Source organism: Pimephales promelas, chromosome 19 (genome assembly GCF_988280905.1).
Source record: "Pimephales promelas chromosome 19, fPimPro1.hap1.1, whole genome shotgun sequence".
NCBI classification, from domain to species: domain Eukaryota; kingdom Metazoa; phylum Chordata; class Actinopteri; order Cypriniformes; family Leuciscidae; genus Pimephales; species Pimephales promelas.
In genome coordinates this window covers 12,463,154-12,607,332 of record NC_142787.1, presented here as the reverse complement: position 1 = coordinate 12,607,332, position 144,179 = coordinate 12,463,154, and the positions used below count along the sequence as shown (strand labels likewise).

The 144,179-nt window shown below is 38.2% G+C and overlaps 1 protein-coding gene across 2 annotated transcripts; it reads right to left on the bottom strand.

The window, feature by feature from the left end:
- Positions 1-29,088: 29,088 nt before the first annotated feature.
- ctif (cap binding complex dependent translation initiation factor) lies at positions 29,089-105,978 on the bottom strand. 2 transcript variants are annotated; one of them, XM_039661042.2, is made up of 14 exons: positions 105,813-105,978; positions 89,519-89,729; positions 88,344-88,415; positions 84,280-84,402; positions 84,114-84,184; positions 77,941-78,045; positions 75,253-75,346; positions 63,430-63,506; positions 59,132-59,200; positions 51,610-52,084; positions 50,198-50,497; positions 47,365-47,520; positions 35,049-35,102; positions 29,089-32,362 (listed from the first exon to the last, which is right to left on the bottom strand). In XM_039661042.2, exons 2-14 carry the CDS (start codon positions 89,696-89,698, stop codon positions 32,147-32,149), a joined length of 1,992 nt encoding a protein of 663 aa, XP_039516976.2. In that variant the 5' UTR covers positions 89,699-89,729; positions 105,813-105,978; the 3' UTR covers positions 29,089-32,146. The 2 variants fall into 2 exon arrangements, with proteins under 2 accessions (XP_039516976.2, XP_039516977.2); XM_039661043.2 differs by lacking the exon at positions 59,132-59,200.
- Positions 105,979-144,179: the final 38,201 nt, after the last annotated feature.

Sequence of the window (144,179 nt, the reverse complement as noted above, 5' to 3'; positions counted from 1 at the left end):
CTGAGATATTGAAAGTCAAAATTTCGACACGAAAAAAAAAACAAAAGGGGTACCACTGTCGTTTTTTTTTCGGGTCGAAATTTTGAGTTTCTCTGATCCTCTTGAAACTCTGGATTCAGATAGAGGGCCATGAGACTTAGACCTGAGTGCAAAAATGGAGGCTATAGACCCTTCCAGAGCTGAGATATCGAAAGTCAAAATTTCGACCTGAAAAAAAACAAAAGGGGTACCACTGTCGTTTTTTTTTTCGGGTCAAAATTTTGAGTTTCTCTGATCATCCTGAAACTCTGGATTCAGATAGAGGGCCATGAGACTTAGACCTGAGAGCAAAAATGGAGGCTCTAGACCCTTCCAGAGCTGAGATATCGAAAGTCAAAATTTCGACCCGAAAAAACAAAACAAAAGGGGTACCACTGTCGTTTTTTTTTTTTGGTTGAAATTTTGAGTTTCTCTGATCTTCTTGAAACTCTGGATTCAGATAGAGGGCCATGAGACTTAGACCTGAGTGCAAAAATGGAGGCTCTAGACCCTTCCAGAGCTGAGATATCGAAAGTCAAAATTTCGACCCGAAAAAAAAACAAAAGGGGTACCACTGTCGTTTTTTTTTTCGGGTCGAAATTTTGAGTTTCTCTGATCCTCTTGAAACTCTGGATTCAGATAGAGGGCCATGAGACTTAGACCTGAGTGCAAAAATGGAGGCTCTAGACCCTTCCAGAGCTGAGATATCGAAAGTCAAAATTTCGACCCGAAAAAAAAACAAAAGGGGTACCACTGTCGGTTTTTTTTTGGGTCGAAATTTTGAGTTTCTCTGATCTTCTTGAAACTCTGGATTCAGATAGAGGGCCATGAGACTTAGACCTGAGTGCAAAAATGGAGGCTCTAGACCCTTCCAGAGCTGAGATATCGAAAGCCAAAATTTCGACCCGAAAAAAAAACAAAAGGGGTACCACTGTCATTTTTTTTTGGGTCGAAATTTTGAGTTTCTCTGATCTTCCTGAAACTCTGGATTCTGATAGAGGGCGATGAGACTTAGACCTGAGTGCAAAAATTGAGGCTCTAGACCCTTCCAGAGCTGAGATATCGAAACTCAAAATTTCGATCCGAAAAAAAAACGAAAGGGGTACCACTGTCGTTTTTTTTTTTTTGTGCGAAAAAATAAGTTTCTCCAATCTTCTTGAAACTCTGGATTCTGATAGAGGGCCATGGGACTTAGACCTGAGTGCAAAAATGGAGGCTCTAGACCCTTCCAGAGCTGAGATATCGAAAGTCAAAATTTCGACCCGAAAAAAAAACCAAAAGGGGTACCACTGTCGGTTTTTTTTGGGTCGAAATGTTGAGTTTCTCTGATCTTCTTGAAACTCTGGATTCTGATAGAGGGCCATGAGACTTAGACCTGAGTGCAAAATGGAGGCTCTAGACCCTTCCAGAGCTGAGATATCGAAAGTCAAAATTTCGACACGAAAAAAAAAACTAAAGGGGTACCACTGTCGTTTTTTTTTTCGGGTCAAAATTTTGAATTTCTCTGATCCTCTTGAAACTCTGGATTCAGATAGAGGGCCATGAGACTTAGACCTGAGTGCAAAAATGGAGGCTCTAGACCCTTCCAGAGCTGAGATATCGAAAGTCAAAATTTCGACCCGAAAAAAAAACAAAAGGGGTACCACTGTCGTTTTTTTTTCGGGTCGAAATTTTGAGTTTCTCTGATCCTCTTGAAACTCTGGATTCAGATAGAGGACCATGAGACTTAGACCTGAGTGCAAAAATGGAGGCTCTAGACCCTTCCAGAGCTGAGATATCAAAAGTCAAAATTTCGACCCGAAAAAAAAACAAAAGGGGTACCACTGTCGTTTTTTTTTTGGGTCGAAATTTTGAGTTTCTCTGATCCTCTTGAAACTCTGGATTCAGATAGAGGGCCATGAGACTTAGACCTGAGTGCAAAAATGGAGGCTCTAGACCCTTCCAGAGCTGAGATATCAAAAGTCAAAATTTCGACCCGAAAAAAAAACAAAAGGGGTACCACTGTCGTTTTTTTTTTGGGTCGAAATTTTGAGTTCCTCTGATCTTCTTGAAACTCTGGATTCTGATAGAGTGTCATGGGACTTAGACCTGAGTGCAAAAATGGAGGCTCTAGACCCTTCCAGAGCTGAGATATCGAAAGTCAAAATTTCGACCCGAAAAAAAAACAAAAGGGGTACCACTGTCGTTTTTTTTTCGGGTCGAAATTTTGAATTTCTCTGATCCTCTTGAAACTCTGGATTCAGATAGAGGGCCATGAGACTTAGACCTGAGTGCAAAAATGGAGGCTCTAGACCCTTCCAGAGCTGAGATATCAAAAGTCAAAATTTCGACCCGAAAAAAAAAACAAAAGGGGTACCACTGTCGTTTTTTTTTTGGGTCGAAATTTTGAGTTTCTCTGATCCTCTTGAAACTCTGGATTCAGATAGAGGGCCATGAGACTTAGACCTGAGTGCAAAAATGGAGGCTCTAGACCCTTCCAGAGCTGAGATATCAAAAGTCAAAATTTCGACCCGAAAAAAAAACAAAAGGGGTACCACTGTCGTTTTTTTTTTGGGTCGAAATTTTGAGTTCCTCTGATCTTCTTGAAACTCTGGATTCTGATAGAGTGTCATGGGACTTAGACCTGAGTGCAAAAATGGAGGCTCTAGACCCTTCCAGAGCTGAGATATCGAAAGTTAAAATTTCGACCCGAAAAAAAAACAAAAGGGGTACCACTGTCGTTTTTTTTTTGGGTCGAAATTTTGAGTTTCTCTGATCCTCTTGAAACTCTGGATTCAGATAGAGGGCCATGAGACTTAGACCTGAGTGCAAAAATGGAGGCTCTAGACCCTTCCAGAGCTGAGATATCGAAAGTCAAAATTTCGACCCGAAAAAAAAACAAAAGGGGTACAACTGTCGTTTTTTTTTCGGGTCAAAATTTTGAGTTTCTCTGATCCTCTTGAAACTCTGTATTCAGATAGAGGGCCATGAGACTTAGACCTGACTGCAACAATGGAGGCTCTAGACCCTTCCAGAGCTGAGATATCGAAAGTCAAAATTTCGACCCAAAAAACAAAACAAAAGGGGTACCACTGTCGTTTTTTTTTTTGGGTCGAAATTTTGAGTTTCTCTGATCCTCTTGAAACTCTGGATTCAGATAGAGGGCAATGAGACTTAGACCTGAGTGCAAAAACGGAGGCTCTAGACCCTTCCAGAGCTGAGATATCGAAAGTCAAAATTTCGACCCGAAAAAAAAACAAAAGGGGTACCACTGTCATTTTTTTTTTGGGTCGAAATTTTGAGTTTCTCTGATCTTCCTGAAACTCTGGATTCTGATAGAGGGCGATGAGACTTAGACATGAGTGCAAAAATGGAGGCTCTAGACCCTTCCAGAGCTGAGATATCGAAACTCAAAATTTCGATCCGAAAAAAAAAACGAAAGGGGTACCACTGTCGGTTTTTTTTTTTGTGCGAAAAAATACGTTTCTCCAATCTTCTTGAAACTCTGGATTCTGATAGAGGGCCATGGGACTTAGACCTGAGTGCAAAAATGGAGGCTCTAGACCCTTCCAGAGCTGAGATATCGAAAGTCAAAATTTCGACCCGAAAAAAAAACCAAAAGGGGTACCACTGTCGTTTTTTTTTTTTGGGTCGAAATGTGGAGTTTCTCTGATCTTCTTGAAACTCTGGATTCTGATAGAGGGCCATGAGACTTAGACCTGAGTGCAAAATGGAGGCTCTAGACCCTTCCAGAGCTGAGATATCGAAAGTCAAAATTTCGACCCGAAAAAAAAACAAAAGGGGTACCACTATCGTTTTTTTTTTCGGGTCAAAATTTTGAATTTCTCTGATCCTCTTGAAACTCTGGATTCAGATAGAGGGCCATGAGACTTAGACCTGAGTGCAAAAATGGAGGCTCTAGACCCTTCCAGCGCTGAGATATCGAAAGTCAAAATTTCGACCCGAAAAAACAAAACAAAAGGGGTACCACTGTCGTTTTTTTTTTCGGGTCAAAATTTTGAGTTTCTCTGATCATCCTGAAACTCTGGATTCAGATAGAGGGCCATGAGACTTAGACCTGAGAGCAAAAATGGAGGCTCTAGACCCTTCCAGAGCTGAGATATCGAAAGTCAAAATTTCGACCCGAAAAAAAAAACAAAAGGGGTACCACTGTCGTTTTTTTTTTTGGTCGAAATTTTGAGTTTCTCTGATCTTCTTGAAACTCTGGATTCTGATAGAAGGCCATGAGACTTAGACCTGAGTGCAAAAATGGAGGCTTTAGACCCTTCCAGAGCTGAGATATCGAAACTCAAAACTTCGACACGAAAAAAAACGAAAGGGGTACCACTGTCGTTTTTTTTTTTCGGGTCAAAATTTTGAGTTTCTCTGATCCTCTTGAAACTCTGGATTCAGATAGAGGGCCATGAGACTTAGACCTGAGTGCAAAAATGGAGGCTCTAGACCCTTCCAGAGCTGAGATATCGAAAGTCAAAATTTCGACCCGAAAAAAAAACAAAAGGGGTACCACTGTCGTTTTTTTTTCGGGTCGAAATTTTGAGTTTCTCTGATCCTCTTGAAACTCTGGATTCAGAAAGAGGGCCATGAGACTTAGACCTGAGTGCAAAAATGGAGGCTCTAGACCCTTCCAGAGCTGAGATATCAAAAGTCAAATTTCGACCCGAAAAAAAAACAAAAGGGGTACCACTGTCGTTTTTTTTTTGGGTCGAAATTTTGAGTTTCTCTGATCTTCCTGAAACTCTGGATTCTGATAGAGGGCGATGAGACTTAGACCTGAGTGCAAAAATGGAGGCTCTAGACCCTTCCAGAGCTGAGATATCGAAACTCAAAATTTCGATCCGAAAAAAAAACGAAAGGGGTACCACTGTCGTTTTTTTTTTTTTTTTGTGCGAAAAAATAAGTTTCTCCAATCTTCTTGAAACTCTGGATTCTGATAGAGGGCCATGGGACTTAGACCTGAGTGCAAAAATGGAGGCTCTAGACCCTTCCAGAGCTGAGATATCGAAAGTCAAAATTTCGACCCGAAAAAAAAACCAAAAGGGGTACCACTGTCGTTTTTTTTTTTGGGTCGAAATGTTGAGTTTCTCTGATCTTCTTGAAACTCTGGATTCTGATAGAGGGCCATGAGACTTAGACCTGAGTGCAAAATGGAGGCTCTAGACCCTTCCAGAGCTGAGATATCGAAACTCAAAATTTCGACACGAAAAAAAAAAACGAAAGGGGTACCACTGTCGTTTTTTTTTTCGGGTCAAAATTTTGAGTTTCTCTGATCCTCTTGAAACTCTGGATTCAGATAGAGGGCCATGAGACTTAGACCTGAGTGCAAAAATGGAGGCTTCAGACCCTTCCAGAGCTGAGATATCGAAAGTCAAAATTTCGACCCGAAAAAAAAACAAAAGGGGTACCACTGTCGTTTTTTTTTCGGGTCGAAATTTTGAGTTTCTCTGATCCTCTTGAAACTCTGGATTCAGATAGAGGGCCATGAGACTTAGACCTGAGTGCAAAAATGGAGGCTCTAGACCCTTCCAGAGCTGAGATATCGAAAGTCAAAATTTCGACCCGAAAAAAAAACAAAAGGGGTACCACTGTGGTTTTTTTTTTTCGGGTCAAAATTTTGAATTTCTCTGATCCTCTTGAAACTCTGGATTCAGATAGAGGGCCATGAGACTTATACCTGAGTGCAAAAATGGAGGCTCTAGACCCTTCCAGAGCTGAGATATCGAAAGTCAAAATTTCGACCCGAAAAAAAAACAAAAGGGGTACCACTGTCGTTTTTTTTTTCGGGTCAAAATTTTGAGTTTCTCTGATCATCCTGAAACTCTGAATTCAGATAGAGGGCCATGAGACTTTAGACCTGAGAGCAAAAATGGAGGCTCTAGACCCTTCCAGAGCTGAGATATCGAAAGTCAAAATTTCGACCCGAAAAAAAAACAAAAGGGGTACCACTGTCGTTTTTTTTTTCGGGTCAAAATTTTGAGTTTCTCTGATCCTCTTGAAACTCTGGATTCAGATAGAGGGCCACGAGACTTAGACCTGAGTGCAAAAATGGAGGCTCTAGACCCTTCCAGAGCTGAGATATCGAAACTCAAAATTTCGACACGAAAAAAAACGAAAGGGGTACCACTGTCGTTTTTTTTTTGGGTCAAAATTTTGAGTTTCTCTGATCCTCTTGAAACTCTGGATTCAGATAGAGGGCCATGAGACTTAGACCTGATTGCAAAAATGGAGGCTCTAGACCCTTCCAGAGCTGAGATATCGAAAGTCAAAATTTCGACCCGAAAAAAAAACAAAAGGGGTACCACTGTCGTTTTTTTTTCGGGTCGAAATTTTGAGTTTCTCTGATCCTCTTGAAACTCTGGATTCAGATAGAGGGCCATGAGACTTAGACCTGAGTGCAACAATGGAGGCACTAGACCCTTCCAGAGCTGAGATATCGAAAGTCAAAATTTCGACCCGAAAAAAACAAACAAAAGGGGTACCACTGTAGTTTTTTTTTTTGGGTCGAAATTTTCAGTTTCTCTGATCCTCTTGAAACTCTGGATTCAGATAGAGGGCAATGAGACTTAGACCTGAGTGCAAAAACGGAGGCTCTAGACCCTTCCAGAGCTGAGATATCGAAAGTCAAAATTTCGACCCGAAAAAAAAACAAAAGGGGTACCACTGTCATTTTTTTTTTTGGGTCGAAATTTTGAGTTTCTCTGATCTTCCTGAAACTCTGGATTCTGATAGAGGGCGATGAGACTTAGACCTGAGTGCAAAAATGGAGGCTCTAGACCCTTCCAGAGCTGAGATATCGAAACTCAAAATTTCGATCCGAAAAAAAAACGAAAGGGGTACCACTGTCGTTTTTTTTTTGGGTCGAAATTTTGACTTTCTCTGATCTTCTTGAAACTCTGGATTCTGATAGAGGGCCATGAGACTTAGACCTGAGTGCAAAAATGGAGGCTCTAGACCCTTCCAGAGCTGAGATATGGACATCCCAAGTAGCATTTATCCCATTATAAAAATAGTTGTTTATAATGGGATAAATGCTACGTGGGATCGCAATATCTCAGCTCAGGAAGGGTCTAGAGCCTTCATTTTTGCACTCAGGTCTAAGTGTCATGGCCTCCATGGCGGGGGTTTTCAAATGTGAGTAAACACAGTTCCTTGTGTTTAAATCGTATGTGTTAAACTACTATAGAGTAAACGTTTTAACTGTTGGAGGTGTAAAGGACTTAGACAGTACAGTTGTGATTTTGCTTTAAACACGTTTTATTATGTATAGACCATTTCACAAGATATAAACAACACTGGTCCAGAAGCACTTCCTGTTTCAGTTTTTTTAACACTACTTAAAAGCTGGGATAAAATACAACCAACAGAACATTTAAAACTGAATCAAAAAGTTAAACAAACATCTTTAAGATGTTTTCTTTACACGTGAAATAAAGAAAACAGTTACAAACTGAAACAGGAAGTGCTTCTGGACCAGTGTTGTTTACATCTTGTGAAATGGTCTATAGCTAACAGAGGAGTTCCAGTAACATGTAACGTTACGTTACGTTTCTAAAGTGGATTTACATAACCATACATCTTATACAATATTTTCCTGCATGATGAAAATAGACATTTTAAATAAGCATGTGTAAGTATTGCAGATGAGCACATCCCAACATGAAAAATACATCTGAGTGTAACATTATGTGTGCTATTATGTAGGACAATTCACTGTTGTCAACACAGCTTACATTAGACAAATAAACAAATCTATAAAGTAACTAAACATGATATATATGTAATTTGTCCCTTATTAGTGTTGATATATTGAGGAACATTTAAGTTGGATAAAAAGTGAGTTAACACATCAACCTCAGCATGTAAATGCCGTGTTGAGCTCAAAAATAACAGAAGTAATGTGAATCTGTCTGTCTTTTACAGGGACAGAAGAACATGCCTGTGTTTATCCAGTGAAGAGAGGCTCATGATGCTGAATGCTGTCATCAAAGGCTTTGAGTGAGTATACTACAGAAATGGATAACAAAATCTATTAAATCTTAAGTTGTATTTTATTTGAATTATTGTAATTTCAAACAGAGAAATTACACACTTTTCTGAGTCTCGATTTCTGTGCATTTGCTGCAGAGCTTTTGTGGTGGAGCAGGACCTGCAATGAAAGATGATGCAGCATTTGTGGGGGAAAAAAGGTTTTAGGGATTTTACTCAAAAATAAAGTAAGGTTATTTTTAATCCATAAATCAAATGACATTGTGCTGTTAAAATGACTGTGTTTGTGCATTTTTGTAGGATCTGAAATGTCTGCAGACTGGTGTGAGCGCTGAGGATGAGGAGCCCAGAGCTGAATCCTTGAAGTGGTGCCATGGATGAGTCCTTCCATCTGCCCTTACGAGACCCTCCATCTCTCCACCTGCCCTTACGAGACCCTCTATCGCTCCACCTGCCGTTATTGCCTCAGATTGTGAAGCGCAGCGCAGCAATAAGCTCTGGCACAAAGGCACAGTCACCTCTGGTGAATTCAGCAGAATAAAGCTGCAGAATGGGAACCGCTGAGTTGAGATTGGAAGTAAGGTTTGGGGTTCAGTGCCTGTAAATACATGCTTGCAGTTTGAATAAAACTTTGTTTCGTGTGTTGTTGACTTGTATATGCATTTGTTTATTGTGCTGGTTACTTTTATTTGTTCTTTTACTCATTTATTCATGTTTCTTATTGTTGTCTGTATATAAAATAAACTGTAATTATTTAATTAATGTATGCATTAATTCATTGATTGATTGACAATTGAGATGTTTCACTGCATTTAGCAATATAAATGTATTCTTGCATAACATGTCATATGACAAAACAAATTTCAATTTTAGTATATAAAAAAGTTATATAATTAAGTATTGGTCAGTATTTAACATTATTGTTGTGTTTAAATTTTGGGGTGGGCAAATAAGAAGATCAGAGAAACTCAAAATTTCGACCCCCCCAAAAAACAACAGTGTTACCCCTTTCGTTTTTTTGGGTCAAAATTTTGAGTTTCTCTGATCTTCTTGAAACTCTGGATTCTGATAGAGGGCGATGAGACTTAGACCTGAGTGCAAAAATGGAGGCTCTAGACCCTTCCAGAGCTGAGATATCAAAACTAAAAATTTCGACCCGAAAAAAAAAAACGAAAGGGGTACCACTGTCGTTTTTTTTTTTTCGGGTCAAAATTTTGAGTTTCTCTGATCCTCTTGAAACTCTGGATTCAGATAGAGGGCCATGAGACTTAGACCTGAGTGCAAAAATGGAGGCTCTAGACCCTTCCAGAGCTGAAATATCGAAAGTCAAAATTTCAACCCGAAAAACAAAAACAAAAGGGGTACGTACCACTGTCGTTTTTTTTTTGTGTCGAAATTTTGAGTTTCTCTGATCTTCTTGAAACTCTTGATTCTGATAGAGGGCCATGAGACTTAGACCTGAGTGCAAAAATGGAGGCTCTAGACACTTCCAGAGCTGAGATATCGAAACTCAAAATTTCGACCCGAAAAAACCCAAAAGGGGTACCACTGTCGTTTTTTTGGGGTCGAAATTTTGAGTTTCTCTGATCTTCTTGAAACTCTTGATTCTGATAGAGGGCCATGAGACTTAGACCTGAGTGCAAAAATGGAGTCTCTAGACCCTTCCAGAGCTGAGATATTGAGATATTTATAAATGCTACGTGGTATCTCAATATCTCAGCTCTGGAAGGGTCTAGAGCCTCCATTTTTGCACTCAGGTCTAAGGCCCATGCCCCTCTATCAGAATCCAGAGTTTCAAGAAGATTGGAGAAACTAAAAATTTCGACCCAAAAAAAAAAAAAACGACAGTGTTACTCCTGTCCGGGGCTATAAAAAAAACATCCGGGGCTGAAGCTGTCATGTCTAACGACGACGCGCCTGCTGTTGGTTATTGCTGCTGCTGCTGTTGTTATTGCTGCTGCATTTTGTTCGCCGTGCATGTTAATCAATGAGTGCGTTCACACCGCGAGCAGCAGCAGTAGCGCGTGTCGTGAGCAGCACTGAAGAGGGGGTTTCGGCGGAGAGTCTATTTTTGCTGCGCTGGCAGCTGCTGACACTCAATTAAAGTGAAAGCACACTTTTGATAAAAAAAAAAGATTTCACACAAAAAGTGTGCATAAGCATTTGTGGTGTGTTTTAAGAACTGGACTATGTCAAAAAAGATATTGAAGATTAAAAAAAATATTTGTAGAAGAGTTACCCATTTAAACTTGTTTTAATCATTCCGTTTGGGTGAAAGTATGGTTATGATTATAAAAAATAGTGCACGCGGGCAGACGATAATGTACACCTGTACAGCAATAGATGATGTGAGGCTGATTGTGGAGGCCAAGAAGTACAAAGTGCTTTATAAGTCAAAAAATAGGTACTACATGGACATATCTTCTAAGGAAAAAGCGTGGGATGAAATTGCTTTTGCTATTTCTGCAGATGGTAAGTCAAAAATTTTATTACAAATATTCTGCAAGTTAAATACAGTCATATAAAGAATAAAAAATGAAAAAAAAACTGCTGCTGCTGGTTATTGCTGTTGAACAGCGCGACAGCGCAACTACATCGACACTGCAGCTGCAGACGCGCAAGACAGAGTATTCACACTGGAAATGTTTGTGCAGCGTCACAGCAGCAGCTCCATACCAGCAGAAGAATAATTTAAACAATGTTCTTTAAACATTGGGTTCTCAGAAAACTTTTCGGTTTTTATTCAGTATGTGCCTGTATTTAACTTGCAGAATATTTGTAATAACATTTTTGACTTACCATCTGCAGAAATAGCAAAAGCAATTTCATCCCACGCTTTTTCCTTAGAAGATATGTCCATGTAGTACCTATTTTTTTGACTCATAAAGCATTTTGTGCTTCTCGGCCTCCACGATCAGCCTCGCAGCATCTATTGCTGCACAGGTGTACATCATCGTCTTCCCGCGTGCACTATTTTTTATAATCATAACCATACTTTCATAAAAACACTCCACAAATGCTTATTCTGTGCATTTTGAGCATTTTTTGTGTGAAATCTTATTTATTTTGTTCATCAAAGTGTGCTTTCACTTTAATTGAGCGTCAGTTGCGCAGCAAAAATAGACTCTCCGCCGGAACCCCGGCTTCAGTGCTGCTGGCTTGACGCTCACGTGCTGCTGCTGCTGCTCGCGGTGTGAACGCACTCATTGATTAACATACACACCGAAAAACATGCGCCGCTGCCGCTCGGAGCTACTGCTGCTGTTATTGCTGCTGTTGTTATTGCTACTAATGCTGTTGGTTATTGGAGCTGCTGCTGCTGCTGGTTATTGTTGCTGCTGTTATTGCTGCTGCTGCTGCTGGTGGTTTCTGAAAGCGCACTGCAACTGCTATTGCAAATGCTGACCAAGTATTTGAAGGTTGAGCAGTGAGCTCATTGGTTGCTGACACAGCAAGAATCAATCAGCTGTGCCCTATAGAGAATGATGAGAAATAATAATTATTATTTTTGACCAAAGAATGTTATGATTAAACTAATAACAATTAAGTATTTCAGACAGGCGAATAATACAATAATTCAGAGGATTATTTCTGTCTGTCAGAGGAATGACAATTTACACATTAGACAAAAAAGCACAGAAAAAAACCAGGTTCATTTGACCTGAACTGATACTGAAGAAATACAACAATGTCTGGCAGCTGAAGAGAGAGAGAGAGAGAGAGAAAGAGAGAGAGAGAGAGAGAGAGAGAGAGAGAGAGAGAGAGAGAGAGAGAGAGAGAGAGAGAGAGAGAGACGCTCGTCCCGGGCTCCAGGGTTGGTGGGTGGGAGAGACAGAGAGGAGGTTCTGGCTCCAGTCAACCTTCATTCACAATTAAACACACACGTACACACACAATCTCACAATCTGCCTTGGCCCAGAAACATACTCCACAAAATATCCAGACAGATCCAAATGCGTTTATCCAATCACATTTCAGAGCAGGAAATGTTTGTTTTATGAAGTTTTGGAACACAGACTGTATCACACAATGCAATGCAATCAATTCAGCCTCTATTTCCATTTCCTTGTGATGCAAGAGATAAAAGAATTTCTGATTGAAGTTAAGACATTTTACACAAAATTGTATTAAAAAGTATGCAAAAATGTTTTAATCATGTAATAATGAACATTTCATAGAGATTTAATTCAGCAAATGGCTTACATTTTTTTATCTCAGATTTAAATAAAGCATATTGTAATTATTAAATAAAGATAAATACAATAATAAAATAAAAATATGAATTAAGTATTTTTTAATCTAAATAATAATTGATTAATATAACCAAAAAATATAATATATAATTCTTTTTATTCAATTTATAATATCAAATTTAAATACTAAAATTATAAACGCATATAATAATAGGATAATAGGATAATTTATTTTAATATGAAATAAAATAACAATAAAATAACAATACTTATATATTAAAACACTTTTTTACCAAATGAATAATAATGTAAATAATTTATTTTAATATAAAACAAACAACAAAAAAAATAATAATTGAATATTTAAATCTGAGAAAATAACATCGTCATACTATTTGAAATTTTTTCATGCATTTTTTCATGCTGACATCTTTTCACCGTCTTAGTAAAATGTGTAAGAAAAACAAAGTAGTTGTATACAGTATGTATTGTTAAGTGCACTATTCCACACACTATAGCTGTAAATAGGTGATGAGCAGCATTTTGAAAGGATTGAGAAAAAAAAAAACTTTAAGACAGTTTAAGTTAAAGTGATGTTGAAGGCTGATGCTGTTTCCTCATATCAGTCTGTCAGACAGAACACACACACACACACACACACACTTAGTGGGAAATGTGAACAGCGGTATGCTGACAGCGCTCACCGCCACGCTGTTTCTAGGAGACAGGAAGCTGTTATTCACAGCATGTCAATTCATGCGGTCACACTCCTGCCTGCATCACATTCACACGGCATGACATGAATGCGTGTGTGTGTGTGTGTGTGTGTGTGTGTGAACTGTGAAGAAGCCAGACAGAAATGATTAATGATTAAATTATTATTCTGGATTTTTTCCACCCATTATCATATCATATATAATTGAGAGTTGAGTTTAATTAAAAAAAAGTTAAAGGGTTAGTTCACGCACAAATGAAAATGCTGTCAGTAATGACTCTCCCTCATGTTGTTCCAACCCCGTAAGACGTTCGTTCATCTTCAGAACAGACATGAAGATATTTTTGATTAAATCTGAGAGCTGGATCACTCCTCCATAGGCTTCTATTGTAATTGAAACTTGCCGGCCCAGAAAGTTATTAAAGCGCTTTTCCACTGCATAGTACGGTACGGTTCGGTTCGGTACGGTTCACTTGTGGTGCTTTTCCACTGCATGGTACGGTATAACACAGTCTCATCCCAAAAAGTCATATAACTGACGTCTTGGGACGTCTTTTGACCATACGTCAATATCCGCCTTTTTAGGGCCCCCTTAAACGTCGGTAGATGACGATCCCGGGCCGTCATACAACTCACGCTTTACCTTTAACGTCAGTTAGGTGACGGGTTAAGCCTAGTTCACACTACGTGATTTTAAGCCCGATTTAAGCCCGATTTGCAAATCGTTGAGTCGCCGACAAGTCAGGGTGTTATCGCATGCAAATCGCGGGCGATTAGCGGACGATTAACGCTCGCCAATCCGATAGTGTGAAAGAGCCAACAACGCATCAAAGACAGCTCGCAGACAGCTCGCAGACAGGTCACCGAGCTCAGAAAAATATCTAGCATGCTAGATATCTCGAGCAGTCGCGCGACTCAATCTCAGTGATGTCATGAGTACCGCCAATCATAGCAACGCATGGGTTGAGGACACCAGGTAAATCTTACTTTTTCTTTTTTGCATTTTTTTTTTCTCAGAGCAGATCGTCGAGCAAACAGTGTGCAGCACTAGTTTCTGTCTGACGTCCATATTCGCGTGTTGTGTTCTTCTCTGCAGTTTCGCGTCATTTCTGGTTCGTTTTATTGCGTGGTTTTTCGTGACAAAACATGGTTTCTAGACCAGATAGAATCGTGTTGTTGTTGTCAACTCGTTATTTGTTTGATTATTTTCAGGATTTAGACCGTACTATAGTACTGAAACAGCTCTCATTGAGTCACAAATGATATGCTCTTATCATCCGATCGTGGTTGTATCTCTGTGTAGTGCGTTGTTAACTCGTGTAGTGAGTTACGTCCTGTTGTGGATCAATCACGTTGTGTTGAGTGGTGTGAACAGCTAAACAACTTGAACACTCATGATTTCACTGAGAGCAAGTCATGTAATGTGAACTGCACAGTTCAGCCCGACATTTTAAAAGCATGTAGTGTGAACTAGGCATTAGGTTTAGGGTTAGGTTTAGGTCTGGGGTAGAGTTAGGATCCCATAACCTCATCTACCGACGTTTAAGGGGGCCCTAAAAAGGCGAATATTGACGTATGGTCAAAAGACGTCCCAAAACGTCAGTTATATGACGTCTTGGGATGAGACCGGGTTGTACGGTACAGTACGGTTCGCTTCAGGTCGCTTTAAATGGTACGTGGTCTGTTGAGGTTCCAAGCGTACACCGGTACTAAAATGTGACGTGAAACACTGCAGATCACTGATTGGTCAGACAGAATCGTCACTACCAGCGTCACTAGTAGCGTCATTGGATTTGCGACATGAGACACGAGACACTTTTTTAGCAGTATTTTTGTTTTGCTGCCATCAGCCTCATTTTAAACACATTTTTCCGTCTAGCAGTTAAAAACAACCACATACCGAGAATCAGGAACACCATCCCCTCGATAGTCTCCATTGTTCCTGTGTTGTGGGTTTGAAAATGTGGCGCTTAAGATGATGTCATGGCAGTAGAGGCGCGCGCAAATAACGATCAGTCCCACACACTTTGAAGGGGTACTACTGCAGTGGAAACGCAAAGCGAACCGAACTGTTCCGCGCCGAGTCGAAGCGTACTGAGCCAAACCGTACCGTGCTATGCAGTGGAAAAGCGCCAAAAGATAGGCTGTACCGAGTCTTTTCGGAAAAAAAAAAACGAGCGGGTGGAAGCGTGCCGTGTGGCCGGAGCTAAATAATCACGAGTGCACAAAGCTTTTACGTTGAGAGCGTCTGGAAGCTGTGACATCCCAAAACAAACCATGGCTAACAATCAAATTCAGCAATACATTTTTGATCCCGAATCATATCCCGGGGCTGAAACTGAAGCAACAACGACTACAGCAAGACGTCTCTATGTGGTGTGTACTAGCTGGAACTGTACAACTTATATTTGCTTAGCGCTTTTTGACACAAATGACTCTATGTCGTCGTATTTTTATTTTCTTTAAAGGTGTACATGTGGGAAGTGTAGTTTGATGCGACTGAGGCGGGAGTTTTTTAAAAGTAGAAATGATTTGAATTTGAGCGTCATGCATGAGTTTTTAACTTACAAGATTTGTGTGTGTTTACTCATGAGGACATGATTTGGTTTTACAATAAACAAAAAGACACCTACATTGGCCAGCTAAACAAATGCATTTGAAGACATTCTTGAACAAATCCTATGTAGCGCTGCTGATAATTGTTGAATCTGTTGAAGCGCGTTGATGTGCGTGGTCTCTTTCTCTTTTGGTTGACGTGTGCTTGCTTTTCCGAGAGAAATGCTTAGTTCCACTCTTGTCTACGTCATTAGATCCACGATCAAAAAAAAAAAAAACAGCCGAAACTTGTACCAACCCGGAAGTAAGATTTTCGGCATAGAAATTGCCCGTTATTTTTTCAACTTTGGCCATGTTTAGCATGAGAATCCATCTCTTTAACACTGTAAACAATTCTGAATACATGAAACACCATTCTACCCCCCTTTAAAGGAGCATTTTTTTTGTACATGTGGAGTGCTGTCAGTACAGACAAAAACAACAAAAATCGGTGTTGCCTATACCATGTTATTGTATTTTTAAAATTCATTAGATATTCACTAATAATCGCGCACGTGAGATCAACAGTTGACTACTCTGGACTTCGACCGAAAACAGGAAGCAAATAGAGGTATGTGAGCTGGCTGAATTAACATCATTTTTATTCATATCTTTCACATCTACTGTAGTCAGATTGACCGTGGTCACTCTGAATAACACCACTCACATGGCTGTGCTCTCGCAATGACAAATCAAGGATGTTAAGAGGCTAAAAGCAGGTTTAGAACATGCCCCATTGAAGTCAACAGGGTGCGAATTTTAAAAAGATGATAACACAGAGTAGGCAACACCGATTTTTGTCGTTTTTGTCTTTACTGACAGCACTCCACATGTACAAAAAAATGAGCTCAATGTTAAAATTGACTGGAGTTCTCTTTTAAAGGAGCTGAATGTAAGATTGTACTGCAATCAGTTTCAAATTACTGTAGAGCGGTGCGTCCCCTCCCTCCTGTGAGGTATTACTGGTGTGTTTTATATCGTAGAATAAAAAGGGAAAATATATTGAGCTTGGCCTTATTTCAGGCGTTTAACCAAAATCATAAAAAAAAAAAAAAAAAAAAAAAATCCCACTGACTTTGGGATGAGGGTACCGGAAGTGCCCAAATGCAAACTTGTTTCCGTGTTTTGGCCTACAAAACTATGGCATCGCTACAGTTCTCTATATACTAGACAAGATCAATTAAGAGTATGGTATGGGAATCTTCACAGTCTCTCACTCCTGGTGTCTGTCTGAAGAATGTGTGAGACAGAATTTTTTTTTTTAACAAGTCTGTTTTAACAAGAAACCCCAGAGGTGTGAAAACCTCTGATGAAGCCGTGTCTGAAACTGCAGTAAAAACAGAGAGGAATTATTTTCAGCAGCACTGAGTCTGATTTAGATGTGTCCTGATTGTCATCGCTGCATCCACAATTAAACACTTCCCTACTATATAGTATGTGTTGCTTTTCTGTGCGTCTGTTAGGTGTTTCCTTAAAGTTTGGCCTCAGATCTCTGTGATTATTTTTAGTAACTATTATTTAGTTGATTTGTCTTGTTTTCCAGTACAAAGATCTAAACATTCTTAAATCAAGACGCATTTACTTGAGACACAAAACGACTTAAAAATAATAAGTCGTATTTTTACCCTAATTTTTTTTTTTAATTAAAAGGGAATTATTATGCCTGTTTTTACAATGTAATATAAGTCTCAGGTGTCCCCAGAATGTGTCTGTGAAGTTTCAGCTTAAAATACCACAGATCATTTATTATACCATGTTGTAAATGTCCATTTTTGAGTGGAATGAAAAACATGCTGTTTTCATGCATGTATCTTTAAATGCAAATGAGCTACTGTGACCCTGCCCCACTTTCCAGAAGAGGGCGGAGCCTTTACAGCTTGTGCCTCAGATACTCTTCCAATTGAGTGCCGAAGTTACGACGTCACTCTGTAGGCTAAAACGCGGAAGTGAGTTAGCATTTTAGCACTGCGGTTCCCTCGCTCTAAAGCCTATGGGATTTTTGAATGGGTTTTTGCTAAATCGCTTGAAATATGGTCTGTGGTGAACAAAGCCTCTAAATATTTTCACGTTTTGATCTATGACATAGAACACACATTTATAACCTGCTTGTGGTTTTTTAAACTTTATTGTGTCTGATTGTGTTTTTTTTTAAATCTTTATATAGGCTTCAAAATGTATAAATTTTGGATTACCTTGTAAAGATTATCTTGCTAGACAAAACGTGTAAGGGTCACAACCCTTTGTTAAACACAGATCTTATTTTTTGCGATTTTCCAAAAGTCTATGGGGAAAATGCATTGCTTTTCGACCGAGGGAACCCATGCGCCGCTAGCTTCCGGGTTGTCCTACAAAGTGACGTCATCACTCCGGCACTCTATAACTAAAACATCTGTTATTATCATCTCCATCACGATCACGCTCACGTGACATTGCAGTTCATCGTTATCATGAAAGTTTATTATCTGAATGCTTTTTAAAGCCATATCAGTCTAAACTTCTGATATATGGTTTTCTCAGCGCACTCATCTGAAGCACAAGATCAGAAAGCATGTCCCGTGAGTGTTAAACTAAAATCGCTTTCTCGTCTTATTGCACTTTAACTGTCAAACACACATAAGGTTATGTCATAAACACACAAAGTTCACATAAACACAGTCAGTTTTGTCTGTGAACGTAAACAACAGGGAAAGAAACCGCATGTGTATATTAGATCTGTGTGTTAAAGGTGCAATACCTAAGATTTAGATGCCGCTAGAGGGCGCTACATTCAAAACAACAACAACGGCTTTGCTTGATGACGCCGTGGAGGAACGCGGAATGATGGGAACTGTTGTTTTCAACTCCACCGTGGATAAATCAGTCAGACGGGAATCGAAAATTAGTTGTCATGGATGAGGTAAAGTTCGATTTCTATAAAAGTTGCGTTTAATGACATGCTTGTTTTTCATTAAACTGAAATAACCGTGCAAGAAAAGTCAGGTTTAAAAGTAAATTAGTTATCACAGATGTTACTGTACGAGTCACTGGACGAAGCTATGGTGGAGAGGGTTTGAAGGGGCAGGTCTCTTGCAAGGAGTTGACGTGGTTGGCCCTCCTTGGTAACTTTATAAAAATAAAAAATCAATTTAATGTCAGTTATCCCAACCTGCAAGAATTCATTTCCGGGAGGTATATTTCGATAACAAGATTGTGGGGGTGGGAGGGAAGGCTAACTTTCGCGTTCGCGAGGCACAAACGCAAAGTCTCTCCCTCTGTACAGTGCACGCGCAGCGCGCTGTATGTTATGCGCGCAGTATGTCTCGCTCTAACATTATATCCCGGGAGATTTGAACTAATTTGCGGGCATCAGGGAAACGCTATCAATATGCGGGAGATCCGGGAGACTTGGGATGTCTGCAATGTACATTTGACATGTCGTGTAAGTATTCAACCACAGCTACAGTTTCACAAAATTAACGTTAAGGGGGTCGCACACCGGACGAGAAGCTGCAGCGCCGCGTTGCACCACATAATTATTCGAACACATTATTATCTATAAGTGTACACATACCGGCGGCGCCATTCGGCGTCTGTCCGCGGCGCCCAGCAACGTTTCAGGACCGTGTTCAAAACCCTGCTGCGCCACAGAGCGCCATTTACATAGTTTTATATAAAATTGTAATTATTTTTGCCTCAAACCGTTGCTAATGGATCCTGACTTTGCCCTATGCTGCAATATCTATGCATTTAGTTTTGCAGTCATTTACAGAAATCAGCTGCTTGAATGACAATTACTGATTATTATTAGATTTTTCACGTGAGATTCTCAATTCATTCTGTGAACGGATGATCTGAGGTAAAGTTTTCAGAATGCAGACTCAGCAACGATTGTATTTAATTGTACAGTACAATAACATAGAACAGACATTATCTTCATTTTCTGTCATTAAACATAACAATATTGCTGGCCATACACTGATGAGAAAGTGCGCGTCCGGTGTTCGATAACGTTACTGGAGTTGTCCTAAACGTGACGCGGCGCTTCTCGTCCGGTGTGCGACCCCCTTTACAGCCAACAGTTCACATTCCGAGAATAAATGAAAAGAATATATACTCCATTCCATAACAAATGCGCGAAACAAGCTGTCGTTTGATAGACGCTAACGCACAACTACAACTACCGCATTTGTCCAGGACTACACGTAGTAAGAGCGGAAACCGAGGTAAGCGGATATGACGCGATTGACTCGCGACTCCCAGCTCACCCCTGCTGACACGTGCCGTTTCCTTGGTTAAAATCTCAATTTTCTCGCGATTTAAACATTGTTTGAAACATTTGGAATATTGTGAGTTATCATCTTTACTAAATATATAACACTGGCCTTGTGATTTTGGGATATTTTAATGCAAAAATCTTAGGTATTGCACCTTTAAAGTGACAGCAGAGTAATATACATACAGTACCTACTGCTATATGCTGTAATATGAATCAAACAACAAAAGAAAAACAGAAAATCACTCACTGCTCTTGACTGAATAACTTCAGTAGCTTTAATAAGAATATATTTCTTGCTCTGTGAGGAGATAAACATGGAGGACTGTGTTCAGATCACACAGCTGCTCAAACTTTGCAGGACAACACACACACTGAACGTTAGAGATTAATCGCATCAATAACATGAGAAATAGTAATAGTGGTTCTACACTTAGCAAACATCTCTAATCTGTCATGGTAGCAGCTCTCAGCGTATGATTTGTAAGCTAATAATGTCACTTGTGTTGCACAAAATCCTGATAAAATCCACCATCAAAGATTCAAAACTCGGACAGAAACCACAGTGACGGCGGAGGCAAATAACCCTGCCGTTCACACAAACACACACCTGTGTGTGTAATAACTGACAGCCGGCCAAATTAAACCTGCTCTGGAACAAGGGGGTTCGTTGTAGAACTGGTCATGTGACTGCGGTGTTGGGTTCAAACTTTCATGTGGAGCAGCTTTAAACATGCACACACACACATGCAAACACACACGTTCACTCATCGAGACATACGCCACCTTGCAAATCAATGACCTGTGTGTATGTGTGTGTAGCTGCCGATGTTTTGAGAACCTCCTGACCGGCAGGAGAGCTGGCTGAAGCGACGCGGCTGCCGTTTCATCAGAGAGCCGACAGAGAACGTGAAGAAATCTCTGGGTTACTTTCAACTTCATTTCTGTGCATTTATGGCATTCTGTCAATTAGCAAAAATCATATTTTACATACATCATTACAGTTATGTAGTGTATGTAGCAGAAGCGACTTCAGTTACAAATCATGCATTCCCTGAGAATTTAACCCAAAACCTTTTTGGAAGGATGGATATATATACACAGACATATAGATAGATAAATCAAACGAAAGATAGATAGATACAGTGGGGCCAAAAAGTATTGTATTACAGCCACTGATTGTACAAGTTCTCCTACTTAGAATGATGAGAGAGGTCTGTAATTTTCATCATAGGTACACTTCAACTATGAGAGACAAAATTAGAAGAAAAAAATCCATCTGTATAAAAGACGCCTGTCCAGAGCCTGTTACACTCCAGTTACACTCCAAACTCAACCATGGCCAAAACCAAAGAGCTGTCGAAGGACACCAGGAAGAAAACTGTAGACCTGCACCAGGCTGGGAAGAGTGAATCTACAATAGGCAAGCAGCTTGCTGTGAACAAATCAACTGTAGGAGCAATTGTAAGAAAATGGAAGACATACAAGACCACTGATAATCTCCCTCGATCTGGGGCTCCACGCAAGATCTCATCCCATGGGGTCAAAATGATCATGAGAACGGTGAGCAAAAATCCCAGAACTACACGGAGGGACCTGATGAATGACCTGCAGAGAGCTGGGACCAAAGTAACAAAGGCTATCATAAGTAACACACTACGCCGAGAGGGACTCTAATCCTGCAGTGCCAGGCGTGTCCCCCTGCTTAAGACAGTACATGTCCAGGCCCATCTGAAGTTTGCCAGAGAGCATATGGATGATCCAGAAGAGGATTGGGAGAATATCATGTAGTCAGATGAAACCAAAATAGAACTGTTTCATAAAAACTCAACTCGTCGTGTTTGGAGGAGGAAGAATGCAGAGTTGTATCCCAAGAACACCATTCCTACTGTGAAGCATGGGGGAGGAAACATCATGCTTTGGGGCTGTTTTTCTGCAAAGGGACAGGAAAACTGATCCGTGTTGAGGGAAGAATGAACGGGGCCATGTAGCGTGAGATTTTAAGCCCAAACATCCTTCCATCAGTGAGAGCCTTGAAGATGAAACATGGCTGGATCTTCCAGTATGACAATGATCCCAAACACACCGCCCGGGCAATGAAAGAGTAGCTCCGTAAAAAGCATTTCAATGTCCTGGAGTGGCCTAGCCAGTATCCAGACCTCAACCCCATAGACAATTTGTGGAGGGAGTTGAAAGTCTGTGTTGCCCAGCATCACTGCTGTAGACGAGATCTGCATGGAGGAATGGGCCAAAATACCAGCTACAGTGTGTGCAAACCTGGTGAAGACTTGCATGAAACGTTTGACCTCTATCATTGCCAACAAGTATTGAGTTGAACTTTTGTTATTGACCAAATACTTATTTTCCACCCTAATTTACAAATAAATTCTTTAAAAATCCTACAATGTGATTTGCTGGATTTTTTTCTCATTTTGTCTCTCATAGTTGAAGTGTACGTGATGAAAATTACAGACCTCAGTCTCTCATCATTCTAAGTAGGAGAACTTGCACAATCAGTGGCTGACTAAAGACTTTTTGGCCCCACTGTAGATAGATAGATAGATAGATAGATAGATAGATAGATAGATAGATAGATAGATAGATAGATAGATAGATAGATAGATAGATAGATAGATAGATAGATAGATAGATAGATAGATAGATAGATAGATAGATAGATAGATAGATAGATAGATAGATAGATAGATGATAGACAGAACGATAGAACGATAAATAGATAAAGATAACTTTGGCATTTCTAGTGCTTGCTTTTAACTGTTTGAAATGCACGAATTTAAAAATGCATCTACTTTGTATTTAAAAAAACAAACAAACAAAAACAAACAAAAACCACACACCTCAAGTCAAGACGGCGACGTGTTTCCAGAGGAAAACGACATGCTTCTGTTACTGTCTAGCGAAGCAGGGGTCAAACTCTCAGCCTGTCACAAGAGTTCATGTTGCCTAGCAACAGGGGCACACTCCCAGGATAGTTTCCGCGGTGACAGTTGCTAGACAGGAGCAGGAGCTTAGCAACAAAGACATTAGGTGATGCTGCCTGCTGCTCATGAGCTGACACCTAAACCACATGCCGACACACACTGTGGAGTGGGAGTGTGTGTAACCAACACAACACTGAAGAGACAAACACATTCTATCTATCTATCTATCTATCTATCTATCTATCTATCTATCTATCTATCTATCTATCTATCTATCTATCTATCTATCTATCTATCTATCTATCTATCTATCTATCCATCCATCCATCCATCCATCCATCCATCCATCCATCCATCCATCTATCTATCTATCTCTATATGTCTGTCTATCTATCTGTCCATCCATCTCTCTGTCTGTCTATCTATCTAACTGTCCGTCTATCTTTCCGTCTATCTTTCTGTCTATCTATCTATCTATCTATCTATCTATCTATCTATCTATCTATCTATCTATCTATCTATCTATCTATCTATCTATCTATCTATCTGTCTGTCTATCTATCTATATGTCTGTCTATCTATCTGTCCATCCATCCATCCATCCATCCATCCATCCATCTATCTATCTATCTATCTATCTATCTATCTATCTATCTATCTATCTATCTATCTATCTATCTATCTATCTATCTATCTATCTATCTATCTATCTATCTATCTATCTATCTATCTATCTATCTATCTATCTATCTATCTATCTATCTATCTATCTGGTCTTTCAATCACACTACACATGACTTCAGAAGACTTACAGTAGTACACAAAGACTTTTTTGGGTGTTTTAGTTCTTTTTAAAGCTTTACAGATCACTACATGTTTTCACTTTATAAAAAAGAGCAGTGTGAAAATCTTTTGTATTGTAAAAAAAAAAAAGTCAAATTTGGAACATCATGAGCGACTAAACGATTTTTTGGGTGAACTACACACATTTTTCTCACTCTCTATCCTCTATCCAGATTTGTGAGTGCTCAGATTAACCCATAGAGCAAACGCTCTTATACGCGAGTCTTCCCTCTGCAGGCGAAAGAAAAGCTCCTGGTGAAAGGCTCTCTGACGAACGGGCTGTTGCTGTTGGCGGGACAGGGAGGATTTGGAAACGGATCAGGCTTGGCTGAAAATGAAGAGAGGTTTGGGTTTTCAACAAGAAGCCGTAGCGGAGATGAGGGGCGGGGGGCTCAAAAGACAAGATGAAAGCAGGAAAACAGAGAGAGAGAAAGAAAGAGAGAGAGAGAGAGAGAGAGAGAGAGAGAGAGAGAGAGAGAGAGAGAGAGAGAGAGAGAGAGAGAGAGGAGGATTGAACAAGAAAGAGAATTCCAGGCTCCAACAGCAATACGTTATGTGGCAGAAAAACAGAGCCATTAAAGAGTTCATTCAGGAAGTGAACAGGTCATGACATCATTTCCTCGCTGGCAGGGGCATGATGTGGGCCGATGGTTGTACAGTTCCTCCGGAGAGAGAGAAGGAAAGAAATATAATCAACAAACAGAACATATTTGAGCTGCATATTTGAACACTAAAGCGGAGTTAGTGCTCCAGTTTGCTGATGTAAAGTAAATGGACTGCATTTATATAGCACTTTTAACAGACCCGATGGCCACCAAAGCTTTACATTTTTGCCTCACATTCACCCATTCATACACTCATTCACCATACAAGGCGCCATCCAGCTCGTCGGGAGCAGCTGGGGTTATGTGTCTTGCTCATGGGCACCTCGACACTTAGGTGGAACAGGGGATTGAACCGCCAACCATCCAGTTTGTAGACAACCTACATGAACCACTGAGCCACTGCCGCCCCAAAGTGATCGGATACATGGCTTTAAACGGCATGAGAAGGTGAAAAACAGCGGGAAGAAATCCCACAGATGCATATCTACAGTTATGAGATGCTTTTCACACCAGACAGGAGGAAAACACCGATAGAAACCACACAGCAATGCATTCAAAACATTCTAGCAATTGCAACACAATAAAAAACACCTTTGCAACTGCAATGCAACACCTTAGATAGCATCGCACAAAAAGCATGAGATTAAATATGACACTCAAGAAAAATCAAGGTAAATATGACATGAAATATGTAAACTTCACACTCACAAATAAAGGCTCCTTTTTTGGAACTGATATGAAGTGCCATGAAGAGCCTTGAAATGGTTAGTTCACCCAAAAATGAAAAATAAGTCATTAATTACTCACCCCCATGCTGTACCAACCCCGTAAGACCTTCGTTCGCCTTCGGAACACAAATGAAGATATTTTTGATTAAATTTGAGAGGTGGATCACTGCTACATAGGCTCCCAAAGGGATCGAAACTTGACGGCGCAGAAAGTCATTGAAGAAAATGTTTAAATATTCCATGTGCCTACAGATCTAACTCCACTCCTTCTTGTTCAGTTCTCGCGCATGCGTCGTGGAAATCTCTTGAACTCTCGTCTCAGGCCTACAAGGAAGAAAAGGAATAGTCGAATAAAGTCGTTATTTTTGTCGTTCTTTTTTTCCACACAAAAAGTATTCTCGTCGCTTGATAAACTTATAGTTGAGCCACTGTAGTCACATGGAGTATTTAAACATTTTCTTCATTGACTTTCTGGGCCATCAAGTTTCAATCCCTTAGGAGGTGAGTAATTAATGACTTAATTTTCATTTTCGGGTGAACTATCCCTTTAACAGCCATAACAAGTTCCCATTGCACATTAAGAAAAGTTAACTGAAAGAAATTGCAATGCTTTTGGAACTTTTATTTTTAAGAGTGCATTTCGAAAAACTTGCAATCATAAGATAATTTCATGCTAAGTTTTATTTAGGTTTAATTCATTCATTTTGGTTTAGATCATTTTTTATTTCAATCACATTTTATGAATTAAACAGCTAGGGAACATTTAATATCACTAGACAAAAACTGAAATTAAATCGAATTATTATGCAGTCACAGATGGACATTTCTTCTTATACCTTTTTGGCATAAAGTCATGGGGTTCAATCAAGAACCCAATTGAACCTTTTATTCGAGTGTAAAGAAAGGCCCGTTCACACCAAGAATGATAACTATTACGATAAAGAATTCTAAAAATCGTTCACACCACCACAACTATGACCATAACGGCACAGAGAAATGAAAGCTGTTTCCATCCAACAATTTTTATGCGCATTTTGGAATATCGGAATATCAGCTCTTTTTTTTCCCCAGCTGATGTACAATTAAATCGTTGAGCTCGAGCATTTAAAGCGACAGACAAAATTATCATTATAGTATATTTACAGTTATCGTTCTTGGTGTGAGCAGGCTTTGCAAAAGCAAAAACATGCAAAAGTGTGAACATTGGACTAGCTGTGAAACTATCATCAAGAGATGTGATGGAAATGATGACACCTGTTGCTGTTTGAAGAGAGTCTAGATGGGTTTTCCGAATTGGAGTTGAACTGTCCCTTTAAGAACCTGAAGTCTACATGCAACTGATGGAGTTTGACTGTCACGCACACACACACACACACTCTCTCTGCAGGTAGCTGATGTGTGTCGTTCTGCACAGCTGTCAAGTTTGCTGTGCTTGAATCCATGTGGCAGCTGCAGCAAGCATCCAGCTGTGTGTGTGTGTGTGTGTGTGGAGCCAAATGCTCCTTTGTCATCTCCAAACAATAGAGACAATCGGGCAACACACTCACCCCGGACATGGCAATTAAATCACACAAACAGAGGAGGGGGTGTTATGGAGATGATGATGAGGAAGGGGGTGTAATAGCAAACAAAAAGGCCGCTGGACGTTAATAAAGACAGTTACAGTCAGGATCTGCTTCTGATTGTGTTAATTAATAATTTGAATAAGCTTTTATTTGTTTAAATTCATGATGTTGACACATACTAAATGTTGTGCAATGCAAATATTGAGGAGTCTGGATGGCGTACCATTTCTAGCTTCATTTCAAAGTGTGCATTCATGCTTTTTGATGTTATATTACCCAAAATCCTCGGCACAAACTTGAAGTTGTGTCCTAAATGACTCACTATGCACTATCTACTGTGTACTGAACTGTGTAGTGTTTGACTAAAAAGCTGCGACAGTTGTTACACACATCCGACATCGCATACTCTCTTGAGAAGGTCATTCACGACAGTTAAATAAGTATGTCCGACCTACATGAATGCGTGTGAATGTAATCCGGACGCACTACATTCGCCATGTTGTCATTATCATGAGATTCATTACCATTCATAAATCCTCTCCCGTGGCCTCAAGTGTCTATCGTACTGTATGAACACTTCAGAATCTCGCCGGAAGTAGATTATCTGAGAATTCAGACATACTTCTTTTGTTTACGCCTTTTGTTTCGCCTACAGTAGGGAAGTATGCGACTTCGGATGCAGCCCTTGTTTTTTTTCAGTTAATTAAGAGCATCATCCGGTTTTGTAACGTGCACTTATTCTTTTTGGAATTTTCAGCGTAAACACTACATACTAATCATACTACAAAACAGCATAGAGTAGTGCACGAGTATGCAAACTTGGTATCTTAGATGACAATTTTCAACAACATTCTTAAAATGCTACGTGTGCTACGTTAAAAGAACAATCTTGTAAACATGTATTCTTTTAACTCCACTGTTATATGGTAGATGACACATCTTCTGAATAGATTACAGAGTCTCCTGATCAAAACACATGCGAAGGAGACAGAAACAAGTGATGGTATATAATCATATGCACATGTAAATATGAATTATTTACAACAGCATTTACAGGTGAAAAACAAAAAATTTGAATATCGTGCAAAAGTTCATTTATTTCAGAAATTCAACTTAAAAGGTGAAACTAAGATATTATATAGACTCATTGCATGCAAAGTGAGATATTTCAAGCCTTTATTTGTTATAATTTTGATGATTATGGCATGCAGCTTTTGAAACCCCAAATTCAATAGAATATTGTGAAAAGGTTTTCATAGATGCAAGTCATAATCATCAAAATTCTATAAAAAAAGGCTTGACATATCTCACTTTGCATGCAATGACTATATAATATATTAGTTTCACCTTTTAAGTTGAATTATCTTTGCACAAGATTCAAATTTTTCGAGTTTCACCTGTAAATCCAAACCGCCTCATGTTACTGAATGAAATGCCGATCCAGGATGAGTTACAGGACTGTTCAAGCATTAGCGGTTTTGATGGACTCGATTCTCCAATTTTTATCATCTTTCTGAATCCTATCCTGACGTAGTTTTGACAAAAAAAGTGTGGAAGTAGTGTGTTCATAAATGGATAGTTACGGTCCTTGATTCTGATTGGTTGAGGCGCGTTCGAAAGCGTTACTGCGCAACCGCCGTTTGTGATGCTTTGTTGCTGCATGCGTTGCTTGGCAACCTCTGGAACTACATTGCTTGGCGGAGGAATAAATGTGTTGTAACGTTATATTTTTTTGTTGCTGGTGTTTATTTTATGAATAAAATAAATATTAAAATTAATATTTTTATGTAGTAACCATTTTATAAAAGCAATAAGCCGCATCGTACGTAGCAACGCCCCTTAGCGGTCCTAAATTCACTGTAAAACACGGCTTTGCGGTGCTTATTGCTTTATTAAAGGGATAGTTTACTTTGAAATTAATTTTTGATATGTTTTAGCTTACCTCAAGGGCATCCAAGATGTAGGTGTCTTTGTTTCCACAGTATTTTCAATTTTGATATTTTTCGGTCAAACCGTTCTCGTCTGTCAGTCATATAATGTTTAATTTGGTCTTCTCTGTGCATGCTCTTTGAGGTGGTGACCATAGACCTGCATTATATGACTGACAGACAAGAACGGTTTGACCAAAAAATGTCAAAATTGAAAATACTGTGGAAACAAAGACACCTATATCTTGGATGCCCTTGAGGTAAGCTAAAACATATCAAAAATTAATTTCAAAGTGAACTTTCCCTTTAAATACCCAGTGTGTGATGTTGGACATTTCATCCACTCATCTTTCACAGCTTTAATTATACAACAGAGGGGGAGGGGCATCAGACTCTGATGTTTAATGACAAAATAACCTTATAAAGTTCAAACTCAACACTGTTGAGTGTAGTGTACAGTCATTTGCAAGCAGTGTCATTATTGTAAACTAAAACCAACACTCACAAACACGGTGCATTCATGTTACGAATGAGAAAGTGAAATGCGCAATATGGCCAAATAAGTCCTGCCTTCTAAATAAATAAAATAGCCAGTCACCAATGCAACTGCCGTCAGAAGCACTGGTTGCAATAGAAACTCAAAATATGAGTTTATGTGTCAAAATATGAATAAATGCAATTTTTATCTCATAATGACCACTGACAAAAAAAGGACAAACACTCCATTTTACACCCCATCTCAGTTTATTTTCAGTTGCATAAAAAAACAAAACAATCGATGACATCTTTGAGTGAGCCCAGATCTACAGTTCGGCCAGCTGACAAGGTTGCCACATCTGCTTTGCATGTCAATAAAATGCAAATGAAGATGATCTGCATTCAATAGTCTGGTGGGTTGCAACACTGAAGAAGTCAAAGGTCAGATGTTGCCTGTTGCTTGAATGGGGCGGAGCCTAATGCAAAACCCTGACAACGCGCGACTGCTGACAGGTGCAACTAGGAGCAAATCAAATGAAACTCTAAATACAAAAACAACAACTGAAATCATGTTTGAAAGACAAACACACACTTACACAGAGATGGTTTCATGAGCACTACATGCATGTGTGTGCAGAAATCACTCTATGAGGGGGAATCTCACCAAATCTGACAAAAACAAAACAATGAGAAAATCATATTTTGCTTGAAGAAAACCTGCAAAATATTACGATCCATTTTTCCGTTAAAATCTATAAATTGAAATATGAGCCATCCGTGTGTCCATGAGATTCACCCCTCGCGCGTGTTTGTTTGTCTTTTCATTTGGATTCTTGATGCAAGACAGAAAATACACAAACCCCAAACCTGCCGGCAAACCATGAGGTTCTGCGTGCGCTTCCTCCCCTAAATGAAGCGGGAGGCCACCAACTATTCATGGAAAATAGTTCAAAAACACTTCCTATGCTCCCCGTCTAAAATTCATATGCCGTTTACAAGATTACATGTAGCTTGTTCATAACTAGATGACTGGCTTGTGTTAAATCAATATCAATGCACAAAGTCGTCAAAAGCCAGAGAAATTGACACGTAATAGCTAGATATACCGTTCAATTATTTGACCACCGTCCTCGGCAAACAAATTTGTTAAAAGTTAATAGATTTAAATAGAACGACTTGCAAAAAACGACCACGGCAAAACGGCCTATATATCGACAGCCATTGTTGCTTAATTTTATTTCGACTCATGCTCGATTTTTTTTTTTTTTTTTTTTTACGTTTTTAACATCTCACGTTGTCTATTTAGGAAGCTGAACATTGCAGGGCAGTAATAAAAGTCCTCTTCGCTGCACGGGCCTGTCTATCAGGAGCTCAGCAACTAAAGAGCAGTCGTCAAACTCGCAGGGGTTTCCAAGGCCACTATTTTCTCCCAAAATCTGACTCTACCGTTCATTCTAGCAAAAAGTGTTCCACTAACATTCGAAATCCTCCACAACCCGCGACACTTTTCACATACACGTTTATCTTCTTAGTTTTTAAAGCGATCGCCTTAAAACAGTGCAAAACCAAAGTAATCCTGTGCAACAGATCTACTTCTAAAAACACAAATCGCATTCATGAAAAACGAGTAGATGAATCATTCAGAAAACATCCCAACGCTCATACAAAATCGAACGCGACGTAAGATTTGTTGGGCAACCCTTTTTACTTAAAACCTTTATATATAATTCATTATAAATGTGTTTTTATTGTATGATATCATGGATCATTGTAACTACAATTATAATACAAATCTATACCTTTAGAAAGTATAATGCATTAAAACATAACCAACATCTGCAAATATAATGCATTTTACTTCGGTTACAATTATTTATGAAAAGATACAATGCATTATGACATATTTTCACATTGTAAATATCTTTATAATGCATTATAGATAAAGGCTTTGAGTAAAGTGTCACCATTTCATTTTTTTTCCGGAATAATTTGCGTTCTGCTTGCATTTCACAAACGAAGCCTATTACATGTACATTTATACGTTTTTTTTTTGTAAAAAAAAAATGTGACTTCAAGAGTAAAATAAAGTAATAATAATAACAACAATAATGCATAATATTAAGGACACTATAACACATTATAAACAGGGACGCGGCCCGAGACGGAACAGGAAACTCAAGAGATCCGATTTATGTTCGTGAAGAACCTGACCACTTCATGTTCAATTGTGTCCTCACACACACACACACACACACACCTCCCGCAGCCATCTGCTGTGTGTGCTGTGTGTGTTTCTGACAAAAGAAAGCCAGCGTGACCCCAGCTGGACGCCCCTGTGGGTCGACGGCGTGCTCCTGACGCCTGGGGCCCGGAGCGGGACGGATGGATGAAGCACAGCCTCCAGGACACAGAAAACTCCAGGGAATATTTGACAACAAAATCAAAAGAAAGAAATTAAGATTTTGCTGAAAGAAAATGAAGCCTATTTTTAGGACCATTAAGACTTTTTGAGCATTATTTTCGTGAATATTAAGCATATTTGTAGCTAAAATAACCTCACACCACACCCAATAAAAACTTTAACCAACCGAATAATCAAATTTTTGAAAAGAATTTCAAATTTTCCTTAAATTGAAGCCTATTACTGGGAACAATTCGATTTTGCAGCACTGTGACATAACTATCATGAATATTTGGTGCATTTGTAATGCAATTCTTAAAAAAAAAAAATGTAACAAACAATCTCAAAATTATTATCACTCAAATGCAAAAACAATAACGATGCATTAATTAAATTTTAAAGTATTTATACATCATGATGATATATTTTTTGGGGGGAAATGTGCTTAATTGATGAAAATAATGGTAATGCAATAAAAAGATCATGATGAATTAAATAAATGATAAAATATTGATGAGAAGGTTAAAAATAGGCTTCATTTTTTGTGCAAACATTTTTTTCTCTTTAAATACTTTTTGTTTTACATTTTTCTTTAGATTTCTCTTTCTGACATTTTGTCTAGAAAGAACGCCAGACAGTCTGCGTGCGCGTCTAATGACTGTCTGGTTTTGCGTCTGTGTGTCTGGGTCAGCTCATGAATATGCAGATGTGAAGTGTGAACATATACATATTCATTTCAATCTGCATATATTTTAGCCTCTGACCTCTGACCCTCATCCCACAACGCCCTGTCTCATCCATCCTATTGCAGAATGCTTGTGTGTGTGTGTTGTAGCGTGTCCGTGGCCTGTAGTGGTTAGTTAGACGAGTCTCTGGACGTGTGTGTTGTGTTGTGCAGTGGTCAGGCCGTGAGCTTCTGGATGGTTCTGTTGTAGTATGCAGTGGTCAGCGCCTCCAGAGGGCTCCAGTGGTGAGCGTGAAGCTCGATGACCTCCATCAGGAGCGAGCGCGTCAGCTGGGACTCAGCCGGACACAACATCTTATCCCGCACCGCGGCCAGCAGCTCCGTCATCATCTCGGGAAGCTGCTCCTCCAACAGTCGGCCGGTGCTCTGGAGCTGCAAGAACATCCAGGCGAGAATCAGCAAGGACACAAACAGAGGCAGACATCTTCCTTGCCCTGTTCTCCTAGGAAATGATTATCTCAGGAAAAAGTCTGAGACTGTGACTCTGTGCCAACAAACACCAACATTTATTTGAAAATATCCTGTAATATTCCTTTAAAGATGAATGGAGAAAGAGAGACAAAGAGGGGGCAGGAATCACTGAGTGTTTTTAAGAGGAAATAAGATGTTCAAAGGGAGACGGACACACTCAGGCTCAAGGAAGGGTCAGAGGGCAACTCCACAGGGGGTACCGAGAAGCAGATGCTAGTCTGAGTGAGAGAGACAGACATAGACAAAGAGAGAGAGAGAGAGAGAGAGAGACACTGGACGGAAGCAGTCGGATGTCCAGACAAACTGTCTCCTGATGATCCGGTTTGCGGGCAGATGGGACATCATCCACACTGAACATTATATTGGTTTGTTTTCGATATATATATGTGTGTGTGTGCGTGTGTGTTTTGGATATGCGCACACACACAGACACACACATTATATATAATAATACTATTAGTATTATTTGAAGTTAACATTATACAATTTGTAGACCTACACCCCAAAACTAGTTGAGGATAAATGAATCAAAATTGGGCAATTTCAGCATTATGGACATGTAGTCAAAAATTCCAGGATAATTAAATCTTTTAATAAATAGGTCTATGTGAATTACACTGCACAAACCAAAAGTATTCCTACCCACCGGATGACGAAGGGTCGACTCTCCCCAGAACATAAAATCTTCATTTTATTTTATTTTCCGTGTTCGTATTTATGAGGAAAAAACAATGTTATAGGGCCACTATGTATAAGCGACACTAAAACTTTGTCAGAGCCTCAAACAGGAAGCACAAAGCCTGTCTTTAAAGTGAATTTCGTTTTCTATTACTTGTATCTTAATTTTAGAAAATATTTCAACCATTTACCAGGATTTAATAAATAAGAACTAAATATTGCAGACAATGGATAGGCTAATCACAAAACCTGAACTGAAGCTTGTCTCATAAATGAACCGAAACTCAGCGTATAAAGTATCCTTCTTGCTTCACAGACCTGAGGAATATATATATATTGAAATGTCTACTTTTAAACAGAACCATTCAAAACGAAAGAAAACAGACTGCTCTCTGCTTATGTAGGCTAACCCAAAAGTGAATTTCTCTCTGGCACCTCTGTTCAATCTTTCTGATCTTAGTAAATTTTGTAAAAGTGCCTTTTCAACTATTTATTAAAAAACTAAATTTGAGCCTCATCCTGGTTAAATAAATAGTTTATCCATGCAATGGATTTTGAAATATATATAAAAATAAAACGATCAAAAAAACTTTAAAAGCGATTTTCTCGGGTTTTCAATTTGAAAAAAAAAAAAAAAAAGGGCAGATGAACATAATTTAAATGTGTATATCTTTAAAACCATTCAAGGTATGACTTTGACTAGGATATCATTTGAAAGCTTATGGTGTCGTCTTTCCGTTAATACCAAAATATCAATTTTTTAATTCGGGTCACTGTGACTCATTTTGCTGTATCAGGTCACAATTACCATTTTGAATATCAATCACGCTGATCAATTTCTTCATTCCAGTCAGCTCAAATTATAACGACGCTCTGTCTGTACCGTCTTGATTTTTTTTGCTCTCTTTCATCCCTTTTGCTTTGATTCTCGGGCACCGACTCGTTCGCAAAGCTGAACAGCCAATCAGAACTCTCTCCCCCTTACACCAATCCAACAAACTTAGGCTACGTCCACATTAATCCGGATACATTTGAAAAACGGGGTTTTCGTTTAAATACGCTCTCCGTCCACACTAGCGTTTTCAGCCGTTTTCCGACGTTTCAGTGTGGATGAGAAACTTCTAAATTCACTTTACTGCGCATGCGTGAAACTTCACAAAAGCTCACTGAGATAATAATGTTATCGCACAATAACAGGATAATTTTATTTAGCAAACTATCTCACCATCACTGATGCGTCCAGGTCGCATTCAGTTTGGTCTAAAAATGCAAATGCTCTCCTGTTTTGCCGCAGGACAGCAAATGTAAGTACATTATTATCTGTCATCTATGTAGTGCTATGAAGAACAGCACATATTAAGTAACATAGAAAGTAACATGTTTTAGCAATAGTGTAAAAATGAATAACACATAACAGGCACAATACTGATAAACATGAATATCTATTGGTACTACATGGATCACATGACTAAACTTACGTCATCGTTTTGAAATACCTCCGGTTTCACTGTCCACACTACAACGTGAAAACGGCGTTTTCAAATTTATCCTCTTTCGAGAGCGTTTTCCAAACGATACGTTTTTGGTGCCTTAAAACGGCGTCTCAGTGTGGATGGAAGGCCAAAACGGAGAGAAAAATATACGTTTTCAAGCGAAAACGTATTAGTGTGGACATGGCCTGAATCGACTAAAAAAAAAAAACAAATTAAAAAAAAAAACAACAAAAAAAACAATGGCGTCCGACTAGAGCCAGCGGTGCGCAGTCACTCATAAATGGCTGACCGTCGGCTTGTTGTGTCCTGGGCTTTATCCATCCGTCAGTCTCATCCTCTCTCTCCCTGATCTTGATCATTATGAATGAGTTACAGCAGTTTTCACGACCTCTGAGATGCTGTTAAACTCAACTCACCTCCATAGAACAGCAGAGAACAGCGTCTTCCTTCACCTCAGGAGACTCCAGAAGCTGAAACACAGAACACACTCCTTACGTCAGTCCATGCAGCGATTGACCAATCACAGTCAAGTACAAGTCAAGTCAGCTTTATTTATATAGCGCTTTATACAATAATACAGATGCTTTCGGTGATAAACAAGAATTAATTATAGGTCAATTCAGCTCTACAGAAGTCATCTGTGTTGTTATTCCCTTTGAGTCAGTTCAATGTTGATTCCATAAAAAGTTTTTCATAAAACAAAACATTTTTAGTACATTTATGCATTTGGGAGATGTTGTAATCCATTGCATCAAAGGTATAATTTAAGGCAAGACAGGCAAATAGGGTACAAATATTAACAAATTAATATAACCATACTTACCCCAGTAGATTAATCACAGTAGACATTAGTGCTGTATAGCAAATTTTCTGAAATGTTAAGTTTAAATACATCTAATAATATATGCACTAATTTGCATACATTTCCAGAAAGGATAAAATTTTTGTTGACATATTAAAGGGGTCTTTTGATGCTTTTTAATGTTTTCCTTTTGCAAAAAGAGAAGACGAGGCTTCAGTTAATTGTAGAGTCGTCACGGCGTGGAGACACGGTTTGTTTGGATGTGAAAGTAAAACTGTTTTATTTGTTTTATTTTAAGTTATCCTTTAAAAGTTGGTTCTGATTGGTTGGCTGAGGTTCACCCACATTTTCAGAACAGACTCAAACTTTTGCTTAATGCCTTGGAAGCTTGTGATTATGGTAAGGGGCGTTACATTTCCGCACGCTTGAGGTGTTTGGCCAATCACAATTCACTGGGTCAAGCTGGCCAATCAGAGCACTCGGAGCTTTTCGGAAGGAGGGGCTTTGCAGAAATCAGTGTGTTTCAGGTCAACAGGGAATAGATGAGATGCAATAATGCACAGTGTCTTTCAGCATGTTAACCTGTTCTTATTACACAAACCAATGAACAAAGTAGAGCCAGACCGATATATCGGCAGACCGATATTATCGGCCGATATTAGGCATTTATCAAACTATCGGTATCGGCAGTTATAATGGCCGATAAATGAATATTTCAAAAATAAAATAAAAAAAGGAGGAAACACGCTTCAACCATGTCATGAGTGTTGGAGTTGTATAGTTTGTCCACCAGAGGGCACTCTACACAGTCACTGTTGGTAAAACTCGTTGAGTTGGTCACGTCACGAGACATACATTGCTTGAAAAATAATTAAAAGAACATCCCCATCAGTTCTCTTAACTCAAATAAGCATGACACAATTTGTGGCTATCATGTCCAGTTTTGCTGTTGTTAAATAAGCCGAGAGTGAAGCGGAATTAGCTAGTAATAGTTACGTTATGTTGTTACAGTGTAGTCCTTTTAACTTTTGACAATGTGACGGAAGTATTTCTTTAATAGCGCGTGACAGTTATAGCAATGAGACGCATCATCTCTCCTTGGCCTGTTATATTGAAAATGTATGTTTTACAATTTGTTGCGCGTTTTTGAAATAATAATTTTAAAAAAATATCGGAATATCGGATTTTAAAACCAATAAATATTTGTATCGGTATCGGACTTCAAAATCCTTTATCGGTCGGGCTCTAGAACAAAGTAATGAACTTTGTCTCTTTTTATCAGTCCATAACTCTATAAATGTTATATGACCAACGTTTGTAAAGTTTGTGTATTTTGGATGTTTTCTTTTCACTAGTCTGAGAGAAGACAAGTTATGGAAGCAAAATAACCCAAACGTGTCTTGCCTTCATGAAGTTCATGCTTTCCCTGGGAAATGAACGCTGCTAGTGTTTGAGCTATGGATATATGGATCTTTAATTTGCACCGTTGAACAGACTTCAGCTTTCAGGAGGACACTGCCGGTAATCCAGATGTATATATAGGCCACACATCAACACACGAATCATCTTTCAATTCCTCTTTCACTGTTCCTCATAAACCACCAGCCGACAGACGCCAGCGAGACCAATATCACCCGAGTCCGAGTCTCAACCCCAGACAACTGTTGTGACAGACAGAAATGTGCTCAGTCTGACCACAAACACAGAAGTGAAACTCACTAAACAGGACAAATACACACTATTATTCAGCAACTGAGTCTGATGCAACATGCATTTCTCCGTTTCAAAGGGAATTTTAAATCGCAAAACAGAACCGTAAAAAAAAAGAGCCCCAAAGATGACCACCGCAATGAGAACGAACGAAAAAGAAATCCCGAAAAGAAAACAAATGTAAGCATTTTAGCATTTAGTAATGTTCTCAGCGTTATGCTTTTCACTCTATTCTAATCCTGTGGTCTGGTTTCCCATATGTCTTTTCCCGTAACAGACACGATGATGTCATTGGACATTATGTAAGAATGTTCTTCTCGTCTTGGCCAACATGTTTGTGTAATGCAAAATTGCTGATTTGCCCCAGGGCACAAATCAGACAGCTCATTAATGATAATGATTCATTCATAAACTGTGCTGAAAGTTCTTCTTTTTGCAATCATATTGCTATAGCGTTCTCATTTGAATGACAAAGTGACCAAACAGAACTAAACATAGACACTGAACACAAATTAAAACTAAACATTGATTCAATCAGACTGGATCCACATAGTCTAGAGCTGGGGTTAAACAGTGTTTGGGGAAGTCTAAAGAGAGACTATTATTCATACTTGAAATTAAAAGTGTGGTTTAACTTGACAAATATATGACACACATATATTATGATTGTATATTAAATAGTGCTTCTCAAAGCAATGCTACTACTAGGGCAACATCCAAAATAAAAGTTTGTGTTTACAATATATGTGTATGTAGTGTGTATAATTATTTTGCATATATAAATACACACACGTGCATGTATATATTTAAGAAAAATGTGTTATTAACATATAAAATATTAATATTTACATTTAATATAAATGATGTATAAATATACATACAGTATTTTCATGCAAATATTTCTTAAATATATACATGCATGTGTGTGTATTTATATATGCAAAATAATTATACACACATATTATGTAAACACAAACTTTTATTTTGGGTGCGATTAATCGTTGCCCAGCCCTAACTACTACCATTACTACTACTACTAATAAAATCTATTAAAATATGAATTATTATTAAGAAAAATATTGGTTTTATGATATTTCGTAATAATAAATATAATAATAATAATAAAACTCAATAAATATTCATTATTATTAAAAAAAACACTGGTTGTATGATATTGCTCAATAATATTCATAAAGTATTATTATTATTATTATTAAAATGATCGTGGTTGTGTGATATTCCTTGCTTCTGTTAAAGAATTAGAATAAGAAACGCTGCTGCTGCTACTACTAGAACTACAAATAAATATTTTAACATATTTAATTATTATTTGAGATGTGAATAATAATATGTATTAAAATATGTATTACTATTATAATAAAAATTACTATTATTTTGAGGAATATCATACAACTAACATAATTTCATGTTTTAATTTACCGTAATAGTATACTATATTTTATAAAATAAAGTAAAATTAATTAAAAAAGATAAAATTAATTATTATACTGCATTGCATTAGAGACCATATTTGATCACAGAAAATAAAGAAAATAAAAAGATTTATGGACCTAAATTAAAAGGTAGCTTATTCTGCGAAGTTACGTTTACATTAATTGTTTAGCTCTGACAAATATGTGGAATGCATTTCCCCATTACTGATAATAAATATTGATATAGAATGATATGGAAAACATTTTTTTGTGATAGTATTTTGGCCATATTGACCAGCCCAGCTATGACTGGTGGTAAAATCAAGCATCACTATTGCTATACCTGATATACCAAACTTAATGAGACTTAAACACCTAACGCTAAGAGTTAAAGTTGTATTTTAAAACTTGTACAGCTTTCACAAGACTTCAGAATATTTCTGGACTACTATAATGATGTTTTTGAGCCTTTCAGACCATTCGGATATGATTACTCTTGCTACTAAAATGTGTGTGTGTGTGTGTGAGTCTGAAGAGATCTACTGAGACGACTAGCAGAACGCTGGGCGGGAAAAGCACTCAGGCAGTGACACAGGCAGCCCTTTGTGAGGCAGGGGGCCTGCAGGGGCCGGTGGACTACGCTGATCAAAGCTGACGCGAGCGGGTCTGGATACCGTCTCACAAAACAGCTGACAACCTCCCGCACAATCCCACAAAAAACAGGAATTTCATTCAAGCACACTCGCTCTCAAAATATACTTTACTTCACGGGTTACCACAACAACAGTCTCCAAAACATTACAGCAGACACTTATACAGATCATCTACTTTACAGGACTTTTTCTCCTAAAGTACACTTACAGGTATAATGTTACTGTTTATGTTGTGAATATAACAGTATTTCTACATACTACATCACTCTTTGTTTGCAAAAGACTATATAACCTCTTTATTTTTGGTCCTGACTCTTAATATAATTAAAGAGAAAAATGACCAAACCAAAAAAGAAGGGGCTTTGCTAACATGAGCAAACGTCAATTTGCTGGATGTTAACCAGACAGCAGCGTCTGTGCTCTTTAAAACGTCTGATCTAGTCTAATGAAAATACAAATGCACATATATATATATATATATATATATATATATATTGAGAAAATCAGTGTCAAAATGATAGTACAGCCTGCGGTTAAGGTTAAAGAGTCTTAATGGGTTCGTCATTTCTGATTACTGAACATTTAAAAAGAAATGTATAGATATTTTTGGAACAGATTTCTATTTGTATCTCAGGAGTCAAAAACTTGGATATCAAAGAATTATAAAATTACACTCATTTAAAATAAACAAAAAAGCTATACCTACCAGATTAAAACTAAAATAAAAAATGAATAGTTAAAAAAAAACAACAGATTTTTTGGTAACACTTTACTTAAAGCCTTTATGTATAATGCATTATTAAGGTATTAATAATGTACATTATATATTTTAATATTTAATGGTAAACAAAGTTAAAATGCATTTTAATATTCAGATTCCTTGTTGCATCTGAAATTTGTTATTTAGGTTTTAATGCATTATACTTTCTAAAGGGGAGTAATTAATAGATAAGTATTATAATTATTCACGAGACCATAAAATGCATTATAAGGTGCATTACAATGTATGAATTACACATTTTTTAACTATATTAATACTTTTATACAGCAAGGATGCATTAAATTGATCAAAAGTGACAGTAAAGTAAATGCTGAACTTTTATCATGTTTTAACAAATATTCCACGGCACAACCGTTTTCAACATTGATAATAATAATAAATGTTTCTTAATCAAATTATCATATTAGAATGATTTCTGAAGGATCATGTGACACTGAAGACTGGAGTAATGATGCTGAAAATACAGATTTGATCACAGGAATAAATTAAATTTTAAAATATATTCACATAAAAAACAGCTATTTAAAATAGTAATAATATTTCACAATTTTACTGTTTTTCCTGTATTTTTCATAAAATAAATGCAACCGTGGTGAGCAGAACATCTTACCGACCCCGACCTTTGAGCGGTATGTATTTTTTTTTATCTCACTATCGACATTCGACACTGCCATGACTTTTCCAAGGACTGTAGATTTCATTCAATCCATGACATTTACAGCCATCAAATATATTCCCTAATACCTCCAGATTTTCAACAACCGTCTTCTCAATCTTTAATGAGATTTTACCAGAACAATAATTGCAAAACCAAGTCAGAAATGACCCAAAAGTCTCTGAATCATTGATAAGATTTACCAGACCTGAATCCATAGCCCGCGGCGTTTGAAGGAGTGAACATGTATATTGGTGTCTAGAGGTTTCTAGTCCTGGTGGTCTCGGGTAATTACTGATGGGGTCTCCTTATGCTGGTCTCCAGGGTAACCGCTGCTTTAGGTCTAGAGTTATATAGTCCATAATGACGTCCCCAGAGAGCAGGAGCAGAGCTCGTGTTACAGAAACCACCTCAGACTAACCTCAAACGCGAATACAACTCCACATCAGAATCAATATAATGAAGAACATAAAGACAAGGCTGTAATTATCTCCCTAAAGACTTCAAAAATTAACATGATCCTACATGGTCAAACTCTCTACTAGCACAGAGACATATTATAAAGGAGAACTATTATGCCCTTTTAGAAAGCCTAAATTTTGTTTTTGGGCTCTATTAGAACAGGTTTACATGCTTAAATGTATATTATTCACTATGTCTCAAATGTTCAAAGTCTCTATGAAGCCCCTCCTTCTGAAAAGCACACTGAGATCTGATTGGTCAGCTGGATCAGTGTGTTGTGATTTGTCAACACATCGAGTGTGTTTGGGAAATGTCCCGCCCCTTACCATAACCGCCAGTTTCATGCATTCGAACAATGTCTACTTTGCCCTGCCATCAAACACTGCAGTTGTAAGTGAGACTAGAAGAGTTTGATGACGAGAAGATGCTGTTTTCTGCTACCAAAGCACTTAAAGCATTTAAAGATTGAGTCTTGAGCTGGAATTGATAAGGTAAAACAGACGGCATCATTACTGTACGCATCACTGTCTATCAAGTGCTGAGGAACATCTGGAGTCCAATCACAACAGACTGGACCATCTGACCAATCAGAGCAGAGTAGACCAATCACAACAGACTGGGCCATCTGACCAATCAGAGCAGAGTAGACCAATCACAACAGACTGAGCCATCTGACCAATCAGAGCAGAGTAGACCAATCACAACAGACTGGGCCATCTGACCAATCAGAGCAGAGTAGACCAATCATTCACAACAGACTGGGCCATCTGACCAATCAGAGCAGAGTAGACCAATCACAACAGACTGGGTCATCTGACCAATCAGAGCAGAGTAGACCAATCACAACAGACTGGGCCATCTGACCAATCAGAGCAGAGTAAACCAATCACAACAGACTGAGCCATCTGACCAATCACAACAGACTGAGCCATCTGACCAATCAGAGCAGAGTAGACCAATCACAACAGACTGGGCCATCTGACCAATCAGAGCAGAGTAGACCAATCACAACAGACTGGACCATCTGACCAATCAGAGCAGAGTAGACCAATCACAACAGACTGGGCCATCTGACCAATCAGAGCAGAGTAGACCAATCACAACAGACTGGGTCATCTGACCAATCAGAGCAGAGTAGACCAATCACAACAGACTGGGCCATCTGACCAATCAGAGCAGAGTAAACCAATCACAACAGACTGAGCCATCTGACCAATCAGAGCAGAGTAGACCAATCACAACAGACTGGACCATCTGACCAATCAGAGCAGAGTAGACCAATCACAACAGACTGGGCCATCTGACCAATCAGAGCAGAGTAGACCAATCACAACAGACGGGACCATCTGACTAATCAGAGCAGAGTAGACCAATCACAACAGACTGGGCCATCTGACCAATCAGAGCAGAGTAGACCAATCACAACAGACTGGGTCATCTGACCAATCAGAGCAGAGTAGACCAATCACAACAGACTGGGCCATCTGACCAATCAGAGCAGAGTAAACCAATCACAACAGACTGAGCCATCTGACCAATCAGAGCAGAGAAGACCAATCACAACAGACTGGGCCATCTGACCAATCAGAGCAGAGTAGACCAATCACAACAGACTGGGCCATCTGACCAATCAGAGCAGAGTAAACCAATCACAACAGACTGGGCCATCTGACCAATCAGAGCAGAGTAAACCAATCACAACAGACTGAGCCATCTGACCAATCAGAGTAGAGTAGACTAATCACAACAGACTGGGTCATCTGACCAATCAGAGCAGAGTAGACCAATCACAACAGACTGGGCCATCTGACCAATCAGAGCAGAGTAGACCAATCACAACAGACTGGGCCATCTGACCAATCAGAGCAGAGTAGACCAATCACAACAGACTGGGCCATCTGACCAATCAGAGAAGAGTAGAGCAATCACAACAGACCCAAATCACAAAAACAAACTTCAGATATACTGCATTTACATCATCTTGAGTTTTCTCTCTTACAACAAGAGCCTTGCAAATCTAATGATAAATTGTGTAGAACTTGTATATTTGAGTTCTAGCTGTATGCAACCAGGTAAAAGTGATGAAAATGCACAAAAGAATCCAACAAAAGGGTTTGAGAAGATCAGAGAAGCGTCCAACCCTTCAGCTCAAGCAGCTTTCAAGTGAACAACAGACGCTCTCTTCTCTCCCTCCCTCCATTCATCCTGTCTTTTATTTTCTCCCACACCCTCAGCGCTCCAAATACACCTGTCAGCTCCACACTACAGCTGGATCACCTGTAATTACCCAACCTGCTCTGCCGGTCCACAAAACACACATACACACACACCTGGCTGAGACGTAATCGCTGTCACACACTGACACTAAGTGCCTGGTCTGACTCCCAGACCCTCGTGTCGGGACGTGCCGATACGAGAGCCGAAAGGGATGTTAATCCGGCTGCGATCCTGAATAGCGGCATTCATACGGCACAAACACACACTGAACTCTCACCCAGATCACGTCTCTTTCATGTGGAGCTGCTGAAGAATCAAACTTTGGCTTTTGATGGATCACGTCTGTCATCAGCTGAACAACTGACAGGATTCAGCCCAGACAGGGAAGCCCCATTCACCAGCGATCGGGGCATTTCACGAGACAAAGATCGTCTTTAAGTCTTAAAAGGGTTTTTTTCTTGATGTTTTGAAACGAGTTTGATGTATTGTGGAACAAAATACAGTAACTTTCACACAGCAAAACTACCTTGCAAGCAGAGCTGCATGATTAATCGAAATAAAACCGAAAATAAAAATGAAGTGTGCCACTTCCCAAACTTGTAAAAAACACCCAAGTAAAAGCTTGATGGTTTAAAGTTTGAAAATGAAGAAATTAAGATGTAATTTTACAGATGTACCATAAAATTATTTATCTAAAATATATATTTTTTATTTTAGAGTGAAATATTACAATAGGAATGTCTTGCTTTAATATTTTTATTTTGTAATAATAATAACAACAATATTATTATTGTTAACATTTTTTGGCCAAATTGTGTGCAGCCCTACAAATTTAAAGAAACACTATGCAAGATTTGTACCTTAATATAACAGCTTCAAAGTCATTTCAGTGGTAAACAAACTCATAGTTGGCTGAATCATCCTTTTATTTTGTGAGTTCACCAGAATAAATAGAAAGAGTCCGCAACGGCGATAGACACTGTGCGTGCGCCACCACATAGGGTGACCAGACGTCCCTAAAAATTCGGGACAGCCCAAAAATCTAAGCTGTTGTCCCGAATCCGGCCCTAATTGTCCCGAAAATTATACTAAAGCAAAACCTTGTGGTTATTGTCTAATAAAATATTAAAAACGTGGAGATTGAGTAGGCCCCCGGCGGTGGCTCATTGGCTGCAACATCTTTTCAGTTTCTTATTTTGTAAGTTCTACAAAGATGTAGGTGCGAATTTAGATATACATTGATAAGTAAATTTTCATTAGTTTGTTTCGTTGACATGGCTGGTGTACCAGAACCACAACACGCCAGTTTTTAGTGGCAGATTAAAGACTAATGACAGTCCTCAATGGTTTGGTCCAGGTTTGAAATTCATTATCTTTTATTATAGGCTATGTAGTCTAATATAATAGCAGGCCTACTCATAAACACCCCCTAGATCTCTTATTTAAAGGCACACTATGCAAGATTTGTACCTTATTATAACAGCTTCAAAGGGGTACCAGGCCATGGGTGCAGAGACGCTCTGCGTGAGTGGTATTTACGACAGTAACGCCGCCTTCACACTGGCAGTTTAAATCAGCTCCGTAATACGCAATACGTTCCCAACGGACGTCGTACTACACAGTGAAAAGCGTCGGACGCGGGTAGAACAAAAATGGCGGAGAGCTTAAAAGTTGATTCTGTCTGTTCTGAATGATCTCTCTGATGAGGGTTATGCTGCGTGAGGAAAGTTGCTGAGGACGTTGACATGTCAGGTCGGCTAAAAAATGTGATATAGTGGTCAATAGTTTAATGTCTACCTTCAGTTTAATTGTATTAACTGCCCTTATAAACGTTAGAAAGTCATGAAAATAAAAAATGACATGACAACTTATCGTTATAAAATCATTATTTATTTTATTAAAAGTTAATAATTCTGGTTTGTTTATCAGTACCATAGCAACGGTCAACTTCCGCTGGAATTGTCGGATAGGAACCGTCCGTAGCTTTTCGCACGAGTTTAAATTTTTTAACGCATCCGGATGACCAACGGACACGATTTTCTTCGCACCGCACTCGGTCGGACCCGTTTCGGACCCATTCGCATGCGGTCTGCGAATCTCCATAGTAAATGAATAACTTCCGGTCGTTTCGCAGCCGCATCGGAGCTGATTTCAACTGCCAGTGTGAAGGTGGCGTAACGTTACATACAAGTACTCCACAGCGACTCTAGGGATCGCTGTTTGACAAAAACGGAATTCCTGCATAGTGTGCCTTTTTTTCATTTTTAAAATCGCATTTTAAAATGAAAATTTCTTAAATCGTGCAGCCCTACTTCCAACTCCGAGTTACTGAAATTCAGCTGAAAAAATATAAAAAATGATTTACGGTCATCAGATAAATACAATTGAATACAAAACCATTCACATTTGCATGTCAAAAACACCTATTCAGTGTTCTGCAACAAGTTCGGGTAGGGTGCGTTGATACGTAGCAAACTCAATATTTTCAAAGTTCTTTAACTCTTTCCCCGCCAAACACGGAATTTTCCGTGTTTAATTAAAAAACGCATCTGCGCCAAACACGGAATTTTCCGGGTATCCGTGTTTTAGGTGGTATACGGTAAGGAAGACCCGCGCGCATGTCCTGAATGATTGCGCAACTCTTTGATCAGAGAAATAGATTGCAATCGTCTCAAACAGTGGAGTAGTGAGAATGTATCAGACAGACAATGCAGAGGTATATGGCTGAAGTACTGGAGGTTAATGGACTCGGAGTCCGATCACTCTTTATTTGATAATTCTGAATCTGATCGGGACGAAGTAGTCAGTGAGAGAGATGCACATGTTCATGCTAGCCATGGACGTGCCGCAGATAGATCGTATAATATTATGACACTATAATATGTATGTGTGTGTGCAGGCATTTATGTGTGGCTGTCTAAATATGAAGGTGTAATTGTCAAATTATTTCTCTCTTTGTGCACATTTACCACATTGTAATATGTATTTGTGTGTGTGTGTGTGTGTGTGTGTGTGTGTGTGTGTGTGTGTGTGTGTGTGTGTCTAGGCCTGTTTATTGTAATTCCAATTATTCATTATTCACAGGTAGAACACAGAGAGGCAGAGGCAGAAGTTTTATTGCAAAAGTTACATTTCCCTTACATCCTGGGAAATTTGATATATTTTACATTTATTTTATGTTTTTAATTTATTTTGGAAAGTTTTATATATGAAGGAAACAACATCTGAATGTATTCTGCTTTTAAATGCACTTGTTTGATAAAAACACCTTTTTCTCAGTTTTTTGTCCAAAATGTTGTGTTTTTGACAAAACCTACCTCTGTTCAAGAGGCAATAAAAAAAGAACAGATGAAGATAAAATAAAAACGTTTTTTTTGCCTAAAAGCAGAGGCTCAGATCTTTATTTTTATATATATCATCTTCATATATTCATGGAAGAAAATATTCAGCGGGGGCATTCAAATTTAGCGAAAATCGTCAAAAACCCTGGCGGTGGCTGGCAACTTTTTTTAAAAACGCTGGCGGGGAAAGAGTTAAGGAGTTATTCTCTAGATGAGTGTCAGACACAATCGACTGATCACAAAAGCAAAATCCAGTCGACCAATTAGAGCACAGTGTGCTTTTCAGAAGGAGGGGCTTCATAGAGACAGGAACTAAACAGAGCGTTACCGACTGACTGGGGAGAGACGAGCTGCAACAATCGACAATATGAGAAAAATAATGTGTTTTGAGCATTCAAGCATTAAAACCTGTTTTTGTAGAACCCAAAAACAAATCAAAACTTAAAACTTTTAAACTATAAAAGGGCATAATAGGTCTCCTTTAAAAATACGAAAAAAAAAGTGTAGGAATTTATATTTTGATCTCTTTCTGACTGTCGTTTCATGAGTTAATGTGAAATTTGAATCTCGCATCTATCAGAGCGAGAGAGAGAGAGAGAGACGACTGAAGTCAGCGCAACAGTATGTTATCCGACATACAGCGTTTGGCCAGTAGTTGATGAGGTGTGTGTTGTGTACCTCTCGTAAGCAGGAGTAGATGGGACACACCAGCACTCTGAACGGCTCTCCCGCGCTGCTCCTCATGGTGCCGAACACTTCACACAGAAACGTGATGAAGCCCAGCCAGCACTCCACATCAGTCTGCTGGAGCTCCTCACGACGCTTGAAGTCCCTCTGGAGAGAAAAACACAGCCGTCAGCATATGCACCGCAACACACAAAACACTCATTTTTAAAAGAAGTCTCTTCTGCTCTACAGTAAAAATAAGTAACATTTTATCATTACAAACATTAAGAGAAACATTGATAATAATCAGAAATGTTTCTTGAGCAGCAAATCATCATATTAGAGTGAATTCTGAAGGATCATGTGACACTGAAGACGCTGAAAATACAGCTTTGATCACAGGAATAAATTACATTTTATTATATATTCACATAGAAAATGGTTATTTTAAATTGTAATAATATTTCACAATATTAAAGCTTCTTTAAAAAAGTTATTTGACCGTTAGTGTATTCAGAGAACACCAATACACAGAGACTCCAACATACTGATGTTTTTACATCCTTTAAATTTCCCAGCATGTCTGACTCATCTCTCTCTCACACACACACACACGCGCGCATGCAGCTCGTCTCTGTTCTGCGATAAGCCGCCTGTGTGTTTGTGGCAGATTGCTAAATGAGTCGGAGCAGACATGTCCTTTCACTAGGGTCAGAGACGCTTGCATCCGTGTGTATCTGTTACATAATCCCGTCAGAACGAAAGCGTCTGCTCCAGCGTCATACGAGTGAAAAGAACCGGTTTACGTGAGGACGAACCGGATGATTCATCCAGCTCAACACACATTCAAACTCCAGACTGATGCCTGAGACACAGTTAAAGGGGCTACTACATGTTAAAAGGCTAAAAAGAGACGTGTGTGTATCATGACTTTATACATTTAAACAATTACACTACTGTTCAAAAGTTTGGGATCAGAAAGATGTACTTTTATTCAGCAGGAATGCATTCAAAAGTAACAGTAAAGACATTTATGTTACAAAAGATTTCTATTTCAATTTTTTTTTTAAAATCTGAAAAATGCATCACCTTTTCATATATTACTAAATGAGTATGTCACTTTAGAAAGTTTGCCTTTTTTAGATACTAAGTAATGCTACTGTAATACATTATAAATTATTATTTTGTATATATTTTTGTTAATAATTAAGTTTTATTGTAATAAAGGTACTTTTCTTTCATAACCCTGTTATGCATTTGCAGCATGGGGTTTGTTTGCGACGGAGCGTTTGTTGGTCTGTGTGTGTGTGTATAGAGCAGGATGTGTGTTTTGGCCGCACCAGCACCAGGTCAAAGTTCTGGTATCACATCACTGTGAGTCTAACAGTCAGTTCCCAAAAACAATGACAAAATACTTAGAGCTTTACCACTAAAACCAGCGTACAGACAGGCTGACCCAAAACAACAGAGACAGAGACACGGCATAAAAACACTTCTGCAGTCCAGCGCTTCTGCAGTCTCCCTGCAGCGGTAATAATAGACTAACAGATTAAAAGGGCCGTATATTAAAAGCATTGCGTGTTTTATCACCCAGGACTAACTGAAATAAGTTACTAAACAATAAATTACTGATACTGAAATAAAAAATAAATAAATAAAAGATATATATGTATTTCATATATCTAAAACACATATATAAAATGCATATGTATACACACACATACATTTATATATACTCGCCCCTGCACACACACACACGCATACAAACATACATTTAAATGACAGAAGCACAAAATGACTAATACTTACATTAAAATGTAAACTGAACATAAAAAAATAAACTTAAGCTATATATCAAGAATTGATATATATATATATAATAAGTTATATAATATAATATAATAAGTATATATATATATATATATATATATATATGAAGAGTTCAGATGCAAAAGCCTCTAAATGCCATTTGAAATTTTCTTCTTTAATGATGATTTTTATCAAGCTTGTATATTTAAGTTCAGTTATTTCACTTAAATGGCAATGATAATTACCTATTAATTGTTATTTAAGTGAAATTACTGAACTTAAATATACAAGTTTGACAAAAATCATCATTAAAGAAGAAAATTTCAAATGGCATTTAGAGGCTTTTGCATCTGAACTCTTCATATATATATATATATATATATATATATATATATATAATACTGAAAATATATATAAATAAAAAAGCTAATTCAAAAGATTATAATTGAAAATTGTACTAAAATAACGTTGGTCCACACTTAACCTGTAAAGTTAGTTGTAATTTAGTTTTTCAAAATCAGGCTTTTATTTGTTACTAAAAAATTGTAAAATGTATGCACCAATTTGATGGTGTCATTTTGAAATTGAGCAGCCAGGGTTTCCATTTTACAGAAATGAGAGTAAGTAAACGATGAAGTTTTCATTTTGAACTATTTCTTCAAGTATATAAATATTCATCATCTTTCAGAAAGATTTGGGAAACTCCTAACTTTTAAAATGAGGTGAAAGTGTTTGGGGCCTAAAATGTCCCTTTTGTCCAATGAGGAAATTGTACAGGGTCATTCAGCTGAATTGCACAGATGAATCACATCCTGAAGCCCTCGAGAAAAAGAGGAAGAGAAGAAACAGAGAGAACGCAGACACAAAAGAGTTGAGATGGATGTAGTCGAGCAGCAGGTGAGATGACATTTGCACAATATCCTTCTGAGTGACACCTCGCCACTGTAAAGCGTGCGATCTGATTGGTCCTCAGAGACAGCACCGAACCTGCAGAACATGAACGTGATGAAATAAGCAAAGGACATTGAGTTCTCACCTGCAACATGTTGAGTAACAGAGAGCGGAACTTGGTGCCCTCCACCATGAATAGAGCCATCTTGTCACAGAGTTTGGCGGCAGTGGCAGCGAAGCTTCGGTCGCTGACGGCCTTGCTGTAAATGGTGAGCACGATCTGGTTCAGCGTCTCCTCAGAGTCGGCTGAGCTCTGCGCCTCCTCCATGAACGAGGTGAGCTGAACCTCCACACCACTGCTGTTGTTTTTCATGCTGTTTAGAATCTCTAGTAATCTGTCCATTCGGTTACGCTGAGGTCCGGCCGTCGCCACGGGAACGTCCTCCTGCCAATCAGAGTACAACGAGAGTGGTCATGTGACTTGGAACATTGAGGAATGGTGTGGTTCAAAAGGTTAGGGTCACTAATACTTTTATTCACCAAGCTTGCATTAACTCAAAAGTGACAAACAACATTTATAATATTCATTCTATCTATCTATCTATCTATCTATCTATCTATCTATCTATCTATCTATCTATCTATCTATCTATCTATCTATCTATCCATCCATCCATCCATCCATCCATCCATCCATCCATCCATCCATCCATCCATCCATCCATCCATCCATCCATCCATCCATCTATCTATCTATCTATCTATCTATCTATCTATCTATCTATCTATCTATCTATCTATCTATCTATCCATCCATCCATCCATCCATTTATCCATTCATCCATCCATCTATCTATCCATCCATCCATCCATCCATCCATCCATCCATATATCCATCTATCTATCTATCTATCTATCTATCTATCTATCTATCTATCTATCTATCTATCTATCTATCTATCTATCTATCTATCTATCTATCTATCTATCTATCCATCCATATATCCATCTATCTATCTATCTATCTATCTATCTATCTATCTATCTATCTATCTATCTATCTATCTATCTATCTATCTATCTATCTATCTATCTATCTATCCATCCATCCATCCATTTATCCATTCATCCATCCATCTATCTATCCATCCATCCATCCATCCATATATCCATCTATCTTTCTATCTATCTATCTATCTATCCATCCATCCATCCATCCAGCCATCCATCCATCCATTTATCCATTCATCCATCCATCTATCCATCCATCCATCCATCCGTCCATCCATCCATCCATCCATCCATCCATCCATCCACTTATCCATCCAGCCATCCATCCATCTATCTATCTATCCATCCATCCATCAATCCATCCATCCATCCATCCATCCATCCATCCATCCATCCATCCATCCATCAACAGTATATACATACAGTCATATGGATTTCATTCCATTTTACTTCTACTTCCTAGCCCTAAACTTCAAATGGCACTTCTGCATTTAACTGTATCAATTCAAACTCAGTTTCAGGAACTAAACTGGGATTTTAAAGCACCTTTGCTTTCAATCTCCTCCTCAGTCTCTCTTTTGACGACTGTAGTAAGCAGATCTTCCCACTCTCCGTCTTCTCCTCCTTGTCTTCTTTCTTCCTCTCATCTTTCGCAGGTTCGTCCTTCGCTCCTCTCTCTGTGTGGGGCTCTGGCTCCTCATGTTTTACATTCTCTGTCTCTTTGGTATTGCGTGTGAGGCCCCTGTCGACCCCCGAGGGCCCTTGACTGAAACTGTTCGTCTGGTGTTTGGGATGCTGATGCCAGCGACGGTTCTGGCTGTAGCCATGATGTGGCCCGCCCTGCCGCCCTCCCTGGTTCTGCTGGCCCTGGTAACCCCGCCCTCCGTGCTTCATGCCGGCTCCTGATTGGTGCTCAGTGTTGGGCTGTTGCATCTGATTGGGCTGTTGCTGCTGCTGCTGAAGAGGAGGATTCTGGGATTTCCCACCAGTCCCTCCTCCCCCAGGCAGGCGCTGCGGTCTCCTAGAACAACAACAAAAAAAGCCTGTTATTGACAATGTCACTGAGTGCTCCTTGCCCATGCAAACAGTGTGTCGTGTGTGGATTCCAGGGTGTTGCTAGGCAGTTGCTAAGGATTTTTTTGTAGTTTCGAGTGATTTGGGTAGTTGCTAGGGCATTGTTAGGGTTGTTGCCAGTGTGTATATGCTAAATAACTGGTAAGGTGTTCAAAGCAGTAGTCATACATTGTTATGCAGTTGCTAAGGTGATCTGAGTAGTTGCCAAGATGTTGCCAAGCAGTAGCTAGGATGCTCTGTGTGGTTAAATAAGTAAATACACATAACAAAGAAATAAATAGATACAGAAAAACAAACAAAAATACAAATAAAACAAATATAAAATACACATTTTGAACACATTACACAAAAATATACACAACTTCTGTTTGACATTCTGGACAACAAACACAGAATTTAAAGAGCATTCTGGGTGTTTAAGTCAAAATAAATAAGCAAAGGAATAACCGCAAAAGATATATATAAAAGTACACAAATAATTAAATAAGTGTATAAGTGTAACCCTGACAGTCAACAAAATGTCATCATGTGTTGGTATAGACATAGTGTTTCTTCACAGTTATCAGTCTTAGTGTGAACAGGCCTTAACCCCAAATATGAGCATTAGCAATAGTGGTGATTGACTTAAATACCACTACTAATAACTGCAGCCACACAGAGTGTGTGTTTGTGAATGTGCGTAATGATTTACGGCAGATGCGAGTCAGTATGTAATCACCCAGATCTCCATGTTTGCACCAGTCTGACGGGATGATCTATCTTCACCAGCAGAACTCCAGTCATCCAGACCAACACTGGATTACGGCTTTACATTCACACACGCCTGTGTGTACATACACACATATAGACACGCTGACATGTGCTGTCTGCATACGTACGCATGCATTAAGAGCACTGAATGTGTTACTGCACGTTATGTGCGTGTCATTAATCATTACGTCTGTGTGAACAAATGTTAGTATCACTGACTGCAGTAATCAGACTTTTTAAGAAAAGACAATTTGGATTCAAGCCATTTAAACTAGATACAAATTGCACAAACAAAATGTAATGAACTCCATCCAAGTTAAGTGCAAATTGAGTTTCAATCGCATTTTTTCAGGCATCACTGAAAGCAGAAAGCTGCATAAAGCAACAACAAATCCAAGACAATCTAAATATATTCAGGATTTCTGGACCAATGAGATTTCACTATGACTAAACAAAAAACAACTTGTACAGCAACATATGTCAATATAGAAATCAATACAGTATATGTATCTAAAGACCTAAGTCTAAGATTATAAAACAGATAGTTCTCGTCCTTGATTCTGATTGGTTGAGCCTGTGGCCTTATTACATCAGTATTATTGCACCACTGCAACAATATATATATATATATATATATATATATATATATATATATATTGCCGTTGTTAGGCAATTTATGCTTTATGTATTTGAATTGCACATCAAATTTCCATACATTTGGATTATACAGTTTTAACTAACAAAACTTAATGTGATGCATATTTTTCATATGCATATAAATAAAATAGGAAACAGGTGATTCTCATATTTCTGCACTAAAAAAAATCATGGCATAAATTCTTAACTATTAGTTGATTTTATTTAAATAATACGTATATTTTAAAAATGTAATCATTTATGCTTAGAATCAGCATAGACCTGTTAATTGTGAAAACCATTAAATGTATTTAATTAATAAAATAAAGCATGATCATGGTTAAAATACTGTATCTGTGGAACAATACCGGTATTCAATTAGTTAAAAAGATGGAAAGAATTTTGTTTTAATGACGAAAAAATAAATCACATTTTTTAATTTCGCATTTAAAACGCATTCAGTTTTTTAGGACTATTAGAGAAATCTTACCGACGTGCATCACTGATAAATACGCATCAGATTAAGTTTTTTATGTTATGTTAAAACTGTAATCCAAATGGATGGACATTTTCTATGCAATTTAAGCACAAAGTTATGCTTAAATGTCTAGATTTCTAGCAATAAAGAAATTTGAGGTTTTTTTGGCAGGCTATTTGTACCATTCCAACACTGTTGTGCACAATCAACTTCACTGCTTCTATGAGGAGTAAACAAGCGTACAGAGGCCTGGAGCGAACACACAATGTTCAAAACCACTGGACACTTCAAAGACTAACGTCTTCACTAGTGACCGACTGCACGCCTGAGAAACACACACACACACACACACACACGGGAATCTCCTCACAGCGAGGACAGGCTTTACGTTTGATTGACAGCTTTAGAGTGAGACGTCCAGGTTAAGGTCATGTTTGACCATGGTGTTTTGCTTTTACGAGGGGTTAATTTTAGGGGAAATGCACACTGAGTGTGTTGAGTGACAGGTTGAAAATAAGACGTGGAGGAGCTGACCGTGACATTCTTTAGGCTTTACGTGGGTTAGGACCCTGGATGTCGCTCCACAAGAACATTATTTGTAATGATGATTTTGAAAGTAGTCTCTTTTGCTCACCAAGACTGCATTTGAGAAAAAATACAGTAAAACAGTAATATTGTATATTATTAAAATTTGAAATAGCTGTTTTCTATGTGAATATATTCCTGTGATCAAAGCTGTATTTTCAGCATCATTACTCCAGTCGTCAGTGTCACAACAATCCTTCAGAAATCACTCCTATGTGATGATTTGCTGCTCAAGAAACATTTCTGATTATTAGCAATGTTGAAAACAGCTGCTTAATATATTTGTGAAAACCATTAGTTTTTTCTGGAATTGAATTGACTTGAATGATCAAAAGGACAGCAATTATTTAAAATAGAAAGCTTCTGTAACATTGTCTTACTGTCACTTTTGATTGATTTTAACACTTTCTTGATTAATTAAATGTTAATTTCTTTAAACAGATGTATATATTAACATTTTAAAAACAATAATTGTATACATAGTGCTTATATATATATATATAAACAATAATTGTATACATAGTGTTTTATATATATATATATACATACACACACACGGTTTATATATAAACAGTTTGTGTGTATATACTGTATATAATGTAAATATCTATATATATATATATAAACACACACATACTCACATGGTATAGTGTATATACTGGAAATCCTAAAACTTGTTTTTTTCTGGATTCTTTGATGAAATTTAAAAGAGCATAATTTATTTCAAACAGAATCTTTTTACTGTCTTTACGGACACCTTTGATCATATAATGCAAACAGTAAACTATTCTGCAATTAAAAGACAAGAGTTCAAGGCAAACAGTACTTTAGCTCCTTTAAAGCAGCACTATGTCGTTTTTTTTCAACCTTTTCAACCAATATTTTTACAAAACTTGAGATGGTTTATCGACTTACAATAGGTTGAATGACAGGTCTGCCATAGCCTGACAATGTCTGTATCGCTTTTACTGGCACTTTGTAACTTCGGGGAGCGGGTAGGAACCCAAGAACAAAAAGAACGACAAAATTCGACTGTTTTACAGCATACGTCACTTCTTTAAATTCCGACGCGAGAGCCCGATGAGCATTTTTTTTTATCTCTGTATGTTGCCTCAGGCTATAATGCAAATTGATTTTTCAAATTTGCAGGTTCATCTATGGTAGCTCAGCTTGATATTATAATATTGACGACATGGCTATTATCTACTGTACCAACCAGTGTTGTGCCTGAACGCGTTCATATTTTGGGTGAACGTGAACTGAACGTACTGTATTACTGCCTGATGAACGTTACTGTGAACGCGTTCATTCTGGTCTGTGAGCGCACGCTCTCAGTTTCACTTCGTACAATAGGGTGCCAGATTTCTATAGAGCCTTCCAGGCGAAAACCCAGCTAAAATACACGTAAACAGGCCTTAATATGTAGAGAAAAAACACCCAATCTGGCAACACAAGACACCGGTGTCAAACCGTGGCCGATGTCGACAAAGGTGTCGATGTGTCGGATGATCATTTAAACGGATTTTATGAGGAGGTCGGTGAGGATGGGAAAAATCTTACATTCTGAGCAAACTGCCCGTCGATAAAATAATTGTTGTCTGTGGTTGTTTATGGGCTGTGGGTGGCAATAATAAACATAAAAGAAAAGCTTGCAACGCATGGAAAAAAAAGAATGAACTAGTTCATTTTAAAATGTGTGAACTGAACTTTGAATTAATTTAATTAACATATCCATTATGTAAAACAGTAGCCAATAGGCTAACGTTACTATAAAGATGTTGGCATGTAAACGTGAGCAACACGATCTTTTGACGTTTGAAAAAAATAAATAAAAATAAAGCCCATGACACTAAATTCATAAGACTGAATATAAGCCAATGTACCTGGGATGAACACTAGAGTCTGCCCAAGATGTGAGAACTCCTTCCTTCTGCAGAGTTCGGGGGATCGCTTGTCAACAAATGCACACGTGTATTCCCTAGTAGTGTAACCATGACAGATTTTACGACAGTAGTAGAAGACAATACTGTTTCCCAACTGTAGGGGGCAAAATTTCAAAAATAACAGAATGCTGCTTTAAAAACCTTACAAATGTAAAAAAATTAACCTTTGACTTTAGGCCAACCCAATGTTAGTTGTTAACCTAAAAAAACCAACAGAACATCTTGACCAGGCATGACACGAAAAAAATAACACATCATTTCTTCGATACTATTGTTTGTTTTAACCTGCAATTACAAGAACAGCCTGATAATGCAGAGTAGCTCCACCCACAATGAAATCTCATTGGTCCAAAACCTTGCTCTATTTTGCTGTATATTTGAAATATTGCCATTCATGGCAAGTTAGCAGTGTGTTGAAACTTGTGCTTATGGTAAGGGTTGGGACATTTCCCAAACACACTGCTTCAGTCGACCAATCAGAGCACAGTGTGCTTTTCAGAAGGAGGGGCTTCATAGATACAGGAACTAAACAGAGCGTTACTGAGACTGAGTAGAGACGAGCTGCAACAGTGACAAATAATAGATAATAATAATAATAATAAAGCATGAAAACCTTTTCTAGTAGAGCGCAAAAACAAAATCAATACTTTGTGAAGGGCATAATAGGTCTATAATAGTGATTCTGATCATTTAAAAACATTTTTTTTAACCAAGACAGATTTCAATTGTGTGTGTGTGTGTGTGTGTGTGAGAGAGAGAGACAGAAAGACACTTAAGTTTTTCTAAGCAGAGCAAGAGCCAGATTCAATGATGTCCACACCCAACCTACTCTCATTCTCACAGACACACACATTCACACACAAAACCAATACAACAAAAAGTTATATGAAAAGCTGTTACATAACAGAAGCATAATGTGTCTGCTTTGCACAAGATAAACCCTGACTGACAGGTCCGTCACTGATGGGAATCGCCACACTTCACACCATTTTTAATCTGAGAAACAAAAATAAGACCTAAAGCCGCTGATCAAAAATCACAAAAACAAATCCTTTCAAAATGTTCAAGAGGACTAACAAAAAATAAAAGATAGGCTGTGATAATTAAAGTTTCTCTGCATTTTGTCAAATGAGACAAAATAAAACAAATGATCTCTAGAAGATCCCAGAAGCATCAGCCTCCATTTCTGTGTTTTCATGTAACATCTAGCAGGGGTTGGCTGATATACCGGCCAGTATTTGGCTTTTTTAATTATTGCCATTTGACAATACATTTTTGTTTTTTGCAAGAAGCAGGACTTTTATTTTGACAGCGCTAAGAACGGTCAAAATAAAATAACTATTATAATATGACTTTATAATAGAATTAAACATTATTAATAGAAAGGCAAACACTATACTTTCTCATGTTTATTTTGTCATCAGGATTTTTCACGATTCATTTATTTTAGTAAACATGTAAATTCAAATTAAAGAGTAACTAAACCCTAAACCAACCTTTTTTAGTTAATGATCTGTAAGAATCTTTACCATGGTGTTTAGATCTTTATTACACTGGTATGGATCTTTATTAATACCAGTCATTGATTCGAGTAACTTTTTTCACATTTGTGTATAAAGTGTTTTATTTCTACAATATATGGTGTAAAAACGCTTAGTGTTGCCCTCTTCAGGTTGAACGGTGGCTACTGCAGTTGAATTTTCCTATTGGATGTTCCGCATTTCGTGGCATGTTTCAGCTCATCACGGTCTTGGTACAAGCGGCAGTATAAAAACCAGCTTGTTTCGTCAAAACCACTGTAGGGAGTCAGGAGTTGGAATTGCGAGTATGGAAAACGATCAGGATAGTGTTTTAGCATCTATTTCGTCCCCTATATCTCTGCTGGGGTCTGCCCAATTTTTCAGCATTTTTCAAATATTGCCAGTGGGTGGAGTCAGGCTCTGACCAGGGGTTTAGTTACCCTTTAATATAAATGTGTATGTGTGTTTATTTATATATATATATATATATATATATATATATATATAAATATAAATATATATGTATTGTATATATATATATATATATATATATATATATATATATATATATAGAGAGAGAGAGAGAGAGAGAGAGAGAGAGAGAGTTAGCTAAATGGCTAATTTTCATCCGTAGTCCCTGAGCAAATGATACTAACTGATAATACTAATAATCAGTCGACCATTAATGTCTAGCACTCCTGTCACTCAGATCTTCTCAAACCATCCCATAATAATCTCCATTACGATTCCCGCATACACGCCACCTTAATGATGCCACCCTGCCTCTGATCAGGATTTCTGTTCCGTCCTACAGAGATACTTTGTAGATTAATGATGACTCAACCGAAGCGAGAGGAAGAGAACATACTGTACAGTGATCAGGATTTGTTGTGCAAGCAGAATAAAAGCAAACAGGTTCACAAGGACACAATTCCAGGCCAGAAGAAGATGGTTAGTTTGAATCCCATGAGCGAGTTGATCCCACAAGCAGTTCAGAAGTCTGGTTTGTAAGTGGAAGGACAAGAGTGAGCGGACAGGATTCAGGAGAGCTGCTCGGAGCTGGACCCGTTTGAGACACTGACCTGGACACTTGCCGTCTCCCCTCGGCTGGCAACAGCACCGTCAGATCATCCTGGGGCGGATTGCATCGGCTACGGGTACGACCGGGAGATGATGCGTGAACAAGTGGATGAGATGGAACAGTAAAATCTCAGACAAAAATGCAAGAATAAATGATTGGGAAAGTTATGAAACACTAAAATAAAATAAAATAAAATATATAAAAAAATACAATAAAATATGAAATCTACTTGGGATAAATAAAATAAAAATATTAAAAAAATTAAAAATAATAAAAAAACTAAATAAATAAAATGACTAAAATGTTATGAGAGCTACAGGGTTTAAAGGGAAGCAACTGAATGACATGGCATCTATAATGCTATAAAAGCCAAAGAAATGTTGCAGTGAATATGAAAAGACAGGACGGTTTCCACAATGGAAGTTTCTTTAAAATAGATGCAATGGAGCACTTTGACCGCGAGTAGTGTGTGCAATTCCTAAGACAGGAATCCTCAAAGAAACCCTCCCCCCATGTGTTTTGATGGGTTTTGTGACCATGAGGTCTCGGTCTTTTCCAGTGTGAAGGTCCAGCATCACTCCTCCTCCAGATTATCTTTCTGCTGAGCTTCTTTATCAGATCTAAACTACTGAAACGCACAACATAACCCAAACAGACCTGAAAAAAAGGTGCAGTTTGACCTGCGTCAAACTATATTAAAATATTTTATGTGAAAATAAAAAAAAATAAAAAAATATCTATATATATTTATTTGATGAAAAATACAGTAAAACCTGTAAAATTGTGAAATATTATTACAATTTTAAATAGCTGTTTTTTATTTAAATGTAATTTATTCCTGTGATCAAAGCTGTATTTTCAGCATCATTACTCCAGTCTTCAGTGTCACATGATCCTTCAGAAATCACACTAATATGATGATATTCTGCTCAATAACATTTATTTTTATTTTTATGCTTCAGATTTTTGTAGAAACCCTTATACTCGTTTTTTCTGGATTCTTTGACGAAAGAGCAGATTTATTTAAAAAAAAATTTTACTGTCACTTTTGATCATATCATGCAAATTAATTATTCAAATAATGCTGAATAAAAGTATTCATTTCTTTCTTTCACAGGAAAAAACAAACAAACTGGTACATGCATATATTCATACATAAATGACACAAAATGACACATGGTGGCTGTATATTTTGGAACCAACACCAGATGAATCTGCCGATCTCAAACTGTCCTTTATCCTAAAAGACCCGAGTCCTATGAGCATATGTGAGTTTAACACATGCAAACACACACACACACACAGCCTCTGATGAACCTTTCTTTAGTTGACTGGCTCTTCATAAATCTAAACTGCTTTCCTGCGAGATTCCGTCATCAAAATAGGCTGCATTTCATAAATGCGACTGCAAAGATATTTCGATTCAGCGAACTAATCTCGAGAGCGAGAGAGAAAGAAAAGGCAAGAACTGATGCCAACAAACAACATGACCGCAGGGTCCTCTCTGGCAGAAGCAAAGCATTGTGGGTGGCCAACACCAGCAATAACAGGCTGAAAAGCCTTCTATTAGAGGAGTGGAAGAGAGAGAGAGAGAGAGAGATGTGGGAAGAGAATCGTCTTGTGTAGTGAGGTGAACAGTGACTCGCACACACTCTCTAAATTTGAACCCAGAAAAGATGTATTCTCTAGATTGCCTTTACTCCTACTTCTAACTTTTGTAGTCAAAGTCCAAGTAAAAAATGCATAAAATTTGCCTGCGCAAAGCTTGCAAACACAATGCAAAGGTGCTGTGGGTGGTTAGAGCTGCAGGGATGAGGCTTTCATGTAGCCTTTTTTTTTTAATGTAGCCGGTTCCATCGCCCCGGCCCGAAGTTAATGGGTTTTTGGTTAAATGTCTAAAATAATGTCTGTGGTGGATGCTTACTTTTCGCCATAATGGTTTTGAATTGCTTAAAATATGATTGGAATCACCTTGAAGAGGAAGATAGTTATACATGTCTCTCATATAGGAGACATATAATTATAATGAGAGCATTATAATTGTTTCTTGGGACATGGCTTTTACTGGCGAGACTTCGATTTCGATTTATCAGGCAATATATCGGTTATCAGCTTTCAAATATAAAGAGTTATCGGTTATCGGCCAGAAATATCATATCGATGCATCCCTAGTGGTGGACACAAGCTCAAAATATTGTCACGTTTTATTCTCAAACATAAAATACATCAGTAATACCCCCTTGTTTTTATTTTTTCATTCTACTTGCTAACAAGTGTCTAAATAGATTATCGATTCCTAATTTAAATCAGGCAATAATAATAACAATCAATAAATTATTGAAATAAACTGCTATATTTTATGACCAGTATATTTACTTATTGAAATAACTGGTATATTTGAGGTATTCCAGTACAGAAACTGAAATCAAAAGTAAAACAACAATGCTCTTCGAAAAAAAAATATACATTACATATAGTTACAAAATTTAAGAACAGCGAGTGAATTTTCTCTTTGCATTTTGTTGTCTGATTTACGTTATTATAGAGACGTAGAGCTGCACGGATCCAATATACTGTCACCAAGCGTGCCGCACAAGCCCTGAAAAGTGAAGCCAGTGTTGATCGCCCCCTGGTGGCCGGTCCTAGTATAGGTCATAAACCCCGCCTCCACATGTTATTCAACGGCACCAACTAAACAATTACAATTCAAATATTGTTTTTCCAAAGATGATTTCTGTCATTTACTGTAGCTTATATCATGCTGACGTAATTTCAAGTGTTTGGTTTTAGTTAGTTATTTAATGACGTCAAGATTGACTCTGAGCGAAGTACTCACTGAAGCACCAACAGACTTTTTTTCCGTGATCTTCGGAGGACTAAGCAGATTGGAGCTTTAAATTTATAATATATATTTCTATAATTAATTCAACAATTGCAGGAGCGTGTGCTTCCGATTGATTCTGCGAGAGTGAGGGCGGGGCCTTGATTTCGCAGCTTTACTTCCTGCTCACGACTGCGCACGTCTGGTCCCGAGATCGCTTCTGCGCAGACTCAAATTCCAAGATGTCAGAACCATATTGGGATACTGGTGGCTTCACTATTGACCAATGGAAAAGAGCGAAGGGACGTTGTCCATCTTTTTTACAGTCTGTGACTGTTACACATGCATTTTCTTTGCGTTTACGTTCATTTAAAACATAACCCACTGTATTTACGAGGATATTTTGAAATTTTTTTGTGTGTTCAAGAGCAAAAAGAAGTAGTAGAGAACTTTAATATCAGGCACTGTTCTGTATGTCATTTTGTGCAGCACAGAAAAGGTCTTCACATGCTTGAATGGTTTAAAATGACATTAAAATCACTTTTTCTGTGCCCATGTTTTGGATGTGTGTGTAGCACAGAAAACGGCGTGCAGGTAAAGTCATATTAAAATGCACACAAAGGAATCAACATCAGCCTTGCTGTGTCTATAATCACACTCTAGCAAACTATTCTAACTCAAACTTTCAGGGAAAATGTTTTTTTTTAATTATAAACTGCTGAAAGAGCTGTCACATGAAGTCATGTGACCGCGGTGTAGTTCGTTTATAGCCTACGCTTAGCTTTATACTTCTGCCGATTGTATTTAGGCTTCAAAACCTCCAGTAAAGGCAACAGTGCATTCTGGGCCGCAGGGTTGTTTCACAAATAAACCATCTATTCTGTTCCACACGCCCTGTCACAGCAAAAACCTCAGTACTGTATAAACGTCCTTGAGTGCGGCGGCACCACAAAGCACACATGAGAAACGTCCACTGAAGAAATCCAGTCGGACTGGGTTCCACACACAAGGACATCAGACCGATGACAACGAGAGCTTTTCTTTGCATTAACAAAGCCATGAATAATAGAAGGGTTTTGCTTGCTTTCACCCTCTGCTTTCGCACAAGTTTAGACCAAAATATTTTCTTTTTTGCAGTTTCTTAGCAACTGCAAATTACAACAGAGAACTGTTCCGATGAGGTCAAAGTCAGAACGTAAAAGCAGAAAGGTGGAAGTGGTTTTATGGATTAACCGTGAATATTTTGAGTACAGAACATGCAGATACAGAGCATCACGTTTTACTCCAAACACAACACTACTAACACACTGGTTGATGCTCTCATTACATTCGACTCTGACACGTGTGGAAAGTGTGAGCTGGTGTGTTTTCTGCTTTACAAGTCTAACATCAGTGCGCAACGTTTTCGCTAAACAACTGGAAGAGAGTCGACGGTAACGTAAGAAGTTCATGTCGTGTTTTGAGACTGAGTGACTCACCGGCGGTCATTTCTGCGGCGGCGAAACAGTTTTTTAGTGTGTGCGATCTCAGCTTCATTAGGCAGAGGAGGAAAAACCTGCAGACAGAGAGAAAACAAACCAGAACAGACATGAGAAATGCAACAAAATACATCTTTACAGTTTATATGAGTGAATCACACAAAAATTAAATGAATTAAAAAGTGAGAGTTTTCTTTTAAAAGTTTTTATTTGTTGGTTAATTTAAAAAGAATTCATATTTTTATAATTGCAAAATTATTTTCATGATAATTATGCACATTTTCACAAACTCAGACATTTAATTAAACTTTTTTTTAAATTGTGTACAATAAATACAGCCAGGAAGGAACATTTTTTGCATTTCCTATTATTTTTATTTAAATAATATTTATATGTGCACATGTATGTATGTATATATATATATATATATATATATAAATAATATAATGCATATTATATATATATATATATATATATATATATATACACACACACACACACACATTTAAAAAAAAAAAAAATATATATATATATATATAAATAATATAATGCATATTATATAATATATATATATATATATATATATATATATATATATATATATATATATATATACATATATATATATACACACACACACATTTAAAAAAATATTTATATATATATATATATATAGACACACATACGCAATAATTTTATACATATATATGTTTATATACTGTACATGTGTACGATATACAAACATATACACATACAAACATTCATATATCCTGGTTCTATTTGTACAAAATAGCTTATAACATTAAAGTAATGCTTTGAAATTGTCAAATATGACCCATTACTTGACATCTGCACAATTCAATTCAATCAAATACAGATGTTTAGAATCAAGTCCCACCCTTCATTATTCATAATATCGTTTCACAAGAAAATACGATCATTTTGTGCACGTGACTTCAGAGGTCAGTCTGTTCTGCTGTAGGAACATTATCTTCAAACACAAGTGAACCACAGCATCTACAGTACCATAAACTGAAGATAAGATAAAGTTTGAAAAAGATTTCTCTTGGGTACTGCAGGAGGTTAAACGCCAAAGTTTATCGGCCAGATCTGGGAAACGAGTACTGGTGCATGATGGGAAATAAAACCCTAAACTCTGACAACCTTCCATTTCACAGCATAATGGAACATTCTTGAGCTCTGAGCTGCAGTAGTAGCAGCGCACACACACACACACACACACACACACACACACACACACACACACACACACACACACACACACACACGGTCCTCTGGGTTTCTGTTTCTAACCCTTCTAAGTCTCTGAAGCCAAAACCACTGTATGCTGATTGGCTGCCTCTGATTGGACACAGATGTGGCAGGAGATTAGTGTAATTGGCTGCTTTTCCTTGTCGGCTCGGTAATAAGGGCTTCTAACGCTTAACCCCGCCTCCACACAGAAACACAGCCAAAGTCGGACACACAGAGTCGCCAGCCATCACGTTTATTACAAAAAACAACTGAAACTTAAGAAAATAAACCTCCGGGTGCATTCATAATGAAAAATATACTGCGTCAAAGACCTGGCTGGACCTTCAGCGACCCGTACTGAAGTAAAAACTTCTTAAAACTCATTCAGAAATGAAAACTGTCATCATTGACTCGCTTTCATGTGGTTTTAAACCTGCGTTACTTACTTTCTTCAGGAGAAACACAAACAGTGAATATCCCGCCTCTCTTTTACATATAAAGGCCAGTATACATGACTACAAGAAGGGTTATTGTAATAAACAGCTTGAAATGCAAATGAACATTTATAAATTCCAAAGCACTCAAAAACGTTATCATTATGCACATTTTGTCTGAAACTTTCTTCACTGTAATGCATCTGGACAATTACACTTTTTATATTATTTCCAAGACGATTTTCAAAACAATAACAAAATAATATTAGTTATTTTTTTGTACAGCAAATACAAATAAAATGCATTTAATTTTGTTTAAAAGTCTCTTCTTTTAAATAAACTCTTGTTTATTTGATCAGTAAAAACAGTAATATTTTGAAATAATATTACAATTTAAAATAACTATTTTTAACGTGAATATATGTTAAAATGTAATTTATACCTGTGATCAAAGTTGAATTTTCAGCATCATTACTCCAATCTTCAGTGTCACAAAGGTTTTGAAAACATACTTTTTTTTAAATATATTTTGTCTCATATTTATATTTGCTTGACTATAATGAGATATAACTTGACAGTTGAGCAATGATTACAACCCGATCGAATACACATGGCTAAAAACAAGACCCACCTTACGGTACATTTTTCATAACATTTGTTTCAAATGCCGAAACTCCTGAATTCAGAGGAGAATTGTATATGATGTTCAGATGTGGATCAGATGTACATATTTAAAAGTGGCCAATATCAGATACCAAAAAGTCTCATCTAATAAGCGTTTTGCTGTTTACATGCAAGCAACAAGATCTGATCTGAGCCAGATGTCTGTGGAAAACAACAGAACACAGAAATGTGACTGCAGACGTAGAGACAACGGAAAGACTTGTGAGGTTATGACTGTCATTTTGGGTTTCGCCCCATCAGAATCCATCAAGTCTGAGTTTCTAAAATCATGAGGAACTTCCTCCGTGGCTGAGAGAGGCGTCTCCGCAAACCTCCATTCATCTTCATTGTGTGTGTGTGTGTGTGTGTGGAGCTACTGTTGCAGTCCTGCAGGATGTCACAAGTTGGACGTCTCCGCTGTAATGTTCTCCAGATGATAATCGCAACCACACGAAACACATCCAGACTTCAAAGCCCCTAAATATGTCAATATTTACACAAGCGTGAAACGAAGGAAAGCGAGGCACGAGTTTTCGTTTGACATGATTAAAGTCCTCAATTATTATTCTCGTGCGCCAAAAAAACTTGTTATAATTCTTTAAAGGAAGCGCAAAGAAATCAGATTTAGTTTGAACGTAACATACACTGAGACGTATTTTGAAATGCATACGGCCAGAAATGTAAACATCTGAACAGGTACGTGATGAATAATTATTGCAGAATAAAGGACAGCAGGGAGGAGACCTTTGGTTTATTTTAAATAAGGGTTCATTGTTTTTTTAAAATGTGAAACAATACGAATGTCCTGTTTGCGGCGGCTGACAGATCAAAGACAGTGACACACACACACACACACGGTTGGGCAGGTCCCCGCTGAGTGTGACCTTTGACCCAAGGCCAAGGCACTGTTGGGCAGTGCAGATGTGACTAGAGAGGGCGGGAAGGGAAACGTATGCATACCGCCACATTCCAGAGGTCAGAGGTCACAACGGAATCCATGTTCACAGAAAGGCTTACAAGGACTCCTCCCACTCTGACCTGATTGGTCGCAATGATGATGTAACCGTGAGAACTTTGTCAATCAAATATCAAATGTCTACTCCTCCCATAACATGTATATACCAGGATATTACATTACATTAAAATAGTAATAAACACTAAAAATAATTACAAATACAGTATTGTTTGAATAATAAAATAAGATATAAATAAAATGGTGTATTATTACTACGGAGGCGTATTGCATTCACTTGAAGAAAAAAAATCGACTCTGTTTTTCTGAATTAACGAGTTAATTTTTCATGAGAAAAAAAAAATTGCTCTGTTTTTCTGAATTAATGAGTTAATTTTTCATGAGGAAAATTTTTTTTGCTCTGTTTTTCTGAATTAACGAGTTAATTTTTTATGAGAAATTTTTTTTTGCTCTGTTTTTCTGAATTAACGAGTTAATTTTTCATGAGAAAACATTTTTTTGCTCTGTTTTTCTGAATTAACGAGTTAATTTTTCATGAGAAAATTTTTTTTGCTCTGTTTTTCTGAATTAACGAGTTAATTTTTCATGAGAAATTTTTTTTTTGCTCTGTTTTTCTGAATTAACGAGTTAATTTTTCATGAGAAAATTTTTTTTTGCTCTGTTTTTCTGAATTAACGAGTTAATTTTTCATGAGAAAAATGTTTTTGCTCTGTTTTTCTGAATTAATGAGTTAATTTTTCGTGAGAAAAAAAGTTTTTGCTCTGTTTTTCTGAATTAACTGAATTAATGGATGAATTAACGTCATATGGTGACGCAAAAGAGTGTGAAATTCATCTAGGTGGCAATGTGGAGCACTGCCACACAACAACAAGTCCGCGCGCCTGCGTAAACCTTCACTGTCAAGCAGCCTTTTGCGTTTTTACCAGTTTTTACCCTTTACACGGGAACGCGGCGGTGAAGCGTTTTTAAGACTTCCACTCTGGAGGGTGGTTTCACTCTTTTGCGTTTTTAAGCCCCAAAAACGCTGTCGCCGTGTAAACGAAAGGCCCATCCGATAAAATATTTTTACGGTTTCACCCGTGAGCTCCACTCCATTTATTATCCTAAATTAGATGCACCTGTTTGAGGTCTTTAGCTGCATAAAGACACCTGTCCACCCCATACAATCAGTAAGAATCCAACTACTAACATGGCCAAGACCAAAGAGCTGTCCAAAGATACTACTAGAGACAAAATTGTACACCTCCACAAGGCTGGAAAGGGCTACGGGAAATTACCAAGCAGCTTGGTGAAAAAAGGTCCACTGTTTGAGCAATCATTAGAAAATGGAAGAAGCTAAACATGAATGTCAATCTCCCTCGGACTGGGGCTCCATGCAAGATCTCACCTCGTGGGGTCTCAATGATCCTAAGAAAGGTGAGAAATCAGCCCAGAATTACACGAGAGGAGCTGGGCAATGACCTGAAAAGAGCTGAGACCACCGTTTCCAAGGTTAATCTTGGTAATACACTAAGACGTCATGGTTAGAAATCACGCATGGCACGGAAGGTTCCCCTGCTTAAACCAGCACATGTCAAGGCCCGTCTTAAGTTTGCCAATGACCGTTTGGATGATCCAGAGGAGTCGTGGGAGAAAGTCATGTGGTCAGATGAGAACAAAATAGAACTTTTTGGTCATAATTCCACTAAGTGTGTTTGGAGGAAGAAGAATGATCCCTACTATGAAGCATGGGGGTGGTAGCATCATGCTTTGGAGGTGTTTTTCTGCACATGGGACAGGGCGACTGCACTGTATTAAGAAGAGGATGACCGGGGCCATGTATTGCGAGATTTTGAGGAACAACCTCCTTTCCCTCAGTTAGAGCATTGAAGATGGGTCGAGGCTGGGTCTTGCCAGTGGAATGGTTCATATTGGACAGGGTGGGTATGATGACGCTACACACACACAATCATCAGAGCTAACGAGACCTCTCAAGAAAACGACACTGAGAAAGAACACGAACTCTCTCTGTGCCACGGATGATATTACAGGGTTATGGAATTGAAAACGCCGTGGATTAAGACATTAACCTGTAGCGAGTGAAGACGTTTCCCATCAGAGGACGCTGACGAACCGTGACAGAGAGAATATTACATGCTCTGATTTAAACAGTCCGAGCGGAACAAATTTCAGAGAGATTAGCGAGAGAGGCTCTACAGGTCTCTAATATTACACTCCGGCAGCTTTTAAACTCTGAAATTGAATGTGGAATTGGAAACGGTGAACATACGGCTGGAAACATCTGCAAATAATTCAAACTGCTGATTTCTAATATATCATAGAAAAGTGCTTTTACTTGAACCCACTTGGTATTTAAGCTAGTCCATACATTTTCTAGACACCAACCAACAACCATGTTTACACTATCTATCTGATTTCCTGTACTATTATAGGCTGTTTGTTTGATCCAATCTCGAATAGAGTGCATTAGCGCTTTTTTTTTTTTTAGCAGCATTGGTTCTGAAAGTATTTTTTCCATTAATTTTTTTCCCCATGGGGACTTTAAAATGGTCTTTGTTTGTTAAGACTTATTTAAGCCATAAACTACAAGTTGAAATGTGAGCTTAACGGTTTTAGTGAGAGAAAAACTACAGTCCCATGAAGCATTGCGAACAGCATAACTGAATTAAAAACAAAAGGTGAAATATAAAACAAATGTTGATTACATCTATAAAAACAATATATTTAAGTTTATTGCAAATTACGTCATTCGCAGTGCTTCATAAGTGGGCGGAGCTTAAGAGTTAATTTGGCGTTTTGTGTATTTCAACTCTCTAATTGGAGAGTATTCAGTACAGCATCATGGGTAATGTAGTTTATCACCAGGAATTCCACACTTAAACTTGATTGTTTTAAAACTAAGCTGAAATAATGTGGGCTGACGTCTCCAGCAGAAGCAAATATCATCAATTAACAACCTCATAGCTCACAGTACGGCTGTCTTTAAGTTTTATAAGTTATTGTTCAAGTTTTTACTCACAGAACCCGATGTTTGCACTCTATACGGAGGGTTTGTTCACACTGCCAGTCTTATTTAGCACAGCTTTTATTTCAGTTTTATTAATAATGTGAATTCCTTTTTATTGTTACATTTTTTTAGTTATATTTTTTGTCATTTTGTTATGTGCTTTTGTCATTTTATTATTTTTTTTAAATAAATACAGCCATTTAGGTTAAATTTATTTTTTATTTCAATATTAGTTTTTATTTATTTCCAGTTAATAATTTTACTGCTTCAACAAACTTAATTCAGCTTATTGCCAAGACAACATTAAACATTTGCGTTTAGTTTAAGCTTTTCACCTAATATATAATTTTATTTCAGCTTTATTTAAATCACCAGAAATGTTTTTATAGTTTAGTTAACAATAATGATCCTGATTTCCTGATTCAAGCATTTTCTTTTGCAATTCAGACAACAAAAAAAATAATAAAAGGAATTAATGCACGAAACGGATACACCAAAAATATCTGATATTTGCAGGCTGCCTGAACAAAGCCGGAGTGTCCCATGTGAGATGTGTTGGTATGAGCCTGTGATTCTAAACTTAGCGTTCACTGGACAGAGACGGTTCTTTGTTAGCATCACTATTGCAGGATGACTGAAGCCGTCACCTCTGGTATTAACGTGACCCTTTTCCTGTTCACGAGTCGGTGTCACGACATTCCGGATAATGATGCGGAATTCCAAGAGGGAAAGTGACACAGGAATTCCTGCACCGCTAGCCGGGTGGAATGAGGAAGACAATGAACCATCAGTCAAAATGCCGAACACTTGGCATGCGACTGTGACCAGAAAGGGAGAGAGAGAGAGAGAGAGAGAGAGAGACAGAGAATCAAAGTATATTAACTGCACACACTCAGTGCAGCTGAAACACACATACAGTAAAACAATGAAAAGCTTTCCAAAGAGAAAGAAAAGGAGGGAATGAGAAACTGGGTTCCCACACCTTTTGACCAATGACTGTCTACAGCTTTTTCCAATCGTTCATGATTACTGGGTCAGAGTTGTCATTGTTAATCTATTAATTAATTGAAATATAGCTGAAAAGAAACTAAAAATATATAAAGAAGAGTATTAGATGAAAAATGTTAACTTATTTTATTTATTAGTTGCAAAGGCGACATTTCTAATTTTCGTTTAAGTTGAGGAACTGAAATTAAGACTAAAAATGAAATAAAAATACCTTGAAAACGAATAGATTTAGAAAAATAGAATATAGTAAATAGAAAACAGAATTTAAAAAATAATAGTAAAATGTCAAAAGCACATGAAATTACTTAAACTGTCATGCAACCATAATGTGTGACGCATAGTAAATAAAAGACTTGGCACACAGGGAGTTATGCAGTTGCTGGGGTATCCTGGGTGGTTTTTCAGAATGTTGATATATATTTGCTAGCCCTTTCTGGTGGTAACCAGGGAGTTGCTATGCGGTTGCTAGGCTATTCAGATTGGTCACCTCACCAGGGAGTTATTTTGTTGTTGCTAGGCAGTTTGTCACCAGATAGTTGCTATGCAGTTTCTTGGCTTTTCAGGTTGATAATAAATACTATCCATTTGTTAAGCTTTTCTGCTGGGTCACCAGGGAGATGCTATGAGGTTACTAGGCTGTTCTGCTTGGTCACTAGGGAGATGCTATGCTGTTGCTAAGCTATTCTTCATGGTGATCAGGAAGTTTCAATGAGATTGCTAGGCTATTCAGATTGGTCACCAGGGAGTTATTTTGTGGTTGCTAGGCAGCTACAGTTTGTCACCAGGTAGTTCCTATGCAGTTTCTTGGCTGTTCAGGTTGATCACAAAAACTATGCTTTAGTTAAGCTGTTCTGCTGGGTCACCAGGGATTTGCTATGAGGTTGCTAGGCTGTTCTGCTTGGTCAATAGGGAGTTGCTATAAGGTTGCTAGGCTGTTCTGCTTGGTCACCAGCGAGATGCTATGCTGTTGCTAGGCTGTTCTTCTTGGTAAACAGGCAGTTGCTACGAGATTGCAAGGCTGTTCTGCTTGGTCACTAGGGAGTTGCTATGATGTTGCTAGGCTGTTCTGTTTGTTCGCCAGTGAGTTACTATGCGGTTGCTAGGCTGTTCTGTTTGGTCTCCAGGGAGTTGTTATGAGGTTACTAGGCTGTTCTTCTTGGTCACCAGGGAGTTGCCATGAGGTTAATTCAGCATTCAGGTGTTTAATCACAAATACTATGCATTTGTTAAGCTGTACCGCTTGGTCACCATGGAAATGCTATATGGTGTTCTGATTGGTCACCAGGGAGTTGCTATGCAGTTCATGTGCGCTTCCTGGGCTGTTCTGCTAGGTCACCAACAAGTTGCTATGAGGTTAATAAGCTGTTCTGGATGTTTACCAGGGAGTTGCTATACAGTTGCTAGGGAACAGTTGCTTAGTAGCACAAATGCAGTAGGATGACGCACTTTAATACTCTCGCTGTGGAATGATAGTACTAGCGCTGCACTAAGAAGACACTGTAAATATGTCTCTCTCTTTTTGTCACTAAAAATATCTGTATTTCATCTTTAAAGCACCAAGGTTTTGTAACACGACACGTCATACAGTCTCTTGAATTGGCGAACACGCATCCACCCACAAATTCCACAACTCCCAACAGACGATTCCACATCCAAGCACCTCCTCGTTCCAGCAATACGACAGAGAGAGCAGGTAAGATCTGTGTGTCGTCTGGTTGACAATTACAGGAAAGGGAGGGGGTGTGTGTGTGAGCTGCCAGGGTCTCGCTCTCTCGCTCTCTCTGCTCCTGTCGAGCTGCACGTAGATCAGGCGAGCGAGCGCTCAGTGTCTGGCCGCCACAGGCCTTTTGTTCTTCACGAACTAGACATGTCTATAGTATCTGACCCATCACAGACAGGCCGCTGATCTCTCTCTCTCTCTCTCCTTCACACACACACACTGTTCATCATTAGTTTACTAATGCATTAACTAACAACTTAGACTTAATTGTAAAGCGTTACTAATTTAACTACATGTTTGAAGTGCAGTTAACACACACACACACACGGACAGACACACACACAAACGCACACAGACACAGACACACACACACCACACTTAATTTATTTAAACAAGGTCATGCTACTGATTTTCAGTTTTTATCTATATTACAATAAATATTACAAAATAAATTCTAGAAGAAAACAATATTTACTGTTTTCATGAGTCATTTTAACTTTACTCCTCAATGCGAGGTTTAGTCCGACTTACCAGTAACACTTTACAATCAAGTCTCATTTCATATTAGTTACATACATTAGTTAACATGAAATATCAATGAACAAAACTTCTACAGCCTTTAGTTTTTATTTTTATTAACTAACATTAGCAAAAATTAATAAATACTGCATGTCTGTTGAACATTGTTAGTTTATGTTACCTGATGCATTGGTGTTAACAAATGAGACTATAATAAAGTGATATCTGATTTAACGAACTTCTGGGTTAAAGTACAGTTAACTAAACACACACACACACACACATACGGAAACAGACAGACTGACTCTGACCTTATTGGAAACGGAGCTAATTTTGTGGGAATAACGGGAAGAGTGAACGTGATAAAACACACACACACTATCACTTCCTTCAGCTCAGTATTAAAGACAATTAAAGTTTACAATGCACAGAAACATCCGCTCACAATGACACACACATACACACAACAACACACAATATAAACACCAGCCAAACACTCAGATAAAGAGTGTGTGTGTATATCGGTGTGTGTCTGTGAGAGTTTGTATATGTGTGTGTATGTTAGTGTGAGTGCATGCATGTGTGTGTCTGTGTAAATGTGTGTTGTGTGTGTATGTTAGTGTGTGTGTGTGCCAGTGCCACAAGGCATTTGTATATCTGGCAGATATTGTTGATCAGGTGACAAACAATAGAGCAACACTTCAAAACCACTCGCCTGACACACAACAAACAAGATATCAGCGCAGTCATGGATTAGAAATAACAGAAACAATCTTAAACTCAGACTCATAATAATTATGAGTGTTTTGATTGATCTGTGTTCCTCATACTGTTTTATGGATTGTGATGATGATTTTACATAATAATTATTACAATAAATTTAGTTTAGTATGTATATATAATACCTGACATTTTCACTACCACTCAAAAAGTTTGAGCTTAGTACATTTAACATCGTTCTTTTCTGACTTTGCTGTTGGAGGAAACAGGAACTCAAATGATATTTCTGTGGTTTCTCGTGTCCCTCTTTAGAAGTTTACCCCAATAGAACTTTAGTCCATGCTCCAATTTTAACGTTCACCCAGTAAACGAACACAAGCACAGAGAACAAGGAGAAAGACAAGTAAGAAAAATGTCTGACATCACACACACTACACCCAGTCTGCCAGCACCACGTAACAGACAAAAACACACACAATGTCTGGTTTACTATCTTTGTGAGGGCTCTCCATAGACTTAATGTTTTTTATACTGAAAGAAAGAAAGAAAGAAAGAAAGAAAGAAAGAAAGAAAGAAAGAAAGAAAGAAAGAAAGAAAGAAAGAAAGAAAGAAAGAAAGAAAGCCCTGCTCCACGGTGGTTTATTAGTGTCATCCTGACAGCACTAGATGGCGTCAGCGAGCAGAAACAAACTACAGCATTACTTTACCATCACTGGCATACTGTTATAGTTTATATATATATATATATATATATATATATATATATATAGAAATTCTGTTCTCATATTAATTTGAAACTTTTAGTAATTTTGCTGTTTGTTTTTCTATTATTGTTAACGTAAAAATACAAACATTAAAATGCAGATAGTGCTGATGTGCAGGTTAGTATCTAGCCAAATTAATGACTGAAATCACCGTAATTTATTGTTCATGCATTTTCATGTTCATACATTTATGAAAAGCTGTTGCAATGTCATGATCTCACACACTAAGAAGAACAGAATTAAAACACTTAATTCTGTGTTTGCATGTAGAAAAACTCAATTTACCTCGAAGTAGACATACTCACTAGCACTAACTAGATCCTTCTCAGTGTAAACAACCCATTACTATGCAGAAATGACCATCCTACAGTAACACACACACACACACAGTGACGTGACCACTAGATGTCAGTGTCGGATCAGTTAAAATAAAACCGGTTTCAGTGTCTGGACACCAGAGGGAGCCACACACACACACACACCACACACATTCATTCAGACAGACAGACTCTCACAGACACAGACTCTGATAGACAGATTCTCAAACTCTCTCTCACACATACACACACATCCTCACACACACAAACACATACACACACGTATTGTGTCGTCACCACTAGATGTCAGTGTCAGATCAGAAACACAGCAGAAAACATGAGATCTCATGAGATCTAAACTGTTTTCTGAGTTCAGAATACGTGAACTGCAGCAGTGATCATTAACACTCATCCTCGAGTTCGTCTTGAGAAAGAGGATCTTACCGGCAGGCTGGGCAGGAACTTCTCCATGTTTTCCAGGTCAATACCATCATCATCATCATCATCTTCGTCATTCTCGAATTTGCCCTTTATCATCCTGTGAACACACACGGCAAAATTACTCTGTGGGCTTGTTTTTGTTTTTCATTTTTGATCACACAGAAGCAATCAAATAAGTAAATATATTAATTATTATTTACATTTTAAGTTTTCATACTTTTTTTTCCCTCACACTACAATAAATAACTAGTCCATAAACCTTAAACCTGTAAAGCCTGACATATTAAATAGGCAGGAAAAAAAAACATATTTTTTAAAGTTATTCTTGCATTCACTTTATAAAACCAGCAAAAAGGATGTTTTTACAATTTTATTAACAATTATATTAAAGGTTGTATCAGCGATTTCAGGCCCAAACTAAAAATTATCACATCATCTAATCTTTCCTAATGATCCGCTAGCTGCCCGCCCCATAAGCAGGCTGTCAAAAAAACGCGTCTTTGTAGGCAGCCTAGGCTATGAGATCTGCACATAAAAACAAATGGGAACAACCACCACTCAAAATCAAAATAAACAGTGTTCTAACCAATCACCGACAGGGGGGCGGGTGCTGTTTGTTTTTGCACTCGTTCACGGCGCCTACAAGTGTGGTCGGAGCTTAAGAATAGGTCAGCGTCTATCAACCCTATGCTATCAAAGGACCAGATACATTTAACATGGAAGAGGCAATCCCCAAGAAGGAGAGGAGGATTTGGGCGAGGGAATATCGTCGTTTTTCGTTAAAAAAACAAATAATAATCGGGAAGGCTTTTAAGAGGTAGAGAGAACTCAAAGAATTGAAAATGTTCATATCGAATGCTGAGGTTGCACTGTTTCTTCTGGACAGGTGAGTAGCTTCTATTGCTGACTTTTTTTTATATGTGAACTGTGTGTGAAAATATAATTCTTTAAAAAATATGAGTGAAGCTCGAATAAACTTGGCTAGCTCTAGCAAATATCAGATTGAAGGGATTTAGTGTGTGAGTTGCGTTTGTTATACGTGTCTACTTTGATTTGTAGCTATAACATTGTACTATTTAAAGGGTTAGTTCACCCAAAAATGAAAATTAAGTCATTAATTACTCACCCCCATGCTGTACCAACCCCGTAAGACCTTCGTTCGTCTTCGGAACACAAATGAAGATATTTTTGATTAAATTTGAGAGCTGTATAACTACCACATTGGCTCCTAAGGGACTGCCTCTTGACGGCCCAGAAAGTCAATGAAGAAAATGTTTAAATATCCCAAGTGACTACCGTGGCTCAACTATATGTTTATCAAGCGACGCGAATACTTTTTGTGCGAAAAAACAAACAAAAATAACGAGTTTATTCGACTATTTTTTTCTTCCTTGTAGGCCAGAACGAGACTTCCTTATAGATTTCCACGACGCATGCGCGAGATTTGCGATCTGCGTACACCAGCTTACACCACATCAGATCGCAATTCTCGCGCATGCGTCGTGGAAATCTATAAGGAAGTCTCGTTCTGGCCTACAAGGAAGAAAAAAATAGTCGAATAAACTCGTTATTTTTGTTTGTTTTTTCGCACAAAAAGTATTCGCGTCGCTTGATAAACATATAGTTGAGCCACGGTAGTCACTTGGGATATTTAAACATTTTCTTCATTGACTTTTTGGGCCGTCAAGAGGCAGTCCCTTAGGAGCCAATGTGGTAGTTATACAGCTCTCAAATTTAATCAAAAATATCTTCATTTGTGTTCCGAAGACGAACGAAGGTCTTACGGGGTTGGTACAGCATGGGGGTGAGTAATTAATGACTTAATTTTCATTTTTGGGTGAACTAACCCTTTAACAATAACACTAGCCTACGTTCAGGACTAACGTTAGCCGAATAATAATAAAAAGCTGTTATAATATTATTCCAGTAGCCATGAGTTTTCCCCATAACGTTATATCTGTAGCTATAGGACTGATTCTGGTACGTTTTATCATATTGCTGCTTCCAGTGAAGGAACAGCAAAACTAGCTGTATGATATGACATGGCTCGACTGCAGATTTTATATACATCATTATACTTTGTAATCCAAAGCAGCCAAGTTAACAGAATGAGCCATCATTGAAGTAGACCGTCAATCTGAAAATAGTGCGTTTTTGCACTTACAATAGTTGCATGATCGTTTTTTTCATGATGCACGAAACGGGAGGGAGGGGCGAGCTAAACTTGGTTTGTTTGGGATCTCGTTTGCCCCAAACACAAACAGAAGTGACGTCACCCACAATCGCTGATACATTAAAAGGCATTTTACTTAAAAAAAGTCTAAAACTATCAATTTAGATAGTTGATCATGTTAATCCTTTAGAGGCCTTAGAAATGTGTGTGTATCAAATATGACATAGAAGACATTACTGTGTTAAACTCCCTCAATGCATGCACTCATACAGTGACAGCCGTCCTCCAGCAGAGGTCAGTAGTGAGCAGAGCGCCACACAAACACACGGCCACACCCCATTACAGCACAACAATACTGAACATTAAACTATGGTGTTCTTCAACATTCAAAACTCCCTCACATGCACATTTACATGTCAGACTGTGGCTCTGCCGGCAGCCCTGTGTAAATGTGAAACGCTTCAGACTGTATGAGTCTGATCTCAGGTCAGTGTAATTGAGAGGAGCGTCTCTCTCACCCTTCTCGGTCAATGTGCGGGAGGTGTTTCGGTGTCCCTCTGTACGGCCTCCTGTGAAACTGTGAGAAATCCAGTTTCTCCGGCTGCATGTCCCATGTAGCGCCTCTGTGAACACACACCACTCAAAAATCACACACCCGTAGGAATCCTCGACTATAGGAACTATAGATTTACACTTGAACTAGGTCATATTCTACCCTAAAAACACTAGGAAAAAGTTAATTTTGCTTACAGAAAATGTATCATGACTCGTGATTTGATGACATGCTCATACTACTATAATAATACTTTATCCTTTCAAACATTAAACCACCAAAGCACAGGTTACAGAGAAGAAGAGTATGGGAAGAAGAGTTTGGGTACACGAGTTTTGGAAAAGGAGTATGGGCAGAAGAGTATGGGAAGAAGAGTATGAGCAGACGAGTATGGGAAGAAGAGTATGGGCAGAAGAGTATGGGCAGAAGAGTACGGGCAGAAGAGTACGGGCAGAAGAGTATGGGCAGAAGAGTATGGGAAGAAGAGTATGAGCAGACGAGTATGGGCAGAAGAGTATGGGCAGAAGAGTATGGGCAGACGAGTATGGGAAGAAGAGTATGGGAAGAAGAGTATGAGCAGACGAGTATGGGCAGAAGAGTATGGGCAGAAGAGTATGGGAAGAAGAGTACGGATACAAAAGTATGGGCAGAAGAGTATAGGAAGAGGAGTATGGGCAGAAGAGTATGGGTAGAAGAGTATGGGCAAAAGAGTATGGGAAGAGCAGTATGGGCAGAAGAGTATGGGCAAAAGAGTACGGGCAGAGGAGTACGGGCAGAAGAGTACGGGCAGAAGAGTACGGGCAAAGGAGTATGAGCAGAAGAGTATGGGAAGAGGAGTATGGGTAGAAGAGTATGGGCAGAAGAGTATGGGCAGAAGAGTATGGGAAGAGGAGTATGGGCAGAAGAGTACGGGTAGAAGAGAACAGGAAGAAGAGTATGGGCAGAAGAGTATGGGTTGAAGAGTATGGGTAGAAGAGGATTATGGGCAGAGGAGTATGGGCAGAAGAGTATGGGCAGAAGAGTATAGGCAGAAGAGTATGGGCAGAAGTGTATGGGCAGAAGAGTATGGGCAGAAGAGTATGGGAAGAGGAGTATGGGCAGAAGAGTATGGGTAGAAGAGAACAGGAAGAAGAGTATGGGCAGAAGAGTATGGGTTGAAGAGTATGGGTAGAAGAGGATTATGGGCAGAGGAGTATGGGCAGAAGAGTATGGGCAGAAGAGTATAGGCAGAAGAGTATGGGCAGAAGTGTATGGGCAGAAGAGTATGGGCAGAAGAGAATGGGCAGAAGAGAATGGGCAGAAGAGTATGGGCAGAAGAGCATGGGCAGAAGAGTATGGGCAAAAGAGTACAGGCAGAGGAGTACGGGCAGAAGAGTACGGGAAGAAGAGTATGGGTAGAAGAGTATGGGCAGAAGAGTATGGGAAGAGGAGTATGGGTAGAAGAGTATGGACAGAAGAGTATGGGCAGAAGAGAAGTATGGGCAGAAGAGGAGTATGGGCAGAAGAGTATGGGAAGAGGAGTATGGGCAGAAGAGTATGGGAAAAGGAGTATGGGTAGAAGAGTATGGGAAGAAGAGTATGGGCAGAAGAGTACGGGCAGAAGAGAACAGGCAAAAGAGTATGGGCAGAAGAGTATGGGAAGAGGAGTATGGGCAGAAGAGTATGGGAAGAGGAGTATGGGCAGAAGAGTATGGGAAAGGAGTATGGGTAGAAGAGTATGGGAAAAGGAGCATGGGCAGAAGAGTATGGAAAGAGGAGTATGGGCAGAAGAGTATGGGTAGAGGAGTATGGGCAGAAGAGTATGGGTAGAAGAGTATGGGCAGAAGAGTATGGGCAGAAGAGTATGGGCAGAGGAGTACGGGCAGAAGAGTATGGGAAGAGGAGTATGGGCAGAAGAGTATGGGAAGAAGAGTATGGGAAGAAGAGTATGGGAAGAAGAGTACGGATACAAAAGTATGGGAAGAAGAGTATGGGAAGAAGAGTATGGGCAGAAGAGTATAGGCAGACGAGTATGGGAAGAAGAGTATGGGAAGAAGAGTATGAGCAGACGAGTATGGGCAGAAGAGTATGGGCAGAAGAGTATGCGAAGAAGAGTATGGGAAGAAGAGTATGGGAAGAAGAGTATGGGAAGAAGAGTACGGATACAAAAGTATGGGCAGAAGAGTATAGGAAGAGGAGTATGGGCAGAAGAGTATGGGTAGAAGAGTATGGGCAGAAGAGTATGGGAAGAGCAGTATGGGCAAAAGAGAATGGGCAAAAGAGTACGGGCAGAGGAGTGCGGGCAGAAGAGTACGGGCAAAGGAGTATGAGCAGAAGAGTATGGGAAGATGAGTATGGGCAGAAGAGTATGGGTAGAAGAGTATGGGCAGAAGAGTATGGGCAGAAGAGTATGGGAAGAAGAGTACGGGCAGAAGAGTACGGGCAGAAGAGTATGGGTAGAAGAGAACGAGCAGAAGAGTATGGGCAGAAGAGTATGGGCAGAAGAGAACAGGCAGAAGAGTATGGGAAGAGGAGTATGGGCAGAAGAGTACGGGCAGAAGAGTACGGGCAGAAGAGTAAGGTTAGAGGAGTATGGGCAGAAGAGTAAGGGAAGAGGAGTATGGGCAGAAGAGAATGGGCAGAAGAGAATGGGCAGAAGAGAATGGGTAGACGAGTATTGGCAGAAGAGCATGGGCAGAAGAGTATGGGCAGAAGAGAATGGGCAAAAAGAGTACGGGCAGAAGAGTATGGGCAGAAGAGAACAGGCAGAAGAGTATGGGAAGAGGAGTATGGGCAGAAGAGTACGGGCAGAAGAGTACGGGCAGAAGAGTAAGGTTAGAGGAGTATGGGCAGAAGAGTAAGGGAAGAGGAGTATGGGCAGAAGAGAATGGGCAGAAGAGTATGGGAAGAAGAGTATGAGCAGACGAGTATGGGCAGAAGAGTATGGGCAGAAGAGTATGCGAAGAAGAGTATGGGAAGAAGAGTATGGGAAGAAGAGTACGGATACAAAAGTATGGGCAGAAGAGTATAGGAAGAGGAGTATGGGCAGAAGAGTATGGGTAGAAGAGTATGGGCAGAAGAGTATGGGAAGAGCAGTATGGGCAAAAGAGAATGGGCAAAAGAGTACGGGCAGAGGAGTGCGGGCAGAAGAGTACGGGCAAAGGAGTATGAGCAGAAGAGTATGGGAAGAGGAGTATGGGCAGAAGAGTATGGGTAGAAGAGTATGGGCAGAAGAGTATGGGCAGAAGAGTATGGGAAGAAGAGTACGGGCAGAAGAGTACGGGCAGAAGAGTATGGGTAGAAGAGAACGAGCAGAAGAGTATGGGCAGAAGAGTATGGGCAGAAGAGAACAGGCAGAAGAGTATGGGAAGAGGAGTATGGGCAGAAGAGTACGGGCAGAAGAGTATGGGCAGAAGAGTAAGGGAAGAGGAGTATGGGCAGAAGAGAATGGGCAGAAGAGAATGGGCAGAAGAGAATGGGTAGACGAGTATTGGCAGAAGAGCATGGGCAGAAGAGTATGGGCAGAAGAGAATGGGCAAAAAGAGTACGGGCAGAGGAGTGTGCGCAGAAGAGTATGGGAAGAGGAGTATGGGCAGAAGAGTATGGGCAGAAAAGTATGGGAAGAGGAGTACGGGCAGAAGAGTATGGACAGAAGAGTATGGGCAGAAGAGTATGGGCAGAAGAGTATGGGCAGAAGAGCATGGGCAGAAGAGTACGGGCAGAGGAGTACGGGCAGAAGAGTACGGGCAGAAGAGTACGGGCAGAAGAGTATGGGCAGAAGAGTATGGCTAGAACAGAACAGGCAGAAGAGTATGGGAAGAGGAGTATGGACAGAAGAGTATGGGCAGAGGAGTATGGGCAGAAGAGCATGGGCAGAAGAGTATGGGCAGAGGAGTACGGACAGAAGAGTACGGGCAGAAGAGTACGGGCAGAAGAGTACGGGCAGAGGAGTGTGCGCAGAAGAGTATGGGAAGAGGAGTATGGGCAGAAGAGTATGGGCAGAAAAGTATGGGAAGAGGAGTACGGGCAGAAGAGTATGGACAGAAGAGTATGGGCAGAAGAGTATGGGCAGAAGAGTACGGGCAGAAGAGTACGGGCAGAAGAGTATGGGCAGAAGAGTATGGCTAGAACAGAACAGGCAGAAGAGTATGGGCAGAAGAGTATGGGAAGAGGAGTATGGGCAGAAGAGTATGGGAAGAAGAGTATGGGTAGAAGAGTATGGGCAGAAGAGTATGGACAGAAGAGTATGGGCAGAAGAGTATTGGCAGAAGAGTATGGGAAGAGGAGTATGGGCAGAAGAGTATAGACAGAAGAGGAGTATGGGCAGAAGAGTATGGGAAGAGGAGTATGGCTAGAACAGAACAGGCAGAAGAGTATGGGAAGAGGAGTATGGGCAGAAGAGTATGGGAAGAAGAGTATGGGTAGAAGAGTATGGACAGAAGAGTATGGGCAGAAGAGTATTGGCAGAAGAGTATGGGAAGAGGAGTATGGGCAGAAGAGTATGGGCAGAAGAGGAGTATGGGCAGAAGAGTATGGGAAGAGGAGTATAGATAGAAGAGTATGGGCAGAAGAGTATGGGAAGAGGAGTATGGGCAGAAGAGTATGGGAAGAGGAGTATGGGCAGAAGAGTATGGGAAGAAGAGTATGGGCAGAAGAGTATGGGCAGAAGAGTATGGGCAGAAGAGTATGGGCAGAAGAGTATGGGCAGAAGAGTATGGGCAGAAGAGTATGGGAAGAAGAGTATGGGCAGAAGAGTATGGGAAGAGGAGTATGGGCAGAAGAGTATGGGCAGAAGAGTATGGGCAGAAGAGTATGGGCAGAAGAGTATGGGCAGAAGAGTATGGGAAGAAGAGTATGGGCAGAAGAGTATGGGAAGAAGAGTATGGGCAGAAGAGTATGGGAAGAGGAGTATGGGCAGAAGAGTATGGGCAGAAGAGTATGGGCAGAAGAGTATGGGAAGAAGAGTATGGGCAGAAGAGTATGGGAAGAGGAGTATGAGCAGAAGAGTATGGGAAGAGGAGTATGGGTAGAAGAGTATGGGCAGAAGAGTATGGGCAGAAGAGAACAGGCAGAAGAGTAAGGGAAGAGGAGTATGGGCAGAAGAGTATGGGAAGAGGAGTATGGGCAGAAGAGTATGGGCAGAAGAGTATGGGCAGAAGAGTATGAGCAGAAGAGTATGGGAAGAGGAGTATGGGTAGAAGAGTATGGGCAGAAGAGTACAGGTAGAAGAGAACAGGCAGAAGAGTAAGGGAAGAGGAGTATGGGCAGAAGAGTATGGGAAGAGGAGTATGGGCAGAAGAGTATGGGCAGAAGAGAACAGGCAGAAGAGTAAGGGAAGAGGAGTATGGGCAGAAGAGTAAGGGAAGAGGAGTATGGGCAGAAGAGTATGGGAAGAGGAGTATGGGCAGAAGAGTATGAGCAGAAGAGTATGGGAAGAGGAGTATGGGTAGAAGAGTATGGGCAGAAGAGTACAGGTAGAAGAGAACAGGCAGAAGAGTAAGGGAAGAGGAGTATGGGCAGAAGAGTATGGGAAGAGGAGTATGGGCAGAAGAGTATGGGCAGAAGAGTATGGGCAGAAGAGTATGGGCAGAAGAGTATGGGAAGAAGAGTATGGGCAGAAGAGTATGGGAAGAGGAGTATGGGTAGAAGAGTATGGGCAGAAGAGTATGGGCAGAAGAGTACGGGTAGAAGAGAACAGGCAGAAGAGTAAGGGAAGAGGAGTATGGGCAGAAGAGTATGGGAAGAAGAGTATGGGCAGAAGAGTATGGGCAGAAGAGTATGGGCAGAAGAGTATGGGCAGAAGAGTATGGGAAGAAGAGTACGGGCAGAAGAGTATGGGAGGAGGAGTGTGGGCAGAAGAGTATGGGTACAAGAGTATGGGTAGAAGAGTATGGGAAGAAGGTGCATGTTGTGTTTTTAAATGCACACACTCAATCTCAGAGCAGATGCAGAGATGCATATAATGTGAAGCAGCGTATACGGTGAACTGAGGCGCTCGGAAACACTAAAAACGTGTAAATTAACACAGTGCCACTTTAGAACACACGGTGCATATATTTTTTTATTATTAAATCACAGCCTTTATAATGATTATGGCCCTGCTATGATAATCATAATTTACACGGATAGATTTATTACTTGTGTGTGTATAAATCGTACCCATGAGAGTCCAAGTTAGCAGCCCAAATGTCCGTTCCCAGGATGTCCATAGAACAGTCCTTGTTTCCATTCTAAAACAAACACAGTCCAAAGGCAGAAACATTGTGGAAGTTTAAAAAAAGTACAATTCAGTGTATAAATTCATGCATGTGTTGTTTAATCTCACCTTTGCTGGAGCTCTGAACTGGTTGTTTCGTCCTCTGCTGTCTGATCTAGAACCAGAACCGGGCCGAGAACCTGAACTGGGTCTAGAGCCGGTGCTGCCATTACTACTGTGCTCCCAATCATCCTGAGAGAGAAGATGATTCATAGATACATTTACTAAATCATCCAACATCTATAGGATACATTTAAAAAATACATCTTTTCAAGTATTTTCAGTCTGCAAATTGTGATTTTTGGAAAAATTTCCCAAGTTTGCAGGACTGTAATATTTGCCTAAAACTTAAATAAATAAATAAAAATATAAAAATTATTAAAAAAAAAAAAAAGAAGAAGAAATTTTACTATTTTGGTCTGCCATTTTTAACAAAAACAAAACATTTTCATTTGCTGAAATAAAATACCTAAATAATACTATTTAATTTTTTTTACTACAATATTTTCTTTCATGACTAAAACAAAAATCAAAAATTAAATCAAATAACAAAAATAAGTACAACTTATAAAACATAACCAACATGTTCCTCCACTGGGAAATGCTTTCAGTAAGTTTCATTTTACATTAACTCTGGAAACTCGAAAATGCTGACACTATTTATAATTTCGGTATACAATTAATTTATAATTTATTAGAACTATATAGCAAATATCAAAAGCCACAAAATCAAGCGTACCACAAACACAAAGCTTGAAAACTAAACAAAATGTAAATTATACAAAAAAATATATACAGTATATAAATGAAGAGTTCAGATGCAAAAGCCTTTAAATGCCATTTGAAATTTTCATCTTTAATGATGATTTTTATCAAACTTGTATATTTAAGTTCAGTAATTTCACTTAAATAACAATTAATAGGTAATTATCATTGCCATTTAAGTGAAATTACTGAACTTAAATATACAAGTTTGATAAAAATCATCATTAAAGAAGAAAATTTCAAATGGCATTTAGAGGCTTTTGCATCTGAACTCTTCCTATATACTGTATATATTTTTTTGTATAATTTACAGCATCTGGTGAACTGTTTTGACTGAATTGAAATCTCATTTGACTTCCACAACATGCATGTTGAGGAAGTCAAATGAGATTTCAATTCAGTCAAAACAGTTCACCAGACGCTACTGAGCATGAGCAGAACCAAAGCACGTGACACGGGATTTAGGGCTTTCACACACAGTGTCAGCGACCTCATCGCAGTGACCTCAGAGCACAATACTGGCACTGTGTCATTCACAATGCCCTCTCTCTCTCTCTCTCTCTCTCTCTCTCTCTCTCTCTCTCTCTCACACACACACACACACACACAGTACACCTAACCTTCTCATGTGTGTCATGTATCGTCATTAATATTTAATATACACACAAATTAACCGTATGGCTGACAGCTTTAGTCTGCTCCAGTGTCACTATGGAGGGAACATTCAGAACCCAGTGATGCATCAGTCTGGAAAGTCTATACAGTATGTGCGTAAGTGCGCAGAAACCTGTTAAAAGAATGAAAGAACTGCAGAAGATCAGCTCTTAAAGGGGTTTATTCTACTTTTTCACATGTTTAACTTTCTTCAGGTGTGTAATGTTGCTGTTAGAGTGTTGTTAGAGAGTTCATCTCTTTATCAGTGTCAGTGTTTCTGAACTCCTTAAAAGCTTCCATTGTAGTCTTCAGTTTCTTCTGGGAACCAACACCTCACAATATTCCTCATTTAAATAATTAATACATAGAATAAAGGGGCAGGGCCTGGTTGAGTTAGTTAGTTGTGTGTTGAAACTCATGTTATGGTAAGGGGCGGGACATTTCCCAAACACAGTCGAAGCACTCGACTAATCACAACACAAGCTCCAGCAGACCAATCAGAACACAGTGTGCTTTTCAGAAGGAGGGGCTTCATAGAGACCTTTACTGACAGACAGGGAAGAGAGGCGCTGCAACAATGGAGAATGAGAGAAAAATAATGATGCATGAAAACTAAGTCCAGAAACAAAACTAAGACTTTTTAAGTCCTTTTTAAGGCTCATTCACACAAAGGATGATAACAAAAAAAGATATAGTTTGATAAATGTACAAACCGAATTCCATAAAAGTTGGGACACTGTACAAATTGTGAATAAAAACAGAATGCAATGATGTGGAAGTTTCAAATTTCAATATTATATTTAGAATACAACATAGATGACATATCAAATGTTTAAACTGAGAAAATGCATAATTTTAAGGGAAACATCAACACATCTCAAAAAAGTTGGGACAAGGCCATTTTTACCACTGTGTGGCATCCCCTCTTCTTTTAATAACAGTCTGCAAACGTCTGGGGACTGAGGAGACAAGTTGCTCAAGTTTAGGAATAGGAATGTTGTCCCATTCTTGTCTAATAAAGGCTTCTAGCTGCTCAACTGTCTTAGGTCTTCTTTGTTGCATCTTCCTCTTTATGATGCGCCAAATGTTTTCTATGGGTGAAAGATCTGGACTGCAGGCTGGCCATTTCAGTACCCGGATCCTTCTTCTACGCAGCCATGATGTTGTAATTGATGCAGTATGTGGTTTGGCATTGTCTTGTTGGAAAATACAAGGTCTTCCCTGAAAGAGACGATGTCTGGATGGGAGCATATGTTGTTCTAGAACTTGGATATACCTTTCAGCATTGATGGTGCCTTTCCAGATGTGTAAGCTGCCCATGCCACACGCACTCATGCAACCCCATACCATCAGAGATGCAGGCTTCTGAACTGAGCGCTGATAACAACTTGAGTTGTCCTTGTCCTCTGTAGTCCGGATGACATGGCGTCCCAGTTTTCCAAAAAGAACTTCAAATTTTGATTCGTCTGACCACAGAACAGTTTTCCACTTTGCTAGTGTCCACTTTAAATGAGCCTTGGCCCAGAGAAAACGCCTGCGCTTCTGGTTCCCATTTAGATATGGCTTCGTTTTTGACCTATAGAGTTTTAGCCGGCAACGGTGAATGGCACGGTGGATTGTGTTCACTGACAATGTTTTCTGGAAGTATTCTTGAGCCCATGTTGTGATTTTCATTACAGTAGCATTCCTGTGTGTGATGCAGTGCCGTCTAAGGGCCCGAAGATTATGGGCATTCAGTATGGTTTTACGGCCTTGACCCTTATGCACAGAGATTGTTCCAGATTCTCTGAATCTTTGGATGATATTATGCACTGTTGATGATGATAACTTCAAACTCTTTGCAATTTTTCTCTGAGAAACTCCTTTCTGATATTGCTCCACTATTTTTTGCCTCAGCATTGGGGGAATTGGTGATCCTCTGCCCATCTTGACTTCTGAGAGACACTGCCACTCTGAGAGGCTCTTTTTATACCCAATCATGTTGCCAATTGACCTAATAAGTTGCAAATTGGTCCTCCAACTGTTCCTTATATGTACATTTAACTTTTCTGGCCTCTTATTGCTACCTGTCCCAACTTTTTTGGAATTTGTAGCTCTCATGAAATCCAAAAGGAGACAATATTTGGCATGGCAATTCAAAATGTCTCACTTTCAACATTTGATATGTCATTTATATTCTATTGTGAATAAAATATAAGTTTATGAGATTTCTAAATTATTCCATTCTTTTTTTACTCACAATTTGTACAGTGTCCCAACTTTTTTGGAATCGGGTTTGTAAATTATATTTAGTTTTTAAATATAAAAGAATAGCAGAGTCCACACCACAGCTATAACCATAATGGCACAGGGGAAAGATATCATCAGAATCACTTCCAGAACAATTTTTTCCCAACTAATGAACGATAAAAACACTGACAGCCAATCAGAATCAATCCTGCTTTAAAGATCCTGAGCATTTAAATCATCAAAACAAAATCAATAATTAAATCGCCACATCATGTAAATAATTAGATTAAAAATTGTAAAAGTTTGACAGCCCTAGTTTCTACACATCTTCAACACAAACACTGTGTCTGCACAGCTTCATCTATTCTAATTAGAGGAGTTTACTTTTGACGAGCAGCTTGTGTTGGGTGTGGACAGGGTGGTACAGAATAGTTATGGATCAGATGCACGCACACACACACACACACACACACACGAAAACTCACTGGTTTGGACGAGCCCCTGTCCCGTGAGGACGACCAGCTCCCATCAATCTTATCACTGCAGTTTTCTGTCCACTGAGAGGGAGAGACATATACAGAGAAAGACAGAGAGAGTGATTGCTTATTTTGTCACAAAAGCCCGACCGATATTATCGACCGATATTAGGCATTTTCCGAACTATCAGTATCGGCATTTATAACGGCGATAACTTAATATTTGTAAAAATTCATGTAAGGGTGGCAAAGCTGGCGCTGCCAATAAAGCTGTCAGTGAACACGCACACATAAAATGCACATTTCATACAAATTACATAAACATAGAGCAGTCTGTCTTTCGTTTTGAATTATTCTGCTTAAAAAAGTACACATTTCAATATAGATATATTTCTCAGGTCTATACGCTGAGTTTTCGGATAATATGCATCCTGATAAAGTTCCCGTGGCCTTTGGAATTAAAATATCCCCACATCATCACACACCATTCACCATGCCTTGAGATTGGCATGGTTTTACTTCAGTTAGCCTAATAGCTGGTTTGATTTGCATTGAAAGATGATCTTATGGAAAGTACCCCATGCCAATCTCTAGGTGTGGTGAATGGTGTGTGATGATGTGGGGATATTTTAATTCCAAAGGCCAAGGGAACTTTATCAGGATGCATATTATCCTGGATCCATGAAATAACTGGCTTTTAAAAATAAAAATCTGCCTGACTCTATGGGAATTTAACATAGGGGTGTCCTGACTTATGCACCCTGTATTTTAAGGAAAAACATTTATTTATTTATGATACATTATTCATTCACAAAGAAAATTTGTGTCCTTAAAGGTTGGAGTTTTCCTCATTTTTCTAATTAATGGATTAAGATCAATATCCAAAAGATGATTTTTTATTCCCCTTTTTATGCAACTTTAGCATGGGTGTCCAAACTTATTCACATCACTGTATATATTGTAGTGTTTGAATAAAGGGTGGCAATCTTTCATAATCAACTGGATATTTTAAGGGGCTAAAAATTGAGAAAATTGCTATATTTTTTATTAGTTTAAAAATAAAATAAAAATATCGGATTAATATCGGTATCGGCAAAAGCCAAAGCTGCGGCATCGGAAGTGAAAAAGTGGTATCGGGACATCCCTAGTTGTACCTGTGAGGTGTGGGATGGGGTCTGTTGTACCTGTGAGGTGTGGGACTGGATCTTGTCCACATCCTGCTCTGTGTCGGTCTTGTCGCTCAGGAGTCCCTGCACCTGGTACTCGAGCACGTAGCTGTCGATGAAGCGCTCCAGCTCCTCGATCTCCTGCGAGCGAGTGCTTCCCGCCTCTGACGACGCTGATGCTACCGATGAGCTCTCCATGGCAACCAGCCCACAGTGGGGGGAGGGGGAGCTGTGGGCGGGGCAAATACAAAAAGGAAGTTGTTAGTACTCTGAATAATAATGTGAATTGACATCAAATGGACAATATACATTTTTTATAATATACTTATGTTAATTCGCAAATACTTTTATTATATAAAGTTAAGCAACATTAAGCAAAACATGGACTTTTTTTATGACATTAAAATGTACGACAGCTGTTAATGCTATGTTAAGCATAATAATATTATTTTTGAATGAAAATCATTCCGAAGTGATCAAAACTTTTGAACACAAGATGATCACAACTTCCCAACATGTCCCGCAGCAGAGAATAAACATTGCCTGTTGACATGAACTGTGAGATGTCACTGGCTGCTCATGCTTTAGTCAGATCAGTGACATCGACCCCTGACTGAGACACATTCGGACTGTGACGCCGCAGCTCAGCCGCATCACCAGTCTAACTCATCAAGTCCTGTCTGCTTCTGCTTTACCAATCCATCTGTCTCTCTTCTCATCTTTCACCCGCAATCTGTTTCTGCTCTCACTTTCTTTACTCTTATACTATTATATTATTATTATATAGTATATACAGTCAAAAAGATTGGGGTCAGTTAGATTTTTTTTTAATTTTTGAAGGAAATTAATGCTTGAATTTTTTAATTTATTTCAGGATAGCATATTACAAAAAAAATGTATAAAGACAATGTCATAAAAGATTTAGATTTCAAATAAATGCTGTTCTTTATAACTTTTTATCATGTGGAGTTTCCACACACATGTGAAGCTGCACAAGTGAGTGAGTGAGTAAGAGAGAGAGAGAGAGAGAGAGAGAGAGAGAGAGTTAGTTAGTTTAATCTGGTCTTAAGTCACTACTTGAATATTGGCCAAGCAAAGAGGATTTACAACTGGAGCAGCACCATCTTACACTACACATTCAGAATACACACACACACACACTCGAGATCTGCTCATATTTAAGATCATTTACTCGGTTTAAGCAACTGTTCTTTGTGCCACCCGTGATCTGTCAATTGATCCTTTGTTTAAAAAAATGCATCATGATGCCAAGCATTAGCACTAAAGCAACCAGAGATATAAAATGTCAAATAAATCTTGATATTAATCAGCCTTATTCAATCTACAATCTAACCTATATTTTAATCAGAAAGTCTAATGATTGATTACCAAACAAGCTAGATAAGAAATGTTAAAAACAGCAAGAAAAAAATCTAGTTAAAATAAGGAGGCATTTTTCATTGTATATACATATAAAAATATATATCAGCAATATATTGGTTTTGGCAGCAGCTAATAAAAAAGATAATTATCAGTTGAACACTAGAAATCACAAAGAAAATAGCAAAAAATGTACAAATCAATCTGATTATACAACATAAATGATACAAATTTTTTCTCGCACATAAATCAAACTCAAAATGAAACATGGTTAAATTCCTCCAAAGAAACATTGAATTTTAATTGTAAGACTGATGCAGCACAAAGTGCACGGACACATTTTTACACTCCCACCAGTAAAATCACTACAGTTGCACAGAAAATATGTAGGAAACTAGATAATCTGTTATCCTTATCCATTCACAATACATAATGATAGTGATAGCAACAGTGCGGAGGTTTAAAAGTAAGCAGCACAACTGTTTTCAGCATTGACAATATTCATAAATATTTCTTGAGCAGCAAATCATCATATTAGATTGATTTCTGATGGATCATGTGAAACTGAAGACTGGAGTAATGATGCTGAAAATACAGCTTTGATCACAGGAATAAATTACATTTTACAATATATAAAAAAAAAGATATTTTGAATTTTAATGATATTTTACAATATTACTTTTTTAATTCAATAAATGCATCTTTGGTGAGCACAAGAGGCTTCTTTCAAAAGTGCCATGCTTATAGGGTACTTTTTGTTACTATTCCACATCAGACACTTTAGAGAATGTATGCAGGTGTGTGTGTGTGTGTGTGTGTGTGTAAACACTCAAGAGAGTCATTGAAAGACGATCACAGTGAAGTCAGTAGAGGAGGTCATGATCTCGAATCCTGCTCGCCTCATTAATGCTGTCCATCTGAATCTACTGTCAATGATAGTTCTCACGCTTCTAATCCTGTTTATCTGATGTGGTGATCTCCAATTCTTTCTGTTTTCTCCTCGGCTCAAGTGTGTATCAAGTCTACAGTCATATTAGACAGAAAAGCTGATGTCAAAGCAGGCAGCCAATCACACACACACAAACTTTTGAGTCTACATATTTCCTAATGAAACAGGAAGTTTTGCATCGCCCTTTATCACCATTTACTACTTGCTAGTCTGTGGTTTCGGACTTTCGGGGGAGGGACATTCTCAGTCTAGAGAGCATTTGATTGGACAAAAATCTGTATAGTGCAGGATCAGTCACCAATATTTTCCTAAAAATAAATAAATAAATAAATCTGCACACACAAAAAAAAACACATAAGCTAACATTCCCAGGGAATGCATGAAGAGATAAATTGTATGATGCAATGCAAGTTACTTTACATAAAATCGAATGCATACTGTAAATGTAAAATGTAGACACTTCAGACAGCTTAACCCTCTGGGGACTAAGCCCTTTTTGGTTTGTTTTCATAAATCGTTAACTGCTTGCCCAGGGTTCCCACACCTTGTTTAACATCAAATTCGAGGACCTTTCAAGGACTTAGGTCCAATACCCTCAAATTCAAGGACTTAATGTGGGGACAAATTTCAAGTTACGTCGGTTACAGTTTTAACCTGTCAAACAACTAGGCAAAAAAAGCTTTTTTTTTGCATTTATTTCTTGGCCATATGAGATCTGATATTCCATTTGTCGTATTTATGTTTTGCATAAAACCGAAGAATATTTGGTACATCCTAATCCTAAAAAAAAATAATGATAATAATCAAATCAAATAAAAATGTGTCATGGTCCTGGAACTGATTATGTCAACGTGACAACTTGACAGCTCAACAATAAAACATGAGATCAAGTATGTGAATTTGCTTTTATTTAAATAATGTAGCACTTTAAAAAAAATAAATCAATGCGATAAATTGTGTACGACAGATAGGATCATAATTTATTTTGCATGTTTAATATTTATAAACGACAAATGAATAAAATAACATTAATTATAATTTATGAATTAATCTGTCAAATAACATCTACAAATATAATAGTTACCTGTCTACCAAGCTCTGATAATGTATATTATACTAAGAAATTATCAAGATTTAAAAACAAAAAAACCAATAGGCCTAACATATTTAAAAGCACGGATTTGTCTGTTACTGCAGCTGTCAGAAGTCCACCCCACCACGTGAGCAAATGAAACTGCAATTCGCCTTACGCTAATCATTAGTTACTGGACGGACACCCATTGATACCTATTTTCCGATCTGTAGAGGACGTGAGCTCAACATGGTTTAAAAAAAACGTGCATTACACCCATTAACAGCACGTGTTCTCTAGACTCTGTCGCTATGGGGAAAAAAAAGGTGCATTAACCACCAAATGAATGTCTCGGACCTGGGTCTTTGTAAGTTACGGGACAAATCCACTGTCTAAATCGCGTCTCGGATTGATTTGATATGGAACGCATCATTTTACATTTAAATAAGGGAAAAAAATTCGTTGTAATCTTCTTTGGAGAGCCAAATATCACAATAAATAAGTACCATTTTTAAGTACCAAGTATAGTTAAGTACCAAGTACCAGTTTTGTGCGCATGTGGCACATTAAACGCACATTTAAATAGCTCCCCCTCCCTCTCTTCTTTTCTCTGATGATGTGTTTACTGGCGCGAGGGCGACACAAACTGTCAATAGCATTAAATCCACCAATAGCAAACCACAACCATCCAATCAACTCCCTATAGACAAAATCAAGCTCCTCCATACATTTGATCTTGTTCCAGAAGCGTTTCACTGATGAATATCCGTTGAATGATGACTTTAAAAAAATACAGTTTTTTAAACTGCTTATACAAGAGTAAATGTCTTTAAATAAATCATAATAATAACAATAATATTATTTATAATAAAATTATAATAATTTATACATTTATTTTCGGTTAATTTATACAAATGTACAATGGGATGAGATGAAAATATCAGTGTCATTAGCCTCGGAATCAGAAAATAGTTTAGATATGTAGGAACAAAAATAACAAAAAATAGGCTTTAATCTAATGAGCTGAATATACTGGCAGAAAGTCTAAAAATGGAAAAAAAAGTTTTTTCATTAGCTGATCTCATTAGGGCTTTTTCCATTAGCTGGTCACATAATGGTGCTTGTCACAATGAATATGTCTCATTTCAAGAAGAATTTCATCCCTCTGGAGGATAACATCACGTCAAGTATAAATGAGCAAACGTCTCTGACAGGACAGTCACAGCCTCGGGCGCTCAGACACTCTGTGTGCTAATGGACGAACGACACATTCACTGCAACACTTAAACCTGCAGCTACAATACACTTAATCATAATAATAATAATACAGGAGGTTTCTGGAACAGACTCCAAAACCAATACAAAGAAATCATCAAATAGAACGTGCAACGTGATGCATTTCCAAATTAAACAAATTTTGTGTGAGACACTGTAGGACGAGCCTCAATTTGATAGGATTGTGGATTCAATTTGGCAGAGATTTTATTAGTTAATATTATTTTCCTCCTGAGTGCTTCATCAGAGAAGTTATTTGAGAGGCAGAAAGAGTTAATGCAAATATAAAAGTCCTGGTTGCATATGCAACCCACAGTTTCCTTAAGGAGGGAACGGAGGACGTACTCGACGGTCGACTGAATGGGGATCGCGTCAGAGAGCCAATGTTCTTCGAGTACTATTGAACGAGCCAATGTAATTGGTGTGCGTGATTCGCATCACACACTCTGCCACTGCGCGCGGGTATAAATACGGAAGTGGATGCATGCACTAGTTGCTTTTTTCACTGAGAAGCCAAGAGTAACCCGGAGTCAGCAGTGGTCCAGCGGTAGTGGCAAGGGGACTACGTCCTCCGTTCCCTGAGGTTGCATACGCAACCAGGACGTTCTGTTTCATATATCCGATAACGTCGGATGTAGTCAACGGTCGACTGAATGGGGATAACATTTGAAAACACCACCAAAGCTGCCACCTTCCAGTGCCTAGACAAAAGCCTACTGATGCCCCCGCAATTTTAAGGTGGGAAGGGACAGGGCTTAGGCCAGGGAAGTCACTGCTGGAAGTCACTATGGGGACCACTGGGAAAGCGGTCCCCATACATAGGAAGGAGGGGACGCTGCGGAAGCCAGATCTAACTCTGAGGGAGGTAACGTGGAGAATACATATGAACTGGACGGAAGACCGTGTAGCAGAGGTGGAAGAATTACAACTACTCAGATTACTGTAATTAAGTAGTTTTTTCGTGTACTTGTACTTTTATGAGTACATTTTTTAGTCTGTAATTTTTTTTGTACTTGAGTACAAATTAAGTTAAGTAATGTACTTCACTACTTTAAAAATCCCATTAATTACAAAGTACTTGTACAATTTGAATTCAACAATTATTCAAATCTTTGACCAGCATTTGGGTATCCAATGGAAATAACTGATCGTGGGCGGGCCAATAAAAACCCTTGTATTTTGAGCGGGGAAAAAAAAGCTCGGTTCCTAGAGAGCTATATTTGTCCTCACACGTCCTTCAGTTTGTATTTTAGTGTTATCAAAGAACTTTGCCGTAATGGACATGGACATTCGAGACACTGAATTCATTGAAAATTCCGAAGAAATACCAGATGACGAGTGCCCATGACCCCACATGGAGGAGTTGTTGTTATACAGAGGAAGGAAAGGAGACGTTTTATAGAAACTTTGTTTCTGCAGTGATATGTGATAGTTCAGTTGTTTTTGTTTTTAAAGTTGGGTAGACCTCACAATAATTTGACTAAAAACATCACATGAAACATGAGCTTCAGCGTTACTCAGGTGACAAGCACATATACCGTAATAAAGATTTAGCATTGTAAACTTAGATTACAAAAGAACACCGACACACTCGCTCGTTGAAATCAACAGCACTCTTCAGAGACATCAATGCGAATGGCTCCGAAGCGAAAGGCAACTAGTGCGTGCATCAACTTTCGTATTTATACCCGCATGCGTGTGATGCGAATCACGTACGCCAATTAATTACATTGGCTTGTTCATTAGTACTCGAAGAACATCTCTCTGACGCGATCCCCATTCAGTCGACCATGTCCGACGTTATAGACTGAAAGGGAACCATTTTCCTTCAAAATAACTTCATAGGATGTTCATTTTTAAAGGTTTTTGTGTGTTATTTACTGACATTCTTAATTACTACACTGCATAAAATGATTTTTCGAAGTTGTAAATAAAGATAATGGGAGTACATTTTACAAGAAAATACAGTAAATTTTTTCAATAGATAGCATTAGCTTGTTAGTTAAACTAACACACAATGAGCAGTACATGGGTTGCCGTTGCAGTACTTCTTTATTAATGTTAGTTGATAGAAATACAACTCTTTATTGTTAGTTCATGTTTTTAAATAATTTTAACAGATATTTCTGTTAAATATTTCAATTTTAACAACACATTAACAAATCTAAAAAATAAGCTTGATATAGAAGCAATCCAATGACTAAGATTAATCAAGCTTTAGTCATATTTTTCATTGTTAGTAGTATATGTGTTAACTAATGTCAACAAATGACACCAAAAATACCATTTCAGTTTTTCTACTTCAATATTTCACATTTAATTCAATGCGTTGGCATTGCCATTTCTTTGTAATTAGTTGTGAAATGTACTAGCAATTGAAAATTGCTTGAGTAAAACCTTTTTTTCCCCTCTCTTTAGTTTAGGGCAACCAGGAAATAGGAATGCTTAGTGCAGTGTAGGGTTGGGTATCGAGAATCGAGTATCGATTGGAATCGGGACTAACTTTTCGTTTTTCCCGGAATCGTTCAAAAGTTAAAATTTCGATTCCTAGTTTCGATATTCACAGTCCGCCGAGCGGAAGAAGAAACCGCTGAACAACACCAACGAAAAAGCGTCTACCGGAAGTGTTGGCATAACCGCGCGAGTCGAACATGAGTAGCTTATGTCGGCGATCCAAAGTGTGGCTTCACTTTTCTAAAAATAACGAAATCTCGGCAAAATTTAAAATTTGTGACAACAGGAGTATTTGTGACAGGAGTTTTTTCTTTCAGAAAGGTTTATTTCCTTCAGAAAGACCGTTGGTTAGCAAGGTTAGCTAAACTTTTTTGACCCTGCCTCTTAAAAGAATCGGAATCGAGAATCGTTAGGAACCGGAATCGAAACAAGGAATCGGAATCAGAATCGTTCAAATTCAAACGATACCCAACCCTAGTGCAGTGGCTGGTCACTAGTATCTAGTGATATGCAGCATTACAGTCGCTTAAGGTGTGAATGGGCCTTAAAAATAACATACCTAAAAAAAATTATTGGAATAACTAAATGTCATGTTGTTTTATAACGTCCGTCTACATACACATCACACATGAAGCACAAACAATGACAACAGCACAGCTACACTAACAGTAACAGAAAGAAACACAACAGTGCAAGATGTGTGTGTGTTCAGCTGTTCTTTGTGTGTCTAATTCCCACTAAAATAGTTCCTTCTTCCAGCACTGCAGTAAAATCTATCTGTCCAACTGTCTGACCGATGGTGTCTCTCACAGCCTCAACGTGATAACAAATGACCAAAAGAAGAAATCAAACAGTAACCTGAGAAATCATAAGAAAAGATATTTCACATTTGATTTCCAATTATTATTTAATTTGAATATTATGTTTTTATTTCATCCAACAGCAACTGTCACATCACATATACTGGCTTGATTTGATGCTTGAAACGTTAACACAAGACAGAGAGACAGGTGATGGTGATTAATTGACATGATGATGAACAAGGAAGGGTAACTATGGGCTGTGCCTGAAAGCGCCCCCTATACCCTTAAATAGGACGCTATTTGAGTGAACAGCCATTTGTACGGTGTACGAAACCATAGTGAATATTATCGAGTGAACTCATTCAAACCCACAATGCACTGCAATAATGAGTACACTGATGCACTGATGCACGCTAAATGGCTAGAGAACACCCATAATGCACTGTGATTGTCACACTAATGCTGTATCCGAAATCACTACTCACTATATAGTGGACTATATAGTGAGCTCGCCATTTTGTAGTGCTGTCCGAATGTATAGTGATATAGTCCAATCAATGTATCCCAGAATGCATTTTGAAAAGTATTGTACAACCGATGGTCACTAACCCAAGCCCTACATACCATCATGCATTGCGCTGATCGTAAAGTTATAATCATGTGTGGAGTAGCGCATTACAACAGAAACGGCCAGAAATGACTTTGAGTTTTGATATTTTGGAGAAATAAGCTCAATACAATGTAATGTATTTATTTTAAAAAATCTATTTAGCCCAGAGCCGGCTCGGCACCAGCTGACAGATGATGTAATCAACAGCGCCGAGACACGATCGAGTAGCATCCGAAAGTGGTGTTTCTATTATGCTGGTGAGCTCACTATATAGTGCTCTACTCCCTACCCATATAGGGGGTAGGGGTTTGAGTGGAGATTTCGGACACAGCATAAATGAATTCCAGAGTCTGTTAAGAAGATAATCCATCCATCCCTGGTCCAATGTGGCTCCAGCATAATATCATACAGGTATAAATTTGTTCACAATGGATTATTGAATTAAGGTTTATAAATGCTAGTTTCCATGGCAGAGTTATAAATAAATACATCTTTCATATAAATAAAGATAAATCTTTTCATTACTGCTGGAGCTGCCAGTTTTCTCAGTTTCAAATGATTATTAAACAAAGTATGCAAAAAGCCCACGCCGTTCCAGCTCACTCAGAGTCCAAATTCACTCACTCTTTTTCATTCATTCCCTCAAGGGGACTATATTAGTGGAGTAATGTAGGGAATAGTGAATGAGGGTTTGGAGAGATTTTGAACTCAGCCATGGAATCTCACAAGATTATAATGGAGACAAGGGAACCAGGAACTAAACCTCGTGAACTGAACACCGGCACATCAAGACAAAAGAACATCAAAATAAGAGTCCTTGAAAACAGAGACATGTGGAATCATGATAATAACAGTCTGAAATATTATTACTATTTAAAATAGCTGTCTTCTGTTAAACTGTAATTTATTCCTGTAATCAGAGCATCATTACTCCAGGCTTCAGTGTCACACGATCCTTCAGAAATCATTCTAATTTGATGATTTATTATTAATGTTGAAAAAGGTTGTGCTGCCTGCTTCATATTTTTGTGGAAACCATGATATATTTTTTAAGGATTATTTCTTGTTAAATTCCAATATTCTATTTATTTGAAGTAGAAATATTTTGCATTATAAATGTCATAGTCACAGTTTACAATTTATATCTGTCCTTGTTGAATAAAAGTATTCATTTCTTTCAAAAGAAAAGAAGAGAGAGAGAGGGTAGTGTGTGCGTGTGCATGTGTGTGTACGTGCTCTTTGTTGTCTGGTGCAGTAGAGTGTGTAAAATCCTCCACGTGTGTACGCTCACAACAGCTGTTTGAACAAAGAGCTCGCAGACACGCCCTTACACACTCACTCACGTACACACACACACACACAGCCATCATCATGATGGATCACTGACTGACCATTTACATTCCTAACATGTTCCATCAGTGCATGTCATTCCAGAGACACTCACGTTTGTTTTCATGATCATTCACCAAAAATGTCTCTGAAACGACTAATTAATGAAAACAGCCAATTTTTCACAATCTAATTAAAGCTCAATTAATAACAATAATATTAACTTTCACCTTAAGCATGTTGCATTATGGAGCATTATGCTGTTTCATGCTGTCTGTAATGTGCGAGAAGAATTCAATTATAACTGCGGGTCATAGACACAAACACACGCACAGTCAAGTGAGCAAACGTGTAGATGTGTCTACACACACTGACGGGAAGTTCAAAGTCTCCAGTACACTTTGCCCCGCTGCAGTGAAGAAATCAAACTGTAATAACTGAGCGAACACTCTTTCAGACTTCATCATAGTCCCGATATGACACACACACACATGCAAATGTGCTCAAGAGACAAGAGAAAGAGCATCACTTCACAAACTAGACTATATACAACTACTGTATTTAAACAGATAGCAGCCTTATTCACAGCATTTCAAGTGTCTGTCTGTCTGACTGTCTGTGATACGATTTGGCCAAATACCAAAAAATCGTGATACGATTTTGAAGGCCGATACCGATACAAATATTTTTGGGTTTTAAAATCCGATATTCCGATATATTGGCCGATATTTTTTTTATTTTTTTTATTAAATATTGTTGGATTTCACACACGTGTAAAAGAAAAGCTAACTTTTCTGCACAAAATGCGTTTGATACTTTTGTCTAAATGTTCACTCCTCGCAAGTATAACTTACATTTTACAATGCAGGGACTGCAACTAGAGATATGCTAGCTATAAATACAGTAATCATTACTTTATTTAGGCAGAAAAAGTTCATTGTTGTTTACAAGCTCATTAGCGGTCTTCCACTGATGATAGTGGCGTTAGCTAGCTTTGTAGCTAGTCTATGATGAGCCATAGTTTAGCAATAGATATCATCATACTGCAAATTATAAAACATACATTTTCAAAAAAAAATGGCCAAGGAGAGATGATTGAAGTGTGTTTCGTCCGTTTTAATTTTATTTTTTAAATATTAATTTATCGGCCATTATAACTGCCGATACCGATATTTTGGAAAATGCCCCGATATATCAGTCTGGCTCTAATATTTACAATACATCATTCCAAATTTGGGGTCAGTATGTTCAGCAAGAATGCATTAAATTGATCAAAAATGACAGTAAAGAAATGTATAACAAACAAATCCATTTCAAATAAAGGCTGTTATTTTGACATTTCTATTCATTAAAGAATCCTGAATAAAATGTGTCACAGTTTCCACAAAATTATGAAGCAGCACAACAACATATTTCCAACAAGTTTCTTGAGCATGATCCTTTCTGAAGGATCATGTGACACTGAAGACTGGAGTAATGATGCTGAAAATACAGCTTTAAGATATATTTACATAGAAAACAGTTAACATTTCACAATATTTGATCTAATAAAATAAATGCAGTCTCGGTGAGCAGAAGAGACTTCATTCGCACTGAATGTGGACAGACATGTGCACATTATTCCTGACATCATATTAGCATCTCTGCTACATGCTAACCCTCTCACTGTCACTGTGTTCAACCTCGTCCTCCTCTGGCCATGTGACGACTGACGCCGAGGTGCTGTTTGATAAATATCATCGCATTCCTGACCTTCACTGTGATGATATCAGGATCTACTGAAACCAAACAACAATCAAGTCAATGCAATCTAATTCTGTTTGAAAACCAATTTAACTTTCACAAACACTTGAGGAATGTGTGTGAAGCGTGCGAGTTTGTCTAGACCCGAGTTGATATTTAACAGAAAGACAAAGCATTCGGCATTTGTAACCAAAATATTATTTTGAACAAGAAAATATGATCATCACAATGAACAGAGACAGACAATATTGTAAACGTTATACTTGATCTGTGAAACTACTGTTTACTAACTAGTTGTTCGAAATTATTCAACCCTCATTGCAAATCATTAGTTTATTGGCAAATTTTAAGACCGAGTTTTTTTTTTGCTATGAACAAATCAAACAAAAGTTATTAAAAAAAGCTCAACACATAGGTTAGTTTCTCCAAATTCACATTGAAAATGCAACTTTTAATGGTTATTCACCCCCCTGAACAGCCTCAACAGCACAAATCTGCACCACTAATTGTCACCAAACAAAACAGCAAAAAGACAGGTTCACTTCTTAAAGTTGTCTCTACACACACATTAAGGTTGGCTATGAGGAATTATTTTAACATCACACACTTCAGCTTTAAACAGTTCACTTTCATCTAAAGATTGAACCCAAACTCATCAACTAACAGCTGATCAGCATTTCATAACAGAGGCTTTAAACTGCTCGTCTTGCAGGTTTGGGGTCGTTCGAAGTCTGAGTGTGTGTGTGTGTGTGTGTGTGTGTGTGTGTGTGTGTGTGTGTGTGTGTTCTAGATCTCCTGACATCACAAAGGCTAGAGGTGTGATTGACAGCCATGATGATGTCAGCTGGATGTCAAGACGAAACCTTTCAGTCACATCAACATCAGCACCAGGATGTCAGCAGGCCCTGTGTGTGTGTGTGTGTGTGTGTGTGTGTGTGTGTGTGTGTGTGTGTGTGTGTGATTGGCTGCTACTGTTCTCACCCAATCCAGTCAGTAGGCCCTCTGTGTGTGTATGTGTGTGTATGTGTGTGTGTGTCTGCCTTTCTGTGTGTGTGTGTGTGATTGGCTGCTACTGTTCTCATCCAATCCAGTCAGCTGGCCCTGTGTGTGTGTGTGTGTGTGTGTGTGTGTGTGTGTCTCTCTCTGTGTGTAAGTTGTTGCTACTGTTCTCATCCAATTATTATCACAAAACACATACAGATCGACTATGTCTGATCAATGGCCTGATTTATTGATCAAAAGCTGTACACACAGACGCTGTTTAAAGTCTGCACATCTGGCTTACAGTACATAACCAGGTTTTCGGTGGTGGGAATAATTCATTAATCAGAATAAAACCAAAATATCAAATCACAAAAACTGCAATTTAAATAAATCAAATATATGCACCGTGTGATTCCGAGTGAAGCGGATCCAGTGTTTCAGTGTCTCGGTTCGTAGTAAACGCTGCTCCACATGAACATCTGTTCTGCGCTTGAGTCCCTCATAACGTGCATTTGGGAATGTGACACTCACCAAACATCTTCCCATACATGTAATAAGAAGTGATTATGAACGGGGTGTTTGTCAACCAGAGGTGGAAAGTAACTAATAACAAATATATTGGTTATAACACTTTTTATGTATATTAAAATTGTGGTACTTTTAGTTTTAGGTTTCGGAAAGGTAAGAACAGAGGCTTAGGAAGCCCCGGGAAAGGGATTTATTGGTTGAAATAATAGTGGTGTACAACTGAAGCTCACCAGAGAAACAATAGATCCATTGTTCTGTTCTAAAACAAAACCTCAGCTAGAACAAAACCAAACTTTCACTCAAAATACAACAAATAATCCCTGTACACTCTTTTCGCCTTTAAAGTTCAAAACAACCCAAACAGAAATCAACACACCAGCTTAATATTTTACACCCACAACCAATGATTTATTCACACTCAACAGATTGGATTTAATCTCTGCTCTTATCTACAAATCAGTGTTTTCAAGGCTTTATTGAATGCAGATCTTCATAAATTGGCCAATACCAGTTGAATAATTGGCCTAATCATTCCATCATAGTCCCAAACTAACTATTAAACTTCTGTTGAACTCAACTCATCATTTCTGCTCCAAACAAAAGCTTTTAAAACAGATAATGCCAAGCTCTCTGTACTGTATAACCACAACAATGCATTCATTTCTGCTCTCAAGGTTACGGTGGTCAGCAGCACATGATTGTGTTACACGTTTCCAGGCAAGAGCTTTAAAACCACATTACCAATGAAGCATAAACAATAAAATATACAGCAAGACATTTAGTTTGTCATTTAACAATTATCAATCAAGTTAATTAGCGAAATATTTCCATTATAGCAGGACATACAGATTCAGAATAACACCCTTTCAATCAATAATATATCCGATTTAAAATGGACTTGAAATAAAACAAGCACAATAATATGAGAACATGCAAGACATGAAACAACAGGCCCACAAAACTCAATTTACAGACAACAGCACACATGCAGCACTCGAATACTGATCCCACACACACCAATGTCTCTACCAGTACCTCTCTCATACACTCATGATGTGATCTGAATCCCCAATTGAATGTGAAGAGATCCGGCAGTTCTGATTGGCTGAAAAAGCAGGAAGTGAGCACATTCCAACAGCAAACGACCAATGAAAAGCACAGACAGTGTCAGACTGAACCAATCAGAATCGTAGTTCATGATGAGCGCAGCAGGGATTGGACAATCAATAATGGGGGGCTGAAAACAGCCCTATCAGCACTGTTCTGTGACACAAACAGAGGCCTTTTTGTCAAGGAATAGGTTTATACAACAAAGTGAAATGTTGTCTGTTCTGATGTTATGTGTACTATACATAATCCCCCATCACGACTTATCTGTCAACTATCTTACTATCTTTTTAGAGTCAAACAATAGCAAACCTAAATATTGATGAACTTAAAATGTCTCTCAATATCTGAGTAATCTTTAATGTAAATAAAGGTTTAGAGCCAAATGCTCAGAAAGTACAATGTTAACAATCCAGAGAAATAAATGACATTTCAGAGCACGATGAGGCAGAGATACAGCCATATTAATTTATCTGAATATTCTTCTTATAAAAAGTCACAACAATTACCATGTTTCAGCAAAAATAACATGCATTTCTTCCAAAAAAATTACAGCTCATTTTATTTTCTTCATCTCACAGATACATTGCTTTTGTGGATCATTCAAGATCCCTTATCAGATCTGACAGTCCATCATCATCATCTGAAAACACACACACACAACAGTGATCACACTGAATCCAAGTTTGTAGCTTCTCTATACAGTCAAACGGCACTTTAATACTTTAACTTAATGACTCGTTTAACAGTTTTAATGAAGAGCATTAGAATATGATGCTCTCAGACTGACATGTGCCTGTATAGACATGTCTTTCTCTCTCTCTCTCTCTCTCGCACTCTACACACACACATACCTCCATATATTGAGAAATTCAGAGTGATTTGGAAGACTGGACATAACCTTTCAAGTGTTTCCCTCTATATTTAAAACTGACAGCATTTCACGCTTAGGGAAATATATATATATATATATATATATATATATATATATATATATATCCCTATGATTATAAAGCATATTGAGAACAATAATCATGACTAGACTCCATATGCTGAATCAGACAGAATCCAGGATCTGATAAATCATAGCCAGCTAAGCTAAATTAGCATTATGATGTTCAGATCAACGCCCAACAGCAGCATTATTACGCACACAGGTAAAGTAACTTTTTGTAGTTATTTTATCAGTATGAATTATTCTTTATATAACATTCATTTATTTATTTAGTAATAGTGAGAAATTATTTTGTAATTATTTTGTAAAAGTGAGAAACTCATATTTTAATCAAGCTTAGGCATTCCAAAACAAAAAATAAATCTGCAACCATTTCACAGATACAACAGATCACAAAACAACTTAGCAAAACTGCAAAGGCAAATAATAAACAAATATTTCAAATGCATATTAAGGGGTTGATTTGTTGCAGTACTGAAGCAGTTGGAGAAGCTAGGTTTATATCGTGTGCATGCAGGCCAGCTGTGTGTCACTGAGGATGACGAGGGAAGATCAGGCTTCTTTAACTGCATACACTGCGTGTGTTTGTGGCCTTGCCCGCGTCTGATGTAACCACCGGGGATCGATAGGATATGACACCGGTAATACTGTCCTGAACCGGCCAGCAGGAACACAACATCTCATGATCATGCTGATATTTATATAGACCAACACATCACATTAATCACTCAACACGAACACATCTGACAGTCTATTCTCCCAGGAACATAGAATTTGCGCCTTTATGGATTGAAATCAGTGCCCTATTATGACGTGAGGCTTGCTAAAGAGCCGCAATAAAAACAAAAACACACACGTTGAACAAAAGAATCAGATTCGTCAACAGGTTCAACCCGACATGCCCGTGATCAAGCACCGCTGCCGCCAGATCTCAAACACATGCAGTTTATCAACAAGAAGATGCAAAGTTGAGGATCACAAAGAGTGTGAAGTGTTACAGTGCATCAGAGACGTTCCATCCGGTCGCGCGCTGTTACTACACTCTGCGCCACAGTAAACACAGTAAGACACGCCAAACCGGCGAGACCTTCACATCTGCGCACAAACACACGCAAACACTCACCCGAGGTCTGCGGTCGGGGTCCTCCGCGGTTAAACCCGCCCGGTCATGGGTGCTTCCCGTGGACAGAGAGGTGTCCTGGAAGGAGAGATTAGCCTGCGTCCCTCTCTCTCCCACACACTCACACATCCACACACACACACACTCTCGCAGGGATGAGAATGCAGGAATGTGACGTTTAGTCCGGTTTGCTGACAGGACACGCGCACGTGGCAACAGGGGATTGTGGGAATTTGAGTTTCAAGGAGAATAGCTATCATGGATGAATGGTCAATAGTATATCGTTGAATGGTTGAGATATTCTATTCTGTTGTATCTTATCTCCTTATTAAAGTTTTTATTTTAATGTTTTTTATGTGTGTTGAAGCTTTTAAAATATTGTCAACAAATAATATGTAGGCCTGTTTATCTATAAATGACCTGTTATGCTGATATGGCTATACCTAATATAAAAAGAGAACAGTTTGTTATTGCCCTGTTAATTATTAAAAATATATATGCATTGCCGTTTTATGATCAAACAGGCAGGCTAACTAAATAACAATATTGCAAAAGTACCATGGCTCTTTTTTGGTGTCACTGTATTCATTCTCTTACTAAAAAGTAATATATTGTTTTGATATATACTGTAAATCATGAGAGTACTGTAGAATTAAATCATGAGGGGCTTATATTAAATCATGAGAGTACTATATTAAATCATGAGAACTATAGTATTAAATCATGAGAGTACTATAGGCCTAGTATTAAATCATGAGAGTACTATAGTATTAAATCATGACAGTACTTTAGTGTTAAATCATAAGAGTACTATAGGCCTAGTATTAAATCATGAGAGTACTATAGTATTAAATCATGAGAGTATATAGTATTAAATCATGAGAGTATATAGTATTAAATCATGAGAGTACTATTTTAAGTCATGAGAGTACTGTAGTATATAGTATTAAATCATGAGAGTACTATTTTAAGTCATGAGAGTACTGTAGTATATAGTATTAAATCATGAGAACTATATTATTAAATGAAGAGAGTATAATATTAAATCATGAGAGAGTACTATATTAAATCATGATAACTATAGTATTAAATCATGAGCATATATAGTATTAAATCATGAGAGTATTATAGTTTTAAATCATGAGAACTATAGTATTAAATCATGAGAGTATTATAGTTTTAAATCATGAGAACTATAGTATTAAATCATGAGAGTACTACTGTATATAAAATCATGAGAGTATATAGTATTAAATCATGAGAGTATATAATTAAATCGTGAGAACTATAGTATTAAACAATGAAAGTATATAGCATTAAATCATGAGAACTATAAATCATGAGAGTATATAGTATTAAATCATGAGAACTATAGTATTAAATAATGAAAGTATATAGTATTAAATCATGAGAATAATATAGTATTAAATCATGAGTACTATATAGTAATAAACCATGAGAGTACTGTAGTATTAAATCATGAGAGTACTATAGTATTAAATCATGAGAACTATAAATCATGAGAGTCCTATTGTATTTTCACTTGTTTTGTAAGTAATTTGTCAGTCTCCAGTGTATTCGACCTGAGACCATGACTAAACCATTGTAACACAAAACTAAGGTATTTGTCATACATAAAGGGCATTCAATGGTTTTAAATATATAAAAGCTCATCAATTCAGACAATCATCAATCTTTTTCTTTGTTTTCTGATGCCCCCTAGTGGTCATACGTCTCTTCTGTCGTCCTCAGCTCTCTCACTGTCGCCCTCCTGTGCACAATCAGGAAAACACACATGGTTTTGCAGCCCTTGGTAAAATGGCATTTGAGCTATGTGTCTAGAAAATATACTTCTTTAATTTGAAGAGAAGAAATAAATTCACATGGCACAAATCATATATGAAAATGTTATTTACTGTGCTGTCGTTGATTTTGTTAGTGCAGTCGCTTGAAGAGTGTGTGACAAGTGAGTAGGCTACTTTGTTTTAGTGTCATTTTTACCATCGATGGTGCTGTTGTTGGGTGCCATTTTATGGACTATTATATATTCTGAGAAGATTTTAAAAAGACAACTGCAAAGTCACCTCCCTCTACATGCCAAAAACACATGTCCACACGCACACACACAATTATCACTTTGTTTGTGAAGGTCATCGCATGTGATGTCCTTCTTCGACACCTTTCAGTCGCTTTGCCATTTTGGCGAGAACTGTTTTCATCAATAACAGCACTGCCAAGCTCAAGTCTTACACACACACACACACACACACACACACACACAGTGACACTCAGAAGTCTCCTGAAGTTCCTCACTCTCCAGATGGCAATAACACTTTAGCTGTCGCTGTCAGAGACTAATTAATCTTCCTGGTGTGATCCATCTTCCTGCAGACTGCAGACTCTTCCTCCATCCCCTCTATCACTCCATCTCTCGCCCGCCCTGGACAGCCTGTCACCAACGCAACCCTCGACACACACCGTCCCCCGATCTGTGAAAGCACCTCAAAATCTACGATTCCTCCTGAGAGACTCCATTATGCCAAATACTAGACAGTTTTCCTAGTTTAAGTTTGTTGCTCTGGTTGTTATTCAGCATGACCTGTTTTCCTCTATGGGAGCTGCTTGATAACACTTAATATGCAACCATAGTTTCTAATTATAAAGGAGAAAAAGAGATGCCATAGTTGTGTATTATGATTTTACAGCAGTAACAATAACTGTCCCTCCCAAAAAAAGTACTGTAACGACGATGTAGTATCAGATGGTAATACCATGGTATTTTTGTTGAACACTATAGGCAATAACACAACATAAAAAATACCAGAAAGATTCATAGTACTATCATGTTATTCTGCACATGTTGTGGTAGTTCTTGGAAATCCGCTGATTTTGCCAATAAGACGTGCTTCTGGATCAACATATTTTGTTGAACATCTTGTTTGAAAATTCAAAACCTAATAAACTATAACCTATCCATAAAATCAGAGGGAATAGCACTGATGTAAAAGGGCCAAACCCTGGTTATCTGGTCAAATCAGATTCTGCATTGTACTGTAGCGTATAAAACCATTGTACATGCATTTCAATATGGCATATTTCAAGTACTATAGTATTTTTTGTTTTATTTAATAAGGATGGTAGCATGGAAAATACAAAAAAAGGTTTTGTGCGATGTAAAAAATGATTTTTTTTTTGCACATTTAATGTAAAAATTGCAGCGCCACTGAAAACCAAAGTGACACATTTCAGAAAAAAAAAATAAAAAGACAAAATAAAAATAAATAAAAAATAAATAAAATTGTGAAATATTATTACAAATTATTTATTTTTAAACTGTTTATATTCACATCTTTTCCCTCTTACCACAACAAGAAAAAAGAGATAAATAAATAAAATAAAATAATAGCAAATAAATAATAATTACAGGTCTACTACATCGACATTATCAATTTCTTCATGTATACACAGGTATCACACATAAATGTCGAATGGGAATCCAAAAAAAGTACATTTCTTGGTTTCAATCCATATTAATACATGTTATTGTTTGCCATTCATGTCCAAAATACTCTTTAAGGGGAGACCAATCATTTACAAAAATATCCAGAGTTCCTTCCAGAACGTTATGCCGTCTTTCGTATGGTAAGAGTGACAAGAGTTTTTCACGCCAAATATTTAAAGTAGAAGAGTATTTTTTAATCCAGACATGAAGACGAGCAGCATACAACATTATGGATATTATTTTTGTTTCCTTATACCAAGAATGCCCAATCTAGGATCCAATGGCACGATTTTTCAATTTCCTGGACAACCGAAGCCCAGAATGATGCAATTAGAGGACAGTCCATATTAAGTGGAAATAAGTACCTATGTTACAATTTAAAATAGCTGTTTTCTATGTGAATATATTGTAAAATGTCATTTATTCCAGAGATCAAAGCTGTATTTACAGCATCATTACTCCAGTCTTCAGTGTCACATGATCCTTCAGAATTCACTGATGATAAGCTGAGATCTCATGTGGCTCCGAGTCGGGCTGTTTTATATTTGCCATCTGAAGGCTGCGTTTTTGTTTCGGTGATTCAACACACTTTATTGTAATAGTCTGTCATTAGATGGGTGAGTCAGGCGGGCGTCGTGCCAGGCTGTGTGTGGGTGGTGGGCTCAAACGGCACAATTTGTTGACTGTTTATTTGTTATGAACCTTTGCATGTGTCCTCGTTCAGCTGACGACACACAAACACACACATTCCCACACGATGTGACCAAATGTGTGATGTGGGTCAGTCCTAATTTGTCTTTAGATAAAATATTAAACAGTTTTTTTTTTTAAAGATAAAAATCCTATTAGTTTGTATTAACACAATGAGTGAAGGTGTGATATCACTGAATAATTTCACTACTTGGTTGGAGTGGATTTTGTTATATATTTTCTACAATCAAAATATTTGAAACAAAACATATTTCTTAGGAATATTGTTTTAATTGGCGTTTCAATTTTCACAGTGTTCCTAATATAGCTTTCATTATGTTAGTTTTTAGTAAAATCTCTTTAACAAACAAAAGCCATGCAATGGATTTGATAGATTCTGTGATGTTTTGTGGAATTACTATCCATCATGTTTGGTTAAATGACTGAAATCAGGTTGATAATGTTAAATCAATCTTCTTAAGTGCTATACAATAACAAGAAACTGAAAGATATCTTACCAAAAGAAAGAAAAGAGGATTAACAATTTAACATTTAAAATCAAAGTTGTCATCCTCATGTAACTTTTTCTCTCCCTTTATAATCTGTTGTTATAGTCTTTAACCAAATTATAATCAATAAACTTGAAGTCTGCTATGCTCTATTACATAAAATCTTAAATTATAACAGAATGGGTTTTAAAAGTCACAGAGTTCAAAAGGATCCACATAATGGAAATGACCCGTCCATAAATCTACATTTCCGCGTATCACCCAAAACGGCCCCACTTTCCAGACACAACACTAATGTGTGTTGATGTAAAGAGTGTTTTTGTCTGTGAAGACTGCGGATCTGTCCAGAGCGAGCGAGCAGAGCCAGTGAAGGGTACTGAAGGCAGTAATTAGCGAGGGAGAGCCGGCGTGATGATATTTCTGTGAGGCTGTGGCCTGCGTTTAAAAATTGAAACGTGGAATTATGCAGGACGGCCACCTCCCTTCCTCCTGGTCCACGGCCCCATCCCAAACATAAACAACATCAGGCCCTGAGTTCAGCCTCCGCACCTGCTCACTCGCAAATCAGCTCTTTACAGGACCACCTGCTTTATAAGGTTACACTTAAAATAGGGCACTCGTCCTGCAGCGTTTGTGCTCAACACATAAATGTTTCTTCAGATCACATGTCTTGATGAGGACAGATGTGCTGTTACTTAGTCATCAGACTCAAAACAGGTGAAATGCTTTCAGATACAGCATAGCAGTAGCACCATGCTAAAACACTTAATACTTTAGAAGCCACATAGCAACAGACTAGCAAACAATCTGAACACCATAGCAACTGCACAGCAAAGCCCTGGAAGCCATCAAGAGCACCCTAGTAACTCCCTTGAAACCACATAGAAATGTGATGAAAACACTCAGAACACCATAACAACTGCATAGCAACACCATGGGAACCACCCAAAATATCCTAGTAACTCCCTAAAAACCACATACCAATGTAAAAAAAAAACACTCTGAACACCTTAGTAACTACATAGCAAAGCCTTGGAAACCTCCTTAATAACTCCCTAAAAACCACATAGCAATGTGATAAAAACTCCCAGAACACCTTAGCAACTGCATAGCAATGCCTTAGAAACCTCCTTAGTAACTCCCTAAAAACAACATAGCAATGTGATAAAAACATTTAAAACACCTTAGCAGCTGTATCGCAATGTCTTAGAAACCTCCCTAGAAACCCCTTAGCAATGTTCTAAAAACATTCTGGACACCGTAGCAACTACATAGCAATGCCTTTAGAAACCTCCTTAGTAACTCCCTCGAAACCACAACTCCCAGAACACCTTAGCAACTGCATGGCAATGCCTTGGAAACACCCTTAGTAACTCCCTAAAAACCACATAGCAATGTGATAAACACGTTTAAAACACCATAGCAGCTGTATCGCAATCATGCCTTAGAAACCTCCCTAGAAACCCCTTAGCAATGTTCTAAAAACATTCTGGACACCGTAGCAACTACATAGCAATGCCTTAGAAACCTCCTTAGTAACTCCCTAGAAACCACATAGCAATGTGATAAAACCCTCAGAACACCTTAGCAACTGATAGACCATTTCACAAGATGTAAACAACACTGGTCCAGAAGCACTTCCTGTTTCAGTTTGTAACTGTTTTCTTTATTTCACATGTAAAGAAAACATCTTAAAGATGTTTGTTTAACTTTTTTTTAAATGTTCTGTTGGTTGTATTTTATCCCAGCTTTTATGTAGTGTTAAAAAACTGAAACAGGAAGTGCTTCTGGACCAGTGTTGTTTACATCTTGTGAAATGGTCGATATAGCAATGCCTTAGAAACCTCCTTAGTAACTCCCTAGAAACAACATACTGTAGCAATGTGATAAAAAACCCTCAGAATACCTTAGCAACTGCATAGCAACACTGTAAAAGTCATCCAGAACACACTAGTAACTCCCTCAAAACAAAGCAATATGATAAAAACATTTAAAACACCTTAGCAGCTGTATCGCAATGCCTTAGGCCCGTCCACACTACTGCGTTTTCGTTTAAAAACGGAGAATTACAACGAATACGATCTCCGTCCACACCAGCGTTTTATCTGCATATTAGAAATGATCTCCGTCCACATTAAAACAACGAATCACGTGACCATTCACCAACACTGGGCATGCGCGAGCCGGCGTAAACAGTGGTTGACGAATCAGGGAAGGATACGTCATGACTGATAACACCCAATCATAGAGCCAAGCGACAGCCTCTGCGTCAGCGTTTCTGTAGTCCTCCGTGTTGTCTCGTCTACACTAAAACACCCTCTGGAGATTCAAAACGCCAAACGGAGCTGTAGCGTTTCTAACCTTCTCTGTTTTAGGTCTTCGTTTTTCCCGTTTTAGTCTGGACGGGAGGTGCAAACGTAGCAAAAGGTCTCAGTTTTTAAACGAAAACGGAGTAGTGTGGACGGGGCTTTAGAAACCTCCCTAGTAACTCCCTAGAAACCCCTTACCAATGTTCTAAAAACAACACCTTAGCAACATAGTAATGGCTTAGAAACCTACTTAGTTACTCCCTAGAAACCACATAGCAATGTGATTAAAAACCCTCAGAATACCTTAGCAACTGCATAGATACACCGTACAAGTCATCCAGAACACCCTAGTAACTCCCTAGAAACAAAGCAATGTGATAAAACAGTTAAAACACCAGGCATTGCGAACCACAGCATCGCAATGCCTTAGAAACCAATGCAGTGCATAATAAATAATGCAATGCAGTATCGCAATGCCTTAGAAACCTCCCCAGTAACTCCCTAGAAACCACTTAGCAATGATCTAAAAACATTCTGGACACCTTAGCAACTACATAGCAATGGCTTAGAAACCTCCTTAGTAACTCCTTAGAAAACCACATAGCAATGTGATAAAAAAAAAACCTCAGAACACCTTAGCAACTGCATAGCAACACCATAGAAGTCATCCAGAACACCCTAGTAACTCCCTAGAAACAACATAGCAATGTGATAAAAACAACCTTGGCAACTGCATAGCAATGCCCTAGAAACCTCCCTGGTAACTCCCTAGAAACAACTTAGCAATGATTTAAAACACTTAACACCTCAGCAACAACATACAGCAATGCCTTGGAAACATCCTTAGTATTTCCCTAAAAAACAAATAGCAATGTTAAAAAAAAAAAAAAAAAAAAAAAAAACTCACAACGCCATAGCAACTTCCTAGCAACACCCTGGAAACCTCACACAATATGTTGCAACAGAGCTACAGACAGAGTGATGACTGACAGACAGGTCGTGTTAAGCTTAAATGGCTGAACATTTAAACATAATTGAAGATTACCAGGTGTTACAAACACACAACTACTCACTCAGTGTGTGTTTGGCTCTTTAGCCAGCAGGTGGGGACAGAAAGCCAGCCAGACCATACCGGTGTCTGTGTGTGTGTGTCAGCAGTTCTCTCAGTCCATTTCTTCCTTCTTACTGCTGTCTACCATATGTCATCAGTCCACACCAGCAGAGACCCTAATGAGTACAATTATTTGTCAGAATTGTTTCTGTGTTAAAGGGATAGTCCACCCAAAAATTACAGTTCTGTCATCATTCACTCACCCTCATGTTGTTCCAAACCCGTATGACTGTAAGACTTTCTTTCTTCTGTGGAAGACAAAATAAGATATTTCTAAGAAATCTGGTAACCACAGTTTTGGTTCGCATTGACCGAAGCATGTTACCAAAATTCTTGTACAATGAAAGTCAACGGAAACCAAAATTCTTATAATTATCCAAAATATCTTCTTTTGTTTTCCTCAGGAGAAAGAAAAGGTTTTGAATGACACAACGGTGAGTAAACGATGACAGAATTTGAGGGTGGACTATCCCGTTTCAGAGTAGACTATTGTGACTATGGAACTCCCTAATTTTTCAACTGCATACTTTTTAAATTAAATAAGTAAGTGAATCAATAAGCAACAATGTTCAAAAAAGTAATATGCTATATTGATGTCACCAGCATGTTTAATTGAATTTTTCTTTTTACTTTGCAACTTGTGGCATCAAATAGTCTAGAAATAATTCCGAAAGTCAAGAAAGAGATGTTAAAAATCATTCTGGAAATAAGGTCAAAGCATTGTGGATCTCACGCAGTGTGCTCTCCTGAACACAGCAGGTCATTTAAATAAAATGTGCATCCTGTGAATACATACAACACACTGGAGAAATATGTTAGTGTGCTGTGTATGCATGAAGACAGGAGCTGCTCCCCCTGCTGGTGCTGGGCAGTACTGCGGGAGACCCCTGCTGAGCCGGGCACTGGGTGAGTGTGTGTGAGTGAGCACCCGTTGAGTAGGTGGGAGAGCTGGGAGAGTGTGGGAGAGGTGGTAAGGGGGCAGATGGGCCGAAGAGAGAAGTTCATGGAGGACGTAGAAGGTGTCAGGTACAGGAGAGGGAGGGTGAGAGAGTGAGAGACAGACACTTATTACACAGTTTCCGATGTAGTTGCGTCTTACCTCACAGATTAAATATTATCAGTGCAGAATGAGAAGTTTATACACACTCCTAAAGGTTGCAATTAAATACAAAAGTGTTTCGAGACTGATAGCACAAGAGATCACAGATATCACATATTTTCAGCTCCACAAACAACTTTTTATTCACTAGCTCTTTAGAAAACCATCTGTTTTTTTAACACTGAACCTAAAGAACTTTTTAAAATCTCCAAAGAACACATTTTAACTATTTATTTAAGTCCACTTAAAAGAAATGATTTACAGGGACATAAATACTCTAGATGCAGTGGCATACAGCAGATCTTCACAATATTTAGCATCACTCAGTTGTTTGTGGATACAAGTAGCATCGTCTCCTCCAGATATGACGGCTGCCTATTATAGCAGACAGAGCGCAGTACCTTTTGGGCATCCCTAGTTGTTGAAGCCCTCTTACAACCAGCCTATGTCCTAAACGGTCAAATATGAGCACAAGAAGAGATGATGTTTAGGAGTGGTTGATATTTAATCATCTTAGTCACAAAGGCTTCTTCCATACTATAATCAAAGGTACCACCTCGCTGATCTTTTCATTTACCACAACAATATCTGGTGTATTTGCAAGCACATGAGAAAAGGTTTCAGAGCTATTACAATTCTGAAACATTGATGATTTTGCACAAGAAGGTTTATACATTTTTACAGCAGATGAGAAATGTCCTTCACTATAAGAACCTTTATAGACATGGCAGCCATTCAAGGTGTGTGGCAGTGTTTCAGTGATCAGTTCTGAAGTGTGATGCAAACAATGAGGTACCTGAGTTGTAGGATGCCAGAGAGAAAGATTGAGTCTGGTTGGAAGAACTTGTAGTCTGGCTTTTACTGAAAAAAAAAATGATAATGTCCTCACTGAGTGCAGTATTCTTGAAAAAAGAGTGAGAAACAGAGTGATCAGCGGAGGAGCGACATGCAAGTTTCCCCTGAAGGTTCAGTCCAGGACTCCAGTCCAGTGTTGTTTCTGGTGATGTTGGTGTAGGTCCAGGAGAGTTAATCGGGCCCCTGTTGATGTTAGGGTGTAGCTGTGACCACCGTATGTGGCTGTGGCCTTGACAGAGGTCAGGGGGTCAGTAATGATGTCCACACACACACACACACACACACACTCCCTCACACACATATATGGTTCTTTATAAGAAGCCATTTGTTCAGATTTAACTACTTAATATTATTAATGTCTCATGTCTATTTACATAACTTTGTATAACTTTGATGAAAGGTTTATTTATATATATATATATATATATATATTAGGGCTGTGCAAAAGTTAATTGCGATTAATCGCATACAAAATAAAAGTCTGTTTTACATAATATATTTGAGTGTGCTGTATATAATTATTTTGTATATATAAATACCTATGCATGCATGTATATATTTAAGAATTATTTGCGCTTAAATTCTGTATATATGTATATAAATACATAATCTATATTATATAAATATAAATATTTTATATAGGAATAACACATTTTCTTAAACATATACATGCATGTGTGTGTATTTATATATACAAAATAATTATATACAGCACACACAAATATACTATGTAAACACAGACTTTTATTTTGGATGCGATTAATCGCAATTAACTTTTGCACAGCCCTAATATATATATATATATATATATACAGTATATATATATATATATATATATACACTCACCTAAAGGATTATTAGGAGCACCATACTAATACTGTGTTTGACCCACTTTCACCTTCAGAACTGCTTTAATTCTACGTGGCATTGATTCAACAAGGTGCTTAAAGCATTCTTTAGAAATGTTGGCCCATATTGATAAGAAAGCATCTTGCAGTTGATGGAGATTTGTGGGATGCACATCCAGGGCACAAAGCTCCCGTTCCGCCACATCCCAAAGATGCTCGATTGGGTTGAGATCTGGCGACTGTGGGGGCCATTTTACTACAGTGAACTCATTGTCATGTTCAAGAAACCAATTTGAAATGATTCGAGCTTTGTGACATGGTGCATTATCCTGCTGGAAGTAGCCAGAGGATGGGTACATGGTGGCCATAAAGGGATGGACATGGTCAGAAACAATGTTTAGGTAGGCTGTGGCATGTAAACGATGCCCAATTGGCACTAAGGGGCCTAAAGTGTGCCAAGAAAACATCCCCCACACCATTACACCACCACCACCAGCCTGCACAGTGGTAACAAGACATGATTGATCCATGTTCTCATTCTGTTTACGCCAAATTCTGACTCTACCATCTGAATGTCTCAACAGAAATCGAGACTCATCAGACCAGGAAACATTTTTCCAGTCTTCAACGGTCCAATTTTGGTGAGCTCTTGTGAATTGTAGCTTCTTTTTCCTATTTGTCGTGGAGATGAGTGGTACCCGGTGGGGTCTTCTGCTATTGTAGCTCATCCGCCTCAAGGTTGTGCATGTTGTGGCTTCACAAATGCTTTGCTGCATACCTCGGTTGTAACGAGTGGTTATTTCAGTCAAAGTTGCTCTTCTATCAGCTTGAATCAGTCGGCCCATTCTCCTCTGACCTCTAGCATCAACAAGGCATTTTAGCCCACAGGACTGCCACAAACTGGATGTTTTTCCCTTTTCACACCATTCTTTGTAAACCCTAGAAATGGTTGCGCGTGAAAATCCCAGTAACTGAGAAGATTGTGAAATACTCAGACCGGCCCGCCTGGCACCAACAACCATGCCACGCTCAAAATTTCTTAAATCACCTTTCTTTCCCATTCTGACATTCAGTTTGGAGTTCTTGACCAGGCCCACACCCCTAAATGCATTGAAGCAACTGCCATGTGATTGGTTGATTAGATAATTGCATTAATGAGAAACTGAACAGGTGTTCCTGATAATCCTTTAGGTGTGTATATATATATATATATATATATATATATACATAGTAGTGGCCGAAAGTGATGTCCGGAGGAGATATTTGTTTTTAATGATGATTTATACGAGGGAAGAACAAAACAAAACAAAAAAGGGCAAACGACAGCTACATGTTTTATTTTACTATGCAAAAAAAAAAAAAATACATAGAAAATGAAAACACTCAAAGCAAAATGCAAGCATTGACTACAACATCCTCAGTTATTAAGCAGAAGAGTGTCTAAACACACTGAGGGTTGTGCTTGTGACCGTCATGGACATGCAGCATGTGTCAAAGATGTTAGATGAACTCTGCTTCTGTCCCACTCGTTGGTTAATTTCTCCTTTAATGAGCATTCCTGAGAGGCTGAATGTCGCACACTCACATTTTATTGCTGTTTTCTAGTCTGGACACCTTGTTATGCACAGATTGGCACATTGTCTGTGTGTGTGTGTGAGATACTTCAGCAGACAGTCTTTAAACTCGACGTCTCTGCTGCTCTCAGCCAGAGGATCATGTCATGAACTTTATATGTTAAAATGACCAAATTTTCAGCAACTGTCCCCCTGTTTCAGTGAGCCACATGTCTACACATTTACTCCTTCTGTCTTTTCTATTGTGAAAGCAGGGAGAATCTGGAGCTTCGTTTACCAGCATCTTTTAAATTAGCTGCCAGACGACGACAAGAAAGTAGACGCAACATTTGTGTTTTATGCAAGAAAAAGACCAACTCTAATAAACAATATTTTGACAGTTTTCAGCATAGATTAAAAGCTACCGTATTCCTAAAAATATTTTGAAATAAACCTCAGTGTCACATGATCCTTCAGAAATCACTCTAATATGATGATTTGATGCTAAAGAAACATTTCTGAATATTAATGTTGAAAACAGTTGTGCTGCTTCATATGTTTGTAGAAACTGATTTTTTCAGGATTCTTTGAATAGAAAGTTAAAAAAGAACAACATTTATTTAAAATAGAAATCTTTTGGAACATTCTAAATCGCTTTACTGTCACTATTCATTTTTTAAAAAAAAATCCTTTTAATCAGTAGTGTATATTAATGAAAGCATTTATAAAATCAAGCAATATTACATTCTCATTCGTCCTCCTCCATCAGATTATTACTGGTGAGAATTTAATACTTAATAGATATAGGTGAATATATACATGTATCATTATTTTGTATATGGCGCCATAATAAAAATACATTCTGACTTCATACCGCACTAAAAATTATTCTGCGAGACGCTAGCGAACAGAAAAGATTCTGTGCCATTTGAGCAGATACTCGTTACTTTTATACTTTCTAAGGCCACGTACAAACACTGTGCATGTAAACTCACATTTTTCGTTTTTACCTAAACAATTTTCAGGAAAGTGGAGATAATTACAGCAGGTTTATAAGAATAGAGCGTCAGACGCACACCCTGATGATTAATTATGATGCTATTGGAGTTTATAAAAGGTGGCGATAGATGAATCAAATAGCAGCCAAACCCACGAAACACAATCAAAAAACCTGTCGGTTAAGCTTAAAGATCTCTCCAATAATCTGTTCTTAACAGTTTAATTTGCACACCCTACTGCACACATTAAACACTTATGAAGCTTGTCTGGTCTCTCAAGAGACTTATGAAAGCGGGCAGTGTAGCATCATGTTTTTAGCATTTAATAAGATCAATATCAGGATGAAGGTACCAGGGAAAAACACAAACCAAAAGCCCTTTAATGCACAACGAGGGTCAGACCAGAATGTAGCGTCACCCCACACCCTGCGCAAGCTCATGTCTCTAAAACATGCCCTGTTGTGTCATCAGAGGGGCGTACAATTAAATCAAGTCTCACTGGATACACTGGCTCTCGCTAAAACTCGCCAAAACCGAACCCACATAAAGACTAACGACTTTACCAGCTCAATGTTTAATTAGACCAAACCCCTGCCCTCCTTTCCTGCCCCGAACAGACTGGAATCCTGCACATAATCGCCCCCAGCGTCAGGACGGGACAAAAGCCGCATGGTGTGACTCCAACTTGGGTTTCTGTGGGGCTTTTGGGCAGAGCCAAAGCTTTTGTCAATGCCTTTCCTTCGTCACCACGGCTGGGTTTCCAGAGGACGTGACCATCAGCCAAACTATTTACACTAACTGCATATTTACTGTAAGTAAATCACAGGGCAGAACTGGATTTCTGAGGGGAGGGAGATCATTTAGCGTGGCAGGTGCTGCTACACAAATAACCATTTTTAAACACCGTTTTATTCACAGAGGTCTTAAAATGGATTCGGGCTATAAAGCCACTTAAATGCCCCTAAAACATGTCACACCAAAATCAATATTTTTTTTTTATAAATAAAATGGGCCTCACTCATGAAACAAAAGCTCAACAAATATCTGTGCATCACATTTGCAAATCCACGTATGTAATTTGTGCATTCAGATCAATTTATGTTTTACAGTTCATTCACTCATTCTCAGTGGTGATGCTCATTCATCTAAAACAGTAAAATTGTAATTTACTATTGAAAAGAAATACTGTAATACTTTTGATTTGAGTTAAAGGGTTATTACTACAGACCATAAAAAACATTTCCGTTACTTGAAATAAAATGAACGTTAACTGAAATTAAATCAAATGTACAAAGAATGTACAAAAAATATGAAATGTGTTGTTTATAAAATGAACATTTGAACATATCATTTCTGGATCTTTTGCAGAGACATTCAGACAAGCTTCTTACATTGTACATTCAAAGCATTGTATCACCATCATCATCATCATCATCATCATTGATAAACCATGACAGTGCACATATTGTTCGGGCTATAAAGGGTGTCTCCACCTCACTGAACACCTGAAGGGTTTAAATAAAAACCCCAAACCCTAAACCACAGCCTGCCTCTCTGTCCTCTTTAGAAGTGTGTGTGTGTGTGTGTGTGTGTGTGTGTGAGTGTTTTAACATTTGGCCTATTGAACAAAAGAGGGTTTTCGAGTGTATTTGAACTTGACTTTGTGAGCAGACACTCTTTTTGGGGAAGGGTTGAGGATGCTGTGTGTTTAAGTGGAGGGGGACCCGACAATGTGTGTGTGTGTGTGTGTGTGTGTGTCAGCAGGCAGATGTTGAGGCCCGCATTGTGGTGTGCCATGAAAAGGGTGTGTGTGTGTGTGTGTGTGTGTGTGTTACCCATGGTCTCTAAATGCGTGTGTCTACAGGCTCCGGGGGGGGGGGGGGGGGGGGGGTTGGGAAAGGTATAAAAAAATGACCAAGAAGCAATGACTCAGCTTTGCTCACTTGTGTTAGTTCAATGTGTGTGTGACACTCATTAGACTATACAGTTAAAAAATGATATACGATAATAGTAGACTGCCTAGAAGGCTTTATGTCAGCCAATGTCAAAACCAAATACCTGACAGTTTAATGTAATATTAACACATAAAGCTAAGTGGTTTCTTAAGTTTGATCATTAATCTGCTATGTCTTATGACAGGTTGTGTTGTCTTACTAATGTCAAGTTATCATGACAAAGACACTGACAGGTTGTGATGTATTGGTTTATGTCAAGGTGTCATAACAAATACATCCTAAGTCAATGTCACATTTGACATGTGTCATGTCATGATCATGAAGTTGTCATGTCAGTCTTATGCACACCCCTTCAAGTAAAGTGTTACCAAACAGTTAAATGAAATATCCCCATAAAACATGAAAACCAAACGTGTGTGTGTGTGTGTGTGTTGAAGAATTCACCCTCATGAATCGAAAGGAGTCTGAATTCTGCCCATCCCTGACACCCATGTGATTATAAGCATTAAGATACGAAAGGCTGTGAATAAGTAACGGCTGAAGGGGTTACTCCACTTCCCGTCGTGCCAAACAACGCCCTTCAGCCGTTACTTATTCACGATACAGCACTCGCCTCGAGTACCTTATTGCTTTTATAAAACTGTTACCACAATACAAATATTAAAGTCAAACACTGTAAAAAATAAACCGCAAATTTTATGGTAAAAAACCGGCAGCTGTGGTTGCCAGAACTTTACCGTTAAAAGTACGGTAGGAACGTTAATGGTTATACAGACTCAACGTAAAATTTACAGTAATAAACCGTATTTTATTTTCTGATGACATGTTGATTTATCAACTTATTGACATATTGATATCTGTTTTAGACCATTGTAATACACTGTCAACCAACAATCATCACAGCAGTGATGAGAGTTACATAAGCAATCACAGCTCATCACAAGTGCTTACTTGTTTAAGTAATACATAAAGAAGCTGCACAGTGTCATTCACACAAACATTAAACACCATCATGGTAACACACATGAAATTAAAAAATAGCAATAAATATTAATTTAACAACATTAAATGTAACAAAAAACCCTAATGTACATAAACTATGAATAACTTAACCAATTAACAGTTTTGCACTGTAGCATTTTTACAGTATTTTACCGTTAAAATCACGGTTATTTAGTGATTTATAAGATGGTCGCAGGGACATATATGTATTAGTGCAACTTTCATGAAGTAAAATCACTAAAAGCCATCCTTTGGTTAGAAAAAAAATAGTCCCTGACCGTGAACAGCAACAACGTTCCAATGTGTAATATGCATGAAAGCTCAAATAAAAACAATTTAGGAACTGCAGTGTTGTGCATTGATATATGGAACTGTAGGGTGAAGCCATGTTTTATCATGAATAAAGAACAGCTATTGACCAATCAGAATCAAGGATTGGAACCGTTTTATAAGTGTATGATTGTGGTATTGCTGTCCACTCTGGAGTCAAATATTGTCTCTGATTATTACTGTTCTGTCGTTGTAAACTATCAGACACTCACGCTAAACAGAGCACTCACATGTGCTTGTGTTTTTCCTCAAAGAATCTGAATTCCAGGAAAATTCCATTCTCTGCTGTAGCTTGAACGACAAACTTATCAGGACCAAACTCTTTCTGCTCTACTATTTCATAAGGCAATCCACTTTCCATGTTATGCATAATCCAGCCTAGGTTCTACTTATTCCAATGTACTGCACACATTACACATCCACTTAGTACATGTACATGCAATGAGTGTTTAACGCTAGAAAAAAACACAATAAAAGCACAACATCAGGAGGACAAAAAGCCTCGTTCTGCCATCAGACTAATTTTTCAATGTGTGAATATGCCAACTGGAATGCATTGTTGCACAGAAATGAACCAATCATCCTTGTCTATACCAACACACACAGTGCAAGAGCAAACATATGGATCCTAAAACACACCATAATAATATACCAAATACACACCCTTCAAAACATGAAAACCATAGTTTCCACAAAACACCATTTTAATACAAAAAAAAATGTTGTTGTAAAACGAAATAAAATGCTTCATGCAAGGTTTGAAAGAGATCAAATAGTAAAAATATTAAGAAATATGTTTCTAAACAGAACCAGATTAGGGTTCTTTGGCTTGGAAACCTTGGTACTAAACAGAAGGTTCCAAACAGAATCATGCTTTGAAAGTGAATTTATTAAATAATAGTTTATTTTCATTAATATTAGTGTTTATATTAGTTTTATCCCTATACCTAGTTAGTCTTATAATACCTTGTTGCATCTATTAAGGTTTTACATAAAAAAATTTGTATATATATATTTATATATACAGTGATGTGAATAAGTTTGAACACCCATGCTAAAGTTGCCTAAAAAGAGGAATAAAAAATCATCTTTTGGATATTGATCTTAATGCCTTAATTAGAAAAATGAGGAAAACTCCAACCTTTAAGGACACAAATTTTCTTTGTGAATGAATAATGTATCATAAATAAATAAATGTTTTTCCTTAAAATACAGGTTGCATAAGTCAGGACACCCCTATGTTAAATTAAAAGAGTTTTAAAAAAAGTTTTAAAAGCCAGTTATTTCATGGATCCAGGATAATATGCATCCTGATAAAGTTCCCGTGGCCTTTGGAATTAAAATATCCCCACATCATCACACACCATTCACCATGCCTTGAGATTGGCATGGTTTTACTTCAGTTAGCCTAATAGCTGGTTTGAGTTGCATTGAAAGATGATCTTATGGAAAGTACCCCATGCCAATCTCTAGGTGTGGTGAATGGTGTGTGATGATGTGGGGATATTTTAATTCCAAAGGCCAAGGGAACTTCATCAGGATGCATATTATCCTGGATCCATGAAATAACTGGCTTTTAAAAATAAAAATCTGCCTGACTCTATGGGAATTTAACATAGGGGTGCCCAGACTTATGCACCCTGTATTTTAAGGAAAAAACATTTATTTATTTATGATACATTAGTCATTATTCACAAAGAAAATTGGTGTCCTTAAAGGTTGGAGTTTTCCTCATTTTTCTAATTAAGGGATTAAGATCAATATCCAAAAGATGATTTTTTATTCCTCTTTTTAGGCAACTTTAGCATGGGTGTCCAAACTTATTCACATCACTGTATATATATATATATATTAAATGAATGATATAAGTGTTGAGTGTGTTAAACCTCAATGGTTACAGATTACACAGTTACAGATTAAAATAATAATAATAATAATAATAAAGAGCCCTGAACGCCAACACAGAACCATTAGAACATAAAACGGCTCTTCCCGACGGTACGGTTCTAAATAGATCTGTTACTGTGTAAATAATCTCTAAAGACGCTGAGTGAACATTATTGTGATTTTACACTGGTAGCAATAACTGTGGAGTATGGTTACCATGGTAAAGTTCTGTGCAGGGCTCTCTTGTCCTCAGCTGAGCCGCTGGTCTCATTTGTAACTCTGCTAACCTGCAATTGTACTGAGCTCCACATTTAGCAGCTGGAATGTTAGGGTGGGCTGAGTGTGTGTCACACAACAAAGCTGAACACAAGGGTGTAGCTCCCCGCTTCACATCCTCCTCCGAAACCACCCGGCTGGCCCGTCTGCATGGAAACACAGCCTTCACGGGCCGTCCAGCGCTCCCCACCCTCAATATAGACTCTAACCTCTCAACCTTTCTCACTCGCTCTCGCTCTACTCCTCCCAAGATCACACTGAAGCGTATAACTCATGTTCATGTATGCTAGACATGCATGTGTATGAGCAGAAATAAAATCTCATCTATTCCTGTGTATTTTCAGCATCACTACTCCAGTCTTCATTGTCACATGATCCTTCAGAAATCACTCAGAAAGTTCAAAGTAACTTTTGTAACATTATCAATGTATTTACTGTCACAATTTAATGTGTCCTTGATGAATACAAATATTATCTGACTGCTGCGATTTTTCATCATTACATTTGTCATTTGGAGTAACTCAGATGATTAGGCACCAAATCTGAGATTTACATTTTAAATTAATTAATCTCACCCCATACTGCCCTATGAATATGCAGATGCTCCCAGTGTGTGTGTGTGTGTGTGTGGGTGAACACGGATGTGTCAAAATCCTTCATAACAGTCCGTGTGACTCTGATCTGACGTGTCTGTTGGTAATATGATCATTTCAGGAAATCTTCTGGACACCTGGATGAAGAACACTTAAAAACACATTTGTTTTATCAACACAGAAGTGGAAAAAAGACACTTGGCTATAAAGCTTATTTGGCTTTTTTGATGAGAGACGAAAATGAGGAAGATTATAGCGTTTGAGCGACGGCATTCAGAACGGACAACCACACCGACCGCACTGACTCACAGTGAAGAACACACACACACACACACACACACAGACCATTGTAAGAAAATGGATGTTGCAATTAGCTATCACATTATAAAATGTAGTGTTATAACAACATTCATTGATTGAACTTGTAGAGATAACTCAGGTAATATTCAGGTTGGACTTTTAAATTGCTTGTAAATATCTCATTATGCTATATTACCACCAAATATTGGATTCACATCTTTGAAGTTGAAAAATATATATGTTTTTATCAGTTTGTTTTCTTTCAGTATTTCTGTTTGGAACTGATTGATCACAGGCTTCATTAATCTGAGCTCACACACCTCAGAGTTTGAGTGAAGAAACAGATAAATGAGGCCTACGACCAATCAAAACCTCAAAGAAATACAAAACCTGTCCAAACCAAAAGAAAACAAGTTCTTAAAAAGATTGAATCCAATATTTGGGAGGAAAATAGAATAATGAGAGATTTATAAGCAATTCTTTGAAGGCTGGACATTTTTGACCAGGAACACCACAAGTGAAACTAGGTATATATATATATATATATATATATATATATATATATTAGGGCTGTGCAAAAATTAATTGCGATTAATCGCATCCAAAATAAAAGTCTGTGTTTACATAATATATTTGTGTGTGCTGTATATATTTATTTTGTATATATAAATACATACATGCATGTATATATTTAAGAAAATGTGTTATTCATATATAAAATATTTATATTTATATAATATAGATTATGTATTTATATATAAATACAGAATTTAAGCGCAAATAATATACATGCATGGGTGTGTATTTATATATACAAAATAATTATATACAGCACACACAAATATATTATGTAAACACAGACTTTTATTTTGGATGCGATTAATCGCAATTAATTTTTTCACAGCCCTAATATAATATACATATTGGAAAGTCAATATTTCTGTCAATTTTCCTCTCCGGGTCGACATGACAGTACAAGTCCACATCGTTTACAGTCGACTCAATTGTAAGTTGATTTGTTTTTTAACTCAAACATTTACTCCAACGGTACTCAACAAAACACACCTGAGCAACTTCCATGAAGTCAAATTCTCATCTGGGGAATCTTTCAGACGACCCCGTGTCTCCGAATGTCAATTAATCCTAGTCCTAGACTAAAGAATTTCCCCTAGAACAACACTGACAGATTCTGAATGCCTGTGGGAAAGTGCCGCCGACATTCAAAGCTCAGAAAAGCACCTGCTGAAAGTGTTTGAATGAACGAACGAATGAATGATGACAAACAAACACGCGCTGTTGTTCGTCGACCCCTCCCTGGCGCTATATCTTCATTTCTTTCTATTCTTCTCTTAATGCATTGTGTTGTGAAAGACAGAAACTGAAAGCAGCAGCGTCAACCCTTCCAGAAGTCTTCGCCCAGAGCGTCGCCAGTGAGCATTAACCCTGAACAATAGTGAGATTTCACTAATCTGATGAAAAAGTGTCTCACTCCACCCTGAATGAAATATGCAAGCGAGTCTCAATCACCCGATTCTCGTTGGGTGACCGGGCCCTTGAGATGTCAGTCATCTGCCACCCTCTCCCTCTCTCTCGGGACGCGGGGAAGGAGGCGCGAGACGCCTCCCACCATCTTTAATTTTCACCTCGGTTGCCGCGCCGACACCATGGCAACTGAAGGGTGGCGACCTGGCGTATCCGGATGCTGTCGTTACCCTTCGATGCCCCGAGAACTCATGACCACTACGGGCCGACGGGGGGTAAGCGCGCTATGGAGACCGAAGACGAGAGCCGTGCCAAATATAGTTCTTGTCAAAGAACAAACGAGAGTGCAGGTACAGGGACTAAAGCAACGTGTAAACTAGTCTAGATGTGTGTTTCGTATTGGTAAACCAGCACAAAATGATATCAAACTTTTAAATGTACACAAATATTGTGTGAATGTTCACAATAGTAAACTATTGTCAAATACTGATTGAAAATTTTATTAACAAATTTAATTAATAAAATGAACACTAAGGCTGCATCTATTTAATTAAACATACAGTAAATATTGTGAAATAGTATTATAGTTTAAAATAAGTGGTTCCTATTGTCATATATTTTAAAATGTAATGCAGCCCCAATCACAGTTTCCATAAAAAAATATTAATCAGCACAACTGTTTTCAACATTGATGATAATAAATCATCATATTAGAGTGATTTCTGAAGGATCATGTGACACTGATGCTGAAAATACAGCTTTGATGCTAAAAAAAAACAACATTTCTGATTATTATCAATGTTAAAACAGCTGTGCTGATTAATATTTTTTTATGAAAACTGTAATAGATTTTTTCAGGATTCTTATTATACATGTCTTTACAGTCTCTTTTGTTCAATTTAATACATCCTTGATGAATAAAAGTATTAATTTCTTATCAACCCCAACCTTTTGAATGTGTATATAAGTGGCTTATATTTGATGAGATAACAGTTACAAAATGTATACATTTTAGTTGAATTTAAAATGTGATGCAACTCACTAAATTAAACCAAAAAGTTTTATTTGACGTTGCATAAAATTTGGCAAACTATTGTCTGAAATGTTTAGCGCTACAGTACATACTAGGTGCAGTTTCATTTATTATTTTTCAAAGTATGCAGTATGCAAGTATTTAAAAAAAAAATCTAATCAAATAATGAACTGTTAAAATGTTGATGAGATGTTAAAATGTGCGGTTCATATTCACTGTAAAAAAAACAACAACAACAACTTGAAAGCAAGTATTCGCGCTGCCTTAAAATTTTGCTTGAAATGTGAAGTTGTATTAAAGCTAGGCAATGTTTTTTAACACATGTTTTTAATGATTAACATCTCTCTTAACATCCTAAAGCCCCGTTCACACTGCCAGCAACATTGTCCCTGTGTGTCGCTAGGCTCTGTACTGTGATGTCGCTTGTGCTGTCATTCTGATGTTATTGGTAGACTGCACGTCTGGCCATATCTATACAAAATACCATCACAAGTGATACATACAACTATATAATTTTAATTTGACTTGAAATAAATGACTTTTAAGGCTAAAAAGAAACCGTATGCTGTTGGGAGAGTGTTTTTATATTAACACAGCAGTGTTCAGTGGATTGAATCATTTACTAGATTAAAGATCGATCATCAATCAACAAATTAAACTGTAAACACTCATACTGTCATAAATTATTAAAACGTCATTCAAATTTGACAAATAATCAATTTTCTTGTCCCTAATAGTTAACATAATGCAGGGGAAATTGTAAAATGAACTGCAGCAGTGCTAAACGTGCATCATAAAATTACACTCGGACTATAACGTTGAATGTATGAATTAAACTCACTGAGACTGTCGACAGTTTATTTTCCATGCATCATTTTATTATCCATGTATGTGGTTATACTCGAGACAGTGACGCGTGAACTCCACTGAAAGTCTTCTTTCCTATTGGTTGTCGCTCGTGAAAATCGTTTCTCGATTTTTTTCAACTTGAAAAAATAAATAAATAAAAAAATCGAGAATTGGTCTCGAAAATTGGTTTCGAGCGACAACCAATTTTTCCAATTTTTTACGTATACCAATTTTTTCAATTGGTTGTCACTCACAAAAATCATTTCTCGATTTTTTTCAACTTTTTTTGAAGAAAAAAACGAGAATTGGTCTCGAAAATTGGTCTCGAGCGACAACCAATTTTTTCAATTGGGCTACGTTCACACTGCAGGCTGAAACGACCTAATTTCCGATTTTTTTTGCCCCTATGCGACCTGTATCTGATTTTTTCATGACAGTCTGAACGACACAGATCCGATTTTTTCAAATGCGACCCAGGCCACTTGGGTATGTGGTCCAAATCTGATATGTATCCGATCTTTTGAAATGCGACTTCAATCTGAACGGCCAGGTCACATATATCCGACCCGCACGTCATTGCACGCACCTGTAGCTAGCCAATTCACTCCAACTCCAACGATAGTGCATGAACGCGTTTATATACTGTATTACTGCCTGATGAACATTACTGTGAACACGTTCATTCTGGTGTCTGTGAACGTGCGCTCTCTGTCAGTATAACTTCGTGGGTGCCAGATTTCTATAGAGCCTTCCAGACGAAAACCTGGCTAAAACACATGTATACATGCCTTAAAATGTAGCGAAAAAACACCCAATCTGGCAACACCAGCCACCGGTGTCGCACCGCGGCCGCCGGTGACAAAGCAAGGAGCGCCGAGGACGCGCACTATCAATTAAACGGGTTTTATGACGAGGTCGGTGAGGATCGGAAAAATCTTACATTTATGTGCAAACTTTGCCCATCGATAAAATAATCGTTGTCTGTGCTTGTATATGGGCTGTGGGCGGCAATAATAATAATAAAACAAAAGCTCGCAACATATGGAAAAAAAGAACTATTCCGCAAACAACCCAAACAACAAGTGACGTCGTTGACCGTTGATTACTCTTCTGCGCATGCGGGTCACTTCTGGATCATTTCACGTTCACACAGGAGATCACAAAAGGTCGCATTTAATTGGAAATGTGAACGACCTTGCAAAAAAATATCGAATTTTTTCAAAAAATCAGAATTGAGCATTAAGCCCTGCAGTGTGAACGTAGCCTTGGTTGTCGCTCACAAAAATAATTTCTCGATTTTTTTCAACTTTTTTTTGAAGAAAAAAACGAGAATTGGTCTCGAAAATTGGTCTCGAGCGACAACCAATTTTTTCAATTGGTTGTCGCTTGCGAAAATCGTTTCTCGATTTTTTTCAACTCAAAAGTTGAAATTTCTCAACTTTTGTCGCTTGTTTCTTGTCACTTGACACTGTCGCTCGTGTCGCCAGAAGTCGCCAGCACTCCATTGAAATGAATGGGGTCATGTCGCTTTGTCGCTGCGTGTTGCTGGCGGTGTGAACGGGGCTTAATAGCACGCCTATATCATCCGTGGAAGTCTCAGACACAAAAAAAGTACAAAAAGTTCAGGGCAAGTAGGACATTCTATCATTGTATTCGGACCGAATCGGAACCACTGTGCATGGAGTTATGTATTTACATATATACGTAATGTATTTACGTATTACACCTATACCAGATATACAGTACAGTATAATTAGTTCAACTTCAACAGTGCATTGAGTTTAATTTTTCGTCATGTTTAATATGATAGTTTCCTCCTTAAAATGTATAATAGTATATTTTTAGTCCCAAGATTCCTCCTCAAGTCAGTGAATAAATACATAAATCTCCTTTAACCATTTGTGTGCCCTCATGGTCTGGTGGTAGGACTTTTGTTAAGTGTCTCAGAGCTTCTACTGTTTTACAAGAGAAGTCATGCTAAATTGTGCAACAGGAAGGATTCAGTTTACAGCACTTCTCATTCATTTCTATGGTGATTGACTGTCGTACAACTCTGAACGAAATTCAGCTCTTTAGCTTTGGAGCGCGCTCTGAAGCTTGCTATACCGAGCCTCTCTGAAGACGTTTACCCTAGCTTTAACTATCAACTTGGATATTTGAGTTCTCTCAACTCATTTCAGGGAAGTTATTCTAATGCTATAATTTAAGTTGAAATAACTAATTGCAACCATCTTTTTATACTATTGAAATAGAAGGTTCCATGCATTGTACTGTGGGATACAGTAATGTACTGCATAATTTGGGACAGTGTATCAGGTCATCTGGGTACTGCATGTACAGTATATACATAATTTGCATACTCTGCACTCTATTCCAAACCATAGGCGACTTCAAAATCGCTGTGTAAAGTTTGTTCACCAGGTTGTGCGGGTCAGTCAACCCTATTAACCACCTCTATAAAGCACATGCATTTACACAGTAAGTGTACAAGATCTTGCTATTATAACTGGTCCGGGACATGAACTATCCTGTTTCTATGACAATGTGTGTGTGTGTGTGTTAACGGAGGTTGGTTAATCAGCTGATGAGGTGTTTACAGACCCCCGTCGCCTGGAGGGGCCCCAGTGAGCATGAGACATGACTTACAGTAACACACACACACGAGACATGCAAGCATGACACAGGACACACACACACACAGTGCTGAGCTCTCATTAATCTGACAGTCATTTGCAACGCCGCATGCAGAATTAGGCCCCAGTATTGAGAAAGCTCTGTATAATGGGTGCTCTCTGCCGGATGGGCCACATTGCAGATAAAAGCATTCTGGGTAAAATTAGGTCATTTTACAGGGAGGCTGAAATCCATACGGATAAGATGAACTACGGATGCAACAAGTACAACACATGACCGATGAGTCTGTGATGTTATGCTAATAAAACCACCTTCATATATACACACACACACACAGGGCTCCAGACGGCGAGCAAAATTTGAGAGTGTGCGACTGAATTTTACATACAGTCGCACATGTGAGACCAGTAAATTTGTCCCCTTTTAAATTTTTTTTTACATGTTAAACGTGGAAGGGTCTTATCACTGAATCCGGAATGTGTGGCAGGCCAATGAGTGTGAGAAGAATAGGGAATGGGTCCTAGAGATAATCGAGCGCGTTTAAACGTCTGTGGCTAAAAAGGAGACGGAGATAACTTAACAAGCGAACTATTAACTCGTTCTTCCAACCTGCGGCTAGTGTGCCAGTCAAATTCAAAGGCTGGCTTCCCGAATAATACATTACAACAGCGATAATAAAAAAAAACGTGAACAAAACGATTACTCTTTCTAAACACTGTTCATTTTGAGTGCCAAATCTCGAACATGACCTGTCATTTATGAGTATCCTAGCAGAGATAGTCTGTCATGCCTTAAGTAAACTTCTATGGTCAAGAACATGGGTCACCAAACTAAGGCCCGCGGGCCGAATCAGGCCCGCCACACCCCTTTGACTGGCCCCCCAACCCCTCTGCCCCCCACTACTTGAACCGGCAATCCCCAAAAGTCGTCATGGCCTATTTTTTTAAATTGCTTTTTGGAAAATAATAACATGTCTGCATTTGGTATTTTGTTGTTTACTGAGCATGCTCACCTGGATAGGCATAAGAGCTGACTAGTTCTATTACTCATGTTGTTGTTATAATTTCAATGTTTATTTATTTATTTTATAGGCCTATTTATTTGACCTTTATTAAGTGCTGTACACAATTATTATAAATAGTAACAGGCCTACCTATAATTTATAATTTTTCATTCATCCTTACCAGTGCCACTCACCTCAACTAGGCAGATGTTTCTTACCTTGACAGGTTTGATGTTATTTGTATTCGAAAATAAATAAATGGAAAATCTGTGGTATTTCAAATTAAAACAAAGTGTGAAGACTCGATTACTACTTTTGCAAACAACTATTAATGATAAACAAATATGGCTGTGCCAGGCTAGTAATCTCTACTATGAGGCCTGCTGGTGGTCAGTTTGGTCTTGGTCACACAATTCTATTTTATATAGCCCCGGCCCCCCATCACAGTCAGGAACGATAATGTGGCCCCCAGAGAAAAAAGTTTGGTGACCCCTGGTCAAGAAAGACACCCACAGTATAGGTGTAAGCCTTCTGAATCAGCTCTGAATTGAATAGCTTTTGGATAACATAGTCTCATCCCAAGAAGTCATATAACTGACGTCTTGGGACGTCTTTTGACCATACGTCAACATCCGCCTTTTTAGGGTACCCTTAAACGTCGGTTACATGACGATCCCGGGCCATCATACAACTCACGCTTTACCTTTAACGTCAGTTAGGTGACGTTAGGTGACGTCTGGGGTAGGGTTAGGATCCGATAAAGTCATCTAACCGACGTTTAAGGGTACCCTAAAAAGGCGGATGTTGACGTATTGGTCACAAGACGACCCAAGACGTCAGTTATATGACGTCTTGGGATGAGACTGCGCTGTTTTGGAACTTTAATAAGGCTTAAACTATAACTTATATAGTCAAATATTCAATGTTATTTTACATTTGATTATTTTATTAAATTTCTGTACCTGAAAACTAGCAATAGACCTACCTGAAAAGCATTGTTTATTTTATTAGTATCTGTAAAAAATTTGTAATCACATTTTTTCTTTTGTCAAATCAACTTATATCATTTATGTAGTTCATATGACATAATGTTTTGAGTTCCTGATTAAATCAATCTCCTTCATTTGTATTGACTAAATTTTCCCATTTCAATGAACTTAAAAAATGAAGTAACCTGGTTGCCTTCAAATTTTAAGTTAAATTTTCACAGTGCATTAGATTTATTTGTGCTTTTGCTTGTGGAGATTATTTGTTCATATTTTCTTTATATTATTTGACAGTAGTCTTTTTTTCCCTGAACATAGCACATACCGAATCATACCAAAACAAGAGATTGTGACGTTAAATCAGAGTGCAAAGGCATTGCAATTTCTGCATGTACTATATTATCAAAGTAATTATTAGTAATATACTGGAGAAATGTGAATATTTGGTTGGTATGTTGATTTACGGTGTGTGCTCCTAAAATTTCTGGTTGAGCCCCTAACATTTTCAGTTGGGGGCCACTGTGCTCCTAGTGAAAAAAGTCAGTCTGGAGCCCTGACACAGCACTAATTATACAAAAACGCTGTAAAAATACATAATGTCGACTGCTCATGTGATTGGTGTGATTATGTATATTAATGTTAGAGTTTGTTAGCACTAGAGTCTATTTCCAGTTGGAGTCAGACATTTAGACAAAGAAACAACTCTATATGGCTGCCGTTTCTCAATGAGGTCATCAAAGAGGTCGCGCAGGCCCTGATTCCCACACCAACATCAGAATGAGAGGATGGAAAAGAAAAAGCATGAGAGAGGAACAGTCACCGTGTGCCCAGCCAATATTATCAGCCAACTCTTTTTTGAAGTCCAACCAGGAAGTCCTGATGAGTCACGGTGGCGATAACCTCAACTCCTGCCTATCCAGTGCAGTATCAATAATACACACACTAGAGGCTGACATTTTTTTCGGGAATCCCGCGGGTCACAGGAATCAAAATCACTATGTATCACAGGATTTGGACGGGAAAGAAAAAAATGTCAGCGGGAGTGGGAGGGACCGGGAATTGTAATAAAACTATGATACCCCAATTTATACACAAATATAAAGTTTCTATAAATACATGTTGAACTAAATTGTATTTGTCCCGTCTCTTTATGCTCTTCTGTTTGCTTTGACGTGGCTGTTAAAGTGAATGACGTGCTCCACACACCCGTACCAGTTGGTGGCTGTAATATAGCCGCCAACTCTCATGCATATTGCCCGTAAGACACCCGCATTTGATTGGTTTCACACGCCACACCCCCGATTTCTCACACTGAAGTGTCAACCTGGTCTGTCAAATGCCTGGAAGATGAGTTTTTCTATATATTTACCTATATACCTAGCAGTTGAGCCACTCGTGATTGAGTAGTTATGACACAAATTAGTTAAATTCTCCCCGAATCTAGAGCGAGCATGCATGTGAGACAGAGATTGGGCTTCAAATCGTCTAACGCGCGCACACACACGCGAACAGCGAACGAGAGACCTTGCGAGTTGTCGTCCAAACCACCCAGTTTTACAGTTTTTTACTGTAACTGATAGATTCCAGTCAAAAAAACACAACACGGGAGTGGGAAGGCATAGGAGTCATTCTTCCGGGATTGGGACGGGACAGGATTTTTTTTTTTTTTTTGGGAGTACTACGGGAGAGGTTTGAAAATTCCCCGTGTCACCCTCTAACACACACTAATATAGAGAGATATGGAGAGTAGTATGTATGTACTACTGTATGTACTATGTATTTATTTACAATTATTATTGTAAATAAAATGTGTAAAATTGAAAATGCTTTAAAATAAATCATTAAAATAATTAATCAAAAAATATATATTTTATTCTAATATATATACAAAGTATATATATACAGTATATATATATATATATATATATATATATATATACACACACACACACACACAACTTTTCAAACGTAAAAACTTTAGAAAAACTAATTTCCATAAATGTTAATTTGTGAGGTTTAAGATTTCTCAATAAAATGTAAATATATTGTAAATATAATATAATATATATATATATATATATATATATATATATATATACAAAATCACATCATCAATGCATATATTTAAAAAATATATATAATTTATATAATTTGTATATATTCATTTTAAATATATATATATATATATATATATACTGTATATATATAATGTCATGAATCTCGCATTTAGTTATTCTATAAATAAATTATAAATTACATTATATGCAATATCAATATATATACAATATATATATATATATATATATATATATATATATATATATATATATATATATATATATACTGTATATCAATGACATTAGGGTAAATAAATGAGAATTAAAAGTTTTGATCCCAAAATATGATCCAACAAAATATATCAAAACTTTTCAAAATCAGTTTTAAATGGGGATAATTGATTTGTTCTGTAATTTATATTTCTGTTGTTTGTGTTCTCAAACATACCCCCTTACTGAGAAAACAATAATTACAGTATTTTTGAGTGAAAATGTGGATTCAAATAAGTGAGGTGGCAAAGCCTTTATTTATATTTATACATGCCTTGTATGTTGCATATAAGCAAAAGGAAACTGGTTGCAAAGGTCTCCATTTGAGACCACAAATTACAAGTCTGCCTCTCAATGAAACCAGAGCTCAAAACAAAAACCCAGGACAGTGGTCTCCTTTGAACGTTAAAACCTGTTAAAATAAAACTGGCCGCAGCGGTGGATGCACAGAAGGCCTGAAAACCCATAGCGGTTAAAAAGAGGCACAGGAAACCCCCAGTGTGAGGTGATCCTCATAAGCACACCAGCTCAGGAACAAGAAGCTATTTTAAAGATTCACACCAAATCTGGTCCTACATGATCAATAAAAACCAGCACAGACGTTAAGCGTGAGAAATATGAATGATAATGATTTCTCGTGTCTCATAAAGATGTGTGTTTGTGGTCAGTGGCCCCTTAATATCACTGCATTAACCAACAAAAATGTGCTTATTTTTCAAGAACCGCAAAATAAACAGCATGTCCAAGCCAATATGATGGAACTCTAACGTCATTTAAAACGCATTTTCCTTCCCATGTATTCAGTTTTTATACGTTTTTGAAAAACATATAGGAGCAAATGTCATCTAGTAATGCACAAGCTTTACATTGATGATTCAGTTTCCTGCAATGTATTAAAAAGGTCGTGCATTAAAACATGGTGTTACTTGTATGACACGCTCTCATTTTAAGTTCCCCAGAGAACCATCCAGTGAAAGTTCTTAAAAGAACTAGTTTTCTTAGTTTACGGAACCTTTTTTAATAACCTAAAGAACCTGGAAAGATTCCATGGATTTGTTATGGAACCATCCATGTCAATACAGAACCTTCATTTTTAAGTTATTATAGTTATTCCTTACATAATACTCTGCTGCTTTTCAACCACGTGTAGTAAACTTTATTCATTTGTCTTGCAAAATATTATAGGCGTGTTTGTCCTGTTCTTATGATGCGAGGCGATTAGGTGAGGAGAACTGCAATTATTTACTCACATGAGAGCAATATTAGAACAGTGCACTATATCATGCTGGAATTTCCCACAGTGAGGTCCTGGAAGTGGCTTTGCTCTTTCGTTTTGTATGTTCAGTCTTTGATCAGGGTCAGCTGTGCGGCTTTCAGAGTTCACGGTTCAAGGTTCTGCCCCTAAAACTCCCACCAGACCCGATACAAGAAGAGCGGAGGGAGCGATGACCTCTTTAGATTATCCTGAATGCTGAATGCTTCACAAATGAGTCTGTTACACAACATCCCAAAATGTACTTCAGGCACACTAGCAATTTTTATATTGCCGTTCACAAGAATACACTTTCCCCCCCCCTCAGATTTAAATATCTATCTATGTAAAAAAAGAGCTTGTGTCAATCATAGTATTTTGTCAGTTTCTTCTTCCTGACTTGCGGTAAAGCAATCTGATACTATCATCTTCAGGCTTCGGTCATGTCTGAAGAACAGTCCCATGTTCCTCTCACAGATACAATCTGACCTGATTGCCGTGCTGACAGTGATGCCTGAGCCAAACGGCCGGTGATGAAGGGTTAGATGTGACTTCCCGTCCCCCCGCGGGTCTCTTTAATGACAGCGTTGAGGCTCACGCAGGGTTGTGTTTTTACCGTCACTGTCGCTCGGTTCAAAACAAAGAACCTACATTCATGGAATTTCAAAACAAAAAGTGACACATTTTATGATTAGATGAAAGGCTACTATCATCTTGCAAACTATTAAAGGTTGAGATGTCAAAAGATCAGTTGGACAAAAGGGAACGTGAAAACATTCTTAAGTTCCATTTAGAACTTCAAATGAGAAAAAAAAAATTCGATGCAGAACTGTATTTGTCACTGAACACTATCTTACTTCTGTATTCAATGTTTTTTGACCTAGACACAAAATCTTCAAATTGGACCTTTATAAATGGATCAATATGGAAACTTTTAAAAGGACAAAAAAGGAAATAAAATTCTGTTAACATTTACTCACTTTCATGTCTTCCAAACAGTGTTTTTTTTTCTTCCCCCAACTCAGCAGGGTCCAGTGTTGTTTGGACATCGGTTTTCTTCAAAACATCATCTTTTGTGTTCTTGACATGAGGGGCAGTAAATTGTGACAGAAGGTCAATTTTTGGGTGACTTATACAAATAAGACATTAGTAAAACCATTTCTTCTTGATCAGTGAACAATGTTTACAGCATTTCATTTTGGTAAAGGGAAGCTTAAACATGAGAACCAATATAATTCATTCTTTTATTACGCAGCACGATTGAGCTTCTGCAAGAACCAATGAGGTTCATTCTCGTGTTTTGCTGCACGTTTGAGCTTCAACAAGAGCCAATGAGGTTCATTCTCGTGTTACGCAGCACGTTTGAGCTTTAACAAGAGCCAATGAGAATCATTCTAGTGTTTTGCAACACGTTTGAGCTTCAACAAGAGCCAATGAGAATCATTCTCGTGTTACGCAGCACGTTTGAGCTTCATCAAGAGCCAATGAGAATCATTCTCATGTTTTGCAGCACGTTTGAGCTTCAACAAGAGCCAATGAGAATCATTCTCGTGTTTTGCAGCATGTTTGAGCTTCAACAAGAGCCAATGAGGTTCATTCTCGTGTTACGCAGCACGTTTGAGCTTCAACAAGAGCCAATGAGAATCATTCTCATGTTTTGCAGCACGTTTGAGCTTCAACAAGAGCCAATGAGAATCATTCTCGTGTTTTGCAGCACGTTTGAGCTTCAACAAGAGCCAATGAGAATCATTCTCGTGTTTTGCAGCACGTTTGAGCTTCAACAAGAGCCAATGAGAATCATTCTCGTGTTTTGCAGCACGTTTGAGCTTCATCAAGAGCCAATGAGAATCATTCTCGTGTTTTGCAGCACGTTTGAGCTTCAACAAGAGCCAATGAGAATCATTCTCGTGTTTTGCAGCACATTTGAGCTTCATCAAGAGCCAATGAGAATCATTCTCATGTTTTGCAGCACGTTTGAGCTTCAACAAGAGCCAATGAGAATCATTCTCGTGTTTTGCAGCATGTTTGAGCTTCAACAAGAGCCAATGAGGTTCATTCTCGTGTTACGCAGCACGTTTGAGCTTCAACAAGAGCCAATGGGAATCATTCTCGTGTTTTGCTGCACGTTTGAGCTTCAACAAGAGCCAATGAGAATCATTCTCGTGTTTTGCAGCACATTTGAGCTTCATCAAGAGCCAATGAGAATCATTCTCGTGTTTTGCAGCACGTTTGAGCTTTAACAAGAGCCAATGAGAATCATTCTCATGTTTTGCAGCACGTTTGAGCTTCAACAAGAGCCAATGAGAATCATTCTCGTGTTTTGCAGCATGTTTGAGCTTCAACAAGAGCCAATGAGGTTCATTCTCGTGTTACGCAGCACGTTTGAGCTTCAACAAGAGCCAATGGGAATCATTCTCGCGTTTTGCTGCACGTTTGAGCTTCAACAAGAGCCAATGAGAATCATTCTCGTGTTTTGCAGCACATTTGAGCTTCTGCAAGAACCAATGAGGGTCATTCTTGTGTTACACAGCACGTTTGAGCTTCTGCAAGAACCAATGTGGTTTGTTCTCGTGGATTAAGCAGGTACGTCTGAGCTTCTGAGCTGATGTGTGAATTTCTATTTTAAAGGCAAACAAAAGTCTTATGAATTTAGAACTACATAAATTAACCCTTTAAGAGTGTCTGTCCAAGAAGTACTATACCTATTCCATTAGCATTCCCATTCATCCTAATTTAAAACTGCATGGCAGTCCCTGGAAATACACAGCCTGGTTGCATATTTGCTTCATGGCGAAACCAAATGCAGTGTGATAGCGCAATCTAGAACAAACACAAATCAAATGCCTTTAACACACACAAAAAACAAGCAGTTGCAAAAACATCATATAAACAACATATTTTTTTCACAAGTTTTGTGTGATTTACTGTTCATGTTGCTTGAAAAATGTATTTTGTTAGACTGCATGGCTTCTTTTCAAAAGTTGTCAATGGAGAAAGATGAAACATTGAAACAAAACCCCTTTAATGTTGTAGTTAGAGCCCATACCAGCAGGGGCTAACGGACCCATACTAACCACACAAACCATAAACTAATGCAACCTCTATACTATTGTTTAAAAAACCCAGAAACCATTAAACTGATGTAATACAATGAACCATAGCAACTCAATAGATCACTGTATGAACAACATCCACTGATGATGAATCATGACTCAAAACAAGTGTGCTTGATTGTATTAAATGTGCACTTGTAGTGTACAACAAATCCATTATAAAAATCGGTACTTGAAGAGAGTAGCCTAATTTGAATGTTAAGAAAACTGTACATTTTCAGTCATAACCTTTTGTCATGCTTTGAAGAAGTACACTTATCGTGATGTGTTGACCAACAACCAACTAAAGCACATGCAAAGAACTAGTTTTGAATTTTTACAGTATGGGTGTCATTCAATATTACATTTAAAGCAAATATAACTAAAATGTACTAAATTGCAACTTCATTGCAAATGTGTAATTACAACTAAATTGAAATACCCGACATCCAGTTTCAATAGAAATTACATTAAAGTACTTAGTATTTTAGGTAACCAAGTTAAGAATTCCGTAAAAAAATATGTTAAACTGTACTCCTTTTTTACAAGGGCAATAAGACCAGAAACATGTATTAAGAAAGTAAATGGGCTCGGGATTTTGATTTCATACTGACAATAGTTATATGATGACATAAGTGTAGTTTTATATTGGTTCATGCTTGTGCGTTCCTCAGTGACCGCAGGTAAACAAGTTCATGCCATCGGTCATTATTGGCTTCGAAACAACACAGATAGAGACCGAGAGAGAGGCAGCCAGAGACGGAAAGAGAAATGAAATAATATTGGTGGTCCCAGAGCATAGACTTTGCCTTTGGGCAGAGCAGACATGCCCTCAAACCCGAGCTGATTAGAGGCTGTTACCACAGCAGGACTCACTAAACACACCTCTCTCTTCATCACTTACTGGACCGGTGACAACACACACCGCCAGTCTACGAGAGTCATGATGAGCTGCCGTCGCCTACAGGGAGGCCGGAGACATCTCGCAATCATGCCAAGAAACACTGTGTAGGATTACGCTAAGAAATATACTGATGACCTGACTGAGTCTGAACACAATGGGGCCTTGTTCATGAAAGATGAACTGAACGAATTTCCGACAGATCATTTGTAAATCCATGCAAATGCAGATTGCCTCATTGGATTAAATGCAACATTTACGCAAAACTGATTTTACCGTTATGTGCGATTCACAAAATCACATTTAAGTATCAATTTTGTTTCTCCGATCTGATTAGTCCATAGAACCGGTTATCCATTAAGCGTAGAATGCTTCGAAATGAATCCACAAATCATTTGATGACAAATAGTTCATATTGAGATCTCTGTATTTGATTGCAAACGTCATTAAAATTGTAAAAGTTTACTGAGAGTATACTTCAAAGTGTATTTTCATAAACTAAAAATGTGCTATCATCAGTATACACATTCACTATTGTACTGCAACTATAGAGGTCAGAGGAGAATGGGTCGGCTAATTTAAGCTGATAGAAGAGCAACTTTGGCTGAAATACATTTGTTACAACCGAGGTATGCAGCAAAGCATTTGTGAAGCCACAACATGCACAACCTTGAGGCAGATGGGCTACAGCAGCAGAAGACCCCACCGGGTACCACTCATCTCTACTACAAATAGGAAGAAGAGGCTACAATTTGCAAGAGCTCACCAAAATTGGACAGTTGAAGACTGGAAAAATGTTGCCTGGTCTGATGAGTCTCGATTTCTGTTGAGACATTCAGATGGTAGAGTCAGAATTTGGATCCATCATGCCTTTAGGTCAGTGGTTCTCAAAGTGGGGTCCGCGGACCCCTGGTGGTCCGCGAGCTAAAGCCAGGGGGTCCGCGAAATAATTTACAACCTAACGTTTTTTTCCATGCTATGAGTCATGTTTTTATCATCTGAAAACATGCTGTTTATTCCTAAGTAACTTATATAAAGCATTTAACATAAAACAATACAAAGTAGACACTTAAAGTTTTCTATAGATAGATAATCTATGTCTTTGCGTCAAGTAGACTATTCGCTGCTGTTGATTTTGCGGGACGTGCGCCAGAAAGGAGACAGAGAGACGGCATGAACCCGCATCCGGTTCTTTTCTGTATTTTTAAAAGGCATGACATTTTGTAGTCATTTATAATGTAGCCTATACACAAAAAAAAAAATGGACACTTTACCGTTTAGGATGATGCACTCTTGTCTTATCTATGACCATAAATAAGAGTATTCCTGTTTCCACTGCTGAGGAAAAATTCCCATGTAATTGCGCCCCGGCGTCTCGCGTGCGCGCACAATAGTCAGTTCTAGCACTGCTACTGTAGATTTGACATTAGAAGTCTGATCATTATCAAAATAAAAGTGCATAATGACAGGGCCGTACCCACAACTGAGGTTGCAAGGATGCACATCGCGATGATACTGACCTTCTCTCTGAGGTGCTTCAGCAGACTAACAACGATAGCTCGTCAATGTCAAAATGTTTGAGTCGGAGTGAACTCAAAGTTCCCCGCACGACGTTTCAGTCAACGGTCATAAAGTGCGAGATAAGATGTAGGCCTTAATTAACATAAACTAAACAGCTGTTTTAGATAAAAGTTTTAAAAAACGACTGAAACAATCAGTTTGCAAAGTATTAATCAAGCTCAACTTTAACAAAGGAAAAGCAGGTCAAGAGAAACATACTGTGCCCATTATGGATTCATATATTTAACATATACTGTATGTTTTTTTAGCTAATTACAGTAGCTCAAATTAACAACGCACGCACCTATTAAACATAATGCCATTCTCATTGTATTTATAGGCTTATGGGCTTTATTTGTGTGCAGAATAGGCCTAATTATTGAAACATTTCTCTTTTAAGGCCATTCCTGATTGGAACATGTGATTGTGTTTCGTGACATCTTGACAAAAAAAAAAAAAAATGTATGCCACTGACTGACATGCTTCTACTAAATCTATAGTTATCCAATTGTGGGGCCTTAAAACACCTTAAAATGCACATGTGTATATCAAGAACATCAAAAAATCCTAAGTGAGGGATCCTAAGTGATTCCTAGCAAGATCACTTTCGTTACCTCAGTAGGCTATTTAGAAATTCCTGCATAGTACCCTGGGTGGAGACCATTCATTTTGTGCAAAAATATTTCATTTGCCGCTCACACATTAACTTTGTGCTCAATAACTGTTATAAATATGAGGGGGGTCCTTGGAATTTTTTTTCCCCTGAAAGGGGTCCCTGGCACCAAAATGTTTGAGAACCCCTGCTTTAGGTCATGTCCCAAAAATATACAAGCTGGCTGTAATAAAACCGCTCATTAAGAAACCGCAATTAGATCCAAATAACTTGGCAAATTACAGACCCATTTCAAATCTTCCATTTATGTCCAAAATACTTGAAAAAGTAGTGTCCGCTCAATTGTGCTCTTTTTTTGCAAGAAAATGATATCTATGAAAAATTCCAGTCAGGATTCAGACCGCATCATAGTACAGAAACTGCGCTAGTTAAAATTACAAATGATTTACTTTTAGCTTCTGACCAAGGCTGTATCTCAATACTAGTCCTATTTGATCTTAGCGCTGCGTTCGACACTATAGATCATATAATACTCTTGGATCGACTACAAAACTTCACCGGTGTCCAGGGACAGGCATTAAGCTGGTTTAGATCGTACTTATCGGACCGTTCTCATTTTGTCTGTTTAAATGGGAAAAAATCAAAGATAACGTCAGTAGACTATGGAGTACCGCAAGGATCGGTTTTAGGCCCTCTGCTATTCTCAATATATATGCTGCCACTTGGTAATATTATAAGAAAACACGGAATTAATTTCCACTGTTACGCTGACGACACTCAATTATATATTTCATCACGACCAGATGAAAACACTAACTCAT

Coding starts and splice junctions, on each gene's coding strand:
- ctif (XM_039661042.2), bottom strand. CDS start 89,698: ATGGAGAGCTCATCGGTAGCATCAGCGTCGTCAGAGGCGGGAAGCACT. Junction 84,403..88,343: donor ACAGGGGCTCGTCCAAACCA/GTGAGTTTTCGT, acceptor CTTCTCTCTCAG/GATGATTGGGAGCACAGTAG. Junction 59,201..63,429: donor CGCCGCAGAAATGACCGCCG/GTGAGTCACTCA, acceptor TCGTACCCGTAG/CCGATGCAATCCGCCCCAGG.